At 41.5% G+C, this 125,078-nt stretch overlaps 5 protein-coding genes across 6 annotated transcripts; 3 read left to right on the forward strand and 2 right to left on the reverse strand.

Annotated features, from left to right (window-relative positions):
• The first annotated feature begins 11,575 nt into the window (after nucleotides 1-11,575).
• Nucleotides 11,576-16,762, forward strand: LOC128454973 (actin-related protein 2/3 complex subunit 5). The gene is made up of 4 exons (XM_053438591.1): nucleotides 11,576-11,847; nucleotides 13,356-13,429; nucleotides 14,616-14,792; nucleotides 16,080-16,762. Exons 1-4 carry the CDS (start codon nucleotides 11,709-11,711, stop codon nucleotides 16,140-16,142), a joined length of 453 nt encoding a protein of 150 aa, XP_053294566.1. The 5' UTR covers nucleotides 11,576-11,708; the 3' UTR covers nucleotides 16,143-16,762.
• A 3,219-nt stretch (nucleotides 16,763-19,981) lies between these two features.
• Nucleotides 19,982-28,936, reverse strand: rnf2 (ring finger protein 2). The gene is made up of 9 exons (XM_053437702.1): nucleotides 28,793-28,936; nucleotides 26,437-26,533; nucleotides 25,775-25,935; nucleotides 24,720-24,802; nucleotides 24,450-24,582; nucleotides 24,262-24,361; nucleotides 23,799-23,971; nucleotides 23,290-23,479; nucleotides 19,982-21,818 (listed from the first exon to the last, which is right to left on the reverse strand). The coding sequence occupies exons 2-9, from the start codon at nucleotides 26,521-26,523 to the stop codon at nucleotides 21,717-21,719; spliced, it is 1,029 nt and encodes a 342-aa protein (XP_053293677.1). The 5' UTR covers nucleotides 26,524-26,533; nucleotides 28,793-28,936; the 3' UTR covers nucleotides 19,982-21,716.
• A 1,362-nt stretch (nucleotides 28,937-30,298) lies between these two features.
• si:ch211-267e7.3 (ADAMTS-like protein 2) lies at nucleotides 30,299-50,871 on the forward strand. The gene is made up of 21 exons (XM_053438042.1): nucleotides 30,299-30,434; nucleotides 35,000-35,089; nucleotides 35,334-35,437; nucleotides 40,152-40,224; nucleotides 40,396-40,498; nucleotides 40,859-41,004; nucleotides 41,206-41,329; nucleotides 42,096-42,176; nucleotides 42,372-42,547; nucleotides 42,645-42,779; nucleotides 42,861-43,056; nucleotides 43,552-43,620; nucleotides 43,794-44,133; nucleotides 44,932-45,032; nucleotides 45,257-45,383; nucleotides 46,394-46,607; nucleotides 47,516-47,671; nucleotides 47,857-48,027; nucleotides 48,169-48,345; nucleotides 48,557-48,710; nucleotides 48,894-50,871. The coding sequence occupies exons 1-21, from the start codon at nucleotides 30,342-30,344 to the stop codon at nucleotides 49,040-49,042; spliced, it is 2,979 nt and encodes a 992-aa protein (XP_053294017.1). The 5' UTR covers nucleotides 30,299-30,341; the 3' UTR covers nucleotides 49,043-50,871.
• A 9,290-nt stretch (nucleotides 50,872-60,161) lies between these two features.
• agla (amylo-alpha-1, 6-glucosidase, 4-alpha-glucanotransferase a) lies at nucleotides 60,162-85,582 on the reverse strand. 2 transcript variants are annotated; one of them, XM_053437428.1, is made up of 35 exons: nucleotides 85,431-85,582; nucleotides 83,359-83,486; nucleotides 82,063-82,273; nucleotides 80,966-81,135; nucleotides 80,137-80,340; nucleotides 78,738-78,919; nucleotides 77,874-77,985; nucleotides 77,100-77,226; nucleotides 75,086-75,188; nucleotides 74,614-74,711; nucleotides 73,933-74,072; nucleotides 73,526-73,713; nucleotides 71,639-71,762; nucleotides 71,022-71,185; nucleotides 70,681-70,782; nucleotides 70,256-70,411; nucleotides 69,878-70,028; nucleotides 69,611-69,735; nucleotides 69,402-69,514; nucleotides 69,131-69,265; nucleotides 67,872-68,002; nucleotides 67,433-67,569; nucleotides 67,110-67,243; nucleotides 66,827-67,002; nucleotides 65,480-65,582; nucleotides 65,141-65,264; nucleotides 64,312-64,413; nucleotides 64,086-64,197; nucleotides 63,814-63,949; nucleotides 63,284-63,396; nucleotides 62,990-63,201; nucleotides 62,743-62,840; nucleotides 62,498-62,585; nucleotides 61,855-61,988; nucleotides 60,162-61,770 (listed from the first exon to the last, which is right to left on the reverse strand). In XM_053437428.1, the coding sequence occupies exons 2-35, from the start codon at nucleotides 83,444-83,446 to the stop codon at nucleotides 61,653-61,655; spliced, it is 4,611 nt and encodes a 1,536-aa protein (XP_053293403.1). In that variant the 5' UTR covers nucleotides 83,447-83,486; nucleotides 85,431-85,582; the 3' UTR covers nucleotides 60,162-61,652. The 2 variants fall into 2 exon arrangements, with proteins under 2 accessions (XP_053293403.1, XP_053293402.1); XM_053437427.1 differs by lacking the exon at nucleotides 85,431-85,582 and adding an exon at nucleotides 84,560-84,995.
• A 9,294-nt stretch (nucleotides 85,583-94,876) lies between these two features.
• On the forward strand, nucleotides 94,877-105,449 carry frrs1a (ferric-chelate reductase 1a). The gene is made up of 16 exons (XM_053438937.1): nucleotides 94,877-95,072; nucleotides 95,264-95,406; nucleotides 95,630-95,724; nucleotides 96,475-96,622; nucleotides 96,752-96,868; nucleotides 97,331-97,402; nucleotides 97,589-97,687; nucleotides 98,435-98,585; nucleotides 98,870-98,983; nucleotides 99,248-99,363; nucleotides 100,962-101,048; nucleotides 101,316-101,413; nucleotides 102,340-102,398; nucleotides 102,512-102,655; nucleotides 102,799-102,857; nucleotides 105,357-105,449. Exons 1-16 carry the CDS (start codon nucleotides 94,877-94,879, stop codon nucleotides 105,447-105,449), a joined length of 1,791 nt encoding a protein of 596 aa, XP_053294912.1.
• Nucleotides 105,450-125,078: the final 19,629 nt, after the last annotated feature.

A 125,078-nucleotide genomic window follows, 5' to 3' on the forward strand; every position in this document is an offset into this window, starting at 1 on the left:
TTCCTCTCACACAAAAAGGGGGGGCTCGGTGTCCCTAATGTGGAGTGGACCTACACCACTACAAGGCTGACACACCTCATCAGGATGCTAAATAACGACGATGCTGCCGTTCGAGAGCTAGCCAGAGCCTCCCTCCTACTGGACCTCAGGAGGAGAAAGGTCCCTTTGGCAAATACTGGCCAGGAGAACTTCTTGGGCTTCAGGAGGAAAGGTAATGGCAAGCTGGATACCCAAGCTTCAGGTTACGGTTGTCGGTCAGACTGGCCGGACCTCAATGACCTGTGCAACAGAGCGGCAGTTCGACTGAAATGGGTGAAAGGAAATTCACCCACTGCACCAGACGCATCTGATGCAGTTGTCACAGACCCAGCGGTCAATGTGGAGGCTACTGTCTACCACAATGGGACACAAGAAACACTCCACAACACAACAGCATGAAAGTCCCTCCTGAACATTAAACAGGCAGAGACAAAACAACACTGGACTGGACTGAGACTGCAGGGAAAGGTGGCATGCCTTGACTTTGCTGACCACTGTCTCTCATACAATGTACAGGAACGCCTCAGTAGGAGAAGACATCCTCTGCTTTACTGTTAAAGCCAGACTACAGGTGTTGCCAACTAAATACAATCTTGCATTGTGGTACCCTAATAATCATCACCCACACTGTATAATGCATTATAATCCCAACCAACATTTAGAATCCATTGCTCATATTGTTAATGGCTGTAATAAGTACAAAGGACTCTATATTGCACGCCATGACCGCATTGTCAACCTCATTTAAAGCACTGTTAAGGGAGTATTCCCCCCAAATGTGTCAATGTACAAACACTCCTGTATAATGCCAGATTGGTTTAACAGTTCTGATGATGTGTTCTGTAACATCCCTAACACCCCATATGTTGTTTTCTTGGACAAGGTTAAAAGGGAGGTAGTAGTCCTTGAGGTAGACTGTGTCTATGACCTCTATATGGACATAGCCTTCCTTGACAAATTGACCAAATACCAGCCCATTGTTGCTAAAATAAGAGACCTAGGCTATACATGTAAGCTGGTAGTATTGATATTTGGAAGTCTGGGGCATGTCCATAACCTTTCGGTCAGTGGACTACGACTGGCAGGACTTAGTAAAACACAATCTAAACAACTAGCAAAGTTCTGCTCTGTATCAGCTGCTATAGGTAGTCTTGCTGTTTGGCGTAGGAGATGTTTCTTGTACCCATGAGTCACTTAGCTGTATTCAAGCTCTGAGAAATGTTTGAATCCTTTTTGTATGAATATGATTGGTGGATTCAAATAAATTATTTAAATGTGTGTGTGTGTGTGTGTGTGTGTGTGTGTGTGTGTGTGTGCGTGTGTGTGTGTGTGTGTGTGTGTGTGCGTGTGTATTCAGTTCTGGAATTAATATGGCAGGAGTGTATAGATTTGTATTTAGGACCACCAGATTCACAACGAATGAACGATTCATTCGCGATGAGCCTGAACTGCCACAGGTTGTTTACAACATGAAGTGAGGAGTAGGTAACTAACACGTTAACAACAATATATAGTTTAATAAAGCATGCAACAGTTTTATCTGTGTGACTTTTGACTCATCTATCATCACCTCATTAGCACCGTCATGGCAACCACTTTTTCTCATAGCGCACACACACACATACTGTGGCCACTAACATATAACATCGTAACATATAACATAGTCAAATGAAGCAGCAGTTTACAGGGTGAAGGAATGGGGAATATTAAATTAAATAATATGAATATATATATAACATAGTCAAATGAAGCAGCAGTTTACAGGGTGAAGAAGTGGGGAATATTAAATAAAATAAATATATGTGAGGTAAGTGTATTTGTATGAGTGGGGGAGCAGAATGTACATGGTGACTGTTCAGAGGGTCAGTGTTGATTGTTCAGAAGCCTAATGGCCTGGGGGAAGAAGCTGTTTGTGAGTCTGGTAGTCCGTGCTCGGATGCTCCGGTAACGTCTGCCAGACGGCAACAGTGTGAGAAGTCCAAAGCCTGGGTGGCTGTGGTCCTTGATGATCTTCAGTGCTCTTCTAAGGCATCTTGTGCTGTAGATGCCTTGCACGGAAGGGAGATGGCAGCCGATGATGCGCTCCGCTGTCTTCACCACCCTCTGCAGGGCCTTGCGATCAGCAGCGGAGCAGCTACCATACCAGGCAGTGATGCAGCCTGAGAGGATGCTCTCAATGGTGCACCTGTAAAAGTTTGTTAAGGTTTTTGCAGCCATGCCAAACTTCTTGAGTCTCCTCAGGAAGTATAGGCGCTTTTGTGCAGGTTTGACCACAGAGTTCGCTTGTTTGGACCAGGTAAGGTCATCTGTGATGAACACACCGAGGAACTTGAACTCGGAGACTCTCCACTACAGCTCCATCGATTTGTATCGGACCGTGACCCCCCCCCCTGCAGCTTCCTGAAGTCCACGATCATCTCCTTGGTCTTGCAGACGTTAAGAGACAAGTTGTTCTCTTGGCACCATGTTTCCAAGCCTCTAACCTCATCTCTATAGGTGGTCTCATCGTTGTTAGAGATGAGACCCAGGATGGTGGTGTCATCTGCAAATTTCAGGATGATGTTAGAACTGTGTGTTGCCACACAGTCCTGAGTGTACAGGGAGTACAGGAGGGGGCTGAGTACGCAGCCCTAAGGGGCCCCGGTACTCAGGGTCAGTGAGGAGGAGGTGTGGTTGCCCATTCTCACCACCTGGGGTCTGCTCGTCAGGAAGTCCAAGATCCAGTTACACACGGGGGTTTTAAGACCCAGGCTCCTGAGCTTGGGGACGAGTTTGGCAGGCACAATTGTGTTGAACGCGGAGCTGTAGTCCACGAACAGCATCCTCACATATGTTGGCCTTTTACAGGTGGGAGAGGGTGGTGTGTGTTGTCGGGGCGATGGCATCGTCCGTGGATCGGTTAGGGCGGTATGCAAATTGGAAGGGGTCAAGGGTGTTCGGAAGGGTCGAGCAGACGTGGGTTTTGACCAGCCGCTCGAAGAACTTCATGATGGTGGAGGTCAGTGCTACAGGGCGGTAATCGTTTAAGTAGGTGATGGATGATTTCTTAGGTATGGGGATGATGGTGGCCTGCTTGAAGCAGGAGTGGACTGTCGAGAGATTTAGGGAGAGGTTGAATATGGAGGTGAAGACCTCCGTTAGCTGGTAATAGAGCAGTAATGCTGCTTATGATTTATGACTTTTAATCATAATACTTAATTAAGTGGATGTTATGCTCGCCACAATAGAGCCACCTCCTCGTGTCATAACTAAACTGCAAATTATATTATTTCTATGGTCAGAATCTTGGTCATGTCATTTATTTGTATCAATATATACATTTATTTAGTCAATAAAGTAACACGTTTTTACAGCTCAAGATGATGTCTCTAAATTTATTTTGAGACTGACCAGTGATCCAAAACTCAAAGACGAATCATTTAGAAAATAAAAAGACATTAAGAAGAGATCAGGAATTCTTCACTTTTCAAAATTCTAACGAAATGCTTGATTGATAATTTTATCAACAAGCTTTTGCTTCTGAATTATTATTTTGTCTCCCAAGCCAGCAGTTCAGAGCCAGCTGGAAAGAAAACAAAAGATCACAGACAATTCATCTACACATGTAAAAGACAAGACAAGAAAAATATTAATATCTGACATGGGAAAATTTTTATTTTTCTGTTTAACAAATTAGTGAGTCATGAAATTGGATTTTATTCTGAAAGCATGATCAGTCAGAAACTTCAACAGTGGTCAAAATCAGTTTTGGATGTTCCTTCTTTTGGCCTTCTATTCCTCTTTTATTTTTCTGTTCAGTGCTTTTTGAACATGAGAAAACTTTCACAGGTGGGTGTTGGATTACAGAAACTATATTTTAGAAATGTTTAATACTTTACTCTGTCCTTTTGGTCATTTGACCTATCTATCAGATTCTAAATCGTAGAATAAGATATAGTAAAAAATAAAGTTTCCTTCACAGTGTTTTTCTTCTATACAATTTAATTATTCTGTCTAACTTGAGAACATTTGACCTCCAGTCGCTGCAGCAGTCACATGTATTGATCTGGACCTCAGATATACAGTGGAGGAAATAATTATTTGATCCCTCGCTGATTTTGTAAGTTTGCCCATTCACAAAGACACAAACAGTCTATAATTTTAATGGTAGGTTTATTACAATAGTGAGAGATGGAATATCAAAAGGAAAATCCAGGAAATCACTTTAAATAAAATATATAAACAGACTTGCATTTTATCGAGTGAAATAAGTATTTGATCCCCTGCCAACCATCAACAATTCTGGCTCCCACAGACTGGTTAAATACTCCTACTCCTTAGATACACTGAAAAAAACATGTTACCTGCAGCAAAGACACCTGTGTGTCAATCAGTCACCAATCACCTGTATAAAAGACACCTGTACATGCATTCATCAGTCAGACTCCAAACTCTCCACCATGGGCAAGACCAAAGAGTTGTCTAAGGACATCAGGGACAAGATTGTAGACCTGCACAAGGCTGGATTGGGCTACAAGACCATAGGCAAGAAGCTGGGTGAGAAGGAGACAACTGTTGGTGCGATCGTTCGAAAATGGAAGACGCACAAAACAACCATCAATCGTCCTTGTTCTGGGGCTCCTTGCAAAATCTCACCTCGTGGGGTATCACTGATGATGAGGAAGGTGAGAAATGATCCAAGAACTACACGCGAGGAGTTTGCTAATGATCTCAAGGCAGCTGGGACCACAGTCACCAAGAAAACCATTGGGAACACACTACGCCGCAATGGATTAAGATCCTGCAGTGCCCGCAAGGTCCCCCTGCTCAAGAATGCACATGTACAGGCCCGTCTGAAGTTCGTCAATGATCACCTGAATGATTCAGAGAAGTCTTGGGAGCAAGTGCTGTGGTCAGATGAAACCAAAATTGAGCTCTTTGGCATCAACTCGACTCGCCGTGTTTGGAGGAGGAAAAATACTGACTATGACCCCAAGAACACCATCCCCACCGTCAAGTATGGAGGTGGAAGCATTATGCTTTGGGGGTGTTTCTCTGCTAAGGGGACAGGACGACTTCACCGCATTGATGGAAAGATGGACGGGGCCATGTACCGTAAAATCCTGAGTGACAACCTTCTTCCCTCCGCCAGAGCACTGAAAATGGGTCGTGGATGGGTCTTCCAGCAGGACAATGACCCAAAACATACGGCCAAGGCAACAAAGGAGTGGCTCAAAAGGAAACACATTAAGGTCATGGAGTGGCCAAGTCAGTCTCCGGACCTTAATCCCATCGAAAATCTGTGGAGGGAGCTGAAGCTTCGAGTTGCGAAGCGACAGCCTCGAAACCTTAAGGATTTGGAGATGATTTGCAAAGAGGAGTGGACCAAGATTCCTCTTGATACGTGCACAAACCTGGTAATTAACTACAAGAAACGTCTGACCTCTGTGCTTGCCAACAAGGGTTTTGCCACCAAGTACTAAGCCATTTATTGGCAGGGGATCAAATACTTATTTCACTCGATAAAATGCAAGTCTGTTTATATATTTTATTTAAAGTGATTTCCTGGATTTTCCTTTTGATATTCCATCTCTCACTATTGTAATAAACCTACCATTAAAATTATAGACTGTTTGTGTCTTTGTGAATGGGCAAACTTACAAAATCAGCGAGGGATCAAATATTATTTCCTCCACTGTATCTTATCTCCACAGAGCTGCAGCTGTGATCAGTCCCTTCAAACAAACACACTTTAAACAGCCTGATTGGCCTCTGCTCACTAAAACCCTGTGTGTGAAACCTGTGGAGCAAGTGGACTTTCCCTTTCAAACACGAGTCTGAATTTGTAATGGGTTGACAGGGACAATTTATATAATTTACGAGACTTAGCCTGGAATAACTGAAATATCACCTGTTTAAATAAAGCAGAGACAAAATGCAGACATTAATGCAAATCATCTCTGAAATGCCAAAAGAGACAAGTGGTGATCCAACAGAGGGATAGAGAATTGAAAAATAAGATGACTACTGAAACAAGCATGTAAACTAGATTCAAACTGGCAAAATAAGATGAAAGCACAGCTTCTATGAGAGAGCCACTGCTTTCCCCCTCACTGTAGAGACTGAATCAAAGCAGCCTTAGACAAATCCTCCTTCTGTCTGTAGGCCCAAGTGCTTGGTGTTCTATTAAAGCCCATGGAAATCTACACTCTACGTAGTTTGATGCTGCTAACTTGTCATCTCTGTATATCCGCAGACTTCACACATGGACTGTTTTCTATATATAAATCTCTGTTCGAGTTGTTTCCTCTTTACCTGTGTACATACATGTATATGTAAGGGGGGGGGGGGGGGGGTGTACCACCACTCGAGGTCTGGTGATAAGATAACTGGAAAGTTTTCACATTACAACGTGATCATATTTCACGTTTTGATGATCCGTAACACGTTAATTATGCTCGGAAGATTGCATGTGTGTTGTGTATGTTTTGTATGACAGCTGTATGTGTGTGCTTGTATTGTGTCTGTTGTAACAATGTGTTACTGCCTTCTTGGCCACATCTGTCTTGTGAGAGATTTAAACTCAATGAGATCTTTACCTGGTTACAGAATGTCCATGGGGTTAACTATTCTAATGTTCAAAGTTTTTTTCATAAACCAAACTAATGATCCTCTGCCATGGCAGCACGTTCAAATGACTTTAGTTCATCGTATCACTTACAAGCCTTCTTTTGTAAAAGCTTCTCATTAATTAAGTCTAATTGGCTCCTGTATATCAAATATGTTCTCATTTAGATTTGATGTTCAGTTCAGGATAAGTACTTTTGTCAAAAGTTGTCCCAGAAATTCTCCAGTTATCTGTGCTTATCATTGATTATTGGGAAAAGGGGAAATGAATCAGTTGTATTTCCCACATGTGTTTTAATTGAAATGTGAGGGCAGCTGCATGCAAGACATAAAAACAGCCAAATTAAATTTAAAACATTTTATTCATTAGTCCACAACATAGTACAAACCCCAAACAGAGTAGAGACATTTCTCAGGGCATGATGTCACCCAGTGTACATTATACAGAGTAGGAGCAGGGGTTGCAGTGGGGGGTTTCTGTCCATTTACAAATATCTCTGTATAAGTTGTATAAGTGTATAAGTTGTATTTCCCACATGAGTTTTCATTAAAAACTTAGTGGGGGGTGGAGCCTGCCCTCTTCCGTGCATCCACTGTGTCCTTCAACAAAAGGGAGAGCCTTGGTGCCCTCTTCCCTTCCTCTAAGATGAACCTCAGCTGGTTATAGTAGGAGTCCAGAGACGTGACCACCTCCAGGTCCTGCTGGATGAGCTGGAGGAGCTCACAGAGGCTCTCCAGAGATGGCCCGTCTCCGTTCTGCAGCAGCCTCCTGATGCAGCAGTGCATGGCTTTCTCCTCCAGAACCTTTGAGAGGAACAGCTCCCCAATAAACTTGATGCTATTGAGGAAGCGTCCAGAAGGTTTGGCATTGAGTTGCTCTTCCCTCAGCCGATCAAGCACCCTCACGTCCCTGACTGGCTCCAGGCAGGACCCACTCTTCTGATAAATGCCCTCCCTTTCAAAGTTCTTCCTGAACTCTGCCTGGCAGTGTTTGACCAGCAGAGACCTGAAGGAGACGCTGGCTGACCAGTCAGACAAGGATTGGAACTCCACCTGAAGAGGAGAAAACCATAAAGAAATATTAACACTAATGTTACTCACATACATACATAGTGATCAGTGTGTTCTGATTTGATCCTCAAATCTAAATGAACTCATTATTTGATTAAGACAACATGGGTCAAAAGTGACCCCACTCAGTTTTTATTATTTATAGCTTTGCAGTAAATTATTTTCGTCATTCAGTATTTCAGGTATTTTTCAATTTACAGTTTTTTTTCACTTCCCTTCTAATTCACAACATCAATCAATCAATCAATCAAATTTTATTTGTATAGCCCATATGGGTCACAAATATTGTATTGTAAAATATATTCTTATTAAGCCTTATTTGACAATCTATTACTAGTGAGAAAGATAATTTATAATTTACCCAAGGGGTTTGCATAGCTTGTTTATCAAAGGGTTAAATTAAGGTTACAACCTGCATACAAAAGACAAGCTGTCCAACTAAGTAAGAAACAGGATAAAGTAGCTTCCAGTCATAGATGCATCACTTACTGTTGAGAGGTGCTGGCACAGCTCGGCGAAGACTGCAGCAGAGTCTGGCTTCTGCAGGGCCCTCTTGAAAACCAGCTCAACCATTTCCTGCAACTGCTCCTCAACGTCCAACTCCTCGAAACTCAGATCCGTCATGAAAGCTTGAAAGTTTTCGGTGACGCAGCTGACGGACTTCTTCCTCATCTCTCCCAGCTTGGCCTGCAGTATGACCTGCAGGCCAAGCCAGTGTGTATGACCAGTGTGACCTGCAGTGACATACATCAAAGGAACAAATCCTGATAACGTAAAAATTACATTACATTAAATTCAAACTTAATAACGGTTTGAGTGAAAAATCCCAGAAGACGTTTCTGAAACTATATATAATATATTCAGAAGTGTTACAAAATAAAGTACATCTATTTATCTACATCTATTTAGATCTATAAAAGTGGGGGGGGGCTCTTGGGGTAGGGGGCTATCATACGCTAATAAGGAATGATAATGCCCAGGGGCGTTTCTACATTAGGGGCAAGTGGGGCATTGCCCCACCAGATCCAGATGGCGCTGTGGTGCAGAAAGCTCAATACATCTGTACTTTGTGGCAAAATATATTATATTTAATTTTATATGCAAAGTAGCGTGAATGTGTGTGTGAATAAACTTGACTCACAAGCATTATAGTCTTGTTTTTGAGTCATTTGAATCGTGTGTGTTTCTGTCTGTGTGCTTGCTCTGTGAACTGAGCTTCTCTCTTGCCGTCCGTCTCTGCTCCGGGGCCAACGGCCCAAGCTTAAGACTGTTGCCATGGAAACACCAATGAGCGTGAACCACACAGGCCAAAGTTAACATCGGGTGGGGGGGCACTTTCAGATGTGCATCACGAAATCTGCCTAGCAACTCGACTCCAGCCCCCACCCTGTTGCCTGCTCGGCTTCACCTGAGCTAACAGGCTAATAGGCTATCTCCCGCCAGTGAACACTGACCGGGGATGTGGAGAGGTTTCACTCACAGATCGGATGAATAATACGGTTTGAATTTCGGTTTGTTCTCCTGACAGATAAGCTGCGCTCCCGTTTCTGTGGTAAGTCAAGTTTAGTATTGTGTTAGTAGTGATGAGCAGGTACCTGTACATGGCTTGTTGGTTTAGCTCCGCTAGCCTGCAGACGATGCTAACGGGACCTTACGGAGTTATTGACCCGACATGAACCGATATGAACCGACATGACCACATAAGATATCTGATGGTATGTAAAGTTGTTTCACTCGCCAACCCATTTGATTTGACATCTGCATTTTAAGAGCAGCTGTTTAAAGTAGCATTACGTCTCCTAAAGCTCTTTATTCAGAGTATTGATGTTGACGTTGATGTGATGTATCTGTCTAATCTTTTTATTTTGTTGCAATCATTTTACTTTAATGCTGTATTATAGGCAACATCTTTGTGTCACACTGATCGCGAAAGCATGTGAATTGTTTATGAAATAGGATTTCTGCTCCCTGCTGGCACTCAAAATGCAGTCCATAGTATGTCTTGCTGGTCTATATAGGCCTACTGCTTATAATAATCAGCAACCTCTATTTTTGTGCAGTGAAATGACGTCATTCAAAATTGCCCCACCAGAAATTTCAGGCTAAAATTGCCACTGGCCACAATGAACAATTATGAGTTAATACTGTAGTACCAATAGAGTCAGTGAACTGACTCAGTGATGTCAGTTACACAGCAGTCTGTGATCATACTGCAGCCAAACACCGTATGGAACTGACCACATGTCCGTTTCATTGCTAATGAATCCAACTGTTTATAAGAATCAACTATAACCAGAACTGATATATTATTATATCTTTCCTGTTTTACATGTTGGATTCCCTAAATGTACACACATTAGCATGTTTTCTACACAATGTGTCCTCTCTGTTAATTCTGCTCAGCTACTGTTGAGCTGCTTTGGGCAAATACGTTCACAGGAATTAGGAAATAGCTGTTACTCATTTGCGTGAACATTAATTAAGATCAGATTACTGACCAAAGCATTTTTGGTTTTATATCATTTGATTTGGGCCCAGGGCGCCTGATAATACTTGGTCTAGTGGCCATCTGCAGGCAAATGTACAATAAGGAAACAGCAAAGAAAAGGTCTGTGAACAGGGAGGTGTCATGCAGATGTAGTTCAACAGAAGTGAAAGATTTGGCAGGAAAATGTCAACTACTCGTGTTCCTTCTGACTTGCTGCCCCGTTTCTAACTACATTCTTTGGGCTGAGCTTATCTGGTCAGATTAAATTAATATTTACGTTTTCTAAATGTGAGCTTCATTAATGTGTTTTGCATTTGTTCTGTGCTGAAATTGAGCTTAGCGTAAAATGTACTTTGAAGAGGCCTTTAAGTCAAGAAGTGTGTGTTATTGTGTCAAGCACATGTGGCTTACAACACAGTGACACCACAAACAGCTCCATGCCGTCACAAATGGAGTTTGATTACTTTTGGATTTGTGTCCTCGTCAGTGTACTGACACGAACATTCAGGTTGTCTCTTTAATGTGGAGCCCTTCACTTGCTGATGTGATTTAACATCTTTGTTGCTGCTAGTTATTTTGTTTGCTTTGCTTTCCTGCCCTCCAGTGGTCATAACTAATTAATGCAGGTGTCATACCATTTATGTTGTCTATATAAGTCTTGTTTTGATGAGCATATGGATTTGGCTTTATGGAAATGTTGTATTATGTTTGCAGTGGATGTACAGTACATATCTTAAAACATCTTAATAGATCAAAACACGATTTCCCTTCTCCCCAGCAAGACTGCTGCCTGGGACGAATACATTTAGGCTGAATCCATGCCAATATGTTTTCATTTTAAAACGTTGCTTTATAATTAAAACATATTAGTATGTTGTGTGGATTTTGCCTCAAATTTATCAATTTCTGATAGTTGCAGTATCTTCAGAGAAGCTGTGATGTATGAAATGTTCTGGATATTCTGAAAATGATCGATATGAGGCATAAATGGCCCAACATTTAAATTCTTCATACGCATTTCTTCGGTTATCTAAAGGTGTATTAATATATTGAATGATGATACACAACAATCTGATTACATAGAAAACAACATATGCAGAAGAAGCCATTTGTCCCTAATCACTGGATGCATCTTGATAATTTTAAATTGGATATTTTTCCATACTCGTGATTGCTCTGTATGTGTACTTATTTTAAATCATACATATTCTTAAATACCAACAGTGAAAATGCACAGTTACCTTGAAGGAAAACTAGTATTAGTACTAACTTAATACCGTATAACCACATGTAGACTTTAATATACTGCACCACTGCTCACTCCACACCAGTAGGTGGCGGTCAGACACGAGTACCCTGGTATAGAAACGGATACGAAGCCGAAGAAGAACTCTCGTAGCAGGAAGTGAAGTAGCGGTTGGTGGACACTGGACAGCTCAGCTGCTAATATCTGCTGTCCTGAAAGCCTGTTTCTCTCCGAATAGAACATCTTACTGCGTCCATCATGTCCAAAAGTTCACTGTCAGACCGCTTCAGGAAAGTGGACGTGGATGAATACGACGAGAACAAGTTTGTGGACGAGGAGGAGGGAGGAGAGAACCAGGGCGGCCCGGACGAAAGCGAAGTGGACGGTCTGCTCAGACAATATCCTTCTAGTTAGTAGATGTGTTAATGTGCATGAAGCCAGTTTTCCACCCAGGCTCATGAACGGTCTCCTCACAGTGACTGGGACAGCGCTGCTGGCGTGGTGCAGCGAGCTGGCGGCCCTGAGGAGGCCCAGCGGGCACTGGGCCACTCCGGTGTATTAATACTTATTCTGATACATCGGAGTGACATCCACCATGTGCAGGGAGGTAAGTGAGACGGGACTGGCGTGTGTTAGATTCACTCTGACCAGGTAGCTGCACATTTCCGTGTTGAACCTGGTTTCCGGGTGTGAGTTGACAGGAGGAGGGTGTGGTCGCTCTGTCGTCAGTGTAGTGAGAGAGTTGTACTCTGAGTACTTGTACTACATAGTGTGTACTGACCTGTGTACTACTATCAAATGTTACCATGGTGATCACACATCAGCCGAGTCAGTCAAATCCCTAAATTCTAATGTGTTCAAATAGGGTCGATGCACTTTACCTATTCCTATTAACTATAATGTACTAATATATTACTATACCAATACTTTACTATACTGGTAATGTATATAACACTTCAATGGACTGGTACTTTACAACATATTTAACGTACTTTACGATACTATCAATATATAAGACTAGACTACTGTACTATAACTATACTATAGTATGAATATATTGTATCAGTTTAATATACTAGAGTAATAAACTATAAGTATACTTTTCTATAACTGTACTGTACTATAACTTTACTATACTAATCTACACTGCTATTACTGTATTATAATGTAACTGTACTATAATTATATTACACTGCCACTATACAGTATTATAACTACTCTACTACTACAGTGTACTATCCTATTCTACACTATTGTTCTATAACTATATTATATTGTACTGTCATATATTCATCTGCAATATACTAAACTAAAACAGTGTGATTACTATACTATAGTGTACTATACCTTACTAATATACTATATTGTATAATAATATAATTATATTAAACTAAGATTAGATAAAATAATCTTTTATTTGTTCCACTATGGGGGGTTTGCTGTGTTACAAAAATAAAGTAAACATAAACTTGAAGAAAGAAGAAGAAATAGGAAAGGTAGAATAGTATATACGTTGTAAATAAATGTTGAATTAAGTTGAACCTAAGTGTGATATATTAGGTGCTTGTGGTGTATTGGGAACAGAGCAGATTGTACAGCTGCAGGAAGGAACCATCTGTGAGATCTCTCCTTCAACACTGTGGGTTGATCCACCTGTGACTGAGGCAGTTCTCAGAGCTGCTCTCCTCTGTTCCACCACCTCCACTGAGTCGATCACGAGCTACTCTCCACTCCACTCTCTCCCTATTTGCTGTTGAGATGCTGCTACTCCAGCAGACCACTCACAATGTCCCAATGTTCCTTCATTCTGCTGTGGCAGTGTAAAGAGAAACTCTGTGTTTATTTAGCAGAAAAGAGAAATGCACATGTCTGTAGAAAGTCTGTAGTCCTTAACAGCTGTTTGCAAGGGGAACATGACTGCAGCTCTCCAGGCTGTGCTAAAGAACCCTCCAATCAACTCCAAGAACCAGAACGCCAAGGTATCAGTCTAAGCTTTTGCACAGTATCTTTGTGTGTCTACAGCAATACTCTCACTGGGTGATATTAGATGAGGTATTACTTTCTCTGTGATCTGATATGCCTCTCCTCCTCTTCTCCTCCTCCTTGCTGTTCATCAATGAAGCAAATTGAAGTTTTATGAACGTTTATATCTATGCATGAATCAAAGGTTTTTACTGTATAACAAGATTAAGTTACCATAATATTTTATAACTTGTATCTAAAAACAAGACTGACAAGTTTCAGAACACACACACACACAGAATATTTGGGCGATACTGCATAAGACAACACTTTTTAAATACATGAACATGTAGAAGATGAGAATATTTAGTCACAGAAATATTCACCCATCTTTAGGGGTTACATATTTAATGGGTTACATGCTCCTTAGTTCTAAAGCTATAACTTTTAGTTTAAATGTCCCGTCCACGTGTAGCCTGTAATAACTTCTCTTTTCACTTCCCCCTCTCTTCTCTGTGTTTGACTATATTTATTCTCACTTCAGATCAGAATTTTTTTCTTCAATTATTCAACTTTCTCCCAATACACTTCCATGGATCCGATGCTGCGCCGTCTTCGGATTTTCTCTCAATCATTCCTGATTTCATGTTCTTTGCAGTATCTGTGATTGTGTGCACACACACACACGGCAATTCCATCTCATGCCCCTTTATGGGCATTGGTGGGGCATTACCCTATGCTAATTAGAAAGGACTGACACACACTTTCACTTAGGAACACATGGTTCCATCAATATAAGAACACTGATACGAACAATTGTACAGTTTAAGAACAAAGCAGAAAGAAAGAAAAATTCATTCGAAAATATTGCTGAATGAGGCCCAATGAACATATTGAAGGTTTAGATGATATTATGGCCACAGGATTTTTTCCCATTTCTTACTATTTAAACTAAAGTTGTAAATTTGTTTTGCATAGGTAGGACAATCTCTTTTTTTCTATCCAACCTTTTGCGTCTTGTTGTCAATCCATGCATCTCATTCCACAGAGCTCATACCTTCATAAAGTGTAATCTATGAAACACATCACGTACACAAGCCTGTCTGTCAGCTCTGCTGTCAGCAGAGTTCTTATGGGACTGAAGAGCGAGACGGACGAGTCATTAACCTGTGAGTTGTGTGACTATTTCCTCCCTCTGTGTAGGATCGAGCTGAGCTGCTGGTGGTCAGAGTGCTGAGCAGTTTTAAGAGCAGTGACATAGAGAAAGCTGTTGGATCACTGGACAAAGCAGGAGTGGACCTGTTGATGAAATACATCTACAGAGGCTTCGAGAAACCCTCTGACAACAGCAGCGCTGTGCTGCTGCAGTGGCACGAACGGGTATGCAGTTGATATATAATACGTATAAAATGAAATCATTTTAGTGAAGCTAAACTAATTTAATATTTTGTTAAATTTTTGAAGGCAAATATAATAAATCCACCCATGCAGAAAACACATTTTCAAAATTTCCTTTGTACAAATTCACTCATACTGAGTATGAAGTCAACTAAAAACCTGGGTGTCATGGTCACAGCTTTTGGCTCAGTAGATGAATGTGTGAAATCCAGCATCACTGTGAAATACTTGAGTCTAGCCACAAACAGAAGAAATCCACTTTGACAGAGCTCCACTGTGGCCAACATATCTAAAGCAAACTGTTGGTTTGCTCCTGAAAGTTACAATGGTCAGTTCATGACACTGTGCCTACAGTTACTTTGAGAACAGCTGGTGAAGGATATGAGAGGAACTAGTATTCCTAATAAACATTTCTGAGGGACAAATTAGGTAAAAAAAGAGGTGGCTTGGATCAGAGTTTCAACTTCCTGTCACGCTCTCCTCTGGAAGTCTGTTTTGTTTTAACCAATAACAGTGAAGACATTATCTAGAAAATGATGTGCAGAGTTCAGGGGAGATGAGGTGAGAGTAAGAAAGATGTTCTTTACTTCATATGCTCTCCGCACAGGTGCCACCCATCAGAAATACTAATTCGAACAATACAATTCAGTTTTATTTGTAAAGTGTAAAATCTTAACATGAATTACCTCAAAGCCCTCCCACTTCTAGCAGAGCCAGACTCAGTGTGAGGAAACATTGGCCTCGACCGGTAAATGGTATCAAATCTGTGGGACGACCCCATAGCTCTGCAGTCTGACCTCTAAGTATATATAAATGAGACAGAGGCTCTGTGTGGACAGTCCATCAGAATGATGTGATGTACAGCGGCTTTGGCTGAGGGGTAGAGCGGTTGTCCTTCAACCAGAAGGTCGGCCGTTCAATCCCAGTCCTCCTCATCTTCAATGCTCCTCACAAAAGTGCTGCTAATAGATGCACTGTATGAATTTGTGTATGAATGGTAAACTGTTATGTAAATGTAAATATAAAGCACTTTGAGTGGTCATCAAGAATAGAAAAGCGCTATGTAATGTATCAAAATACAATCCATTTCCCATTTGCATATACAAGACATTGATTAAATGTAAATCCACAAAGAAAAAGTAAACATGCTTTTCTCTTAGAGAGAAGAAGAACCGTGGTTACCTCGGTGCTTCATCTGTTTACAAAAATACATTTCCCCATTGTTTTTGTTACACTGCATCTAATGTGTACGTGTGTTTGTGTCCTCAGGCTCTGGCAGTGGGAGGAGTGGGCTCCATAGTCAGAGTGCTAACTGCCAGGAAGACTGTCTGATAGTCAAACATGGTCCATGAGTAAACGGATGTCGAACCGTTGACTGAGACACGTCTCCTCTTTCTCTGCTTTGGGACATGATTAGCCTTTTGTTTTCATACTGGAACGGAGTGTCTTCCTGATCCAGTTCTCTCCTCTTTTTTTCTGCACTCACTATTTTCAGTCACACCTCTGGGGTTTGGATGTGCTGGCAATCAGACAGGGAGGTGCTGGCACCTCACACTGTCTGTGTCTGCCAGCCGTGCAGAGAGAAGACACAAGTCTGTCCAAAGCAGCGCCTCGCTCCTTTCAAACTGCTTCACAGCTGCTCTGCTGCCTCCGCTGGCTGCTCACTGCAACATCTCCTCCTCTTCTCTCCTCCCCTCCTCCCTCTCAGGCCTCATCCAGGTTGAGGAAATGGAAAAGACTCTTCTTGGCTGGACTGTCACGGACTGGTGACCTGTCCAGGGCGTTTCCCTGCCTTTTTTGCCCAGTGCATGCTGGGTTGTTTTCCCCATAACATTCTAACTTCTGAACGTCTTTGTTCATTGACTTTTTTTCTACTTAGACCAACTCCACATTGCTTATATTGTTTCTTTTTATACCTGAAATAAAAGACAAAATAATGTACTACATCGGAATTTTGGCTGATTGTATTCTTGTCTCATAATGAGAACCTTCCTCTGCTCGCTGTCTCACTTTGTGTCATCATTTGCTACTGACAAGACCAGGTTGGCAGCATGAAATAAGTTCACTGTGACGGCAGCTGAAGTATCTGCTGAGTCAGTTTTGATGCTGGCAGGGTAGAGGAGCATTAGAGCAATTACAGTAGCTGTGTGGTTTGAGATGCTTCAGGTGTACATTTCACATCAGGTCCTGTTGAATCAGTCAGGTTCTTTTTAACCTTGTGGTTGTGAAAAGTGATCGCTTAGTGAACATATTAGCAGGGGACGGCTAAAAGCAGTTCTAAAAGACATAACTGTACAATACAGTGTTGTAGCAACAGTCAGGAAAGGATGAAGATGAAAAAGATCCTACAGGAGTCCTTTGGGCCGACAACGTGTGTTACACATAATTTACAAACGTAAAGTAACATTTACAAATGAGCACAATGATTTGTGTTATTTGGGGGACTGACGCACGTGTTCCAAGCCACAAATACCAAGCAATAAACACATAAAACAAAAAATGGCACTCAGTGGAACACATACCAACGAGACTCTAGTCTCCTCAAGCTGCACCAAATTTCACACACTCATAGATATCAGTCCCCTCCATGTACCTGATGTTTTTCATCATGGTCCATGGGGAAAATGGGGACTAGCGCACCATCTTGCAATGTTAAAGTAACAACAAAATCCTTCCGCCAAGTGTTGTGGACATCTGTTCAGTTGTTTTAGTCTTGTCTTGCTTAAAAAACTCATCACACATCACAACCTGAGTCAATAGTATTATACGTACAGGTTTTGGAAAAAGGATCCTTAATAAACAAATATCTAAAGTATTAAAGATGGTTCATGACCGCTCGAAGCGCTTTAGGGTACACTCATCCAGTATAACACAGAAGTCACTGCACAGGTGTCAGGAGAAATTTGGGGTTGAATATCTTGACAAACAGCACTCCCTACCCCACTGTCTAGTGCCCCTGAGCAAGGCACCTTACTCTTCGAACAACTGCTCCCCGGGCGCCGTACATGGCTGACCACTGCTCTGTGTGTCCTGCTTTGTTCACCAGATGGGTTAAAAGCAGAGGACAAATTTCCCTCAATTGCATGAGTGTGTTTGTGCATGTGTTTGGGATTAATAAATGTATCTTGTATCTTAGCACAGCACTGGGTTCGAACTACTGAATATCCGGTTTAGGGACAACCCGCTCCACTTCCTGAGCGACAGCCGGCCCTAAAACATTCTATTATTTACACACTGTTGAATGTATGTGCACAGATTAGGTCACACAGATGGTAAAGAGGCCATCTGAATTCTCAATGGATGTTTTGTGAATACACAAAGTAGCACTAATATCTTAAATTATAATATCTATAATAAGTTAAACTACACATTTATTTCATCACCACACCCATAAAGTCTCATACATATTGTGACCTTTTCCCTCAAGGCTGTGTGTTCATTAGTATGTCTCTTGTGCACGCAGCATCTGTGACTGATATTTTCCATGTTTCATTTTGTCGGCAATTCAGTGCAGTGAGCTGAGCCATGTCAGAACTCTCCAGAAGCAATGATGTAAAGTTCCTTAAGAACTAAAAGCCTTTAAATGGACTATTTCATAAACCACCACAAGCTTCATATTCCAATGTTCGTATGATGAATGTTTCCTTCATTTAATTCACTTTATTATGTCTATCTTTATTCATGCCATATTACAAATTAAGTTCAACATAGAAAACACAAGAAAAATACAATGGCAAGTTCACTTTTTTTTACTTAGGGTGATATATGGTGACAGGAATACACAACTCAACACAAAACACAGTAACGCAACAGTTTTTAATCAGTGAAAACACAAGCAACAGCACTGTGTTCAATGATGAACACACAATTTCAGGTTTAATGTCCAAACAGAAAGATGCAGTGTACAGGTTCCACACATACACCCAGCCAATCACACTCTCACACACACACAGGTACCAACTAAGAAGAGAGTGAAGGTGCTTCCCACACACCTCTGACTCAAACGGCTCACCTTCTCCTCCCTGAATCCAGAATCTGGGCCAAACCTTGTGATTAAATGAGCCACTAACACTGACAGTAACTGAATCAACTAGATCAACTGAACAGAAATCAAATGTCAATGTACATTTGGGACCAAATAGTTATTCAAAGTTATTTATTTATACTATTTGTTTATTACTGAGCTCAGAAATCGAATCTCTCCATTTTCACTCCACCCATCAGCTGCTCCTCATGTGTGATGTTACTTACACAATATCTGATATGGAAGTGTCTCCTACAGCAAAGGAAAAGGCGTCCATCTCTCCACAAACAAAAAATGCTGCTGTTCACACGGAAACTAAACTGGGCCTTGCTCCACAGCTGATCTTTACATGGTGCTGCACCAATACACCTGTAAAGGGTTAAGTGGGATGGTTGTGGTTTGTCCTATCAGGTACCAAATCAGTTGCAGAATAAAAGGTGTTCTATCATGGACACATTTATGGCACAAACTGGGCTTCTCATCCCTTTGGGACATTCAGACCCCTTCCTTAGCGACAGACACCCATAACAACTTCAATCAAAGCATCTCACCGAAACACCACCATATGTATGAAACAATAAGGAACTGTACTCTTACGCGTTCTGTGAAGTCATGTTTTGCCTTCAAGGAGTGCTAATGAGAAAATAACCCTCCTAACGCTGGCAGTCATGTTACACTGCTGAGTCAGCAAGTGAAGTGGGATTGATCAGAAGGTAGGTGGGATTGATCAGAAGGTAGGTGGGATGGGGAATACTGTAATGGTCTGACTGTCCACGGTGCTGCCAAAATACCCTCCCACCCCACTCTGCTCCACACACACACACACACACAAAACACCATTCTTTCCATGTTACAAAAGACATTTATAAAAAGGACGAGCCATAGAGAGCAGCCACAGATATTAGAAGACAGTATTTTTCCTACAGGCAACAGATCAAGACAACAGCTGCCAGATTGTACCTCACAGTCACAGTTCAGAGTTTCACTTTACTCCTGAACCAGTCTTCACGCACCATGCTGGTGGTGCACCTGGTTTGTTATCATGCGTTAGTACTGGTAGCTGCATTCATTAGATACTCGCTCTGTCCTGTGTCCTGCTATAGTGATTCAGTTTCCAGACAGCAGGAAAACAGACTGGAGCCATTCAAACTGTCACCATTCTCTGGTTTTATTGAAAGACGACAGACATGTTCAAAAAAAGATCTCCAGAGAACACCTGCAACAGTATCAGAAACAAAATCAAACAAAAAAACCTATCTGCCTTCTTCAAGCTGTGTAGCTTCACATCATTGAATGCTGTAGATTGACCTGGATTCCTCAGTGTAAACTCACATTTTACCATCTAGCATTCAAACAGATAAACAGGTGCCTTCTCGTCCCTTTACACTGTGTGATAACAGTACGTCACTGGGCCAGATGGCTCTGAGAAAATCTGGCATTTATTCAGAGGCATAACTATGCAAACTAAGAAATGTCAAAAATAATTATATGACTTTTATGAGCAACTGAGAACTTGAGGCCTGGTTACACTAGAAAAGTGGTTTATACACATCACAAATCAAATAATTGAAAGCCGCACTCAGGAAGTAGACAGAAGACCAGGGAGACGCAACGTAGCCTACATATGGAGATTGACATTTTGAGACAGTCGGTCATCGACACTTCACTGGACAAATGGTCCGTTTGCTGCGGTAACTGGCACATTACCACCACCTGATTGAGAGGCTGGACTGTGCATTGCACCACCTGTGTGCGAGTATGTGCTCAAGATCAACAGAACAGGAATCCAGTTATAGAAATACAGCTCCACAGTGCAGGTCTAAACACCAACAGGCACCTTTAACCACCACTGATTACTTAATGTTGAAGATTGAAATATGTCTGAATTTATGGAAATGAAATTTCCTCCTAGAAAATGTCAAGCAGTAATTTCAGCTGTGTAATTTCAAATCTATTTGTCATTTTAGATTAAAAAAAATCCCATCTGCAAAGACACTAATCTGAAATGTCACCACATAAATTCAGACTGGTGGTTTTCAAAGTGAAATATCTCAATGTTTCACATTCAGTGGTTTCCTAACTTTCAACATTGAGTATTCAGTAGGTTCAATTCACTATGAAATTCTGATTATTATGGCCTGATTTTGCTTCCGTGCATGTCAGATTCTTCTATCATGGACACGTACAGTTGAAAAGCGCACATGTACATACAGTATGTAGGGGTAATTACAATGTTGTACCAGCCTGTGAGTCATACGACTTTATCTTCTGATTGGTTATTTTGCTGTAGCACAAGTCAGACTTTAACAATGTGCAATGTGATCTTAAATCTAAGAGCAGCATTTCCGAACTCAGCCTCTAAAGCTCTGACTGACCTGTTGGTGGCTATAATTCAAAATGAGATCTAAGACTACGTTTCATCACAATCCTTTTAGCCTCTGGCTGACAAACCAACATCAAACAGTATAAAAGGGGCCCTGCTGAAAACAAATATGGAATATTACAATTTCTTTAGTTGGAAAACAGCAAATTGGTAGCTGAGACTTTGAATGGAGCCTGGTATTCTGAGCTGGAGAGAATCTATAGTCACTGTTAGCAGCAGAGCTTTATCTGTGATTTATCTGCAAGCTGCTGCACTGATCTGTTACCTTCTACTGAGAAGGATAGAAAGAGACACACAAAGATACAGAGAATATAAAACGAGGTTTTTTTTCTTTTTACAAGAGTCCGTTCAGGGGTTTCACCAACCCCCCTAATCTCCTTCAGACACACACACCTCTCTTATTTCTGTGTGCGCACTTGTAGCCAAGTCCGTCTGTTTACTTCCAACTGGTGAGTGTGTATGTGGTTGTGTGTGTATGCAGGTGTGTGTTATTATGTGTCTACTTGTGTTCTTTAGTAGGGGCAAAGTAGAGCTCCATGGGTTTGTTCACCTTCCAGTACTTTTCGCTGACCAGCTCCAGAGAGAAGGAACCGTTCAGGACCTGCGAACAGAGAGAAAGAGTTCAAGCATCTGGCAGGTTTCCTTCTCTGAGCCTCATGTCTCGCTTCACCTCCAGTCCGCATCTTTATTAACACAGCTGCTTTTCCTGCACAACTAACCAGGCTGCTCTCCACTACATTACAAATTCATCGAATGCAATTAGTCTGCAAAGTTACCTCCGACTGCCACCAACATTTCTCTGCTGAAATAGTGGCTTGAAATAAATTACTATGTCTGCTCTTCAAGATTTTGAAACTTAACGCCCAGACTGTGGGCCAAGCCGAGGTTCATGTCTTTGTTACACATTTGATTCTGATTGTTTTGTTGCATATTGCAATTAAGGGAGCAGACTAAAGAGATTTATATGACATAGACTGCTTCATAGACAGACATGCGTCTAACAACGTTGTGTTGTCAATTCGGCCAATGTCCTCAATAACTTGTTTGAGTAAAGTGCATAGCTATCAGTCTGTTGGAGAAAATGAAAGAAAGACAGATTGTGGATTTTCTTTCCTCTCTAATGTCAGTATGGCATTACTATCTGCAATATGAAAATGATTGCTGTTCAAACATTATATCGTTGGAGGCAAAGACTGTAAGTTATCCTGAGAGCAGCCTCTGCCTCTTTTTCATCTCCTCGTAATTCCACAAGAACTTGAACATATGTAAGAAACACACTCAAGCAGTTGCCATTAGCACTACTAAGACGGTGTGTAGGCAGAGGAGTTAAAAACATAGCTTTTCCATGGCTGGTGTAACTTTTACTTTAACCAATTAAAGTTAAAGAATGCAATGTTAACTGACCTCTGCTAAAATTTGAATTTGGGCCAGCTTGAATAAGAGGTCTGCCGGTTTCTCTGTCTACCCTGCAGCCCTGCTGCTCCACCCACAGTCACACTGTGACACACACAGCGGATAGGCTGCTCCCTCACTGGCATCTTCAGGTAGCCATTAATTGCCCAGGTGCTTTCAAATTAAGAACCAGTTTAGAGCCGACCTCTCAAGGAACTCAGTCGCAATGGTGCAAACAATTTCTCATATTTGCACGTTCATATTTTCACTCGTGTAGAGTAGTGAAATACTTGCATAGGGGTGTTCTCTGTATGATACAGTCTCTGTACTTCTGTGTATGAAAAATGTATTCGCTACAAGGAACACATTTTAACAAAATTGTAATTATTATTATTATTATTATTTTTCTCCGCATTCAACCACGTAAGTGTGACAGGGATCCACCATGGACACAACCAAGACACTGGAAAGGAAGCAGCTAAATGAAATCAGTTTTCTCTCATTCTATTTTAACATGTCAACACTTACAAATGTCAAATATCTTCTGTTAAGAATTCCTATTGGAAGATATATAGGAATAGGGCATTCATGTACAGTCAAACAAACTGACAAAATTCGAAAATTGTTAGATCGGTAGTGCATGGGTGTGTTAATGCGTGTCTTTGTGGGTGTGTACTCACAGTGAACTGGTTTCCAGCAGTGGGGATGTAGATGGTGTACTGTTTCTCTGAAGCCGCCTCCACATTGACCGGACTGGCCTCAGCGTTTCTTCTCAGTTCCTCCAGAGCCAATCGGACAGCCAGGTATTTAGAAAGGTGATCCACTGTTGCATTACCGGACGTCTTAATGTAGCGAGGGACAAACTCCACACTGCAGACACACACACACGTTCAAATATGCATTTGTAATCAAACAGGTACAACCAGGAACACAACAGACTGTTCGAGACTGATTTAATTTGTCTTATATGGACAATGCTCCCAAAAACCCAGAGGTAATGTTGTTGAAAGCTACAGGTAACATTGTTAGTAACACTGTAAGGTTTGGCTGTATTTGACCATTACTAAAGCGTATAATCCTAATAAAAACAGGTGGGTGTATGGTCAGTGTTTCCCCTAGGATGGAGTTGTAGCAGCGGAGGTAAAACGCGTGTGCAGGGGAACAAATATTTGTGTTACACTATGAATACCTGTTGTGACTGTCATCCTTGTCCATCAAGGTGGGATGTGGCCTAAACACCAGTTCTATTTCACTTGCACCGCCATCGATCACAGAGTCCCCGCCCCCATTCTCAGCAGCATTGTCCATGTCCAAACCGCTGTCATCGCTCGTCTTGGTGCGTTTGATGCTCGGACCTGCCTCCTGGGAAAACAGATTGTAAAGTCACTGTTTGTATGAAGACCACAAACACCAGGAAGACATGTGTTGTGTTGGAAGTCAAAGTTGTCCCTGTGTGTCTGCAATCCAAGCAATAACTACAATTCTTTCAAATGGTCACATCATTACTGATGATTCTTAGCTGTGTTTTTTAGGTCTGGCACTTTCTTTGAATCAAATTGAGCAGACGTGTTGTTTAACATTATTGTCAGTTACTGCTAAGTCACCTGTACAGGTTTTAAGTATAATAATATGTTATGCATATAAGTACATACCTGGTTGCTGTGGACAGAGGCGTTGCTACAGTGGGAGGAGTCTCCATTGTCTTCTGCTCCGCTTCCATTCTCCACTGTGTGTCTCTTACCACGCTGCAGTCTGGGAAAAACAAAAACTCAACTTATTAGACTAATTGTTTGTGAATCTGCATCACTGTGTGCTTTTGTGTTGAAACTGATGTGTTTACCTGGTCATAGCCTGTATCTTCAGCCCCTCCTCTATGCTGTGGGACAAGGCTTGCTGGTTATTGTGTTTGCTAATGCGGGCCAATACTCTCTCCTGGTGGGCCTCGTACTCGTCACGGCTGGGATAAATCTTACCTAAAATGGGAAGTATGAGTGTAAAACGTAAGTCTACAATATCTTTACACCATATTTTGACTTACTGAACTGTGTCAATATTCAGTTGGAATAGATTTTTTTTTTGTATTGATTATCCCTCCTTTGTCGTTACTTACTAATCAGAGCATCAAAATTCGGGTCTGGTCGCAGCGACCTCTTAGACACCAGCTTCTTACGACAGGTAGGACACTCTTTATTACTGCAAAGATAAGGAGGAAAGGAGGGGCTATCAAAGGCTTGTGAGAACCAGACTCAGTGAACAGCTTGACAATGGTGCAGGGAGGGAGTCTACCCCTTCTAACCAAACAGAGAAGGCCAGGACGAGGGCATTGCTTTGGCTAGCTCACAGATAAACAAGCCCCTGTCAGCAGTGGTTTGGATTGGAGTGGTTTGCTTTAAACTTCGGAAAAATAGGGGAACAGATGAACACTTTTGTGTACAGTTATTAAAAACACTTGATGAATCTCTTTTTTAAACATTAAACATACCGTGAGAATTGGACACAGGGAAAAAATGACTTATACCGATATGACCTGCCATTCGATCGAGAGAGATGATCAGCACCAGCCTAAAATGAGACTTTGCTGCCTGAATTGTTCTCTCTGCCTTCAATTTCTCATTTACAAGAGTGACAGATTAGGGATGAATGGGGCTACATTTTATTAATGCTACAACTTATACCAGTAATTCATCTATCAGATAATTTACTGATATTTATATATATATATATAAATATATTTTATGTTTAAATATAATTAAACAATTTCTAGAGCGACAAAGTAACAATATAAACTCAATAATATCTCCAAGTTCACTAGTTGCGTGCACTTGTATCACAGTCCTACATATGTAAATTAAGAGCCACTAGTGACTGACCACAACCGGTCATTTATGAAGGGACCTTTTAGGGCAGAATAGATCATAAAGGAACTATAAAAGCGATCAACAGCACGTGTGCTGGTCAGTACCGTTTTATAATATACAAGAAACTATATAAATCTACCTTGAGAATAGGTTATAATTGAACATGATGTATCAACATAGGCATCATATTATCACTATCGACCACCACATGTGATGAGATGGTGATAGGATTGATTTTGATTGATTGAGTAATTAAACAAAGGGAAGAAGGTTCTCTACTGGTTTCTACTGTGAGGTACAAACTCACCCAGATCTCAAAGCTGTGATGATACAATCAGCGCAGAAGCGGTGCAGACATTCTTTAGTTGTCATTGTGTTCTTCAGCATGTCCAGACAGATAGGACACATTAGTTCACTGTGCAAGGACCTGGGCGACACGGCTATCTCCAGTCCATCTGTTATAGCTTCCTGTGTCCGTGAGAAACAGATCATCATGTAGGTTAGTACACTCAGATACATTATTTTGGAAATATTACACACACAACTAATGCAGGTCACAGGTTTGATTGATATTTTTGTCACCCAAAGAGCCACAACAGCTGAAAAGTTGTCATTTTAAATAATTCACTGTTTTACTTTCAGAAGCACGTAACTGTGTACAGGGACAATTATACCATAAACTAATTTGAACTGATCAAGTGTTCCTGATAATGTCCCTTGTATAGTGGGTGTTTGTAATAAATCTCTCTGAGCGACACACATTAAACATTCCATCTCACATATTTACATGTCTGCCAAACTTGATGATGGCATAAAAACGTGGTCTCAATGTGACAATAGAGGTCAAGTTTAGAAATGATGCAAGAGCACTACAACAGAAACACAAACCTGTGTGGCTGATTAAATCTGTTAAGCCACAGACAAACACGTCAACAATGTGTATAGATTGAAAGGGAATGAAGAGTTAACCTGTGGAGTTCTCTGTAGCTCATACAGACTCAGTTCCCAGGTCTTACTGAGGGGTTGAACCCCGTTGGTCTGAACCGTCTGAGTCATCACTGCACAACTGAAACATACAAAAACACATTTTCTTTTCTTTTTAGGTTTTCTGGATAAAATTAAAGATTGCACATTTGGCTGCAGATAAATGATAAATGACCTGCACATAGAAATCTTTTTCTAGCTTAGCAGAAGAAACCCTCTCATTCACACACTGTGGGGTATAATATACATCATAGTCACGGCAGCGTATGGACTGGAGGGATTGAACCCTGCACTTACTGGATGACTGACTCCAAATAAAATGCTTTGTACAAAACTATACAGTATGAAACACAGATGATGACTATCCCCTTGGAAAGACCCATGTGAATTGTTGTCCTGTTTGTGATTTATCTCTTGTACGTTTCATAAACCAAGAAGCTTAGGAAAATAAATTTGCAGCTTGCATAACAACGGACCAAACATATCTTTAATGAAAAACAAAATGAACCATTCAGTCCATTTCTACAGCTGATGATGGAGAACCAAAAGGATTTATTTACTTATAAAATAACTTAGGGCTTAATTTCTGTGTCAGTGGGTTTGCAACAATTGTTGTCATTCAACATATTTGGGTATTAAAAAATAACAGGTAACAGCTGTAGACTCAAAACACCACTTCTTACTGTTTCATGCTGGTTACAGCCATTTTGATAACCTCATCCAGATTTCAATATTAATTGTATACACACTTTTTAATATTTGACTCAGTCCACTGTTCTTTTACACAGCTGTTTATTAGCATCTATTGATTCTAATACACAGTTTTAGAGGAGAGCCACTATTCAGATACATTTAAATATACCTAGTTTTGAGCCGTATATATTCTTTTTTTCATTTGAATAAAGTAAACATACAAGTAAATGTTAATCTCCCAAACATTTAAGCTGTTTTCCTATTTGGACCGTGACTAAAAAGGTTGTGAGGTTCCTATTAAATGTATGTTAATTGCTCTATATTGTAGTATGCATTCATCTATGCCCTTTGGTGTACCCCTGGAGCATAGCTGATTAAGATGATTTCCAAAAGTAATTAAATGTTTAGAAATGACCAAATTTGACAGGCATTAAAAAGAAGATTTCCTTATTCTTTGTTCGTGACATAATGGGTCACGGGTGTGAAAGTGATTGGCAAGTGTCAAATTAGAAACGGATATCTTAAAAAAGGTTCCTTAGTGCATAATCTATGCGACAGTGAAATGATATCTATATTATTCCCCAGGATTAAGTCTGGGTTTTAGCGAGTACCTGTCACCTTGGAAGAGCAATAAAAGAGCGTATAGGCCATAAGGAATAACATAACTTGCCATTATGCAAAGAGAATTCAGTTCATTTCAACTGACATTTCAGAGCTCTTCAATACACCTGAGTACAGCTTTGATTCAAATAGCTTCCAGTCAAGCAGAAGTAAGCCATACACTGGGCCTGAATGGGCCACAATGCTTCTTAATAATATATAATGAGCAGAAGAAAACTGAGTGACACTGTCTCATGTCTACTCTCGGATTGCTGCGTTTCCATTGGCATATTGACACACACGTGACAGAAAAGAGGGGACAGTCGTCCAGATGAAACACACTAGGTTGCTCAATGCAAACCCTGTATGCTTTGACATAAGCTTTAAATGTAAAGAAATCCCATGATAACAAACAGCATTTTAACCACACGATGTTTTTACTTGAAGGAAAGCATCCATTTCTTAAACCACTGCCTGGGATTAGTACACGTTATCTCTCGTTGTTCTCTTATTTTAATCTTTGCTTTCCACCACAGGACAGGAGGATAAACTGATGCTTGATTCACTCCAACGTATCGTTACTAGCTACTGCAGATAATAGTCGGACCCCACGCACAGATTCCAGGTAGAAACTATGGGGCTCGGCTAGTGCTAGCTAGCTAGAACACAGGGTAGCTGTTCTTCGAACGCCAAACATAGAGGCGAAATACGCGTAAACGTAGCCTGTATGAAACAATACAGACGGCCAATAACGTGTAGAAATGTGAAACAGAACCATTGTATCTATTTAAAATGTTACCACAATGGTACAAAGGGCTAATCCCACAAATATTGCGAGGGGGTCGTGAATGTAATTTGTCGCTGTGACAGAGGGAAAAACAACAACAGAGAAAAGAGCCGTCGCACCAGTGTGCTGAGGTGAGCTGAGGGCTTCTCCTACATTGTTACCGACATCTAAACAGTCGAGCCCCTGGCAGTGGGACACAAATATACACTCGGCGGCCCAATACCCCCCAATGTTTCCAGATATTACTGTTTGAGTACTTACATTTTCAGTTATGGATAGAAGCCGATCCAGCCAGCGCGTTTAGGCGATGGCAATATGGCGGAATGTACGAGAAGCGATGCCGTCTGGGAAATCGAGGCGCTTTGCCAGAGGGGGGCGGGGGTCCCAGAAAAGGATGCGCGGGGTAGATTGAGAACGTGAATTGTCACAGAACAGTCTTCCATCCCCCAAAATGACCCGTAAGAAACATTCACGTTGACCCACAGATACATCACTTCCTCACAGCAGGTCCGGAGCATTGTGGAAACAAATGGATGTGTTGTCTGACGTCAGCAGAGGAAGAAAACTGTAAAACAACATAAGTTCAAATGTAGAGGCTACAAGGGCAACATAGGACGTTGTTGTTGAAAAGAATCAAAGACAATGGATGACAGAAGAGGGAAACACTTTTTTTATTTATTTTTCCCTCTCATTGTGCATTTAATACCACCCCTCCAAAAAAGCATATCCATCCATCTTTCCATCCATCTATCCATCCATCCATCCACCCAGCTATCTATCCAGCCACCTATTTAATTCGTCAACCTCGACTGCGATGTAGTTGAACACTGACACCACTAGAAGACATCCGAGGTCAGTGTTGCTTGTCTGACATTGATCGTATAGGTCCCCCGATATTGATTGATTTGGATTTACAGATCCCCACATTTGTTGTGTGAAAGTTGTTCTAAACTAATAAATCAACCAATTTAGTGGATCCTCAGAGGGAAGCAGGTCGTCTTATTGTACACATTGTGGACTCAACATGTTGACAGGATGGAATGGTTCTCTCACAGTGACAGTCATTTTTCAAATGCCTATATTTGTCCCAAACACATACACAGACATGCCACACTCATGCTCTGCTTTTGACCTGGTGCAGGACTAACACAGAGCAGTTATCGACCATGTACGGCGCCCGGGGAGCAGATGTTGGGGGAGTAGGGTTCCTTGCTCAGGGGCACTAGACAGGGTAGGGAGAATCCTCCTGGATCTTTGACAGATCAATCCAGCTTCGTCTTTTTGTTGTTTCTCCGTGGAGTCGAACCAGAGACGAACCAGAGACCTTTTCTGCCCATAGTCCAAGTTTCTGCCTCTCTTGAGAAAGTGGAGGCATTAACAGATAAAGGATCGAATGTTTGGATCGAATGCATCTTGGCAGACCAGGAGCCCACAGTGCAAACATGAGAAGAATCTGATGACAGCTAATACATTTGGACTTTTATTATTATTTATAATAAATAATTGAGAAAAAACGTTGACTTTTAAACACCAACATTCATAGAATCACTGGATTTGAATACACAACACGAGAGAAATCCAACACTGATTGGACAAGTGTGCAAGAAGTGAAAATTCCAGTGAGGAGCACCTGGCAAATCCAGAGTGGGGGTGTTTTGAGCGCGTGCGTTTGCGCGCGAGCGACGGCAGAAGAAGGCGTGGCTACACCAGAAGGGGGTCGGAGTGGGAGGGGCCAAGCGGGCAGAGGGGAGCGGAGGGGATCGGGGCCGAGGGGAGGGGGAGAGCGGTCGGTCCATGACATGAATGAACCATGTTCGGTAACGGAGGGTTAGCTCTCCCGGTCTGCTCCTTTCTGCTGCTGCAGCTCCCGCTTCTCCTGCTGGCGAACAACTGGCCCGTTAAGGTAAATAGCTCGCGGAGATGATCCGTTTGCACAACGCGTTGAAGGCATGAGGGGACTCGGTAGTTTGCCCCAATGGAGAACACTTACTTCTCAAGTCTGTCACTCGGATGCTGCCTTGCTTGTCGTACAAGACACTGTCTGGTTTGACCTCTAAGAGCCATTTTATTCCAATTCGGCAGAGAGAGAATGAACACAGCAGCCCTGATGTGTGATATAAACTTAGAGCCTAGAGGTGTTCGTGCTTCGAAACAAAACATTAAACCAAAGAGTAAGTGTGTGTGTGAAGGTTGACTGACTGTTACCAATTGCAGGAATATCATTGTTGCCTTCAGCAAACCTCTCTCTCTCTCTCTCTCTCCCTCTCTCTCTCTCTCTCTCTCTCTCTCTCTCTCTCTCTCTCTCTCTCTCTGTGTGTGTGTGTGTGTGTGTGTGTGTGTGTGTGTGTGTGTGTGTGTGTGTGTTGAACTGTAATGACCTGTGGAAGGGGCGGTCTAACATGTGTTTACATCCGACGATAAACAAGGCAGCAGTGAAATGACATAAGTGATGGAAGCTGTAAATGGAGTTTGTTGTACCCTCCTCTCCAAACCAGTTATAACAGAGGAATGAGGTCTGCCCTCTCAGAGTGAGTAATTCAAATCAAACCACATCAAATGAACGTGACCTGCTGTGTGATCTTAAGCATTAAAAATACTTTCAGAGTGGGGTAAGATGTTTGGACTGTCATACCTACCCCCCCCCCCCCCCCAGCCAGCCCATTCAACTAAAGCTTAGTAACAGCTGCTTTGTCGAACTTGGACCATTGTCTGCATTGGATGTAAAGAAGCAGGGTTTGCAACTGTAAACCATGTGAATAATATGCTAATTTGAGACCATTAAGTTCTCATAGTATGTTCGGCCCCGTGTTTGTCTCGACCAAATGACTCCTTTTCAAGCTATTTTTCTAACGTAGGAGGAATAAATGATTTAGTCCACAGTGTTAAGTCTTAACTTTACTTACGAGGTTCTCTCTTAACCTGGACATTCAGCCAATACAGTGATTAAATTACATCTGAGAATAATAACAGCAACTTATAGAGATACTTGTTGACTAATAACACTCTGAGAGTTTATTTTTCATTGATGGTTTTGGTCCACATTCTTTCCTTTGCAGTTATGTTGATGTTATCCTTGCTTATCCCTGAAGGCAGTTATTAAAACTATGGAATGTAAAATAGTCATTCTTCATTTGGCAAAGTAATGTGCTTAGTTAGTTAGTCTTTCAAATAGATAACAATGGTTCAAAGTGTTGACCCCAGCATCCTAGATTTGCTGAATAGGAAACAGGCCTTACAATTGGAAAGTAACTTCATTTCTGCTTGGCTACTCTGTTCATTGTGGACATGATGAAGAGTTAGCTGAGTGACAAACAGAACGAGCGTCGGCCTGCCTGACCAGAGGGCTGAAACTCTGACTGTGTAAAGGAGACAGCATGGTGAGAGCCAGCAGCCAACCCATCAGGGTGACTTGGGCTTTCAGGGTTGAAACTCTAAACAGATGCATTGCCAAAGACTGTGCAAACAATTGTTTGCAGACACCAGTTCTCACAGTTCTTCCTTTAAATGATAAAAAATGGCTTTGTTTCTTTGCTCATGACTTATCTGAACAGTCTTGCAGCAGAGATGGTTGATAAAATGCTCCATGTTTGTCTGGTTAGCATAGATTTTTTAATTGAGTCCATTCCTTCTTGCCAACGAAACAGAAAAAGAAGGTTAACAGCATAGTGAACTGAAAAGAGGCCTGGGTATTTGATTGTGAAGCAAACCTTTTTTGGAGGAAATTGACAACACATAAAAGTATTGCCAGCAGTAAAATGGGTAAAAGTTGTGTAGTGCACACAGCAACTGGCATGACATCTAATACACTTTTTTGGCAAGACATCATCTCCCAACAATGCTACAGCAGTCTTTGCTCATTATAACACACCCACACATAATGTACCATAGCGATAGTGAAGTAATGCTTCTATTAAGGGATTGCATTCATTGTGGTATGTCACTTTGTTTTAACTAGCAGTGGTTATTGGAGAGACTACTAGATGTGGAGAGAGAGATAGCTTCATTCAACAGGAATTTTTTTTTTTTTACTTAAACTTGCCACATAAATATTTTGATTAGACACCATAAATGGTCTTTTGTTTATTCACCAATTTATCAGAAATGGTACAAGTTTATTTATTTGTCTTTCTTAAAGTTCACATGGTAACCACCTTTTCCAGTCTTTTCACTTTTCGACTGATCTGTACTCCACACCACCCGTGTAAAAACCTTCTGCTGGACTGAAACTGAAATTTTGTGTTGAACTTTGCAACAGTGATACTAGTTGATCCATAGACAATGTTATAAATGGTCATTTTTACTTAGATTTCAGGATCAGCTGCTCAGCAGTATACATTTCTATCACTAATGTATGTTTCTATAATATGACATGACCATAGTGGACTGTGGACAAATACTAACTCTACAAACCCTAACCCAACCCTTATACACTATGAAGTGTGTACCAACATTTTACTCATCCTATACCTAATACCCCATTAACTCCTGACATGCAATAGATCAGATTGTAACCCCCCTGCAACCACAGATGTAAATGCATCCAGGACCCATTGAGGACGGATTGTAATCAAAGCGGACACCTCTGGTGGTGGTCAGGGAAGCAATATGACAGTGATATTACAAATGAATTGTCAATCCTTATACAACAAGTAGGTGGAAACATGAAATGCTGTTCCAAACCAGCCAGAAACCATTAGCCAGTAAATAATGCGGGAAGCCGCCTTCTCCTCAGTCCTTAGGTTGTTCAAGACACCTGAGGATGGAGTGAAGATGAGACCAATCAAAAAGCAAGAAATCCCAATAACCCATGATGGGCTTCCACCTTCTAGTCTCTTTCTTTCATCTTATTTGGTTTTTGTTGTTTTAGTACAAAAACAAGGAGAGGATGTGATGTAAGATGGACAGAGCAATCAGTTTTCAATCAGAGACACTGAAGACACATTAATACTATGGCGTAAATGTAAGCAGGTTAAAATTGTATCTCGATAGAATCTTGATACAACATTTTTTTTGCTAATTTGACTTTAAACCCCAATCCTCTAGAAGGAGTGTAAGAAGGCTTTTGTCCACAGTATTCTATCTATTCTTCAGTGAATAATGTGATATCTGACCCACTGTCACCCTCGGGAAAACCTTTTAGCTTTGATCGTAAGGAACTATTTGTGTGTTTCTGTGCTGAATCAGCCAGAGGGTGATCTGCCAGGGTAAAGAGCATGTGTAGGCTTGTTTAGGACGCTGTTGGGACAACACAGTAGTTGCATTTTGAGTCTTGATGTGTATGTGTGTTTGTCAGTTGTGGAATTGAAAAAACACCTACCTGACATGGAAGTTTAAGCTAATTATATCTGTGTGACCCATGATAAATCAATCTACTTCCAGAACAGCAGAGGGCTTTGCTATGTCCATTTCAAATTTGATTTAATTTCATTTACACAAATTCCATGTACAAATGGTGTTGAAACACTACAGTCTGTTGCTTGTAATTTACCTCTGGATGCACAAATATGTTTCAATGACCCTCCCTTAGTATTCTTACCTGGAACACTTTTGCTGATCTGCAATTTCATTAATGTTTCCAGTGATGATGTTGTAGCTATCCCAAAAAAGAGAAACGTTGTCATGTTGAGTGTTGAGGTGCTTAATGAATAATGAAACAGAAAACATCATACTTGCTCCTCGGAACATATTATTTAATTCAGTCTGTTATCAGTTTTTGGCCCTTTAAATTAGTAATTGCACCAAATATTCAATAGGAAATTAGTAGTAGAAATGACATCAGTAAACAGGAATTCTGAAACAAACAGAAAAACTGGAAGTCAGCTGTCTCTCTGCATGTAATCAAACCCTGTTATCAGAGCGGATGATGGGCAGTGAGGAGGGGAGGTTATTTTAAAGTTATTATTCTAACTTAAGAGTCAGAAAGATCTTTACAAACAAAAATGCATTTTTACAACTGACAGCCAACATCTTATTAAAAACAGTTACAGCTGTGGCGAAATGTGTTCTGACCAAGGGTTTTACTAATTTGGTACCTCCTTGGTAGGTAACATACTGGCAAACAGTGCACCTGTGATATTTTGTTATTAGTTAATTGTTTAAGTTATAGTGTCTTCTGTCTAGAATGTTGAAAATGAATAGAATTTTTTTTGGTCAAACCCAAAACTCAAACTCCACTTTAAACAGTGAGACAAAAACAGTTCTAGTGTACAGGTTAAGGAGAACTTGTAATCACTTAGATCACATCACTGAGATCAAATTGATTAGCCAATCCCAACTCGAGGTTATTGCAGAGACATTCCAGTGTAGTGGTGGGCAGTTAGAACTTGTAGATTTTCAAGAGATGTTACTTTCACCTGTGAATTCAACAATATAGTTGAGATTCAATACACTCCGATACTCCTATACACTGGTGCACATGTTCCAAGTTCATGTATATGTGTGTGTGTGTATGTGGTGTGTGTCTGCCAGGACAGAAGTGAAGGGAGGGTGGAGCAGCATCACATCCATCTACAATCACACAGCCATGGAGGTTTGATCAGCAAACAATCAAGCAACAAGGTACAGAGTTACTACACACACACTCCATCTCATCTGTTTCATCATCTCACTTCTAGGATGTAAATGTTATTCGTGTCTCACTGTAAATGTATTTATGACTCCGGTAGTTAAGGCCATTGTAACTGGGACCAACGGCTTCATACGCTGTTTGTTCCTATTGTTTTCAGTAAGCCCACTGATCATCACAGGTTTTTATCAGTGCTCTCTTGTCCCATGTTTTTTTTGTGTTTATTTTTTCTCCTAGGAGGAGGTGTTTCAATGGTGGGGGGAATGGTCCAGTTGGTCTTCTTGTTCCAGGAGCTGTGGAGGAGGAGTGAGGAGTCAGGAGAGACACTGTCTCATACAGAGGTAGCGTTTATATCCGCACACATTAGTAATTTGTGCAACTGCTGGGTTTGCACGGGCAGGAAATAAGGCTTTAGAGTCTTTAGAAGGAACGAAAGATATAACTAGTTTGAAAATTTGATAAGACATAAGGACATATATATGTTTATAAATACTGTATATATATATATATACTGTATATATACTGTATATATATATACATATATATATATAGAAGATACAATGTACACTACAAACTGTAGAAGAGTGAGCAGAGACGTGGCCATATACAGAGGGAAGATAGGTAGAGTGTTGACAGAATGTGTGTGTTTGTAGCCATCTCATGACCTTTGACCTTCCCTGTCAGACTTGCGGAAGTTCCTGTCAACCAAGATTAACACCACTCTGCCCTCACTGTTGGCCCTCACTGTTGGCCCTCAGTCTCCCCCTTCTTCCCCTTTCTTTCCCCTGGCTTTGTTCCTTTCCTTCGCATACTCTCCTCTCACGTCAACCCCTTTTACACCTCTTTCTATTTATTGTTGCCCTTTTTTGCCTTTTTTCCAGATTTTTTCACACACTCTTCCCTTCATTTTCATTCCTTCTCAGTTAATTCACCTCCACGTTTCACGTCTCTTTCTGCTTTTCTTCTCGACCCTCTTCGTCTCCTGTCTTCCCCTCATCACCCTCTACCAATTAGATGTGACACTTTCACATAGTGACCTCCCACTCACCTCGTCCTGCTGTCTCTCCCACTTTACCTTCTAAACAGTGTAGGAGGATGGGCTGAAGAAAGATGCAGCGACAGATACAGAGGAGGTGTGTGTGTGTGTTGGGGTGGGGGGTTAACACGGTAATGAAAGACAGATGCATTTACTCCAAGTTGGAGTTCTTTAGGTCCACAATACACTCATGCAGAATTAAAATCATATTGAACATAAACTACAGCACTCTTCTTGGTACAACTGGTGGAGACACATGTTACTTGTTGCGAAATATTGTAAACTTCTGACGTACTGAGACCCTTGAGATGCATTTCCAACAGCTGGTTTCAAGCCAATAAAGAGATCTCTACTCTTTTACTGTTTTAAAAATCCAAGTTGTTCCTGTTCCTCAGAATCAGCTCATGTTGATAACGTTTCAGGTTCCCTCTTAAGACATAGATGTATGGACCTGTAAGTATAAGATCATTTTTAAGACATGTCCTGCGGAAAACCAGAAAGAATTGGGTCCAGACTTTTTCCACAGTCTGCCGCTCACACATGCACAGCGCAGCAGGGGGTGCTCTGCTCAGACGCGTTCACAACAGCAACAAATTCTCCGCAGGACTCACACATGGGGTGGAGCAGCAGATGCAGGATGTTACGTATACATTTCGCCGTGGCCCTTATCACCACAGACTCTTGACATCTTCATCAGTTTCTTCTACGTTTATTGCACTGCTTTTTTTCTTTCTTTGCATCTGTCGTGTGTTAGAATTGTCACTGCCCCCCCCAACCCCCCCCCCCGTCCCTTGTGGTAAATTGAGCAGAGATCCCCTGCTGTGTTCTCACATCGGATTCTGTGGACTTTCTGCAGACTTTATACTAGGAGGCCAGCCTGATAAACTACAGAGGCTCCCACTCTGACATTTGTGTTCACACATACACCTTCTCTGGAGAAAATGCGGACGATCCCACGGTGTTCAGTTGATGTCTGAAAGCAGCTTTAGTCACACATTCACAGAGGAAACTAAACCCAGAAGCAATAGTAGACATTTTCTACTGTGGCCCAGCGTTTTTGTGTGAGTGAACTGGAGCATATGGTGCATGTCGGTGATTTTTTATAAAGGCTAGATGAGGAAAAGATAATCTTGTAATTAAAAACAATAGGTGCTGGAAGTTGTTAAACTCTTTATAGACGAGCGGTGGACTATATGGGCAAAGTTAAATCGTTGAAGGAAACACGAAAAACTAATCTGGCATCAATATTCAAAGGTTTTTAGGTTTTAACTGTAATATTTATGATGCAATTGTGCAACAATCGATTTAGGTCACCTCAGCCGTGTACCATAACAGCTGCCTTTATGATAAGAGGAAGTGGAATTCCTTCCTTCACTGGGGAAATATTGCTGCTAAATGAAGTTGTAAATGTTTACCACAATAAAAATAAATTGTGTAGGACTGGAACAACTGACGGTGCTTAATCTGGCAGTTGGTGTGTATATGATGGAGGTTTGTAATGGGCATAATTCACCATCGGACAGTAAGCATTTAAAATGTGCTTTGTAAATTTGTGCCAAGTGTCTGAGAAGTGTTCTTAGTATAAGTAAGGTTTTCTTACAGTGGCAGCTACTCATTACAGAAACAAGCTAACTTTTGATTATGAGCACTAGTGAATCACTGTTTATTCTGCAGGGGACAATTTTTGTTATAGTTGGCGAGTTGTCACATGAGCTTTGTGTGGCCACAATAGACTTTAAGCTAGATGAAAGGTTTCACGAAATTATGGTTGAGCTTCCTGTGCTTTTCTTCTTTCAGTTTTCATACATTTTCAAACTCCCACTGAGCCACGGCAATTTAGCCGAGAGGCTCAGCCCTCGGGTTTGTAATTTACAGCCACTTTGATTCATTCCAGTAACTAACAAATCCGTCATTCATATATCCAGTCCATAGAGATAGACTGGCGATGAAGGAAAACCCAACAGAGTTGTTTTTAGTTTAGCTCCATGACAAAGATTGACGGAGAGGGACGAGAGAGATTGTTCGGGAAACTGTTTAGAATATTCAGTTATTGCTCACATTTCTAAATAATACAGGCAAAGAGGCTGAATGAATCCTGACCTCGTCTCAAATTGTATCAATTGCATACTTTTATAATCTCCAATGTGCTATCTGAATGATTACTGCCACGTAACACTCACACCTATCATCATAAAGTGCTTCTAGAGGCTGTTCCTGCAGTCCAGTATTTCCGTCGGACTTAATCCTTCCAGTTTGCTCCAACCGCTCCAGTGAAAAATGTTGGAACATCTGTCATCCAATGTCCCAACTGGGAAAAAAAAAATGTATGTCTGACAATTAAGCAGAGACAGCCACGCTCAAACACCTTCCCCTGCAAGTGGGTCTTAGACGTTATAAGATGCAGTCAGGAACACAGTGAGTACGGGCACTGTCCAGGACTGTGTAGTGAAACCACATCAACAACAAAAGCTGATGAAAGTGGACCTGCCCGCAGAGTGGCTTAACAACATCTTCCAAAACAAAGACTGAGATCATCCAGACCATCAGATTCACTGTGTAGACAGGATACTACAAAATCTGTGATCATAAACCTTACAGTAAAGAGTTAATACATCAGAAATGATCCTCAGTGCTGCTGTTGCCCCCAAAAACAAATCCATGCGGTACCCACTAGACCTTCAGCAGTTAGAACACGCCACCGACCCCAGCCATCGGCCTCTTATCCCCTAACCATCCAGGCAACGGTGCCAGAGTATCAAGACCTCCTCTACCTGGATAAACTAATGCTTTTTACCTCGAGCTGTGAGGACACTCAACAGCTTGAGGGCCAACTAGTCTGTGAGACATGATATTTTGTTTATACAAATGAATCAATAAAAGCTGGAACTTTAACATTGTGTTGCTGTCGGACACTCTCCAAATTCTCCTATAGGTTTTCAATTACTTTGAGGTCTTGTGACTTTGAAGGCCAAAGCATGTGATTCACATTATTATCACACTCATGGAACCGATCAGTGAGCCTTCATCTCACACATTGAACTGTGTGGTCAATGCTTTGCAACTAGTCCATTCTGTCACTGCTGTGTCCATTAGCTTGCTGCCCTGCTGTTAGATATTTCAGTGAATCCATCAACGATCTCAGACCAACCGTGACCTGACGTGGCACTAAAACAGTTCTTTTGGCGTCTTCATTAACAGCTTGATAAAGCTTTGCATGCACCTCACTTTACTTGACTTACTTGTTCACAAACACACAAGAAAAGGAGCTATTTAAATGTTGTAGGTTTTAAGCAGAGAGGAGGGATAAAACAATAACTGCCAGCTCCTGCCTAACGTGAAAAACTTTATGGCCAACAGGCTTGTGTCAAAAAAAAAAAAATATATATATATATATTACCCCTAAACCCAAAAATATTCCTTCCTATTCCACACACTTATCATTCATTTCATAAAATGAAAAACTTTGAACCTCAATTGGAAAAATGTCAGGTATTCTTGTTCTCACTGACAATGTGTCATAATTTCCAAAACATATAAGTCAGTTCTTCTGAGAATGTTCTACATGTCTTCCCTGCCAAAACACATTGTCATATATATATATATATATATATATATATATATATAAACAGATTGCTATGTTACTTGGAGATCATTTCAGCAGATTTTCCCAATTTGGCCCTGTTTTTAGGATAGTTATTTGGGGTTAATGTATGAGGTCAGTAGAATGCTTCCAAGCAGCCAGCAGCACAGTTTCTGCTTTTCCAGATCCCATCTATCCCATAACAACTTCTTCAGAAATAGCTTATTCAAGTTAAACATCTAGTACTTAAAAGTGCCTTTGATTACCAAAGATTTAGGTTGGTGTGTTCTGTTGGTATGTTGTAACTGGTTGCCAGATTATGTACTTCATGGGTTTTGTGCTGTAAATATTCTCTATTTATATTTTGTTTACCGCTTAAATTGTCTATTTTCCATTTAATACAGTTGATTAATAATATTGTATCTCATCTCTACCTCAGGCTGTCAACCACACAGAACAACAGCTCATACTGTGTTGGCTCTCCTAAACAGTACCAGCTCTGTCCAAACCAGGTATGATGCAACATTCATTTATAATCAAAGGTTAACTCAATGAAATAGAATTTTCCTGTAAAAAAAATGTTGTGTGTGTTTTTGTGTGTATGTGTTTGTGCGTGTGTGTGTGTGTGTGTGTGTGTGTGTGTGTTGTTGTTGTGTTGCTGTGTTGCTGTGTTGTTCTTTCAGCCCTGTCCCAGCCCCAGTGTTAGCTTCAAACAGCACCAGTGTTCCCAATTTAACTCCAAAGCCTTTGGAAGAAGATACTACCACTGGGTACCTCTTTACCCAGGTATAGTGTGTTCCTTTACTCTGTCTGTCTGTACTCACTGGCCTTTGTATGGCCTCTCTTCATACTTTCTTACCTCAATAAACTTAAAATAAACAGTAAAATGTGCATGCATGCTTGTGCTTCATTAATGAAAGTAAATTATTCCAAAATGTTTGATTGTGAATGTAATGTAAATAATTGGCTTTCACTGCTGACATGGTTTATTTAAGTCTTACCAACTTTAGCAGTTGTGCGTTTTTCAGTTGGCTCTCTTTAATCATACTTTAACTAACTGAATGTTATAGATTTTGTTACTCAGTACTTGTATATTGTAACAGCAATAAAGTAAACATATTTTACAATATGTAATTTCCTGTGTAGCTGATTACATCAGCATCTCCAATAAGCCATGTGACCTGCAGTGTACAACCATCAGTGGTGAGCGACAGCTCCTAGTTCCTGCCCACGATGGTACATTCTGCCGGGATACTAAATACCATGGCGTCTGTATAGAGGGAATATGTCAGGTAATCCAACCAAGGATCTTTTTTTCTTTTTTTTTTAACCTTAACCCTACTGTATTAAGTGTATTCAGTAACATGCTAAATAAACTAAGTTTATACTCTCATTTAAAACAAATGTTTCTTCTATTAGATTGACTTTCTCAACCAGTGAAGCCTCTGAATAACCTAACTCTCTTGCATGTTTTAACTTCTCTTCTCCTGCAGCCTGTAGGATGTGATGGGGAGCTGTACAGCAGTAAGGCAGTGGATAGATGTGGAGTGTGTGGAGGCAACGGGGAGTCATGCCAGCGAATCTCTGGATCATACAGGACGGCACTCACACAGTTAGGTAACACACACACACAAACACACATGCAGACAGAAGTAGCCACAAGTACAGAGATATGTTCCATTTTCATCATAGTCAATTGATGAAAGAGAGAAATTGGTTAAACTGGTAACATTCATAACTATTCACAGTTTTTCACTCGATTTCCTGTCTTGAGGTATCTATATATGTTTATTTTTTAATTAATTCATTGGTTAAATTAATAAAAATGTCCTTGATAGATTTGGAAAAAAAATTTCAGACATTTATCTAGCACCATCATCAGGTTTATGACCAGATACCTCCAAAACTAATGGCATTCCGGTCTGCCTTGTTAGCATGCTAAACTTAGATGGTAAACATAGTCCTGCAAGGTAAGCATTTTAGCGTGCTGACATTAGCAATTTAGCTCATTACGGCCTCTCAGCCACGAGCAGGTCTGCAGACTCTGAAGTCTTGTTAATGCTCGTACCATCTAAAAACCCAACTTTACATTTTTCATCACAGTACTAGGCCCCAAAATAAGTCTCATAACTCAGCAAACAGTATTAAATCGTATGGCTACATTTAATTAAATCTAAGTTGGAAAGTATGTGTTTTTATGTTTGTAGTGAGGTAAGATTTTGGAAAAGCTCCAGAAGATGCTGGAGAAGCTGATATTTACATTTTAGCTACGTTAGTGTGTTTCCTTCGATTTACTTTACACAGTTTGGTATCACTTTTTACTGATAACAGTTAACATCAGACAGTATTTCCTGTGGTTTAAAGTAGGCATCTCTTCCATCAGGCTATGTGTTCATCACCAACATCCCCGCTGGAGCCACTGACATTCAGATCATAGAGAGACACAAGACTGAGAACATCCTGGGTGAGAACCTACAACTTCTTTAAGGTCAATATACTGACTATGAAACCACCAGATTTAGATAATTTCAAACAAAAAAGTACCTCTGTGGCAGGTACCACTATCTTGAAAATTACTTATCTCTATTTTATATGAGGAAAAAATATACAAAAATTTGATAGAATTTGATTGATTGATTATGTCTCCCGTCATATCCAGCCCTGTCGGACGAACATGGACATTTCTTCTTTAATGGAAACACAGTGTTTGACAACCCACAAAACTTCCGTGTGGCAGGAACAGTGTTCAAATACAGACGTCCAAGCAATGTGTTCTCTGATGGCCTGGAGTACATCATTGCACAGGGACCAACACTGCAGGGCCTCAATGTTATGGTAGTGCATGCATGCACGCACACACCCACGCACACATTTAGCAGTGAATGTGTCACATTTGTGCTTATAAAACAAGATTGAATTCTTGTGTGTGCAGTACTACAACTTGAATGGGAAGCTCCCCCACATCACCTACGAGTACACCATCCCCCTCGAGTCTTATGACATCACTGCTGCAGAGGGTGTCACTACAAGCCCTGGCCACTCCCACCTTAACTTCACCTATAATGAGGTAAGTGGGGATGTAGGTGGGCATCATATTACGAACCACAGCGGGGCGTTTGTGACATCTCGCCATCCCTACAACGCCCAGCTGGGAGCTGATGACCAGTCAGATATGCAGCTGTCAGAAGAAGAAGAGGAGGAGGAGGAAGTTGTGTGGGAAATCAGGACGCCCAGCCCTCCACCGCCAGCGGCCATGTTGGTCTACAGACCAGCCGATGTCACCAGTCATGTGTTCACCCACAATGATGTGGAAGAGCAGGGACCTCCTGCGCCATCAGGTTACCGTGAGTCAGACACTAATCTGGCCTATCATAAATAATATGATTTTACATTTAAATGAATGACAAATACTTGAATAGAAGCTCCCCTTAGACAGTGCTTCAGACAACATTAATTAGTTTCATAATGAAATAAATGTTTTTCAATGAAGTAAAAAAAGCTTTTTTGCGGCCCACTGTTTGGTTTCTGTAATTTTACAACCATGCACTCTGTCTCTATCCTCTATCCATCTTCTCTGTCCATTTAATAGATGTGGGAAGTCAGAAATTGCCCTAACCCTTCTCGAAGGTTTTAAGACTCTAATTAATTTGTGGACTATCAAAACCGTTCATTTTATATATAAGTATAACCTATAGATTCCTTCATATCAGTAAAATGATTGGTCATTCCTTCTGTTCATTCTCTTAGTGTTGCAGGCTTACCTGTCAATCTATCTGTCATTAATAAACTGTATCGATCTATTTGACTTGTTGTCTGTATTAATCTGTCTGCTCATTTAGGGAGTTCCTCCAATTCAATTGATGAGCCGTCCACTGTGGACGAAAACACACTGGTGCTCTCTTTTCCAGGTAGGAAACGTTTTTTTCTAGACTACAGATTTTCTATCTATAGTATTACAGTTTGTTACTTTATAAATACTACAGTTTACAAATGTCACCAATATAGTAATAGAATAGTCTTTATTTCCGAATAATCTGTCACTGGTATTAATTATTTAATCTGTTTTTATGTTCATCCACAGGTAGTGTTCATTCAGCAGCTCTGCCTGAAGAAGCCCCGTATCTGCTGCTGGAGGAGCTACAATACAACCAGACCCACTCAAACACACACACCCTCACACAGTCAAACAAATACTCTGTCACACACACTCTCCCTGAGCCTCATTCACCAGCAGAAACACAAGCGGATACATTGTCTCCCGCAGACTCAGAAACACACACAGACACACAGCTGGAAAAACACTCAGACACACATTCGGTCACGCACACAGAAACAGAACTCGTCCCACACTCGGACTCACCCACTGCCATCTTGGTGCAGCTGCAGCAGGTGTCTGCAGTCCAGGCAGCCAACACAGAGAGGTATGAGAGAACATCTGTTCATGTCTCATTAATGCCACATAATATTCAGCAGCTTGAATCTATAGTGCTTATTTTATTCTACACTCACTATTCCGATCAGAGTTCATTTACTCTGTGCTTGTGCTTATTATTTGTAAACTGATTTAACATGCACTCAAGGGACCAGGTTACAGTAGTTTTTTCCCAGTAAGCTGAAGACTTCAGTGTCATAGACTTGCTTTGTGTAACCACAGCCATTTAAACAATTAGTGAGGATTCTAATCTGCATTAAGAAATGCACGTGTACTTGACAAAACACTGTGGACAAGTAGAGGACCAGTGAATTCGCTGAATATTGCTCAATGTGTCCTTGCTTAAAAAACATCTTGCTTAAAAAACCTCTCTCTTCAGTCTAACTGCAACTTAAAGTGCGCCAATGTAGCCTCTCAAAGTCGTTATAATGCTGAACATTGACAGTCACTCAGAGCAAAACCAAAGTCAGAACTAAGAAAGCAGCTTCTATTATTACTTAAATAAGTTATAGGACAGTGGAGAAGCCTGATTACTGACCTGCTGCATGAACACACAGATTCAAAGTAATCTGGTTGTTTGCTGTGCATGTAAACACAATCTCCAACTACCCATATCTGACCTCTGATCAGAAATGAGGGACGTTATAAATGACTTATTTAACATACCTTACCTTCTCCTCTGTAAGCAAAACAGCTGTTAGATGAGTTTTTTTTTTAATACAAACATAATGAAATGGTAAAAAACAGGTTTCAAACTGTACCTGTGTGTCTCTATCTTTCTCTCTAGCAATGACTTTGATGTGGGTCTCGACCCAGATATTAGTCTGGCAGACATGTATCGCTGGAAGGTTTCTGCTTATGCTCCGTGCAGCTCAACCTGTACAACAGGTAAACTCAAACTAAAAAAATGCCACATGACAATATGCACATTTATCTAATGAGTAACCATATTGACAATTTTAACAGAGCCTGTCTGTTTATTCTTTTATTACTAATAGCATTATGATAATGGACTGGTGTTCTGCATTATACTGCACATAGACAGTATGTTGTTGATCTCTATCTGCACAATGTTTACACTGTTATCACTGTGCTTCTGTGTGTATTACCAGGTATCACAACTAGTTATGCCCTGTGTGTCCGTTATGATGGAACTGAAGTGGACGACAGTTACTGTGACTCTCTGACTAGGCCAGAGCCCACCCATGAGTTCTGCACCGGGAAGGAATGTCCTCCAAGGTGCTGCCTTTACTGTTTGACTCTGATAACCGAGAGTAGCGGCGCCTCTTTTACCAATGCTAAATAAGTGTTGACTGTCTGTCAAAAGAAAAGAAAATACATTTCAGACAGCCTGAATACAGTCACAGTTAAAAATGCATGAGCTAGGCTATGGCTATGATGATATAGAATTTTCAGCAGCTTGAATCTATAGTGCTTATTGTATTCTACACTCACTATTCCGATCAGAGTTCATTTACTCTGTGCTTATTATTTGAAATTGAAATTGAAATTGACATTTTTATTAAAATGAAAAAAATTTAATTAATAATTTTCATAATGATAATGTTATTAGTGAATTCAAAACAGATTTGTTGATATCGGGATATCCTGACAGCCCTAAATTGGGCATGTTTGAATCAAACATAACACTGATGTACCCTACTCAAGAGAGTATTAAGATAAAACTAATTAAACCAATCAAATACAAATTAATGATTAGGGCTGAGATTTGTATCCTCTCCATTTGTTTATATTTTAAAATGATCCATAGCCGGCAAGTGAGTTGATTAAGATTATGTATTACAGATCGATTTAGATTTTGTCTCCTTTATTTGTACCTTCTATTGGCAGGTCATATAGCCGTTTAGTATGAACTATTTTCACTTAAATATATTTTTTAATTTTCCTGTTAAATTACTAAGGATTTGTATGCTTTAAAAAGTGGAGTGAAAAGTAGGAGTATAAAAGAGACACTGGAACAACAGGAATGCTTGACAGTTCTCAACACACTGCAACAGAAGTAACACAAAGCTGAATGGGCTGAACATTCTGAAGACTAAATTTCACTGGCGTTGTCTTGTTTTTCTTCAAATGCCATAACAAAAAATAAATACTACACATAACGGCTTTAAAATGCCCCCATGGATTCAAACAAGAAGGAGAGTCATTCCATAATGTGACTATGAATAAATATCTTTGAAACTTTATGAGACCTTTCAAGCAACACCTTCTCATGTCTTTCTCTTCAGGTGGGAGACCAGTGGTTGGAGCGAGTGCTCTCGAACCTGTGGCGAGGGAGTTCAGTACCGCACTGTGCGCTGCTGGAAGATGCTGTCGCCAGGTCTTGACTCCTCCGTCTATGATTCACTGTGTCTGGCACATGACCTGCACAAACCTGCTAACAGAAAGGTCTGCCTCGGCCAGAGTTGTGGACCACAGTGGGAGGTGTCTGACTGGTCACAGGTAATACAGAAAGCAAGAGCAATTATCCTGCTGTTGTGACATCATTGAACAAGGTTATTTGTTGCCAATATTCTGTTTTGGATCCATCTTGACGAAACAAGAACTACCTGCATGCATTCTATCATTGCTGAGGTGGATTCTCGACCTTGAGTCCAAGTCTGAGTTCTCAAAGAAGAAACTAAGTCAAGTCAGAGTCCAGAGAGTGAATGTATCTGGACGGTATTTTTTTCTCTTTTTTTTTGAGGCGGGCCAATTTAAAATGGATGGCGGGCCGCAGATGGCCCGCGGGCTGTAGTTTGGACACCCCTGGTCTAAATGCTTCGGTGCTCAAGTACAAGCTGAGTCATATAATAATTAAATGATTATTAATAATAATTGATAACCCTGCAGAACTGAAGAGAAAAGAAGAACTGCCCTAATGTCTTTGGAGACTTTCCTGTTCCTGCATCACAACAGGGATGTGCAATCCCTCAACATATGCTGTGTCTACGGAAGCAGATTTGTCAGATACTTCTCCTGGGACAAGTTTCTCCTCCCTAGAGCCTAGTTTCCTTACAGCACTGCCTCATGTGCCACTGAGAAAAACAAACCCATCCTCCATGTCACCAATATGTGAAAAATAAAAATGTGTCCCCCAAGGATTTGCAGTTTCCACTCATGATATACGTCAAAAAGCTCAAATAAACCAAGCCTTTCTCCCTCAATTTTAAGTGTGTGAAACCGACTCCAAAACACACTGAACTAAATTTTCAGTGTGTTTTGGAGTCGGTTTCACACAATTCAAATTGAGGTAGAAAGGTTTGATTTATTTGAATGTTCATTTTCATTCTATGATTGGCTCAATAAATGCGTAGTTATATCTCAAGAATTATTATTGGAGTTTAATACTTGTATGTGCTTGTGTTTAGTGCTCGGCACGTTGTGGCTCGCGTGGTGTTCGGACCCGGGAGGTTCGATGCTCCATGGAGATGAGACTATGTAACAAGTCCTCTCAGCCAATAGAAAATCAGGAGTGTGAGGGCCCGCCCTGTGACAGAAGATGGACAGTTTCCGACTGGGGACCTGTGAGTTTAACGTCGTACACACACAAACACGTGGTCACATGCACACGCACACAGCATCAGCATGGTGTACAAACACAATGAACACACACCAGACCAGGCAATAACACTTTTCATTTCATATTTACCTACTGTAAATGATAACATCAGGTTTACATTTGATTTAAATGTGTGTGTATATGTTTCAGTGCTCAGGTGTGTGTGGAGAGGGACGGATGGTGCGTGCTGTGACGTGTCGTTCGTCAGGTGGGTTAGTGATGTCAGAGGAGCAGTGTGACCAATCACTACGTCCACTGGCCATCTATCCCTGTGGGGACAGAAACTGCGCCCCACACTGGGTGGAACAAGAATGGCAGCAGGTAAACGTTGAAGTGTTCTTCACCTTTGAGACATCTTTGACCGAGCATGTTTTGTGTGTCTGTTTAAAATCAGTGAAAATCAGAATAAGTCCTAACGATATGTTTATATGTGTGTTTGTTTCATGTTCATGGCTGTGTCAGTGTAACGCCACCTGTGGCCGGGGGGTGCGACAGCGTCAGGTGGTGTGTGCTGGGCTGGAAGGTGGTGTGTTCAAAGAGTTTCCAGACAGTAGCTGTGACCAAAATAACAAACCAGATACCAGCTCCTCCTGCTTCCAGAGACCCTGCTCCAAATGGTTCACCACATCCTGGTCCCAGGTAACTCCCAGTCTGAGTTTATGCAAACCTACTGATCCAGTACACTACCACAGTTATGTTAACCCGGGGCTGTTAGTTTGTATATAATTACAGTATCTCCATAAATGACAGTCTGTCTCATTTTGTATGTCATGCTGTACAAGAACTGTGTCTGTAGGTCATTAGGTCATATTATCATTAACAAATGTCCTGCTCCCTCACGGCCCCTCAGTGCAGTAAGACCTGTGGGAGTGGTGTTCAGGTTCGAGAAGTCAAGTGTTACCAGGGGGAGGAGCTAGTAACCAGGGGCCACAGCTGTGACTCAGCCCTCAAGCCAGAAGCCAGACAGAGCTGTGAGATCCAGAGCTGTCCGACAGACGCCCCAGGTACAAAACAAACACAGTGTGTGCTTTCACTGGAGCTGATGCAACATGTCAGCTCACTTTCAGCTCGCACATAAATCAACTCCCAGATGCATCACTGTGACTGTTTTGCAGTGTCCTAACGAATTAAGTGGAACATGTAGTCTTTGTCATGCCTTCATTTTTACGTCTTTCCTGTTTACCCAGCATCGGCTCCAGTAGCATCAGTAGCGGTAGACGACTCCTGCCAAGATAAGCCAACAGCCAACTGTGCCCTCGTCCTCAAAGTGAAACTGTGCTCCCATTGGTACTACAGAAAGGCCTGCTGCCAGTCCTGTAAGGCACCAAGACCCTGAGGTGTCAACTGTAACCTCCCTCCTTGACCCCTCAACACCAACCACTGGTCACACCACATCATTTTTGGTGCTACACAAAAGCCTGCTGCTAGCAATGTACGGCCTTAGGACATCAACATTTACCATATTAATGTTAGCCTACCACTGATGTCAAAGGTCAATCTGTGGTCACTGCCTTTTACTTGTCAATGTTATTCCTTTACTCTTCTTCTCTCAGTCTCCTAGAAGTGAATCCTTTGTTTGAGGAAGCATCATCACTACTAAGAATAATGCAATCATAATGCAAACACTTCTACAGTAAAGTACTTTTGAAGACAGAGCACTGTAGCAATATTTTACAACTGAAAATTGACAGACAACAGACAAGCTCCTCAGACAGAGGCCCTGACCACCTCCTACCCAGACAATGTGAAGATAGACTAGCTTTAGACACACTGGGATGTCTGCTCATCTGTTTACTCACCTCTACAACAGCACATGCAAATCAGCCTTTTAAAAATAACCTTCCTCCAGTGTTTCCAGTACTTTATTTTGTATCTCACCATTTTAAGGGATAAGATCCCTTACGAACTCTTGTTCTGTCTGTCACTCCAAGTATGCCCCCTCAAGTTCTGTTTAGTAAATGTCTATAATCTATCATTACCTCACTCCTTTCTTTAAGGTGCTATGTTCCATGAAGAAATGGTGGATCCAAAGTTCATGAAAGACCTAATGCAGCTTTGTTGTTAGTGTGGCATCTGGCCAGGACAGACAAGACCAGGGAAACATTGTGACTGGGGTTCTCAGTGTTTAGTCCTGTCCTGCTTTACATAAACAGCCTCATACAGACTGTTGGGTTTGGCTTTACTGCTGGTGCATTGATGATTTGTAAATATGCTCTTTTTCTGCCACTGTCCATTTTGACTAGAAAACAACAAGCTGGAGCTTTGTCCTCATCCAGCAGGCGGTCCAAACGAACTTTGAGATAACTGCAACATGAAGACAGTTATCATTAATTCAACTCACTGCAACATTAGCTGACAGAAGAAATCCCATTCATTCATTCAATGCATAATCTCAAAAAATCTACGATAAACACATTCCTTTAGATGCTGACACTACACTATATCAACAAAACTCACTGACTCTGGTGTCATTCAGAGACAATCATGAGGATGTGTCCTTTATACCAGCAAACACCAGTCTAGCTTTAGTCTAAACCAACTGCTTAGTGTTTACATAAAAAGTTGGACTTTTGGGGCAATTTGTTTATACGAAATTGTTTATGGTCCAATCCAGACTGCGATGAGAATCATCATCATCAGTTTCATCCCTGTCGGTCCTAAGTTGATATATGTTCAGTATGTTTTGAGACTTGATTAGCACAAAGCCTGGGGGTAGTTAGAAACCACTGGCATACTGTATATAACATACCTATCTGTCGGGAATGATACAAATCTTCAAACAACTCTTCAGCTGTTATTTAAGCATTTCTTCAAGCCTTTGTAGTGTGTCATTCTAAAGGTGCATAGTTTGGACAGTTTCAGTATTACTATCCAATCCTTGAAGCAATTGAGTAAATGAAAGTGCTATGAAAAGCATCATCTGCAGGTACATGAATTCTTAAGAACCTGGGTACTTTCATGTCAACGTTTCACATGTGACGGCTCGAGTAGAGACTAAATGGAACTGCATTACTGTTGAGTTACTGTACAAGCAGAGCAGAAACAGCGGAGGAACAGGAACGTGGTGCTACAGAATGCTGGGGCCAAACTCATCTATCCAAAACACTGTGTGAACATGGCTGTTGGTGTCGCTCAGTCCCAGAGTGTTGTTTACCTATTGTTACACTGCCCACAAAGCTGCTGTTGTTTTGTTTACTGTATTACGCATAAATAATAAAAGAGCAGCTGTTTTTGGACAAGCATCTGTGTCTGGCCTGTGACTGCTGCTCCTCCTGGTGGAATAACACTGGACTGAACACAGACTTTGGCCACTCGCCCATTTCTGTGATTCCCACTTCTCTTAGATGGTATTATATCCTAACCATCAAGATTCTGAGTAGCTGGTGACGGTATTTTGGTTTTACCTCACGTAGATCATACAGCCTCCAATGATTAAAATGTAAACATTATAGAGCTTTTTGTCATTTACACTGCTCACTGTTCACTGGTATTTGTTTATAGGACAGTCTTGCCAGGTCTAATATAGTGACGACTAAGACCTATTATCCAACTGCTAATGCGGCGTCTACGTATACATGTTTATGTGCATGTATAGAACCCACTACCTCCTGAAGTAAGAAAGCTTCAGGTTGTGGTGTAAAGAATCTGGAGGCAGACTATTGAATAACAAAGGAAAGAGATGTCAAAATCTTACAGCTCAATGGTTACCAGCTTAAACCTGGTAATTCAAGGTGAGAACCGAACAGAAGAGGTGTGTGGGTAGGTGCTGTTTGAATGAATAAGCACTAAAGAAGCTATTATCAGAAACATGACCTTCTCCCTGTGCTGTGTATGGGAAAGCGTCATAATTGACCAATGTGTTGTTTAGAGCACTCACCACCCCTGTCCCTGTCCCCCTTATCTTGCACAACTATCATTGTCATGGTTACAAGAGATGGGATCCCAGTGGATCACTCCCGGGTGAAACTAAATCACACCCATGAGCCCACACCAATTAATCGTGTGTACTGGTCTCGACAAATGCCACTTTGATTACAGACAGCCAGGAAGAGGAGCTACAGCTGATTTCATTTCATTTTCACATTCAGAAACAGTTCAAGTGTTTTCATCGCGGCTGTGAAGGATTCCTAACAAATCTTAGTGTCTGTGTGCAGGAGAAGAGCAGCAGCTCCAGAAAGAAGGTGAGCACGTCAACATCACATCACAGCTGATGTTCAGTGAGGGCAGATGAGAGACACTCTATGTAGGAGACAGGGTTTAATTTCCACGCTTCAGTTATGTTGGTTAAATCAAAACTGGAGTAAAGTTAATATTCAGGATCATCAGTCAAAATACAACAACACATCTACAACTCCTGTCATTGTTTCTCATGTTGCATTTATTTTCACCTGATTGGAAATGGCAGCCTGCTTATCCCACGAGTGTTGTTTGAGTCGTATTAGCAAACTGTATCAAAATTACAAAAAAATTATCAAAAGCAATATTTTTTGATGTATGTGAATTTGAATTGTGGGTTATTAAAATGTAATTATTGAAAAGTGTATGGACTCTCTCTGTATGCCTTATGTGTGTGAGTCAGTTACACTGGTTTGATCGAGCATTTAGATGAGATTTTTTTACGTTAAAGAATTAGAATTTAAAATGGTTTACTAGGTGACAGAAAAATGCAGTTAGATGTGTAGACAACTTTTTCACATTTCAGAGGTAGTCAATCAATCAATCAAACTTTGTTTGTATCGCCCACTTTCACAGATCACAACACAGGGCTTAACAATCTCTACAAGGCAACAACATCTGTCCTTAATCCTCAGTCAGAGGGAAAAACGGCAACGTTATTGAATCATAATTATATGTCACATTGTCCAATGTTCTTGCAGTCATAATTTTTAACCTACCGAGATGAAGTGTTTGTTAGATTTTTTTAAAGTAGCTGAATGTGGTCAGAAGTAGCTTTAGCATATCGTAAGTTAACTTAGTTTTTTCTTATGAGTTAAAACTCTCTTTTAATCCTCCTAAAACGACTAAAACCCATCAGTTTCTCAGCCCCATTGTTATGTGACAACTATTAAAACCTCATCAGTGAGTAACTTATTTCATGCAAAAGTAAAATCACATTTACATTATTAAATGTACTACAGGTCACTGGTTTGAGGTGTAACATTTTTCAGTCTATAGTACTTTTCAGGTCAGGGGTCTGACTCCTGGTGATGATCAACACAATGGAACTGGACTAATGCAAATATAGAATAAAAACAGAGTGACCCTCTAATCACTTCTAGTGCAGACTGACGCAGAGTTTAATGAGCTTTCAGAACCAGAGCAAGAGCTGTGCAGCATTTGATCTTATCGACTCTCTGGGAACAAAACCATCGCCTGCTCAATAAAACCCAGATGGGGCTGAATGACTATGAACCTCTGAATGTGCATTTCCAAGAGTCATTAAATTCTTGAGAAGTGATTACGCTATTTGTTCTCAACAAAGCCCATTGCAGCGCTTCGAGTTTTTTGTTTCAGTTGTGTCCCTGTCCACTCTTTCCTTCATGTTACTGCTGTTACCTTGATCATTTACTGTTGTCCAAGGGACAAAAATGAACATCAGTATCTCAAAGCGGAAGTGGTGTTAAATGTATGTTAGGAGATACGCTCACTCGCTCAGAGACCCAGTCGTGTGCAAGTCGCCCCCAGCCACACATACAAACACACTCACAAGACCACGACGTTGCAATTACAACTTTATTAACATCACACACACTGTATCAGCAAACAAACACAACCATGGACAAGTTTCTGATTCGTAAAAGTCATGCAACCTATGCGCCAGTTGCGAAGAAGCCAAAGCTTTGCAAATATGAGGAGAGCTATTTGCAGTTTGGTTTCACCGTCACTGGCGCGACTGAGCAACGTCCTCAGTGTGTTTTGTGTGCTGAGGTGCTGGCAAATGACAGCACCTCATGAGTCATTGAGTTCAGTCTCTTCATCGATGCAGAGTCCACATCGTGATGCATCTAAGAATCGAGAAATTTCCAGACCTCTAGTGTGGAACGTGGTGAAACTGAACCCTTTCAGGACCCTGAAAAATAAAATAAAAAACTTGCTCTGCCAGAGTGTCTCTTTTGGCTCATTTTGCTGGTCCCAAGCCCGGATAAAGGAGGAGGGTTGGACGTAAAGCTAGGAATGCCGCCCCACTTAACAGTACGGCGCACATGATCCTGCGGCGCACATGATCCTGCGGCTCACATGATCCTGCGGCGCACATCATCCTGCGGCGCACATCATCCTGGGGCGCACATCATCTTGTCGCACATCATCGTGCGCACATCATCGTGTCGAGCACATCATCCGGCCACTCACTTCATCCTGCGGCGCACCTCATCGTGCGGCACACCTCATCGTGCAGCACACATCATCCTTTGCCGCACATCATCCTGCACCGCACATCGTCCTGTGGCACACTTCATCCTGCCACACATCATCGTGCGGCGCACATCGTCCTGCGGCGCACATCATTCATCACCGCACATCATCCAGCGCACATCATCGTGCGGCGCACATCATCACCGCACATCTTCCTACCACACATCATCCTGCAGCACCATCATCCTGCAGCACACATCATCGTGCGGCGCACATCATCCTGCAGCGCACATCATAGAGGGTTGGACCTAGAGCTAGGAATGCCGCCCCACTTAACAGTACTGCGCACATGATCCTGCAGCTCACATGATCCTGCGGTGCACATCATCCTGCGGAGCACATCATCCTGGGGCGCACATCATCTTGTCGCACATCATCGTGCGGCGCACATCATCGTGTCGAGCACATCATCCAGCCGCGCACATCATCCTGCCACTCACTTCATCCTGCAGCGCACCTCATCGTGCGGCACACCTCATCATGTGGCACACATCATCCTTTGCCGCACATCATCCTGAACCGCACATCATCCTGGGGCGCACATCGGCGCACATCGTCCTGTGGCACACTTCATCCTGCGGCGCACATCATCCTGCTGCGCACATCGTCCTGCGGCGCACCTCATCATGCGCGGCACATCATCCTGCGGCGCAAATCATCGGTGCACATCATTCATCACCGCACATCATCCACCGCACATCATCCAGCGCACGTCATCGTGCGGCACACATCATCTTGCGGCGCACATCATCACCGCACATCATCGCAGGGCACATCATCACCACACATCATCGTTCGGAGCACATAATCCTGCGGCGCATATCATCATCACCGCACATCATCGTGCACATCATCCTACGGTGCACAATTGATATTCTAACATTTAACAATACAGGACAAAATCGATTTATGTATGTGGGTCTAGATACAGCATTAAAGTCATGAAGTTATTTCGAGAATTGATGGCCTATTTCAATGGCAAGATAAAAAATAAAGAATCAACAGAAGAATAAGGAAGCGTATTGCATTCACTTAAATAACTTTATTAGCTTTGTTATCAAATATGTTTTGCGGCTCCAGACACATTTTATTTGGGGGAAGAGGGGGCAAAATGGCGCTTTTGATAGTAAAGGTTACCGACCCCTGCTATAGACCTAAGCTAGTTGGGATATCTAATGGACAACCTAAGTACTGCAAGCTAGACTAAAACTAAGAAGGATGAAAATGACAAAATGTGACTAAAACTAATATGCATTTTCGTCTAAAGACTAAGACTATGACTAGATCAAAAATAGCTGCCAAAATGAACACTGCTTTATATGAACATTTACGGTAAACTTGTTCCCAGGCAATGTCCTGCTCTGGGATAAATGAGCTGACAGCATATTCACACACGAGTACGATGTTACAGAATACGCTCATCCCATTGGTCGAGGAGGTACTGTTGCTCGCGGAGAAGACAGTGGAAGAGAAGTAAGTATAAGGAAAAGATAGTAGAAGATAACAAAGCAGCATGGGTGACAGTGAAACAGACGCCGACACTGCTTTAGAAAGAAATACAAGTGGAAAAAGTAGGCTATCTCCACATAATGTGGTATTGAGCTGTTGAGTTCATGATGTTTTTTCTTCCTGTATTACTACACCTGTAGCCTACAGTCATGGCCTTTGAGGCAAAAATATGTTTACAATTTTTCTACAGACATTCTGTTTGCACTTTTGTTATTGCACAAAAAATATGCACTATTTCAGGATGGATGTTCTGCTTTCTATCTATTGTTTTATATTAATGTATACATTTTTAAGTTAAGCAAGACAGGTTTCTGTTTAAAAAAGATTCTTATTTTATTCAGTTAATTTTGTTTATTATTAAAGTGTATTGCTAGATAATAATTTGTTTTCCACATTTTCATGTCACTCAAAAATATGCATCTAATTCAATTCAGGGTCAAATAGTTAAAAAATCGTTCACTCACAAAAAAAGGGGCTAAAAGAATTCACCACGCCAGGAAGGGTGAAGGCAATGGGGTCGACCGGCCCTGCCAATGAGGTGTACCTTATTTATTTTTCAGGGAGGCAACCCTATGTGAAACTAACACCTGACTCCATCGTCTCCTGTCTGTTGCAGATGCCTCCTACAGCCTCTGTGTGTCTATTCATATTCATGTGTTCGTTCTGCGTGGAAAGATGTGTGTGTTTCCCCAATGGCTCGGTGGCATTTTCCTGTGGCAACATGATGCCAGTACACCCTCCATTCAGCCCTTCCACCAGGGACCCTCCATTCACTCTGTCCACATCTAGCGCCACCTACACGCCTGGTGGAGTCATTACAGGTTTGAATGCTGAATTATCAGTTCCTTATATGTCAGGTGCTCCACTGTATATCTATCACGAAGGATATCAGAATTAGGGAATATATGGTTCAGATATATTATATATAATAAGTCAGCATGCTGAACAGCTCTGGTCACTCACTGGTCTGTGAGCAACCAGTCGGCTGCTCAGAGGCCATATTAGTGCTTTGGTCAGTGATCATCAGCAGCACTAACTCCCAGCAGGAAACCACGCTCGGTGGCAGAGTAATCAAACCAATCACCTTATAATAGTTCAGCTCAATTAGTTATTTCTAACAAATAAGGGGAAAAAGGTTCAATTCAAAACTACTTAACGTAGCTAAGATGAGGTGGATTTTCACACTTAATAGTTTTCTAGTTTCTCAGATGTGTGACTTCAATGTTAGTGTGTATGATTCATTTCATGTGAGGAATCTGAAAGTCATGTAACTCATTATTAACAGATAATTTGGGGTTTGTCCGATTTGGTTAATCGACCAGGGGCAGAGAGAGAGAGCAGGGATTTGAATTTAAATAAATTTGAACGACACCTAAACATTATAATTATGGTCCATGCAATGTATTTGCTGTGTTGTGTCCATCTCCACTCTTTCCTCATCTTTTCCTCCATAAACGGTCTCCTCTCTTCACTCCTCTTCACTCTTCTTTACTCCTCTTTACCCTCCTGCTTCTCCAATCTTGGCTTTCTCCTCCAGTATCAGACGTCATTAACACATTTCTCTGAGTTTATCTTGTTTTTTCGAGTACTTATAGTATTAAATGGTCTCAGATGCAAATCAAATTCTCCCTTCAGCGTCTGCAGTTGGCCTGGCTTATGTTTCAAAGAACCCCTCCCCACTCTCACCTCCATACTTCTGTCCTTGCAGTGACGGTGGAGGTGGTGAAGAGTAGCTCCACTGAGTTCCAGGGTTTCCTGTTACAGGCCAGGAGCAGACAGGGAAATGGTACAGAAATGACAATTAACAAAACATGTTTCTTTGCCCTGTCAGTTAGACAACATTTTGAACCATATGTGTGGAAATGTATATGTGTTTCTTTGCCTTAAAATTAAGAATAGGATTCATGTATTATTTTTTGCCTTATGTATTTTGGAAAGTTTCTAAGGATTCAGGTTTGTATCCCTGCACAAGTGCAGAGTGAGCTTTTGATTCTTCTACTTCAAGCTCTGCTGTGGCCTGTAGGAAAGTTCACCAACATTGACACCAGCCTGTTTACGGCACTCACCTGTCAAAACATGAAGGTATGTGTGAGAGTGACATCATGCTGGTTCTTGACTGATTGAACATGACAACATCTTGAGGCGGTCCACAGGCATGGATATTTTGCATGATTGCTACATGCATTGATATTTTTACTAGGTTAGGTTATTGGAGTCTTAAAATTGTCCGTAGGTGTGTTTTTTTGTCATTTGTTTGTGATTAGAATGATTCTGTTATTTCTGCAGAATTGTTACTGTTTGCTTTTGTTGATAAAATCACCAATTAGCAGATCCTCTAATCCACTAAATTAATATGCATTTAAAAATAAATACAACATTTTCTTTTAAATATATCAACATGAACAACGTGTGTGTGTGTGTGTTTGTGTGTGTGTGTGTGTGTGCAGAACTCAACTGTTAGTCAGGCGTCAGCAGCCAAGAAGAAGAAGGTCCAGCTAACCTGGGAGGCTCCTCGCAACAGTGGCTCTGGCGATATCTACTTCAGGTAGACCATTTTACACCCCCCCCCCCCCCCCCCAACACACACACACACAGTAGATTGATGATACAGTTTCCTCCTCCAAACAATAATCTGATTCTCACTCAGTTTCATGTTGTTGTTGTCAACATGGCTGCAGTGCCACTCTGGTTCAGGACTACACAACATTCTGGGTTCAACTCAACAGCAGCTCTCTGAGACTGGACAGCAGTGGAAACTCTGCAGCTGGAGTAAGTTCTGATTGACTGACTGACTCACTGACTGACTGACCCACTGACTCAGTGACTGACTGACTCACTGACTGACTGACTGACTGACTCAGTGAATGACTCACTCACTCACTGACTCACAGACTGACTGGTGTCTGGTCTGTCAAAGCTCTGCTGTGATGCTGGTTTGTTTCTCTCTCCTCAGGTCATCTCCTCCTCAGCTCTGCTCTTCATCAACCTGTTGAGTCTATCTGCCTACTGCTGACACACACACACACACACACACACACACACACACACACACACACACACACACACACACACACACACACACACACACACACACACACACACACACACACACACACACACACACACACACACACACACACACACACACACACACACACACACACACACACACCTTATCACCAGTAGTTTTCTTGTGAAAACAAGTCATGGCTGCCCATCATGACCAATAAAAGGTTTCTTTGTCAAGCTGAAAAGTTTCAGTTTATTTTCTATTGTCCAAAAGTTTTGAAGGTGCAGATCAGCTGTGTCTCAGTTCAGTGGCTTCATTCCAGGAGGCTTCATCCTGGAGGCTTCATCCTGGAGGCTGCATTTACTGTGTTTGAGGACAGATGCGTCAGAGCACTCAAAATCCTTTCTTGAGATTTCCAGCCACCACAAATTATGTTTTTAATGAGCAGAACATTTTGAAATAGCTTTTGTCTTTTTCTTATTTGATTTGAGTTATTAAACCATGTGTTACTATATGATAAAATAATGTATAATTGTGTCAGTCAATAATACAAATATTTTATTAAAATGCAAAGCAAGATGTAATTATCAGTCGTACTTGTATGTTTCCAGTCATGTGACTGATGTCCCCCTTCCTTTTTCAGTATATAGATATTGACTGAAAGAAACTATCTGGGAGAAGCAGTATCATATAATATTGCATAATATAATATAAGTCTTCGATATCGATGGGAGGAAGTGTGCAGATCTTTTCGGTTTTTATACAGAAGTTGATGATGCATAGATGTCTGCGGTGCCTAGGGTCTGTCTCCATCTAGTGGCCTATAGTCATACTGCATCTTGAGACTTCTGAAGAGTCGTGTTTTGAATGAGCTAGTTAAAATAAAAAAATGTAAAATAGCCCTTTATAGCTTCGCAGCAAGTTGAGAATGCTCCCAAGAATGTAGGCGTACCTGTTCCAAGAGGAGACTTCATGACCAGAACCTTGGAGGATTCCCCACCACACTCAGGCCTCTGCTAAACACCAGTAACTGCCAGCTCAGGCACAGACACAGTGATAAACTGGGGGAGTTGCTGTACAAAGGTCTGTGGACTTATGAAACAGAAATCCTCCTCTATTAAAATGAAGAGGAGAGTGTGGAGAGAGAACAGGAGCAGCCTAATGACCGGAGCCAGTCATTGCATGAAAACACAGGTCTACAGGAGCAGTGTGTGTTTCCAACACTGACCAGTGGCAGTCAGTCACCTGATGTCAATGTGACAAACAGGAAATATGCCCCCTCATTTGTTTACTTGATATGGTTGGAGCGGAAGAGGAAGAAGAGGGAGGTAAACTAAAGGTGAAGGTAAAGGCCCCACAGAGAAACAGCTGTTCTTTCATATCCATCCAAACCTCACTCTTACAGTGCTTACAGTAGTTTCACATGTGATGTCATGTGCATCTATCGAAAATAAAATAATACAAACAGTAGAAAATCAAGAGTCCATTAAAGCTTTCAAAGAATTCAAGGAGACCAGATGTGTTGGGATCGAGTCAAGATTTTAAAACACACAGGTTAGAGCAGTTACACACAGTCACGTTTCTCAGCAGGTCTTTAAACCACTTACACAACAGCTGTAATGGTTTGTGTTGCATATATTCTCTGGTATCTCAACACAAACCCACTCTTTAGAGAGAAATGCTGTTGATTTATGTCACTAACAATTCAACATGTATTACATTTGCGGCTATAAGATAACATCGTCGGTATTAGCATAGTTACACACAACATTCATGCACAGGGGCAGTTTTTTCACGTGAATACACAGTCGATTGATGAAGACACAGCACAGGTGAAATGGGAAACAGCTGGAAGACCGTGTGTGTGTGATATTGATTACATGAGCGTAAAGGCATCAGGTGGAGGAGGAGATTTGAAGTAGAGATTGAATCAACCTAGTGAAGTAGCTTGTGATCAGTAACTTTATGGATTTAAGGTTCAGGCCACTTGTTCACACAGAAGGAACATGACGACAGGTGACAGCTTATCTCCCTATAAATAGAACAGAGAACCTGCCCAGATACATTAAACAGGAGGCTCTATTTGTTAGACTTCTGGCTGTAGAGTCAAAGTGCTTTGATGCATAAAATATAATACTATCATATCACTGCTGAGCTGAGATCAGTTCAGTTCATCAAGGCAGATAATGCGCTCAACAATCCCACTCCCGAATGTTTTTAAACCGAATAAACATCCTGAAGTGGGTCAAGTGAGAGACATATGAGCCGAGTTTTGGTTCAGATGTGATGCTACAGTGTGACGCATGTCAGAGTGATAGAAACCATCAGTCTTACAGTCTAAGAGTTTAGTTTGTTGTTCATTACCAGCCAGTGATTGGATTTCTCCCTTTTTGAGGAGATGAACCGTAGAACTTCAGATCAGTAAATGCAGAGTTTTCAACCAGTTTTGGGCAGAAGGAATAGATTCTGTTTCTGTTACCAGGTCAAGACTGTGACAAGAAACTCACCCAGTTTTAAGCCTTGATATTAGTAAGGAGCAGCAATGGGAGTATTAACACTTGAGAACCCTGGCACCATATATGCTCTGGAGTTGCTACTTGTTTTAAAAACCTGGCACAACCAGTGTTTATGCTTCATGTTTGTGAAAGCTGGTAAATAAAAGTTTTCTACATGAACAAACAGTTTACTTCAGGTTTTAAAATATAACTGAAAATACAATGAATCTAAGCTCTGGGTGCAACATTGGAGCCGCCAACCTAACAACTATTTACTATTGAGAACTACTCACTTAACAATCAGACTGGTGTTAAGTTGCAAAGCAGGAACTCAGACAAGGATCAAAGATGTTGAAGTTAACCAGATTCAAACCAAGTATTCTGTCGTATTAACACAGGATCTTTCCCAATGTACATGAATGCATGGAAAGCACTCTGATCACAGGAAGTGATGTCAGAGGTTATAGAGTTGTGTTGCAGTGACCTTTGCTGTGAAATGATGGCCATGCAGAGGTCGTTTAGAGGTCATAGAGGACCTCCAGCACAGTGGCCAGAGACCAGGCCTGGGTCTCGCAGCTGAACTGGCAGTACTGTCCGTTCTCATTGGTTAGTTCTGGCAGACCCTTCCATGGAGACCTGCGAAAACAGAGTACAGGGCGATGATTATGACACAAAGTGGAGAATCAAAAAGAGGAAGAGGTGAACTGATGATGGTCGTACTTCTCCAGGTGGGTGTAATGTCGAGACAGCACATTCTTCACCAGTTTCAATGTTTTAGAGTAAGTTTCCTCTCCCAGTTTCTTGGCAAAGTAGAGTTTAGCACGAAGGAAGTAACCTACTGGCCACAGCCATTCCTGCACACACACACACACACACACACACACACACAAAGAGAGGTAGACAGTTAGCTTGTTAGTTTCAGTATGTGAATGTACAGTAGGACGTATGTGTGTTTAAATGATCGAGTGCAAACTATTACGTCTCCATTTCATAAGAATTTGGGGGAAATTTAAAGAATTCTCTGCTTTCTAACACTAAAGAAGTAAAATACATTTTTTGAAATAAACTGTTTCCCACACAGACGCAGTTAGAGAGCAGGCCTCTCTCTTGTCTCTGTTCCCCTATCTCTCTCTCTTCTCTCTCCCGCCCACTTCTCCTCTTTTCTCCATTTTTCTCTAAAATATTGTACAGTCCCGACCGTACTATGTAAAGTGCCATGAGATAATGTATGCTCTGATTTGTTGCTATACAATCAAAATTGAACTGAATTGAATAGAATCAACAAGTGGAACTTTGAAGGCTCAGTTCAGAGACACGTCCTCCACAGTCATTCTCTGCAGCAGCAAAGGCTGGTCTCACTCACCGGGCCTTGGTGGTAGTTGAAACCTTTTGCAAGGTTGTAGTTGTCATTGTCCAGTGCATTGTCATAGATGCCACAGTACACCATGTCACTGAGATAACACAAGCAGCGTGAGTATGACACTGAATATACAACAGGTTATCAAATGAGATCAGATACAAAACAATACCATTAATAGATTTTTCTCACTACACATTCTACTATGGTAAAGCTGGGATAAGCTGTGGTTGTGTTGCGTGTGAGTTTACTCAGGGTCAAGTGTTTTCATTCCAAGTGGTCCCAGTAGTTTGTTCTCAGCCACCTTCAGAGCCTTCCAGGCTTTCTCCACTGGGAACAGCTCCGGAGCCTTTACAAACAGAGAAAATTTCAAGCAGCCAATCACAGCTCAGCAACCCACTCATTGATAAGACTAAATATATAGTTAATTAACCAGTACAAGGAAATATGTGTTTTAACCAAATTTTTTCATTCAGACAGTATTTCAGAAAAACCTACCACCACCATGGCGATAGTGAAGTTGGGTCTCAGCTGATAGTCACACCAGGCGCTGGAGGCCCCGTAGCTGTCTTTGTAGATGCCTTTTTTATGTACCAGGTCAGGGTGTTTCTCATTGGGGTCCTCTGGTTCCCCAGACACCCAGAAACCTGCTTCAAAGGACTGCAGGAGTTGCTGGTTCCACTGGGAGTAGGAGATGAACGACTCCGTACCTGGAACAGAGTGGACACTGAATGTTCAGTCTCGGAAGTCTCTGTGTTTTTGTGTGTGTGTGTGGGGGGGGGCATCTCGTACCATTCCTGTGCACTTTTGCTCCATCATAAGGGAACAGTCCTTTAGCATGGAGCTCCACGACCCAGCGAACAGCTGACTTACTGAGACCGACTATCTCCACTGCTGCTCCATCTCTGGACGGAGAAATACAAATCCTCACATTAGGGAGGTTGGTTCTATGAACTTTTGAAACAATCTAAAAAATGTATCAATCATTTCAGTATTAACTCCAAAACAAAATTCTGGGTTAATGATAAGTATCGTATAAAAAGAGTGGTATGTTTGTATTTAAAGCTTTATCAATATTTCAGTCTGGAAAATTCACAGATATATTGGTGTCTGTATATATGTTGATGTCATATCAACACTCACATCAAAACTGGTTTTCACTGAACAAAGAGCATAAAATATTGCTTGGGGTGATTTAGAAATGGTGTAATGTTTATTAGTCCAGCCATCAGCTGATGCATTTATAGACTTGTTCACCCCCTAAATCTGTGTCAGCTTGAGCTTCAAATATCCAGTGTCAGTCGGGCTCTGGTGTGTATTACCTCGGAGAAGCAGGCATGCCTTTGTTCCTCGCTCTCTCACTCTCTCCCATTTTATCCATCCATGTGCCGCAGTTGAAGCGGTTTCCTCCAGTGACAAAGCCTGTGGCTGGATCCACTTTGGTAACCACGCTGAAGCCTGGAAAAGACGATAAGAGCTCAGAGCTAATGGAGCTGCCCTGAAGAAAAGTGTAGAAAGCTGCTCGTGGGGAGTCATATATTCAAAGCAACATGCGTCTGCCACACAAATGTGCACAGACACACACACTGACTACCTTCATCTTTCATGTGCATGTCAATCTTAGGTCCAGCGTTTCTCTCTCTGAAAGATATTCCCTCTAGGTGGCGCTGCAGAGCCTCCTGGATGACGTCATACAGAGGCTGCTCCTACACACAACACCAATACACTAACATGTAAATACACTACTTGTGTCTGTGTGTGTGTGAAGGTATTGTATGGTGAAATCAAAAAGCCAAACAAGCGCGTGTGTATGTACATACCACCTCTCCAGGTTTGCGGGGTTCACAGTCATCAGTAGGGTACATGCGTGTCACTGGGCAACTGAGAATTTCATGTCCCTTGGGAACGTGGGTAGCGTAGTCCTAAACAAAGTGCAGCATCATTAACATGCAGTTCTATAACATGATATTATACCAAGTACAAAGACATACTTCCCGATGATGTCATAGTGATCAAATTAATTAAGATACTGAACTTAACGTTTTCCTTTATTTACGGTGACTTAATTTTGTAATAAGGGCTCTTGAACAAAGGACTTCCACCACTTTACCATGAGTAAAACCACAACAAAATCAAATGATATAAATGTAAGTGATGACCATATTTCATGAACATAGGACATATGTTTGTTGGATCTGCCACAGGGATTTCTAGACAGTTGAAAGTTCTATGAATTGATATACTTCCCTGTAGTCAAGGGTTCAGCCTTGACAGACACTGACATGAACATTTGTCCTGTATCTGAAGAGTTGTGGAGGAAAATGGCTTTGACTTATACCCTGTTGTCTTGTGCTTTGTAGCTCATGCTTGTTTTACATTTATGCTTATACAAACAGGTTTGAGTGGCCGAACTAGGTCTTAAGATGCTTCCTCAGATACTGAAGGCTGCTGACAAGTGAGGAGGGAGGACTGGATCCAGGAAGTTGTGTGGTTTTTGAGGAAGGGTTTGACTGAAGTGTACTTTGCTTTTGGTACATCATGTAATTATTTCCCACTAACAACAAACTATTTTGACATTGACATGCCTTTTTTTTTTTTTACATTGTGTGTTGTGTGAGTGTGCCAGTGTGTATGCATTAGTGTGCCTACCTGGATACACTGCAGCCACCACCACACAGCATCACGACAATTGTATCTGGCACAGCGGCCCTCACCCAGCAGGTTGGGAATCAAACCGTGACGCAACGTCCCCGCAAAGGCCAGGATGATGTCACTATTGAGACGATGACACCAAATGGTTCATTTGAGTTTTCTTGCACAGTTTTTGATCATCTCACTGATCATCAAACATTTTTAGCGCTGATATTCAGATCACAAGCCTTTAAGATAAGAGCAGAATAAAACAATTTCCATGTGACAAAATCCCACAATCACTGATCAGTCACTCAGTGTGTTATCAATAAGAGTTAAGTTCATGCAGACACACACCGAGCCTCAGTGTGTCTCCCAGTGAGCAGCATCAGGCCTCTGAGAGCGATGAAAGTGTCTCTGCCCCAGCAACGAAAGATCCCAGAGGAGAAATGAGGAAGACCTGAGGGAAATTAAAACAATCAATAAAACAATTTGTTAAAGTATGTCACACTACGATCTGAATGCTGAAGTTTCCAATGTTTTAACTAGTTGTTGTTGTTTTTCTGCTCTAATCACATCTCTTCTCCCAGAACAGTCGTATTTTAGTCATTTAATGTCCTGCAGTATACTAATAACTACCAGTGCAAATATACGATATTAAATAATTTTTTGAGCGTTGGCATTTGTATTTTTTTGTGTTATCCTCACAGTGTTAATTCTATTTTAGTCAGCAAACATAAATCAATTAACAGGTTCATACACAGAGAAGAAAACATTTACAAGACTGTGTTCGTGAAGATGATGATCCACCATGATGTGTCACGAAGACGTGCTTTAATATTCTAGATCAAAATCTAGCTCGAACAAGTACAGCTGAGAAGTTTCAATTTCCAATCGATTACGTTGTGTTACATAGTTTGAGTTAACAGTTACTTCGTTTTACAGTTTGCTTTAACAACCTCCACATCTGTAAGACTTAGGCAACATCCATACATTACTCTTGTTTTTTGGAGAACACAATTTTCAAACTAAATTTATCTCTACCCACACAAGCCTTTTTATAGCTCTGAACCAGTAATAATCCCTGTCCTTATCTACACGCAATAAACACTTAGCATGTAACTACGCACGTACACTGAACATGCAAGTGTTGTTTCCACAGGAAGCATTTGGTTGTTAGTTGCAGAATTGTTGCAGATTGCTCAAATAAAAACTTGTCTCATTCAAATGTAGGCAGTTGTATCATTGTAAAATACAGAGTTGAACTGCTCAACCACTGTTAGCAAAGACAGCTGAGTCAGCCATGATTTTAATTGATTATTCATTTAGTTTTCTACACTGGTAGCTGAGGCTATTGCTGATTGTTTTGTTCCTGAGGAGGGTCATGTGATAGGACCCTGACAAATCAGCAACGGTTACATTGTGACGGACAAGACCTCATCAGCAAGCGGTTGTGAGTGTCAACATCATTGTTTCTTCCCATCTCAGACACAGCCCCAGATATTTCCAACTAAAACTGGGCCAGCAGTTTTTCCAGACTTCTCTGTTTTAGCGGCTGTAAAACTCTGGAGTAGTTTGGATGCTTGGCTTATCTGTGGCAGAGTTGATGCGTTTTTCAAACAAAAACATAATAGAATGTAAGTCAGAGGCTCAACTGAGAAATAAGCTGGAAATGAGATTAATAAGTGTTTGGTGCTTGGCTACCTGCGGCCAGTGAGACACAGCACTGTTCCTTCTGGCCTGTGATTGGACTGATGCGATAGGGAACATCCTCTATTTTCACAGAAAGAGGAGGGAGGGCGGGTAGGTGTCCAACTCCACACATCTGAACCGATCCCAGCGCCAGGTGTCGAACAAAGCTGGAGCCATTCTGGACAAAACTATTTGGACACGAAGGGAAACATTTTCCAGCAGGAATATGCACTTATTCAAAATGTCACAGGATATGACACATCAGTCCTTTAAAATCAGTTATCATCTATCCAACCTCGACATCTGTTTGTAAGTTGCATCCAGGGCTGTGGTATAGGTTGATACCAGGATGGCGTCAAAGTAGCAGGGAATGAGGTAGCGTGGGATGTGCTTCAGGAAATGAAACATGGCTCCTAACCACTGACCCACCTGCAGAATAACCACAGCATTGTTTCAAGACAAGCATGTTACTACTGAGCACAAAGACAATCTCATTGACCTCCATTGTATTGGGCTGGAGACAGAAATCTCAGAGATGATTACATCAAAGGTGAAAAACTAAAATGATCTGTAAATTGTCGTTTGAGTGAAATGGCCCTTTAAGCCTAAAACGCTCACTTGTGCCAGTGGTCCCTCTCTCTTCATCACTCTATTACAGACAAACTCTATCAGCCAGTCTCCTTGTCTGAGGTTAGCACACACAGGATGGCCCAGGTCGTTTTTGGGACGGATATCAGCGAACACTGATATCAGACCTGCAAAGAGACAACATCTGCATTTATACTCCTATCACACACAGGAAGAAATACCAGTGTCTGACATAAAGCTAGATTCGACAAGGCTAAATAAGGTGCCTCTTGTGTAATGTGTAGTGTGAGTTTGTAGCAAGTGTGTGCATAGTGTGCGTTGGTGTGTGATGTATAGTGTACAAGGGCTTCAATCATCAGAGGCTCATTTGTAGTGATAGTTTTTGCAGATGGCTGAATACTGAGCTGCTGTGGATGCTGTTTGTAAGTGGTTTGTGTCAGTGCAGCTTCATATATTATCCAATATCTACCTTGTAGTCCACCATATTTGAGGGTCTCCCATCCTGGGATGTTGTAACAGCCTCCACCATCTTCTTTTTCTTCGGCGTCACAGCGAAACAGCAGGAAATTCAGGTCTGCTAACGTAACCTTGGACATCAGCCTGTGAAATACAAAAGACTTTTAAGATAAAAAGTACTGTAAGGGAAATATAACAGTTGACAATAATATAATCATGTTTATTTCCCCTTTGATTGATCATGATTGAATCTCTAACAATGTAACCTTGATCATGCTGTTTCCTGTTCTACTGAATGAATTTTGGCCTGATTACTCTAGACACAGTAATCTGATTACTCTAGACACAGTAAACTGATTACTCTAGACACAGTAACCTTGATCATGCTGTTTCCTGTACTACTGAATGAATTTTGGCCTGATTACTCTAGACACAGTAATCTGATTACTCTAGACACAGTAAACTGATTACTCTAGACACAGTAACCTTGATCATGCCGTTTCCTGTACTACTGAATGAAATTGGCCTGATTGCCTTAACTAGGCATTGTTTGTTTTCATGTGCTCAGAAGATCTCAACCTTTGACTGTTTAACAAACCCCAACCAGAATGGGAGGGGTTAGCCAAATGTATAAAAACAAAGAACTGTTTTCTATCTGGGTGCATATTACAAACTAAACTTTGTTGTATGCACCATGCTTGAGGTGGTGACAATACTGTAAGAGAAATTTGTGTCTCGTTTCCTCGTTGGTAGGTGGGATTGAAGAAATTGCAACGACAGTACACACCTACAGCTTAACCACTTTGGGTGCTGCTTTCTACTTATATCACACTTTATTTTCTGTGCCTTCAGAGATTTTCCAGTATCCACAAGACAAATGCTTTAATTTTTTGATTTCCTAACCTGTCTTGAGCTGCTTTCAGATATGCACTGAGCTCTGCAACTCATCGTATTTTCTCCTGAGGAGGTGCATGTCTGAATACAAATGTCAGAGTGAGGGTCTCCACCTTATCTGGGGAATTTCTCAGCCTGGCATCCTAATATAAAGTCTGCCTCTGCTTGCTGCACCCGTCTCTCCTCCTCTCACCTGAATAATGTGGAGGATTTGTTGCTTTTGTGAACGCATCTGCATGTGTGAAAGGCAAACTCTGGGTACTCTCCGGACCCAATTCTTTGTTCCATGACCCACTAGCCTCCAGTAGAGATTGGCTCAATTCCTTCTCACAAATTATACATTTTACGCTTAACACTTGAATCTACATGTGTACTCACTGTGCCAAAGGTTTCTGCAATGCCTCTGGGGGGTTTTCATCTGCTACGCTGCCTCTCCTATACTTTGGGCTGAACTGGGACAGATAAAATCTCAGCAACCCCACCATCTTCTGGGCGGTGGGATCCAAACTGATCCTGTTAAGATGAGAGGGAGGGAATGTTCAATGAGACATTTACTAAACATAATAAACCAGGGATGAAAGATGCGCTAATTTATAGTGTGTGTGTGTGTGTGTGTGTGTGTGTTTGTGTGTGTGTGTGTGTGTCTTACCTGAAGGCAATGACACTACCAGGTGTCAACTTCTGAAAGGTGATTTCCTGCACAAACTCTGATCGACCTTTCGATGTCACCTCAGCTTGCTTCACCACTTCACTCTCCTCTAACTAAACACATATAAGGACAAGTTAATAAACATGACTTCATTCATTCATTCATTTGAATAATGCTTCGATCCCAAAAATAACCATGGAGATATTTACCGGTATATGTTCTTTTATTTCAACAGTATACTCTGGCATGCCATTGATGTAGGAGTCATCCCTCTTATAGCTCCCAGCATGCCTTTCCACTGTCCTTGCCTCCAGCACCACTTCCTCTATCTTCCCTACAGAGAGGAGAAGAGAAACATGGTCAGCGTTGGGAGCCTGGATAACACTTGACCTGGTTATATCTTACAAGTTGAGTGGTTGATATATAAGAAGAAAGAAGCAAAAGAAGAAAAAAATGTGCTGATGTTGTGGTCATACCAGGTATGAACATGGGCGGGACGTTGGCCTCATACTGGTGGGTTTTGGGGTTCCAGAAGGCTGTCCTGCACACTGACACCACAGACTGGTGCGTGCTGGGACAGTGACGAGTGACTGCAACAATGTCTGCATCAACCTGGTCTACATACACCTGATGGGGAAGATGTGTAGACAATAGAGATTATACAACATGATTTCTGATTAATGTAGCAAAGAAACCCAATTAGAATTTTGCATCAGAGATGGAGATATCAACTTAATGGCCATGCTGCTTTCTGTTTTAGAGTCAAAACCTTGAAGAGAAGGTGAAATGACATTTAAAGTGTGAGCTGATGTTTGCTTTGCTCTGTGTTCATACAGCACACTGGAGCTCTTCACCTGTATGAATCCCTGTGCAGCCAGCTCCTGGTGCAGCTTGTTGAGAGCCACTTTCCCAGCTATGATACCGCTCTGAAATCCAACCTCACCAGTGGAGGTGGGGGAGGCCGAGGGGTTCCACTTGGGGTAAAAACGCTCCTCCTTCACCACAGATATCTACAAACACACACACAAACCCGGGTTATCTGTTAATTTTGATATTTTTCTTCATTAGTTCCTATAGAACAGTAAACAGAAGGGCAGATGTGCGTTACATCAATTTCAATAATTCACTGTCAAATATTTTTGGTTGATGATTTGTTGTAAAAAACATTATTAGGTTTAGACTAAACATGTCAAGTTTAGTGTGAAAACAGATAGTAACATAAAATTAAGTAAATATCTTAATGGCTTTTTGCGTGTGTGTGTTTGTGTGTTAGAGTAACCTGATGTGGTACTAATTCATCATATCCTCTGGTGGAGCCAGTAGCACAGCAGGCCATTGAGACCATAGCAGAACTGGGCAGAGAGTCCAACGCTGAGCGCAGCTGTCAAACAAAGTCAAACACAGCAGTTATATACCTGCAGTTTCATCTGTTACATCTGAACACAGTGACCTCAGAGCTGGTTCTTTATCCAAGATTTTAGCCAAAGACAAAACAGAAAGAAGACCACTATGACATTTCAAAGTGGTCTTGTTCTATCCCTGGAATTTTGTGGATTCTAACAATTTATAAAAAAAATAATATGTGTCACAACAATAATAATAATCCTGACAGACACCCACCTGTATGGGACACTCGTTGTCATGGGTAACATCGAGGAACATGGCATGGGCGATGGAGGGCATCAGTGGGCGGAGACTGGGCTGAACAAAGGCTCCTACTGGCTCACCTCCATAGCGATGGACGAGTCGTCCCTCCTCGTGGCTATCGCCAGCAGACATGGCCTCTGTGGACAGGATGGATGTGTAAGAACAGAGATGATGAGACAGGAAGGACTGCAGTTAACACACTGCTGCAGCACAGACTGAGTTAGTGTAATTCTGGCCACATTCAAAGCAGCTGATGAAGGTGTTTTGCATGTGAGAGCCAACGCAGAATGCATTTCTATGTGTATTTATTTATTTATATTTCCACATTCATTCATTCATTTATTTATATATTCTACATTAATGGATGTTGTGTCTGCATATCAAGGCAGAAGGCAGGCTCAACACAGCACTGTTTTGGGGGAGAATGCAGTTAATGGCTCCAGTAGAGTTTCAAACAGTAATTTGGACTGTTCCTGTGTGTATGTACTGCTCAAGCAACATAAACACCTACCATGGCATCGTCTTCTAAATACACTGTATACGTTTGTACAGTGGATATAATGTGTGTGAGCTTTGAACACATACAGTACCTCGTATCAGTGATGTGATCCCTAGCCTGGTAACGAAGACATTATCCAGCTCCTCACTGCCGGTGAACAGCTCAGCCACCACATACAGGTTAGGACACACGGTTCTGGCCACGTCCAGCATGTACTGGTCAACCACAGCAAGGCAACACACCCAAACAAAGGGTTGAGTGTTGGGAGGGTGGGAAGGGTGGGAAGGGGAAGGGAGGAAGAGAAGGCAAGTAACAAATAGATTGGAAAGAGGGAGAAAGAGGAGGAGAGTAAATGTGAGGGGTATACAGCCAGTTATTGGTGACAGGGCTCAAAGCAAAAAAAACGTGCAGTCATACAGACCAAGAACAGAGTGAGTGTGAAGAGATAGAGGAATAGAGAGGGGATGAATGCAGTGAAAAGAGAAGAAAGAGAAAAACCTTCAAGTTAGTTCATGCAAGAGTATTTTGTACCTCGTACAAGGCTGCTAATTCCCAGCCGGTTTACAAACACATTGTCAATGAGCTCGTTTCCTGTAAACAGTTCAGCTATCACATACAGATTCGGTCTGACCACTCTGGCTGCATCTAGCATGGCCTGGACAAGACAATACAAGGGCAGTACAGACAGGGAGAGAAGAAGAGTCTGCTGTCAAAAGGGTGATGCTGACATACAATATGCATCAAGTTACAAAAAACAATTTCAACTCCCTGAATTTTACTATTTCTTCTCAGACTGTTTCTATCCTAACTCAAGCTACAAAATGCCACTATTGTAAAAGTACAATAAATACACAGGATATGGACACCCCAGCAGCTGTGTGCTCTCTACATTTAAATTGACCTTTGGCACGAACATGTCAGTTAGTGGCATTGGGTAAGTCTGCGGCTTATGCTTACTGTTTCCTGTAGGTATGTCATAAGATTGTCACCATGTAATAATCAGTTTTGTTTAGTATCTAGACATTGTAAATATCACTAAGCTCAAACTCAGACTGGACTCTAATTTAAACAAATGTGGCATTGTGGTAATTTTAATGGGTTACAGTAGCCAATACAATTCCTGTGCACTAGGCAGGTGTCCCTAAATAGTGCACCTGACCGAAGAGAAATATCTGCATAATATACAACAGGCCAACAATAATGCAACCCATTGATTCTTCAGCCACTTATTTCTGTAGACTCGGTTCACAACTCTTCAGTACTTTTGATTCAGCATCTGCATCTGATCACCAATTATTTACTCACCCATTTGTGATCTCAAAATTGTATTTGTTAATAAGCCCCTTCAGCAGCCGCATCTTATTTTTAAGGAGGTCCTCGTGGTTTATGGAAATTAACATCTAGAATAGCCCTCAGCAAAGCACATACCTCCTCTAAGTCCCTTTATAGATCCAGAATTTGATTTGAATCTGCACAAATTGTACACACTCATATATATCGGTCCCATAAAATGGCATTTTTCATCAAAATGCATGAATTATTTTTATATTACAGAGTGAGATGTTTTCCTGGATCTGCCCCCTGATCTGGAAACAAGCCAAAATCAAATGGGTTCTTCCTTGTGTGATGCTTCATTCCTCAACAACATTTTTTTGTGTATTCTTGCTAATCGCTGCCTTATTTATCCCATGCGCTTCAGTGACTGTTTTTCAAAGAGTTAATGGCCTCAACAAGCGGGGGGAAAACATCAGAAGATCTTAAATATAAGTACTCAAAAGAACAGCTAAAGGTAAACATGTTAAAAAATAAAAATCGTTTCAAATTTTTTGCAAGAGCGGTACAAGATGGTGACGCAATAGACACACCAGGCCGACTCTTCAGCCAAAGCTGTCTACACAGCTGACGAAGGATGCAGCCCCTGAATTGAGACCCAGCCCACATCTACTTAAATATGTGATAATATAATATTTGACCATACCTCAGCTACATGTAATGGTGTTGAGTGGCAGTTGTCCAGTCTGACTCCATGGAAGTATTTGGCTGTGATTTCAGTGTATTTCTGCATGTGGGCCCACAGGTATGGACAGTCCGCAGGGCCACTGCCATATCGCAGCTTAACACTGTCCCCCCAGCAGACGAGCTCTCGACGCAGATACACATTAGAGCCTGCACAGAGCAAAGATGCATGTCAGTACTGGGACAACAAAATGGTACCTTCAAGTGCAGATAGTTCAACATATAACCTGAATTTAGCTCTTAGTACCTGAGAGTCACAGGTCCTTAATGGCAGGTTAGAAACAAAAACATCAGCTGTACATGAATTTATGTATCAATTGGTTCATGTTACAGGTTTAAGAATTATAATTATCAGGCTCCCATTCTCACCTGGCTCAGCAAAGTTGCGCAGTGGATCATCTGACATCACCCAACCATTGTGAGCTAGAAAGTGACAGGTCTTGTCTGGCTGGTCCAGCAGCTGCAGCTCCTCCTGCAATGTCATGTCCTGATATGGGAAGGTGAAATACCTGCGACAGACAGATGAAACCACTGAGATTCAGCAAATTCTTACTATCATCTCGAGCGTTGCCAATCCATAAATGCAACAGTGTCTAATTCCCTGCAAAAAACACCACAAAAAATGTAAAAACATGCTGGCTGCATAAATGCTCATTTTCAGTGATCAGAGAATAACGTACTGCAGGTACTGCTCGGTAAGAGGCTGCATTAACACTAATACAATTCTGGAGAAAAGTTATACAAAAATATGTAAAATGATGATCCAAAAAATATTCTGCCCTTTTTTTCCATTAACACAAGGTGGTGTTTATTAAAAACTCAGAATACATTTTCATGAATTACTCTCAATAGTTGAAGCTTTCATTTTTTTATAGACTTTTTTAGCTCTTCACTCGAGGTGAAATTTCTAGAAATTTCTCCATTTCTATTTCATCAGCTTAAATAAAGAGGAACCTTTATTCTCAATGTCTTGAGGACTTTCTTTCTTCCTTCCAGCCCTCCAGCTTAGTCTTTTCCATTCCTCTCCAAAATCACATTTTAATGCATTACCTGGTAACCAGAGGGTTCTTCCTGCTAACAGGACCCAGCTTGGGGCCGTGGTCGGCCAGACGCTCGTACACTACATTTCCCACAACGCAGTTGGCAGCCTGGAGGGAGCGAGAAGAACAACATGATGAAAAACGATGGCCCTAAGTATACAGGTTCCCTTCATTTGTTAAAACTATGCTGCATACAGTGTGTTCTACTGTTTAAAATGCACCATATTCTGGTGGATTGTCTAGAGAAAATCAATACTGACCCTTTGGCACACACATTTCAACATCTCAGATCCTCCTCCCTGACTGCACTAAGAGCCAGCAGGTGTCATGTTTGACTCCAGCTGGCTGCCTGGTGCACTACAGCTGCCGTCTGACCCTCCTATAGTGCTCAGTAGTATTTTGATGTTGTTCTATCTGTTAATTATTTACAAAGGTGCCATTAGCAACAGTCCTGTCTGGTGCTAAGTTACACATCAGCTCACCTGCTCCTGATGTTGCTTCATGATGTGGTGCTGCTCTTCATTCAGCTGATTCAGCTTCTGTTTCAGCCAGTCACAGCACTCCTCAATGTGCTGTGGGGAGGAGCTATGAAGGAGAGAGAACATGAAGCATTCAACAGAGTTCTTCATACATGTATGTTTACATACTGCACATAAATGTACATAGACAATATTTCAGTTCAGTTTTACTGAAAGTGGCTGTGCTGCTGAACCGGTTCACTCTGTGTCAGAAGAAATTACACTGGTGCACTGTGACTGTGAGCAAGTCTTGCCAGTGAAGGTTGGGTGCAGCATGGGTATAGCAGCCCCATCTCGACTCAGAGCCTTTAGATTGCTGGGTATTGAGGGAGAGAGGAGTTCCACCAAAGTATGGATCTGATCAGCCCGAGCTGGGTGGAGCTTTTACAGACAGACTGTAAGACTGGGCCTGAGCTGGGTCACCCAGAACAGGGTTCACAATGTTGAAAGATCCTAAACATCCGAACACTCTCTGAAGATGAGTATGTGTTTTCTATGTTATAATCAGTGGTGTAAAGTAACAGAGTAAAAGTACTTCGTTACAGTACTTAAGTAGTTTTTTTGAGGATCTATACTTTCCTTGAGTATTTATATTCATCAGGACTTCTACTTTTACTCCACTACATTTAAAAGAAAAAAGATTTACTTTTACTCCGTTACATTGACATTGAACACCTCGTTACTCGTTACAAATTAAAATCTGAATATAATTGTCAATCTCTCATCATGATATTGGATTATCTGGACTGTGCATGTTTGCGCGAGAACGGACGGTTCCTCGCGAGGATTACCTGAGGGCGGGACGGGAGATAAGCCGTCAACCTGACTACCGGGGGGGGGTGTAGTCCAGCGCAAGACCCTAATCGTCCGGAGGAAACCTTGTTACGAGTTGTACTTCCTCTAGTGTCCAGTTTGATCGTCTTCTTGGCATTCCGCCATGGCCATGACCGACTCTGGAGGGGCCATTCTGAGGACCTCACTAAACCATCCAATGGGGAGTAGCGATGTGTGTACAAAGGGCAGGGATGTGATCAATGCGAGCACATTCCCCATCCATTTATTCCCTTTAGAATTATCCAGGTGCTCATGCAGGAGCTCGTTTCAGTTCAGTCTTTATTATTCGGTCTGAAATTTGGCCTGTTCTTCTCTGTACTAGCACTCTGCAGTTTGTTAACAAAAGAGAAACTATCTTATTTTGTTTGCCTAGAACTTGTTTCCTTTTGCTGAGCTATCATAAGGGTCACTGTGTATCATTCATGCTGCTGATTAGAAAGTGAAAGGTCCAAGTTTAGTGATAATTACAGTTAAAAAATGTTTAGTGGTTATACTGTGGTCTATTATTGGTCTTAGGAAGACTTAAGAGGCCCTTGTTTATTCTGTTGTGTTGGTTCTTTATTGTCCCTAGAAGATCAGATGCACTAGTCCAATACTATTTGAACCTCAGCATCTGGGGTTTGAATGTTTACAAATATACCTTATATGTATATTTTTGTTATAATTTTTCAGTTAGTTGAAATAAATCCTGATGAGAATAATTTTGGGTTGCTTGTGTCTGTATAGGGCTACCATAAAAAACACTTAGCATGTTTAAGTTTGGTACTTGTACTTTTACTTTTGATACTTAAGTACATTTCAACACCAGATACTTTTGATACTTAAGTACATTTAATATGAGCTACTTTAAGACTTTTACTCAAGTCATTTTCTTACGGGTGACTTTTACTATTACCGAAGTCACTTTCAGGTAAGATATCTGTACTTTTACTCAAGTATGGTTTTCAAATACTTTATACACCACTGGTTATAATTTATGACTAGTTGACATTTAGTGGTCATATTTGACAAAAGCATTGTGTATAACATTCTTGTCTTATCAATATTCATCCGTAGTTAAGAAAGGGTGACTCCACAGCACACATGAATTCATGAAAGCACTCAAACAACAATAACAACAAAAGCTTGTGGTTGAGGGTCTGACCTGTGGGGTACAAATGTCTCCAGGGCAGAGTCCATGTCCACTGTGTTACCATAACGACAGTACTTTGGGTCCTGGATGATCTTTAGGCCCTTCTTCCCACCAGTCTTACCTTGGTCTGGCTTGGTGCCTGATCACAAACACACAAAGAGAACATTTAAACAAAGTGTGGTTTAAGTAAATTAATCAGCACACGAGCAGCTTGGCCATGATAATAAGTTACTGGACACACTGAACTTAAACAGCAAGTACTGATGTTGACTTAATCTATATGCGTAATTCCTTTAGTAAAATGGCAACAACAGACAACTGTCTGTCAGGCCAGAGCAACACCCTGAATATTCCTCATCAACAGATAAATATAGCAGAATCTGAATTATTTTGTAGAGTTATTTTGAGACTGAGTAGTGATATTGCCAGCGGAGTGGTATTTCATTCAAACCAAAGTTCCTAACTGTAAGGGTCCGTCTATGTAAGGAGTCACAATTTTCATTCGTCTGTCATGTGTGTCTGAGAGAATCAGTTCAGGGATTTAAAACGGGGCTTATTTCTACTCTTCAAGTATACTTTTTTCATTTTCATATAAGTAATTTTAACATCATAACATTTTAGCAGTAGGTGCACAGGATGTGCTCGGGCTAAGAGAGCTCTGATGCAGACACTGAAGCTGCTATTGCTCTGCTGACATGCCTACGCCTTTCTGCAAACATTAGAAAGTATGCACTGTTTTGCAGTAATACTAAACAGTACCATACTGATCCTTACTGATCTACATACCATTCTGAAGATGGATTCTGAACTGCTCCACAGCACTGCTCACTTTGACCTGGAAGAACTCCCACAGTTTGATTTGAGGATACACGTCCTCCCACAGCACGCCGCGGATGGCCTGATACACACAACACAAATATTGTCACTTTTACTTAATAAATATTTATTACTATCACTGTTAAGGCCTGCAAAATGCTGCTGAATAAAATGACATTTGAACTGAACTGATATGGTTTCTCATAGTGATTTGTCTTCTCTCTGAGGATGTGGTATGGGCATCACACCTCTCAGGCTTTACTTATGTCATTCATTCATGTCACTATCTGAATTTACCAATAAAGGAATACACATTTCAAGTAACAGGCTGGAATTTTTTTTTATCTAACCTGTAAAACAGCATTAAAAACTAAATCTACTTTATATTTTGACAAAGGTTATCATGTATTATTAGGTGTTTTGTTACATCCCAGTGGCACAGCATGATGTTAAGATTAATTATGTTTTCAACTCACACAAATCCCACTGGTTGTCACATGTCTATCCTCACAGCTCAGTAAATGAATGGCAAAAATACTTTATTTACACAGTGCGTTTGTAGTGTTATTGACCACTCAAACTGCTTAACAGTCCACGTCCCATTCACCCACTCATTCATACAGTGTAACCATATGCTGCACTTTCTCTATTCGCACACATGGACTTCAGAAGGCAGACTGGAGGACCCAGGATCAAACCAGCGCCCTTCTGGTTCGTGGACAACCAGCTCCACCTCCTGAGCTACACCTTAGACCAGTCATGAAGTGTGTCCCCTCCTGTGTTTGCATAGACTGTACAACATGTGCAGTGTGTGGCTGAGCTGTGTGTGCTCACATTCACGTGGCTCTCATTGGTAATATCAGCAGGGAGGCCTTTAGCCTTGTAGCGTCCCTCTGCTACTCGGGTGGTTAAATGCCAGAGAGCCCTGTCTAATACCCAGGCTGGGCGCAGGTGAGGAGAGTTCACCAGGTTGTACCCACACTCAGGATGGTCTGTTATCCACACACTGTTAGCAGCTGCAAAGAAGGAGAAACAAATAATTAAAATCACCAAAAATGTCATAATTTTTGGTTCAACATGTTATTAAACAGGTTTATGTGTGATAGATGCTGGGACAGATTGTTTTAAATTGTTGGCAGTTATGGTGACAATGTGCCAGAGATTAAATATTGTATCTAGTGAACTTTATTTATTATTGAGAGAAGTCATCATATCCTGCACTGGACTTCATTTCATTAATTCACGCATCAAATTATTAACAAGTCTTGTTCAAATAGTTATGTAAGAGCTATCATATTAAATATAAGTTATTTACTTTGACTCTGTGAGAATGACATTTTTCTGGTACTACAGGATCAACATATACTTTGATATGTTGTCAAGTGTAAAAAAAGCGCTCAGTCTCTCTTTAACCTTTAAACCAGGCTCATTTTACTGGTTGACCTTTCAGGGAGGAGGAGGTGGTGAGCGCAGATGGGTGCACACCAAGCACACAGTCCTAATATAGGCAAGCACGAATAGTACAGCGCTGCACTGTCCTTTTACTTCACCTTCATGTTACTGTCACCTTCATGTTACTGTCACTCAATTGCTACAACTATAGTCTCATATACATACTGAACCCAACCTGACACTTATTTCTGAATGAGACATGAGATCCCAATGATGTGAATCTGTAACCTCACAAATATTTAACTTTTAACTTTCTTAAGTAAATCACTACATCTGTCATCTCTCAGATGCATGTGAATCAGCAGGAGAGCGTCCGCAGGATTCACTGTGAGCAAGTGTTGATAATGTGTCTAACATGCCATGGGACACAAAACCAAAAGAAACCAAAAGAATATTAATACAATATAATATATATAAGTATCTCAAGATATAAAAAGTTATGCAATACACAAAGGGGACACCGGAAAATATGTCAGCGGAGCTTTTGGTGATGATAAGGGCTGACGCCGGCATCTAAGTGCTACACTACTTCCTACCTCTACCTTCATCTGAACGCTCCAGAGTCTCCTGTGTTATTGTGAACGGGTCAGAGCAGAGAATCTCCTGCTTTGTTGTGTGTGTGTGTGTAAAAGGAAAAAAAGCCTCAGAAAGTCTGGACACAAATTTGCATCCTCTGAAGTTCATGTCTGAAATGTCTGGTTGTTTATGTATAGTCGGACGTGCATCTGTACATGTTGAAAGAGAAGAGAAGATACACATAACTACACATTAACATACTGACCAGTATGATTATACACTACATCGGTAATACAGAGCATGTTCCATTCTGTCCTGATCTTCTCCACCAGCGCCCCCACCTCTGCCCAGGTGTAGCTCTGACCTTCCGGGCTGAACTCAGGGCTAAACGACAGCTGGTCGGCTAAAGAGTAACAGGACCTGGACTCTCCAAGAGTCTGCAGAGGAGTGAGGTGGATCATGGTGTATCCTGGGAAAAAAACACACTATAATGTTCATGGTGGGAAACAAACACCCCATACCCCCTGTGATTCTGATAAGGGGTAATTTATGTAAAACAGTACATTGACTTTTAGTATATAATATTGGAATACAAGTACAGTAAATATTGTCTTCCGGCTCAGGACTTTTATGAAATATGTGAAACTTAAAAATTTAAGGCCAAACAAAACGCACACTTTTTTATCATCAATCTGTTTGATTAACTTTGATAATGTACAATGGCAGTAAAATGTGAAAAATAACCACTACATTATAAATGCCTGACTTCCTGCTTACAGATGTTGGTGCATCTAGATATTGTAGATGCTTATATTTAAAAAATAAACTGTAAATTGACACCATGACAGATATATGTGCAAAGTTTTTTCGTATTCGAACATGTTTAGCCCCTGAAGAATACAATTAGTGTGGGAGAAACAGAAGTAACAATTTTCCATCGCATTATTGAAGCAACTATGGTACTCAGGCCCTAATAACGATATAGTGGACACATAAATTCCCCCAAAATTAAAGCTCTTGTTCAGTTAAAAGCACTTTTTTTTAATTGAGCCAAACTGTTTCTGAAAAAATTCAATTTAATAAAATACACACACCTGACTCCTTGGCAACTCTGAGTCTATCTGCCCAGTCATCTAAGTGTCCCAGACATTTGGACAAGTAGGTCTGGATGGTGATGCAGTCCAATGGCAGGATTATATTATCTGCTCCAACACGAAGAACGGGATCAACCACAACGTATCCTCCACCTGACTGCTCTGTGTCTCTGCAAGAGACAAAGTCACGTCGGTAACTGTACAAGTTAGTGAGTACAATAGCTTTTATGTGCCTCCTAGGAACTAGTATTAGCATTAAAGACAGTGTCACAGAGTAAACAAAATCATCAACAAATTCAAATAGAAAGACTGTAGCAGAGTAAATCATGGGCGTCCTGAAAAGAAACAGCGGGACCTGGATCAGGGCCAATCAAATAAATTGTTTTTACCATGTTCAGACATTAGTATACCACAGGGTTGTGCAGAAATGAACTGCCTGACCCCACAGTGCAAATCAATACAAAGCAACTGTAATCAGTTCTTGTGTACACTAACCTTTAGTTTAAGTAAACTAAACCTTCAACATTACAGTAAACGCTTTAAGAAAGGCCTCCACACTGAGTATGGCTCCACAGTGAATCCATAAATGTGCCTATTATAAATTCACTCCAGCGAGATCCTTTGGCCTCTGTGTGTTAATTTCTAACCAACACAATGACCAAACAAACTGGGTTCAGAGTCATCAGTGAAGCCAACTGTCAAAAATATTCCCCTTGCTTTCCCTAAGTTAATAGTCTCCCCTCTTATAAATATCAAATAGGATCCTGGGTTAAAAATTTAAATGGTGCAGGTCGACTTTATACAGCTGAAAGGACAGACTGTTCTATTGCAGTAACAATGACCAGAAACGACAGCACAGTATGAACGTAAAGATGGAATTAAATCTGAATCGGAAAAAAACAGGATTTGTATATATAATCAAAGCCAGACTTTCCACAAATCTCAGTTTGGTCACCTTAAAACTAAACAATGTTTCTAACCCTTAGTTATTAGTGTCCAACATGCACTTTCCTCAGAATGGAAGGAGAACTACATGATGACACTCTTCCATTTTTGCTGACATCCTAATAAATCAATGTTCATCAGGGCGGTCTTACCCATGTCCGAAGTAGTACTGATAGGACCCTGCAGTCTTGAGGTCTAGAGAGCAGAATTTATCAGAGTCATCCTCTCTCCCTGTTGGGTAGTTCCATGCCAAAACACGGAATTTGTTTCGTTCAAACCGAGCTCCTTCGATTGGATAGTTGCTGTACACCTGAACCCTCCTACCCTGAAGACTGGGACCAAGGCGGAACTGCAGCTCAAATCCTGAGGAGACAAAAATGTTTTGACTGTGGCAAACGCATACACACATGCTGTTGATGTTGGCTTTGATGCAGTATAACAACATTTAAAAAAAGACGTAAAAAAGTTAAACACTGGTGGAAGTGTGTACACATACAGACAGAAATGTATATAGTTACAGTGAAGGAGTAAGAGACTGCATTCACTCAGTGCACAAGTTAAATCGAGGTAGTGCAGAAAGACTTATTGATCAGTTCCTGCCCTGAGGTAGAAGTCGTCAGTTTTGGAAAACCTTGAACATTTATTTATAGTCCTCTCCCCAATATTTAGTGCAGTGGTCACGGGTCTTTGTCGGTGTTTTGGACCTTCAGACAGTGACCGGCCTTCCAGGACAGGGGTCATCTACCAGGCTCTCTCTGCTAAGTTTGAAATGAGTAGCCAACTTCTTCACCACTCTGTAAAATGAGGTCTACTGCCCTAGTGTTACCACCAAGTCCTTATGGACCTTCTTGGGTAAAGGTCCTGCAGACTGAAGAAGCTGATGACTGCACAAAGGCAGATGTTGATATGTTGAGTGCTGACTTGCAATGTTTTTATTAATTTCAAACTTCCAGCAAAATCACTCAAAGAACTGAACTGCACATGCACGTAGAAAAAAGAGCTGCATAATTTATCTCGTTCTATCTTTTAGGCCCCACACTTATCCATCAGCCCGCTTATGAGAGGTGTTGTATGTGGTCTGTTTAATACAACCCTGAATCAGAAAAAGTTGGGACAGTATGTTACATTTAAAATGTTGGTGATTTCGTGCTGTATAGATAAAATTGAACTGAATTAAATTAGAATTTCCTTTTCTTATTATTATTTTAAATACTCATACCAAGACACAGTTCTGCTGCTTTAAAAAAAACAAACAAGGAAAACTTCCCACCCCATCAGACACAGAGTCAGAGTGTGTGCCTCATCCTCATCAAGCTGGTGTCAAATTTAGTCAAAAGTAAAACATCTAATAGTTGGTAGTAAATCATTTTGCCATTTCACCAGAATTCTCTTGCTTATGAATAATACCGATGATTAAGTCATTGAGCTATGTTTAAAAGGAGCCTCACCTTGTTCAAGTCTGAACAGAGACCTCTCCGAGTTTTCCTTTTCGTTGAGCATTAGTACTCTGATCTGCTTCAGGTGCTGAGATAACATCTTGTGGAGATCTCCACGAAGTTCACTGATCCCTGGCCTCCTGTACAGAGAAAAGAATGCTTTAAAAGAGATTTATCTACTACAGGTATTTTAAAATCATCACTATTTTGCATCTTCTAGACTTTTATATCTCTCCATGATGAGGGTCTGTATTCTGTGACTTCACTGCCACACTGTGATGCATTGGCAGTATGTTGACATTATTCGGTCTGTACGTAACAAATAAATAAGTCAAGGCTGAAATCTTCCAGGCAGTTTTTGCACATCACCACATGGCTACATAGATTATCATAAAGACTGTGGACATCACTGGGTCAGATGCAGGAGTCGAACTTCAAACAAACGTTTCAGTGGAGCTGGGGGATTCATTTAATTATTTAGTCAGAGAGAGGGTTGTTTTTTTTATAAAAGCCTAACAGGTGGATTCCTTTAATGTCAAGTTCCTCAAATGCTTCAAGATTCATGATTTTGTTATTGTTACGCGTGATAATTTGCTAAATGTTTGCTATTTGTTGATGATTGTGTCTTGTGTGTATGATTTATTTGTTCTTCTGTATATTTAATTGTAGGTTTCTTTGTGGTTGTTTAATTTATAAAAGGGTTTAAATATTGACCAGAGTTGTTTTAGCAGTTTAAACAGATGTGCGTTGTGCAAACTGTTGTGACACAGCATGAGGAAGTTGGTCCAAATACCTTTTGGTATTGACTAACTACAAAATGAAACATATGATACAACACTGACAGCAACTATTTAGCATAATGAGACTGTGTATTTGCTATTTGAAAATGCTGTTTATACTTCTAAAACTTCTGAATGCTGCACTTTTAAAGCATAGTGGCAGTATTTTAACTTTAAAGTAACATACATGTGTGTACTAGTTCTTACCTTGCATTGCGCAATATATACCACAGGCCAAGCAAACAGACCGTTTACATTCAGGCAGGTTTAGAAAGGGCCCTGCACCAGTGGCCTTTATTTCCAGCTAAACTCACATGAAAGTACAATTAAACTGTATGGGCAATATATGTATAGCTCAGTGGACCCATAGAGGCTGGAGGGAACTTGAGGTTTGTTTAGAGCACAGCAGGATCAGCACAGTTACCTGCACTCACATCTCAGAGGGAGCTTTGGGTTCAGTCCTACAGCAACAGTAGTGGGATCATCCAGAGAAGGGAGCCCCTGAGCCCCCGTGAGTCTGCGCAGTGCTTCGGTCCGACCAGGACAAGGTCAGGCATCCGGCCCTTAATGTCACACTATTTATAAAACCCCTCCCTCCGCTGCTCACCCTGCCTGGCACTGAGTGTCCAAACCGACTGACACACAGTGTACAGCGGGGTTTAATGGAGGTGACGGTGGAGGACTGCAGTGGCGATGCAGTGAACCGGAAAAGCAGTTCCCATTCAATAGAGTGACGTTTTAAAGTCTTCTTGCTCACTAGCAGAACCGGGTTCTCTACAAAACACTGACTAACGGCACATCTAACTGTTGGGGACTACTTTATCATTCGGCACACTTACAATTTAACATTAGCATCTCATTTCCGTAGAACTGCACGCTAACACTCGGTTGTCACACAAGAGGTGGGCGGTGCCGTGAAGTTGGAAATGCACAGAGGAAAGTCACGCACCGTGCCTCCTTCTGATCTCCATGCTTTTACTGGGTCTAACGTTATTATCAATGGTTTCCTGTGGTACATTAGGTACGTTCACCTCTGAGCCATGCCGCGTTAAAGAGACATGAGCGACCCGTTTTGAAATGGTTCTCAACACGCGACAGTCTTTATCACATCAGGACGTGAACGTGGATTATTGAACGTGGATTATTGAACACATCGTGAAAAACATGAAGGCTGCAACACTCGGCTAAACTTCAGTCCCGGAGCTAACGCAGCTCGTCACTTCGCCTCACACCTCACGGGCTGCAGCCACAGCTCGATCGTAACACACCACAGTGCAAACACAGTGTAATGTCAGTGTGGTTCACCTGTCAGTTGTGCGTCAGGCCCGTCACGGCAGTAGCAGAACAGATCACTGACGAACCTGCACAGTCTGTGCTATCAGCAGTGGCGGAGCAGGGGGGCGGATACGTGCAGCAGACTGGGGCCTGTTACCGTAATAGCCCGAGTAAAGGGGGACCAGAAGCAGCGGAAGAGAGAAGCGCCTTTAGTTTCAACCCCGTGTTGAGTGTTAGTTTGTGCCCATCAGCCCATGTAGATACACACTGTCCTGAACCTGCAACCTGCTGCACTGCTCAAAGACAAATCTCTGGTGGTCACAGAGAAACGTTTCCCGTTTGGACTCAAACCATCAACCCCAGTCACATCTGATTTGTGTTGAATAAATAATTCTCATAAGCATATATTCAAAACAGATGAGTTGTTAGCGGACTCAATCATAAATTCATAAACTGTTTTCCCTACAGTCTTGACAGTGCACTCTGCTGGACGGCAGAGGTACGGGCCTTGGTGTAATCTGGCATATTTACAAAAATCAATGATATAATCTGATTGGAAAATGCTGCCATGATGCTCACAAAGAACATCAAATTACATAATTTGTGTTGCGGTGCATCTAAGCTCGACACATGTACACACAGGCAGTTACGTAACCTGGCACTGCAGTGCAGTTGTCAGGCAGACAGAGAGCAGCACAGCAGGCCTGGAGCACCGGCCAGGGACAGGATGCTGATATTATATCATCCCCTGAGATGATCTATTCAATATTGAAATTCAGTTGGTACATTTGATCACAATTGCTGACTTCATTAGACATTAGTTACAAACCTTTCATTTCTTTGACTATTACACACATATATATATATATAGAACAGCTATTCAATGTGTTAGTTCTGTCATCCTTTCCTAACCCTGAGTCTGATCAGCTTGCCCTGATATTCATGTTATTAATAACGACACTTCACATACTCCCACAAAATAAATATATATTTGCGTTTTAAAATCAAATTTTACTGTTGCATTGTAGATTTATTATGTTTTTTAGTGTTGTTTCTGGCCTGCATCCCTCTTATAATTGTCAGGTAATAGTAATTTTAAACGATATAGCACTCAGATACCTCCACCAACACCCAACCGTCTGCTTGAATTCCCTCATTGATATCACTCCCATAAATATGCCTCATTTTTTCCTGGATCCTCCCCTTCGTCCGAATCGTGTCAAAATGTAATTGATCCTTTGTTGGCCCATACCCCCACCCTTCCACAAAGTTTCAATAAAACCAGTTCAGCTTTGCTGAGTCCTGCAGACAGGCAAATGAACGGCAAGAAAAACATAACTTCCTGTGAGGAGGTAATAAAGCTGACATATACAATCTGCAATTGATATGATGCCTCATTACCGGTGAAATCTTGGCATAAAGTCACATGACCAAAGGTGGCACTGGTTCTGAGGTGATACACTGGCATTGAACTGGAAGCAGTGAACGTATGTGTTAGCAAAAAACTCTAAATTCTGTAAAAAACATTCTGATTTAAATCGCAGATTGTGGTGCCCGAGAAACAGCAGAGAAACAGGTGAAGTCAACATATTTCATAAGGATATTTGGTGGAGTTATTCTTTGTCAATTTGGTCTGCTACACGCAACATAAATTCAAATCTTGGAGAGGGGTCCCTTAATGAGGTTTTTTCCCCCCTGCTAAAATGTGTAGTTTTTCCTCCCTTTTGTTGAGGGTTAAGGACAGAGGATGTCGCACCTTGTTCAGCCCTATGAGACAAGTTATGATTTGTGAATATGGGCTATACAGATCAAATTTGCCATCACCTCTCCTTTGCTCATTGAATTCATGCAGTTTATCAAGATGACGTTCTTAAAATCACCATAGTCAGAGTCATCTCAGCTGACCAAGCAGGGGAGCACTCCAGACCATTAATGACACAATGGCGGCGTCTTCCTTCCTTCGTCTTGCTGTTGCTGTAATTATGCAAATTGCCTGCCATGCTATTGATAAGGTTAATGAGGCTTTTAATAATGTTTCAGTTAACCTTATCTTATCTCACTTATCTTGTATTCAGTATAACATCAGGGTCAAATGAGTTCTGTTTTGAATGGCCGAACAAGCAGTTCTGGCCAGTGTGTCTGACTGTTCAGTAGTGACAGAACCAAAGTTCGAGATTTCTCCTATGATACACACAGCACGACAGAATCTGCTAATCAAACGACATCTGCTAAGAATCTCTCAAACTAACATGACTGTATTTGTCCTGTTTCCAAAAGCCAAGAACCCAAGACCTCAGGAACAGCGTTGTACTGTGTGATGATGCACAGCACACGATCAGACAAAACAAACAGCTGTAAAACAGCCCTAGGCAGCTGTTGCTCAGGAGGATACAGGGGGTCGTCCACTACCCAGAGGGCCGGTGGTTCAATGCCTGGTTCCTCCATTCTTTGTGTCGAAGTGTCCTTGTCACACACTGAACCCCAGGCCAGCAGTATGTGAGTAATGTTTGATAGAGAAAGTGCTGCACATAGATGCACTGTGTAAATGGGGTAATTGGAAAAACTGTTCTGTATAGCATTTTGATTTATTACTATTTGATAGAATAGTTCTAATATAAACTAATAAAGCCAGTAGTGCCAGCCAGCAGTGTGATAATGTTTGGTTACAGGGTATCACTCTGTGGGACCATAAACATAGATCTTTTTCATCAGCAACTTTCTGTACTATGTGGGGCTATTTAATGGAAAATCTACAAAGCCCTACTTAAAGCATTGATAAAGCTGACTTGGTTTATTTCTTAGAAAAATAACTTCTAGACTGTATATACATATTTATATGAACTGTATTATGCACAGTAGGCTTTATAGATATGAATAGAATGTGTGTGTGATAAGGTAATGGAAATGACATGCCCCAGAGTAACAGTTCCAATAGTCCATCACTCAGGCTATAAAAATCGCTGCACTATTGCCTCGTGTTCCTTTTGAGGCAGTTGTTAGTTGAACTGCAGTGGTGAGTACTCATTCCACTTTCAGTGATTGCTTTTTCTTGTGAAGGAAACATGTTGCATTAGGGTTTTATTTTAAGAGGTCTTCTAATGGCCAAGACACAAGATGAAGTGTTTTGTTATTAGATGAAACCATGTTATTAATTGTCTAAATCAGCCTTTTGTGGTTGTGTTCTCATTGGAAGGTTGATGTGTTTAATGAGTATGTCGTTGCATAAGGGAACATACATTTGATAAAATGTATTGACAAAGGTGAAAATCGTCACACCACTTTTTCTTAGTAACCTCCTGGAGCAGCTTTTTTGTACTTATTGTCTTAGTCGGTGAGGTGTCTTGCAATCACCAAACCACCAACTGTTATCAGCTGCTTTAACAATAAACTCCAAGACCAGAAAAAACTAAACCAATACAGAATACCACCACTACAAGTATAAGACAGGATCCGATCACTTATGTTATTATTATTAGTCAATAGTCAGTTACGTAATTTAACAATATGGTAATTTTAGTAATTAGTAACATGGTCCACTGGATTTTAAAATAGTGTACTATAAATTGGATTGTATTGCACCTCATACTCAAAAATGGTCTGTTCCATAAATATTTTTTTTTCTGTCTTGAAATGCAACGATTATGTTACGGGTGGTTCTTTGGTTGGACCCCAAAGCAGACACTGAGAATAGTCTAGTGTTGGGTAAAGTTTATTTTAACACCAGAAAACAGAGCAGGCAGGCTGTGGAGGCAGGGTGCTGGCTGGCCGAATAATCCAGGGGGGAAACGCAGGAGGGAAAACGAAAAAACCGAGGAGCAGCAACAAGGCACACCGAGGAGTCTGTGTAACAAAAGAAAACACTAATGGTTAATTACGAAACAAAATACGAAGGGCGAGAATCAGAGGTCGTCATAGGTACGCTACCGAACAAGACGGAATTATCTGGCAGAGTAGTGGAGTCGAGACCAGGCTTTTATGGAGTGGATGATGGTTGAGTGATTGCAGGTGTGCCTTGTTTGCTGAAGTGAGGAAGCCAGCCACACCCCCTGCCACAGACACCACCTGCAGGACAGGAACAGAACAGGAGAGGGAGACAAAGACAACACAACCAACAACAGAATCACCACAGTACCCCCCCCCTCAAGGGACGCCTCCTGGTGGCCTACCCGGCTTGTCCGGGAACTCAGAATAAAAATCATGGAGGAGTGTGTGGTCGAGAATGAGGGAGCGGGAAATCCACTGCCGCTCCTCCGGCCCATAACCCTCCCAATCCACCAGATACTGAAACCCCCTGCCTCGCCGACGTACGTCCAATATCTTAGTAACCGTATAGACAGGGTGGTCATCAATGCTCCGGGTGGGTGGCGGGGGCTCGGCCGGAGGGCTTAGCGGGCTGGTAGACACTGGCTTGAGGAGAGAGACATGGAAAGCTGGGTGGATATTAAGAGAGGGGGGAAGCTTAAGCTTCATAACACAGGGGTTAATAACCCGGTCAATTTCATACGGGCCAATAAATTTGGGTGTGAGTTTCCGGGATTCCGTTTGGAGTGGTAAATCCCGGGAAGATAACCATACTCTCTGACCGGGTTGGTAATCCGGGGCCGGGGTACGATGACGGTCCGCTACTCTCTGATTGCGAGCAGCGGTACGGATGAGGGCTGCCCGGGCCTCACGCCAGACTCGACGAGCACGCCGGAGATGCCCCTGCACCGAGGGTACTGCCACGTCCGTCTCCTGAGCTGGGAAGAGTGGAGGTTGGTATCCGTTGGCAGCCATGAACGGGGACATACCTGTGGCGGAGCAGACCAGGGAGTTGTGGGCGTATTCTACCCAGGGGAGGTGGGTGGACCAGGAAGCCGGATGGCGGGATGAGACGCAACGCAGAGCCGCCCCAAGGTCCTGATTTGCCCGTTCTGTCTGGCCGTTCGTCTGTGGGTGGTAACCAGACGACAGGCTGACCGACGCCCCCAGCGCCTGGCAAAAGGCTCTCCACACACGGGCGGAGAACTGCGGACCCCTGTCTGATACAATGTCTACCGGGATGCCATGGAGACGGAAAACATGCTGCACCAGAAGAGTGGCCGTCTCGAGGGCGGATGGCAGCTTCGGCAGGGGGATGAAGTGTACCTCCTTGGAGAAGTGGTCAACGATGGTAAGTATAACCGTGTTTCCCTCCGAAGGCGGCAGGCCCGTGATGAAGTCGACGGCGATGTGGGACCACGGCCGGTGGGGAATGGGCAGGGGACGGAGCAGGCCGGCAGGAGCCTGATGGGAAGCCTTACTCCGGGCGCAGACAGAACAGGCGGAAATGAACAGCTTAGTGTCTGCAGCCATCGAGGGCCACCAAAAACGTTGTTGTATGAGAGTCAAAGTCCGGTGGGAACCAGGGTGGCATGAAATCCTGGAGGAATGCCCCCACTGGAGAACTGCGGATCTGGCAGCTGGAGGAACAAACAGACGGTTAGGTGGACACCCATGAGGAATTGGTTGGTCCTTCTGGGCTCCCTGGACCACTCCCTCGATCTCCCACCCAGCTGCTCCAACCACACAGGAGGAAGGTAAGATGGTACTCCCCGCAGCATCCTCCACCGGAGGGGCGAACTGACGGGACAAAGCATCTGGTTTGATGTTCCTGGTACCGGGTCTGAAGGTTAGACTGAAGTTAAAGCGTCCCAGGAACAAGGCCCACCGAGCCTGGCGTGAGTTCAGCCTACGGGCAGAGCGAAGGTAGGAGAGATTCTTATGGTCAGACCAGACTATGAATGGGTGAATAGAGCCCTCAAGCCAGTGCCTCCACTCCTGGAGGGCCAGGACGACCGCTAATAACTCCCTGTTTCCTACATCGTAGTTCTTCTCCGCCGAGGAGAGCTGGCGGGAGAAAAAGGCGCAGGGGTGGAGCTTCTGGTCAGAGGCGGTTCGCTGAGAAAGAACCGCCCCCACACCGGAGTCCGAAGCATCCACCTCCACCACGAACTGAACAGCAGAGTCAGGATGGACAAGCACTGGTGCAGAGAAAAACAAAAACTTTAGTTTAGCAAACGCCGCCTCTGCTGCCGGCGACCAATCAAAGGGGATCTTAACTGAAGTTAACTTGGTCAGAGGTGTGGCAACTTTGCTATAGTCACGGATAAACCTACGGTAGAAATTGGCGAATCCTAGAAACCCCTGTAGTTGCTTCCTTGATGTAGGAGTGGGCCATTCGGCCACTGCCTGAACCTTGGCAGGGTCGGTCTTAATTTGCCCTTTCTCCACAATAAACCCCAGAAAACTTACAGACGAAACATGAAACGTACATTTCTCAGCCTTAGCATACAGTTTGTTCTCGAGAAGTCTTTTAAGCACCAGTGAAACGTGTTGAACATGTTCTTTGAAATTACGTGAAAAAATCTAAATGTCATCTAGATAAACAAAAACAAACCTATTCAACATATCCCGAAGCACATCATTAATAAGTGTTTGAAAAACAGCAGGTGCATTGGTGAGACCGAAAGGCATTACAAGATATTCAAAATGTCCTAACGGAGTGTTGAAACCGGTTTTCCACTCGTCCCCTTCCTTGACTCTGACCAGATGATAGGCATTACGAAGATCCAATTTGGTAAAGATGGTTGCTTCGTGTAGGGGCCCAAAGGCTGAGTCAGTCAGGGGAAGGGGATATTTATTCTTAATAGTGATGTCATTTAATCCTCTATAGTCGATACAGGGGCGGAGCGACTTATCCTTCTTGGCTACAAAGAAAAAGCCAGCTCCCATAGGTGAAGAGGAGGGTCGAATGAGGCCAGTTTTGAGCGAGTCTGTGGTATAAGCCTCCATGGCGTCTCTCTCGGGTTTGGACAGATTGTACAGTTTACTGGACGGATAGGGGGCGCCCGAAAGCAAATTGATGCAGCAATCATAGGGTCTATGAGGGGGAAGGGACAAGGCACGATCTTTGCTAAACACATCTTGGAGATGGTGATAAACAGAGGGAACAGAGGTGAGATCGACCGGTTTGGGTGGAGATGGTGTGGTGGCTGGCCTGGAGGGAATGGCAGAATGCAGACAGTGGGAGTGACAGAAAAGACTCCAATTGGTTATGGAGGAGGTGGACCAGTCTATGTGTGGGTTATGGAGCTTTAGCCAAGGGAGACCTAACACTAGTGGAGACGTGGGAGATGGGATAATGTACAGGGATATGGATTCATGATGGTTACCGGAGAGTAGTAGCGAAATGGAAACAGTGCGGTGAGTGACACGAGCCAGGAGCCTACCATCAAGGGCAAACACATCCTTGGGCTGAGGAAGAGGCTCAGAGGGAATGTGGGATTGCATAATCAAGTCAGAGTCAATAAAATTGTCATCTGCACCGGAGTCAATAAGGATGGACAGGGGTAGGGAACCCTGCGACCATGACACGGTGCCCTTAATTAGCAGGCGAGGAGGAGACAACGAAATAGATGAGTGGCTCACCAGCACCCCTCCGGTGACTGATGAGCCCCCCCTTTTGGCAGTGCAGGGCAATGAGCCATCTGATGATCCTCCTGCCCACAGTACATGCAGAGCCTCTGGAGGCGACGACGCTGACGTTCCGTGGGAGTGAGCCTCATCCGTCCTAGTTGCATGGGCTCCTCGGGGCAGAGAGGAGAAGAGGCTGTCCGCGGAGGAGTCCCGTGGGGAGGGGATGGCGGACGAGAAGATTCCGGAGAACCCCGATGGTGAGAGCTCATTGTCTGTCTCACGGGAGGGGCGTGTCTCTCTCTCTCTGATCTCTCACGGAGCCGGCTATCTAAACGAATAGCTAAAGAAATTAACTCATCCAGAGAGGTGGTCTCGTCCCGTGCCGCTAACTCGTCTCTCAACTCCTCCCGCAAACCCCGGAGGAAAACTGCCTGTAGGGCCCGCTCATCCCACCCGCTCTCGATTGCGAGAATGCGGAAATCTATGGAGTGAGTTGCTACTGAATTTTGCCCTTGGCGTAGCGAGAGGAGCCGACTGCTGGCCTCCTTGCTACGTATGGGATGGTCGAAAACCCTGAGAAATTCGGCGGAGAATGACTGAAAGGAATCGCAGATGGGGGAGTTAGCATGTGATATGGCAACAGACCAAGCCGCGGCGCGCTCCGACAGGAGACTCATAACAAAGGCGGTCCGCGACTGGTCTGAGGAATACGTGAGTGGCTGCTGATCAAAAACGAGACTGCACTGGTGAAGAAATTGTCTACATGACCCTAATTCTCCTGAATACCTGACGGGCGTGGGGATGAAGGGTTCCCGGGGTTGCGCAGAATGAGCGATGGGAAGAGCTGGTGGTACAGGAGCAGGAGCTGGAACCGGAGCTGGAAGGTGGACGGGAACCGTCGTGGTGAGGTGAGTAGACAGCTGGTCCAAGCGGCCACCGACTTGTGCCACATTAGAGGAGAGATTCTGGAGCGCCTCCATAATCTCTTGTAGAGCCGTCTCGTGCTGACCCATGCGAACTCCGTGGTTCGAAAGAGCCTGTCTAAATTTATCTGCGTCTGCGGGGTCCATGTTGGCCAGATAATTCTGTCACGGGTGGTTCTTTGGTTGGACCCCAAAGCAGACACTGAGAGCAGTCTAGTGTTGAGTAAAGTTTATTTTAACACCAGAAAACAGAGCAGGCAGGCTGTGGAGGCAGGGTGCTGGCTGGCCGAATAATCCAGGGGGGAAACGCAGGAGGGAAAACGAAAAAACCGAGGAGCAGTAACAAGGCACACCGAGGAGTCTGTGTAACAAAAGAAAACACTAATGGTTAATTACGAAACAAAATACGAAGGGCGAGAATCAGAGGTCGTCATAGGTACGCTACCGAACAAGACGGAATTATCTGGCAGAGTAGTGGAGTCGAGACCAGGCTTTTATGGAGTGGATGATGGTTGAGTGATTGCAGGTGTGCCTTGTTTGCTGAAGTGAGGAAGCCAGCCACACCCCCTGCCACAGACACCACCTGCAGGACAGGAACAGAACAGGAGAGGGAGACAAAGACAACACAACCAACAACAGAATCACCACAGATTATCTCGTATATGAGTCTTGGGGTACAAGGTTGAGACTACCTAAGGTAAAACATACTTGTTTACCAAACACCAGATTTCAGACACACATTACATTATTTTATATCCTTAGTTATTGTGAGTTTGAGTACTTATATTTGCTCCTTTTAAGTTACAATCATGGAATCTTTCTCAATATAACCATAATCTAATAACACATATTTTAATGAATCTGGGATGATTCAATTTGCTTATATAGATACTTTTGTTACCTAATAAATGAATTTCGATTACATGTAATTAATTTTTAGCATACCCTGATGACTAGGTAATAATGCTAATATAAGTATACACACTGTAGTGGAAAACTCACGGTTTATTTTACTGTGACAAAACACATGCTGTCATGTAATGAATTAATTCTGTTTCATTGTAGACACCCTCGGCTTCCTGTCACACCCTCTACCTCATGTCATAAATGTCTTCGATGGGCTGGTACTGTCTTCTCTTCTCCTCTGTCTTTGTGGCTTACTGGGTGCCAGCAGGCTGCTATGCTAATGGTAAAGTCACCAAAGCCTGTGGGAGCATGGAACCAAAGCACGGTTCCCCGGCTCAGACCACTCAAAGCCCTTATCTACTAACAGCCAACACCAGCACCTTCAGCCCCGGAGATCATATCCAAGGTAACCAACAACTGGCATTCAAATGTTCAACAGCCCAAATATCAAGGAAACCCATCGTGATCATTCCTCTAAGAAATATAGATAGAGAATCATTCAGACTTCTTCTGATTGTCAAAACAACTGAACAAAAAGATTTATAAATGCACAACTCTCAAAACTACTAATAACATATTGCTTTAATACATTACCAGTCACTCTATCTGGAACATCATATTTTGAGGGCTTCCTGCTTCAGGCCAGAGATGCAGCCAGTCAGGGCTCAGCATCCACCACCGGCAGCTTCACCCTGACCAATCCGCACAGGACACAGCTGCTGACCTGTAATAAGCAGCAGGTACATATGCACACATGTACATAAAGGCACATCACATAGTAGTAGTGATGACATAAGGATACACACTTAATACAATAATATGATTCCTTATCTTGATATTCAATATTAACATTGTGCCATCTACTCAATAATATAGCAAAAACCTAATATTATATACAATCGTCTGTATGTGTGTGTGTGTGTGTGTGTGTGTGTGTGTGTGTGTGTGTCTGTGCGAGTCTAGGGTTCAGCAGTGAGCCATACGAGTAAAGACAGACAGACAGAGGTTGTTGTCATCTGGAATGCTCCCAAAGATGCTCCCAGTGAGGTTGAGTTTTTGTGAGTTTCATCTTAAATGGAAAGTTATGCCTTTTTGGAATGGGCTGTTTGCTTGGCTTGTGTTAATGTGTTGGAGCTGCTTCAAAATTATTCCTTGTCATTAGCGAGTCCTCTTTTTAACAGTGCAACAATATCATCAATATCATTTGTGTGCTGGATGTTGTGTGCAGAGCTTTTTTATGAACAAGTATTTTATAAAATAAAACCAAATATGCTTTAGTAACATTTACGTATGAGGTTTATATATACATTTGAATTATTTGCTGAACTGACCCACTGACTGGATCTTCAGACCCAAGTTCACAACTGCACAACTACAAAAGCACAATTACAAAACTAAACAATTTTTGTGCTTTACTTTGAAGATAAATTGTGCAAGAGGCGGTGAATGAAAGTCTGTGTCACACCGACACATTGAATATTTCCTTTTAATTTGGCTTCTGTGAAAAAAATCTCTAAATAAATTGTACAAATTGCTCCTTTAATTTTTGATGATGGCCTGACCTCAAAACACAATCTGTAATCATGTAGGTTGCACATTTACCTTAACTCTTAGTGACTGGGACTCAGCCTCTACTAGTGTTCTAAGTTTCCAGTTTTGTCCTTTTTCACTAACTCTCACTAAAACCTTAACAGTGTGTCTTTGTTAACAGCTCTTGGAAAAACAATAATTTATGTGTTGTAGAAAAAGCTGTGTGTTTGTGTACATCCTTGAATTTATTAATGGGTCTCTATGGGTATATTTTCCAGTGTGACTGTAGTCCAACGCTACAATGTATTTTGGGTGAAGTTGCCTGGACCAATCATCTATCAACCTGGTGTGACACCTCGCCCACCTCTGTCCACCACTACACTTGCTCCAGTACAGACGACCACATCCTCTCTCCTGCCAGGACCTGTGAGTTTTTAACTAATCATTGCGACACTGATTCACTGTATGAACATGCAGTTGCTATCATTAAACGTGAATGTAAAATGATAAAATACTGATTATAAAAACACTTCTCCTCTCCTCCTACTCGTTTAGTTCACGTCTGACAGCTGCGGCCAATCTAAATCCTGCCTGCTGGACCCTGTAGGCTGTGATCCAGAAGATCCACACTGCTTCTTCTTGTCCATGACGACAGAGGGACCAGACAAAACGGTTTGGGGATTAACAATTACATGAATACATTTAAAGATACATGGTATTTTTACCTAAATAAAGCAGAAACATTGTCTTAACAAGGTATATTTGATAGTTAATCTGCTGCTTTTTTTAATTAAATAAGAAATATACGAATAATTTGTATAAATACGAAGATTAATGATAACCTTTGTCTCTGTGTCTCTGGTTTAGCTGAGAATCTTTTTGTTACTCCATTTGTTGTGTTCCAGCACTAACACACCCACTGTCAGTTCCTGAACGTATGACTGAATACTATAATAGATATTAATGGAACACAGTGAATAGAATACAATGTTAAACAGTTGATGAAGCAGTTAATTATATTCCTGAACTTCATAACAGCATTTAGACCGGGGTGTTTGAAATCACAAGAATATTATATGCATGTATTAAGATTTGCAAAGTCACATTATGTATCTTCATCAATGTTGTCTGCAGTCTGTGATGTTTGAGCTGAGTGGCCCAGCGGAGGGATATGTGGCCTTTGCTCTGTCTTGGGACACATGGATGGTAAGTTAGTACCTCTACCTACTTGCCCTAAATACTGCGTAATGTGTGATATGAAAAAAACATTTTCAGCTTCGATCTTAATAGAATAAGGAAAACGTCCTGGTATGATCTGTTTGCAAGCACATTGAACTTCTATTAACCTATGTCATGTCTACGTTGTGTTCTTGCATGTGTTTGTGTGTCTAGGGCAATGATGATGTGTACATGTGTGTAAAAGATGGGGACAAAGTCTCAGTGAGTGCAGCCTTCGTCAGCGGACGAACACATCCTGAGGACCAGACACAGGTGACACAAGACCAACACTCTGGATAAATACAAGGAAAATCTCTCTAAATTAGGGAGAAGAAAAATAAATATCATTGAAAACTGGAGTCAGGATGTGGTTAGTTAAGAACAGACAGGAATCAGTGGGGGGTCATCTTGCCTGCGCCCAAAGTTAAATCTCTCTCTTCAACTGCATTTTGACATTTTAGTCTCACAAACGTTTTTCAAAATTCACTCATTATATACTCACCCCTATGCCGATGGAGGGGGGGGGGGGAGTGTTTGAGTCCACAAAACACCTCTGGAGTAAACTTTGTTAGAGCAGAATCAAATACAATTGAAGTCAATGGTAAGTCCTTCTTCAGACGTAATAAAACAACAGAAAAACCATAACATGCCTCCATGCTGTTCGTGTGGTGTCATCCAAGTGTCCTCAAGCCCCAACCTTTATATTTGACTGGAATTGGCGTCATTTACACCGTGTTTTAAACCAAGATCTCCACTGATATCCTCAGACAGGGTACATTCAGGGACCATCGAAGATGCTAATTCTTCTAGCTTAGCCACTTCTGTTGGACTTTTAGGCTTAATACATAGCGGAAATGACTTTGTTTCAGGTCGAATTTGAATGTCTCAGCAAAACACATGAGATAGATATGAAGTATGTTTACTGTAAAGTACAGTAGAAAGCAAACAAATCAATTTTCCTCCAGAGGCCAAACCAGCTAAATGTCATCGTTCTTCTTCTCTGTGTGAGTGTTTTTGCAGGCTGGACTTTCCTCAGTATCATGGCGGCTGGCAGATGGAACCATCCAGTGCAAGTTCAGTAGACCGGTGAAAATGGCTAATCAGGAACCGGGCCGCTATGACCTGGACCAAGAGTACTTTCTGTTTCTAGCCAGCGGACATGCTCAGTATGGTAAGCATAATACACATGAGTTGGCTGAGTTCTGAACCCATTGACCCTGGCTGTCATCTTGGATCATGGAGGCTGATTGGAGTTCTTATCAATCTGTTTTATTATGTTACTGGACTGTTAAACAGTAACCCAGGAAACCTTTATGGAGCATATCTTTTGAATGTATTATGATACACTAATGCATTTATGACAGTATTTACTATATTCACTGACCTACAGTTTAGTTGGAAAACTATGTTTCTCAGAGGGATTTAACAAGCACCTTCTTGGTCTCTTTCCTCCAGGTAAAATATGGAAACATAATCAACAACCATTAGTGTCCGTCCACAGGAAATGTGTCACAGGCCCCTCTGAGGTACTAACAGGCTCCAGAGGACCCACCATAATGAAAGCACATGGTACATTACATTAATATAACTTATGAATGTCTAGATTTGTCATGTTAACCCAAGGACATGTTAACTAGGCTTAGCCAGGTTTGATTCTAAACATACAGAATGTAAAATATATAATGTCATATAATCCCATCTCATTGTATAAAATATTTAACTGTAGGAGTAGTTATGCACTTGCTTTGCCATTGGGATGTTTTGTAGCCTGCAGTGTAACACTTAGTGTAATCATTAGGAATACATGCTGCTGAATTTGCTCTACTACTCTAGGTGTTCTTATGCTGTTAGCATGGATGCTAACTGGGAGTGTTGGTACCTTCATCGCCAGTTTCTATAAAGAGGTTTGGCCAAATCAAACTCTGTATGGACAGAAAGTCTGGTTCCAGGTAGATTTATAATGCACACACACACAGACACACACAACGTTGCAATGTGACATTGTAACATTATGAAAGAGGAACAAATATATATATATATATTATAATTATATACACAAGCAGGGTAAACATTAGCCTGGATGCCAGACAAACTTAGCCCCGCCCACAACATTTTCGGTCGGGAAGTTCGCTCTGGAGTCGCTCCATAGGGGAGAAATTATGCTCCGAACAGAAGCTGTTCGGACCAATCACATTGTCAGGGCGGGCTTTATACGATGATGGACAGATGATCAACCATAGATATGTGATCAGCAGTTACGTAATCAACTAAGTCATCAAAGAGCGCTTGGGTTGACTTTGTTTTCCACAAACATACCTGCCGCTGGAGAGCTGAGATGTGTAGATGCTGCCATTGAGTCTGTTTTAAGAAGACATCGACAGCGCATTCATTTTGAAAGAGGAACAGAGAACGCGGAGGCGACGCCAAAGCGCCGCGCTAATCCCTATCGCGCCGGCGCTTGGCTGTTCACACCGGACGCTGAAACAACGCTGAACCGCCGGGCAGCGCTAATAATATCACCCGTTGATCCAGTAGTATTCAAGCATATACTTACTTGTTGCTCCAACATTAAGCAACAGCGTCCCAACATTTGTCTTTTTTGGTGTTGTCTTTGTACAACATGTTCCGAGGGTCATACAACTCACTGTACTTCTCCACTTCAATTATTAATTTAATGTCATCCATGTTGAAGAACTTCTCCGTTGTTTGCTCCGTTAAATGTCGGGTGTCGAGGGTAAATTACGTATTCTCCACTCAAGCCTATATGGAGACTACGAAGCCCCCCCTCGCTCTCTTTTTATCTTCATCATTGCATGTGTGGTTGTAGTGGATGGGCAGAGGGGGACATTTAATAATGTCATTGGTAAAATTAAAATTCCAGGACAACAGAAGGGGAATTCAAAGTATGGGATGCATATTTGATCATTTATATCATATGAAAATAATTTTTCCTTTAAATTTCTTTAAATACATTTTTTTTCCTGGCGCGACACGCTCGTGTCAAGCGCAAAAAATAGACTCAACGCCGAAAACGATCGCTGCACGGCGCCAGGCAGCCTTGGTGCAGCGCGGCGCTTCAGCCTCCGGTGTGACCCGCACAAAGGTTTAACATGGGAGTGGATGGGAGCCAGCTGTTATTTAAGGGTTAGGGTTAGGGTTTAATCGTTCCTTTGGCTTCGCTTCAGCGTCCGGTGTGAACCCGGTGTTAGTAAATATAACTCACAATGAGTCGCTTAACATACGTCACATACTACGTTGCTCTGATTGGTTGTAGGTTTATCCAATAGAGCGAAGAGGCATTTTATTTCCTGGTTCGGTTGAAACACGCCCCATAATCACAGCCCAATGGAACGGTCTCAGACTCACATTCTGACTAGAATTGTGATTATGACAACGTCAGGCTAGGTAAACACAGCCCCTCTGATGATTTTCATTATATTGAATGTTTTAATATAATGTGTTTGTTTGTGTGTGTGTGTGTGTGTGTGTGTGTGTGGGTGTGTGTTTGTGTGTGTGTGTGTTTTGGTGTGTGTATTTGTGTATGTAGGTTCATCGAGGCCTAATGATGCTAACTATGACGCTGACCATTGTTGCCTTTACCCTACCATTTATCTATAGGAAAGGTTGGAGCAAGGTACAGTGTACACACACACACACACACACTCATCAGGACAATCATAGAATTTGAATTTAATTGTCAGCATAAATTTATTGAGTTCTTCCTTGGGTCACCCCTCCACAAAATTGATGGACGTATTTTTTTCATCAGACAGATGGTAATGAAAACATAACCTCATAAGAGGACGTAACGAGCGATAAGTTTAGAACATACATTGGTTAATAGAGTATTTTTTAATATTGTGTATGTGTGTGTGTGTGTGTGTGTGTGGCTGGCTGGCAGCATGCAGGTGTCCATCCCTACCTGGGCTGTTGTGTTGTGATTTTAACTCTGATTCAACCAATAACAGCTGTGTTCAGACCAACACCTGACTCTCACAGGTAAACACTACACATTTATTGTACAGGCACGTGTCTGAAATAACAATGGAGTGTTGTGATTGTATGGTGCTCAAATGACAGTGGGGTCAAAAATGACACAGAGGTTTTGTATCGTGGAGAAGGGGGAACCATAGAGTAGTGCAATGTTATTTCTTCTATTTGAGTCTTTTTGTATCTATTTTTACTTATTTTGAGTTTGGTGAGCACTGTAAATAACACTATGCACATCTGAACCAACAATAATTCTGCTGAGCCTGCTTCCCTTTTGTTTGACCCTCTCAAAAATATGAAGGGCTATAGGGAGCCATGCTTAGAACCTTGGGGGAAGCCTTTTTTTTAGAGTATCTGAGAATTTGCAGCTGTAGAAGTATATGTCTTGTTGCCAGTATGAGGGATAAGATTTGAACCAGAATAGTTTGTGATGCTGACTGATGTTTCAACGTTAGATAGGAGCATGGAATGACTGACAGCTAATTGTATTTGTAAATGTCCCACATCCCACGTGGCCACTAATACCTGCTCACATCTACTGGTATTTGGTAACCTACATTGTGCAGAAGACCCTCAAACGTACAAGGGATATTCAACATCTTGTCCTATATTCTAAATAAACGTTGCACTGAGGTCTAAAAGGATTATGATGTGTTGGACAGAGTCAGCACTGTGTGCAAGAGGTGGTTTAAAACTTTGAAGAACTGTTCAGTTTTGTGCTTGGTGTGAAAAGCGAATTGAAAATATTCTTGTCATGAGAGCTGAGTATGAACTTGCTGTTAAACTTTTTATTTGGCTCAGAGGCCAAACTGTCTGTCAGCGTGAATAACTGGCTGAAAAATTAGACGATTGATTGAGGGAGAATGTGACTTAAAGATTTATCTATATCTACATTTAAGAACATTGGTTATTACTATTATTGTTTCTCTCTCCAGGAGATATCTCTTTAACTGGTTCCACTGGGGACTTGGATCTCTGACTGAGATCATGGCAGGTGAGTCAGTTTGAAGACTAAATTCCAAAGATGTCTCTCTACAAACATTTTAAACACTTCACAGGACATACCTGGTTGTTTAAAGTTAGATTGTCTTCTCTATGTGTCTACAGTGGCGACCATGTTCCTGGGTACACATCAATCATCACTGCTCCTCCCCCAGCCATGGGCGACGTATGTTTTGATTGGCTATGTGACATGGCTGGCCTCATTCAGATTCATGCTCCTGATTCACAAACACTTTCATATCAAAAAAGGTATGGGAACCTAAACAAAATTGATTATGAATGAATTTTTCTACTGGTGTACAGGTGTATTGATGAATTGTCATGATAAGGAATGAGGTGATGTAAGTTAGCAGAGCACATCAGATTCCAACTGTTGTTTGTTTTACCTACAGCAGTAGTGTCAGATGAGCTACAGGAACTCTATTCTGGTCAATCAGAGCCCTCTACCTGGGTATGTACCCACTTCACACTGCCATGACTTTTCTCCGCACCAATATCAAACCCTTTATTCTTTTATATTTGTGATTTGAAATAGCAGATAGATATGAATCATATGAATCAAATTCATTAATAACATTTTAGTAATTTGCCTCTCTCATTACAGAGTATTATTATGTGAATGTTCCAGCTCATGTCCTTGAACGTTTGAACTCAGTAACTTGAACCGGGGAGTACGTTTGCAGTTCCTGTAACAGTGTTCTGTATTTCCACAACTGCTCAGCTGCCCAACATAACTGTAACAGAGACCCTGGTCACACCCTCTTCTAACATTCGTTGTTATAGATCCAATCAGTGGACAGCATGTGTTCACACCTGGTAATGATATGCGTCATAAATATGTCCCCTGTATCTTGCTCTGTATGCAAATAATATTTAACGTCATGATAATCAGTGCTGATATTGTGGTGGGGGCTAATAACAAATCAATGTATGTATGTATGTGGACACTGAGAAAAGTTAAAATACGCATAAACTGCAGCACGTCGGAGACATAATCTGAGTAGGTGGTAGGCGGTAGGTCATATGTGGCCCAGGACGTACACATGGTCAAAATATTATGGACACATCCATCCCAGACAAACTCTGAATGTGGTCTTCAAGATGCATTTGGGTAAGTGCAAACCTGTAATCAATGCCAAATCATGGATACCGATCTGTGGATCGTGTATCAGAGATCGTAATGATCAGAATCAGAATCAGGTTTTATTGGCCAAGTAAGTTGCACAAACAAGGAATTTGACATGGTGAAGTGGCTCTCAGTGTGCTTACATAGAATACACATAACAACACAAAACAAAACAAACAGTGCGATGGTCTAAGAAAAAGAGAGAAGAGAAGTGAAGGGATAAATATTGAACGGTATGAGTATTACAGTTGTACAGTGAGGGTGAAATAAATAATATAATTAAATATAATTACAAAATAATTACAATATAATTACAATATAATATAACTTGGGGAGTATTTGTACAGTTGTTATTATAAAGATCCAGCACGAGAGAGCGCAGTATGGAGGATTCTGTATCGTGCTGTCAATCTGCTGATGGTGGTGGACCACGACCGAGGTGGCAGCTGATGATGGATCCTAATGGCGGCAGTGGACAAGGCTTTTGGACTATAGTGGCATCCGATCTTGATGGTGGATCATGATCTTGCTGGCTGCTGACCATTGACCATGATTGCAGTAGGACTGCTTGATATAAAGTATTTCTCCTCAGAAACTTGACCATTACTGACAATTATCCATCAATTCATTGACCTTAAGTTGTGCTTCACTTGTTTACCCTTATCAATGCTGCTAAAACCTTTATCTTGGTGATGTTCGACTTTACACATGACATCTTTTGCACTTCTGTCTTTCTATGTTCTTTTACCCTGCTAAAAGTTTTTTTTAGTAGTTTTTCCTTACTCTTGTTAAGGGTTAAGGGCAGAGGATGTCACACCTTGTTAAAGCCCTATGAGACAAATTGTGATTTGTGAATATGGGCGTTAAAAATAAAATTTGATTGATTGATTGAGCACTTGTGATCAGATCACACAGGACAGATGTTAATACCAGGTCTAAACAGGGCCAGTGTCAACTCAAAGTTTCACTTACATAGGTTTTTCACAGCAAAACCTCCAACTATCAAGCCAACCTATCCTCACTTTCATATGTATTTATGATAAAAAAAAACGATTTATTGTTGTATGTTGCATTGGTCTTCATCTACATATGTTTATTCATTTTTATGTGTCGTAGACTACATTCGGTATAGGACCCAACATTTTGTTAAACATTAAATATTACATTTCAACAAAAGTCTTCCAAAAAAATATATATCGTCTTTCTTAAATGCTTAAGAGTGATGACTAGCCAGTCTGGCTTAGCAAGCCAACAAGCACATGAATATTGTTATTTTTTTGATATGCTCTGTAAAACCTGACATCTAGTGCGCTACTGTCTGTCCTGCATGGGAGAGGTATCCCTCAATTAAAGCTGTCTAGGTTTCAATGTTTATTTTTCACCTGATATTTGTTGTCATTTTTCCTCACTATTGTTGACTTTTAAGAACAGAGAACGTCACACCATGTTAAGCCATATGGAGGAAATTGTGATTTATAAATAAGGGCTCTGCAAATGCAATTGTAATGATTGACTGATTTAACTATATTAACTGTCAAAGCAGACATCACAGTTATATTTTGTCGCTGATATCTTCTCCTCTAACATTGCTGTGACACTTTCTACCCCAAGTTTACAAGGGTCAGGTCCCGAAGTATTTACAATAAAAATGGGTAGAGAAAGAAAGCCTTCAGGTATTTCAGTCATGTTTGACATTGATGAGGATGTTACTCCAGCTGATTACACAAATCCACACACAGACAATGGTTGAGAAAGGTTTTTTAACTGTATGAAAGATCCATTCTGTGTCTATACTCTGTAACTTTACTGTACTTTGTGTTTCAGGGGTCCTTCACAAAGTCCTTCATCTTGGCTGCCCTGGCTTTGGGAAACTCTGGTCTACTGGTGGCCTTGTTGTCTTCTATTGCTGACATTTGAAATAACTTTCAGGACCTTTTAACCAAGGCTTGCTCTACAATTAAGCCAAGCCCCATGACAGAAAGAAATAATGTCAAGACTATAAAACATTCTATTTTAAATCAAATTTATTTTGATATATGTTTCCTTTTTGTAATATTCAAACGTTTTATTTCTGTAGTTTATTTTAGTTTTTAATTACTCTTCTGTTCCTATATTTGGAGGCATTGTTAAGGTTTAACAGAGGCACTTCCAGGCCCTCGAGAAAGAACTTGAATCAGCAAAATAGCTTTTCCTTTATTTTTTGTGCATGTTTAGTGCTTTTTGTACCAGAATGCAACTTAATAAACACAAGTGTCTGTGCATACTGAAGTTCTGATTCTTTTTGAAGGTTATGGCAGGTTATAGTTGCAGATTTTACGTACATTAGTCAAATGTAACACGATCAAATGTTTGTCTGACTTGATCAATAGTTTCTTCATCAGAATATTGCAAAGTCAATGAAACATCCAGTTTTGTTTTAGAATTTAGAATTTGAATCAAAAGGTGACTCTTGACTCACAGTCATTGGTTGTTATTAATGTTGTAGTAAACACCTGAGGTTAATAAACACAAGTAGTTTGTGTTTTGAAAGATGTAATTTACTAGTAGACCTTACTGCTCCATGTTTTTAAAAGTCAGATTAAATAGAAACAAAAGCTTTCAAACATTTCTGAAAGGAAAAAAAACACAATGTTACCTGCGCACACACATTTATCAGCTAAACCACTAGATACCACAAGCATGCTGATGGTGCTGAAATATAATCAAGTTATTATCTGAAAAGAGTATATATTAAATTTGTTATAGTTGTAAGTGATCCCAGTTTAGATCAGTCCTGTTTGGATGTGTGTAACCTGATGTTGTTCTTCTTCAGCTCCATCAGGGTGGTCGTCTTTTCACCCAGCTGTCCATTCGTGCGTTGATTGAATTTTTATGTTCTAACTGAACAGAATTCTACAAATGCCTCACTCTCACACAATATTTCCAGAAATAATCTTGAAGGACCTAAATAATATCTAGATGAGTGAAATGTAGTGCAGCAGAATTTAATTTAAGGTAACTGTAGGGCCTTGGAGGAGATACATGCATTTATTGGATGTATTTTCTGCATTGAACATATGAGGAGGCTGTACTCTGTAAAACGTACGAAACAGGAACATATAAACAATAACTAGATTAGATTAACCCAAACTAATGGCCAATGCTGTTTCGGAGAGTCTCTATTCATTTGTGGTTAGGTGTATTACTCAATTTCCCAGAAAGTAAATCAATAGAGGCAATGCAAATGTCCTCAATCTCATATTTTGTTTTGATGAACTTGTTCTCCTCTTTTCTGCCCTCTAGTGGTGATAACAAAAGAGACTTGAGCAGATAAAGGTTCAGGGACAATGAGCTCTCACAACCACTGAATCTCTTTTTTTTTAACATGCAACTACACCTGCACCAACTTTTTAGTTTGTTTGTGTATTACATATTTGAATGGGGTTTCCTTAGGCTAATGTCTAGTTCAGTTCCATCATCTGTAGCTGTTCTAAAAAGAAAATCTACATTGCTGCTACATCACATTTTTGTATCAGTATATTACATAACATCCTCACCCCCACACAGCATTGCATGTTAATCAGTGTGACATACAAAACAGCAGCTCATGTCATATTTGAAAGACGAGGACTGTTATGCTGCAACGACATTACACACAAAATCACAATGATGCTATGAGCATTCTGTACAGACCCACAAAACAGACACACAGTGAGTCTGTGCAGGAGATTATCAAGTTGAGTTTCAACGTCCAAATCCCCACTAATCCTCTGAAAGGTTGGATAAGACAGTCGCAGATGACAGATGTGTGTATGTGTGTGGGTGTGGGTGTGTGAGTGTGAGAGAGAGAGAGACAGAGAGAGAGAGAGAGAGACAGAGAGAGAGAGAGAGAATTGTGTATGCTTGTATCAATCCTATATTAAAGTGTGCCAGTGTGAGAGTGTGAGGCTGAACATGTGTCTGTGTCGCAAATGTCCCCAAAGCCGTGGTTTTCTGATTGGCTGCCGCCCACCCACACTCAAAATGTACCCCAGTGGCACTGAGATGTGTGCATGAGAGAGAGAGAGAGAAAGAGAGGAGGGAGGGGAGGGACAGAAAGGTTATAAAGGGGAAAGAGAGGAATAATATAAGGGAGAGGAGACACAAATTGATATAGAAACACAGTTCATCACACTTAAATACCCCTGTAACCAGTGGCAACCAGACGCAGCAGCAGCAGGTAAGGCACATCTGTCCTTTATGTTTTCTGTGCTTGTTTTAAAAGTGTGAGACCTATGAATCATATTGATAAGACAGTGTTGTTGCTAAAGAATAAATGTTAACTTATTTTTATATGGGCAGGAAATTGTTCTTTTTTTTTTTGTGGGTTGTGTGTAAGGTCAGCATTACGGTTATGATACTTATGATGATGCCACCATGTTACAGCCTTGTGTGTATTCTATGTAACACTCAGTAATCCAGTTCAGGTATGTGATCTATTCATTGTGGAGTAGTCTGAGCTGGCATTTTATGTTTATATTACTCTGAGGAGAACCCTCAGATAAAACTTGATAAAGTTTAGACAGATGTTCAGCTAAAGTTTGTCAGCTAAAGTGTTAGTGCACACAATGCATGGCATTACTTTGTCTTTACAACTGACACATTTATTTTAATTCTAGCAAAATGGTCACATCCATAGCCATAACATTATATAAGTAACATCAATTGTCAGTATTACTTGTGTTTGTCTGTGCAGAATCCAGAACAAGGTCCTGTCTAGAGCAACAATCCTAACCCTAACCATAAAAGATGGAGCTGTCTCTAGTAACAATAAAATAAGTAGACCTGCCAGCTTTCACTTTTATGGACCATATCCCTGAGCATCTCACGCATGCACTAATTTTGTTTGTATGTGTGTGTGTGTGTTTGTGTATGTGTGTGTGTGTGTGTGTGTGTGTGTGTGTGTGTGTGTGTGTGTGTGTGTGTGTATGATCAGTGAGAGGAGGAGTAATTATTTTAATGGGAACTAGGTTGGATTTTAAAGTGTCTTGTAATATTTCTCAAGAGACTTGATTAAACTCGCCCAGTGTCGCACTGTAATGACATACCACAATTTTTACATGGATTAATACAAGGCTCAAAAAGCTGTGGTAGTCTCTGATGGAATTTGCAGAACTAATTTGTATTTGTGTCACTGCACAGTAATACCTGCAACACATGGAGGCGGGGGTGCGGTGGGGTGGGAGGATGTGCATTTCTGTCCCATGGCTTGATTGATCTGTGTGTGTGCAATACAGGAAACACTGGTGATGTTCACACAGAGTGACCAGAGGAGGAACATGTGTGTGCGTGCAGCTCAGTGGGTATGACCTTGTCTGTAGGCCAAAGGAGAAACACATGTAATGATTTGCATTATTGGAAAAATCTACCACAATAAATACAGTCTCAACAGAGCCATTTGAAAGAGTAGGATTACACCAATACATAATCTAGTCCAGTCACACCCACTGGAGGGATGGACATCTCTCATTAGAAATGTTCTCACTTGGTGTTTTGATGGTGGTGGTGAAGAGCGCTATGTAACATGTCGTTGGTGACTTTAAAAGTCACAGCCTACTGTAGGATTCACACCTCTCACAACATGTAGTTACTATCTTTGCCATAAATAATTGGATCTTTGATATGCCAGAAAAACTATTTGCACCACAGGATCCTTGAGCCCAATGTGATGCTTTCATATTGCTCATCTCATACAACCAATTATCTGGAGCAGGAGACTGCATAATATTCAACTCCTTGGCTGATTAAATGAATAAACCTCTACCACATCTCACGATCATTACAGCTCTGTTCATACTGAATTCAAAATCTTCTGTTTGTGCAGCTTGTTTGGTTAAGGAGAGTTTGACTGAGGTTGGAAGCAAGTTGAGCCAGATCACAGGCTGAAGTATTATGTCTTACACTCCACTGGAAAGAAGCCACACATCAATGTCATGAGCCTTTCTTGTTTCCACAGAGTTACCAATTCATTACCTACAGCTCTCATAAAACACGTTATAGATCTCTAACTTAATGTTTTGTGTCGTTGCTTGATTTGAGAGCTGTGTACAGTCTGTGTACAACAGGGAGAAAGGAAGAGCTCAGAACAATACCTGTCCCTCAGGTCACAATAATGAATCCCCATCGCCACCACCCTGGCAGCTGCTGCTACAGACTGAATCAAATGTTGTGGAAAACACTGGTCTGACCCGTAGTCAAATGTTTTTCCCACACACTCCAAGGACAACGGTTACAATTTCCCACTTTCAGTGACAATGTGTAATCCTTAGCAATACTTTGAAATAAGAAACTAATCCATTCTTATCTAGGGGTTAAAAGCAGATTGTCGCCAGATTAAAGGCCAAGTCATTACATAAAGAGTCTAACATGGTGGCTGTTAAATCATTATTTCGTATCAGAAGGTCAAATGTGGGTATTGCATCCCATAATGACTCTCTGTCTCTCTATTCCTTCTTATATGTCTGTATCCCTTTCTCCGAGCTTTAATCTTCACTCATCCAGTCTTTCCTTTGTTATATGAGTGACACTGACAAACTTACAGTACATACACACACACACACACAATTTGAGAAACTACTTTTTACAAATTTGTTATCAAATATTTTTTTAAGTTCACAAAAGTAGACTCATCCATATCTTGTCATGAGATCTTTTTTGTCAAAGTCTTATTCTTATTCTTGACAAAAACATTAAAACACTAAGTCCATATGATCTTCTTGACAGTCATGCTTGATTTTCAGTGCCAATTTCTTCATCAAACAATATCCTTTGACTAGAAGCAACATGGTCAGGTGGTTTAACTGGTTTGTGTCAGTTGGAATAAAGGGTAAATGGTAAATGGTTTTGTATTTATATAGTGCTTTTCTAGTCTTGATGACCACTCAAAGCACTTTACAGTACAGTTTAACATTCACCCATTCACACGCACATTCATACAGTGTATCTATTCGCAGCACTTTGTTATTCTATGGGGAGCCATTCGGGGGTTCAGCAAAAAAATGTAGTATACTCATACACACTTAAGTTAATTAAGCACTATAATGTATGTTTGCAATTTACATTTCTCTCGAGAGCATGGTCCCCTACATCACTCAAGTCCACTTCAGGACACTTTGGATGGAAGAAGACATCCACCTCAAACTTTACTTTTGTTGAAGTCGTAAAGTTGCCCTCTAAACTGTCATCTAACATTTGTCGCTCCATTAGGTTGTGTTTGTAAGACTAAGCAGTGACTTTGTAACAGGCAACCATACTGAAAACTGCACACCCTGTTTTATGAGTGTACAATTTAAGTGTGTTGTGAAAGTAAATAACACTTCTGTATTGTGTGGTGCTGGATTCAGCCCACATTGGGAGTTGTCCATGCAGGGCGATTAACATCGAGAGCGGGTCCTCTCTCCGGAGGCCGCCATGGTTTTTATAATATATAGTAGCCCAGACTGGACAAACTAAACACCTTTTGGGTTTTTATGAGAACTGAAGGTTTCCACAAGCTCTCTGTCATGTTGGGAAGGGATGGGTGAGATGAGGGCTATTCAGCTGCAACGTGAAGCTTCACCTGCAGATGTCACTAGATTCTACACACTGAACCTTTAACATAGGAACATTAGGTTGTATTGCATTGTCATACAGTGCAATACAACAACAACTTCAAAGTGGATGGAATTGTTACAACACTACAAGACATGTGTGAATGTCACATCCCAGATACTTGTTAAGATACCTCTGTTTTACAGTGTAATAGCCCGGAGGGCGGGAACGGCCGGATGCTGCATGCGCCTGATGATAAATAGATAGATGGATTGAGAGAGAGAGAGAGAGAGAGAGAGAGAGAGAGAGAGAGAGAGAGAGAGAGAGAGAGAGAGGTGTACAATAGTCTGCCAATATGGATTTTTCTCTTCTGCTCTAATTCACCGGAAAGATACATCACCCCCCTCGCTCTCTCTCGCTCTCTCTTTCTCTCTCTCCCTATCTCTCTCCCTCTCTCGCTCCGGTCCTGTCACTCTCTACCTCTCTCCACCACGCACACACGCACACACGCGCCGCAGCTGCCAGCCTGTATGCGACCCTCCTCGCGCCAGCGGGTGGCCGCCTGGCTGCTCAGGCTGCCGGTGGGGACAGGTGGAGAGGAATGCCCGAGCCGCGGCCGCTTGGAGATGATCTCGTTCTGGCTGCTGTGCTGGAAGCTGTTGGTAGGTAGACAAACCAGCGACACACGTCAACAGCGTCTTTATAATAAACCACAGTAATACCCCTCCTCTTCCTCGTGCGGCGGAGATTTGCGGCCGTTATTGGCGGACGCCGTGTCCCGAAGCTTTGGCTCAGCTCGTGATACCATGAAGCCCCGGTGTCTTGGCTTCTGTGTGCGCGCTTATCTGTCACGATTTTGGTTCGATGCCCGATTTCATGTTACACACTTTGGTCTCAACTGTCCTCTGAAAGAACCGAATACTGTAGCGTTACAGATTATTATTAATATCAGGATGTCAGCAGAATAGAATAGACATAATTTAACAGTGAATTGTTGAATGCTAACCGATGAAGCAGCTTGCTGTCACTCATTCCCCACCCTCCATAAAACACATGATGCCCGAACAGTGGCAGTTCTAAATGGTATTGCTAGAAAAACAATTCTTAATTTTTTATTATTTTAAGAATATAAGTGAAAGAGAAACTTAAATTTCTCAATTGCACAAATCCTTCAATAGAACATTTGAATAACACACTTAAGAGAATCAATGCACACAATTCTGCTTAACACAGTATAAGTTACAACAAAATATACACATGTAAAAACACACTAAAGAAAATCTAATTATTACACTATTGCACTAAGAACAGCCATCACAAACTAAAACTAAAACTTTACCTTTCTGGCCTTCCTTGATGCAAAATCATCAATTATGTCATCATATGAAATCTGCTCCCCTATTGAGTGATTAATACTGATGACGGCAAGGCCAGTCAGCCGTTCCTGAGACATGGTTGACCTAAGGAACGTCTTGATCAACTTCAGTTTTGAAAAGCTCCTCTCTGCTTGAGCCACAGTGACTGGTACAGTAAGTGCAATCCTGAGAGCAGTCCAAAAGTTGGGGTCGATCTCCGATAGATCCTTATCATGCCTAAAAGTGATAAGCTCAAAAAGGATCATGGTTTTTGACGGCAGTTCAGCGAAGTTCTTAATTTTGTTTTGTTTCTAAGAGTATTCTTAATTTGTTGGGTCTCATAGATTTTTCAAACATTAAATTACACACTGGTCTCTCCTCATGTCCTACCACATTGACTGTGAACCCAAGAGGCGGCTGCCCGCTTCGACCGTGCCCAAAACCACCACTTTGCCCGAAGTTGCTCTATAATCCTCTCTGACAGACAGACAGACAGAGAGAGAGAGAGAGAGCTGATGGAATGATACTGATTATGCTGTCTCCAGATGTGCCATGTGTTTTCAATGGGAATATGAGGAAGTTGACAGGGTTAGAAAGGTCCACCACATAAGGAGCAACAACACTCCAATTCATCTCCACATGCTATGACGTCCCTGAAGAATTGGAGATCAGATGTATTGAGAATTACATAATTGAATGACCACAGATATGCACTGTCAACCTCACATGCATCTTGATGTTTCATGTTTTACCATCAACTGTTTGTTTGAATGATTTTTTGACTAAATACCATTCAGAATTGAGTGTTACTGTCAAGCACACAACTGCTGTGTAGTTTGTTGTATGAGAGGACGAAAATCATAACCTTGCCTTGAATTTCAGGTTAGATGATAGGCAGACAGATGTTGATTGTTAGGTGGGCTTGGTCTTCATTTGTTCCTAACTATTATGGAATAATGACCAGATAAGCCCCTCATGTACTGGAATCAGAATTGTTTTGACTGCCACATGCTCCCAAAATCTCTAACCTGGCAGAATGACAAGAGAGAGATTATCAGGCAGTGTTAGATTAGGGCAGCAAAATGTCTAATGTATCTAAATGTATGATGGACTTTTTCAGTGTAACCTGTAATTAAAAACATTAATAATAGCTCCATTCCATTCTGCTGTGCTTGTTCCTGCTCTGTGCAGGTTGGCTCACTGCTATGGCTAATAAACATCAATGAATGAAACTAAGTTGTACGGATATTACATACCTGTAGGCTATTCCTGCTGTCATAAGAGAAGGCTAGTTACATTTTGCGGTTTCCTTGTACCTTGGCAAAGTTTGGAAATCTAAATTACAGGCTTTTAGAGCCAGATTTTGCCAGACTATTGGCGCAGCTTTAAAATCTGGAGAACACCCATGGGAATTGATTGTGCCTGGCAGATATGTGTTGTAACAGGCAGTGAGTCCAAACTGGGTCACAACCAAAAACCAGATGTGCGCTAGACACATTCGATTCCTGTCATGAATTGATCACCTCACACAGAGTTCAGTCTGATTAAACTTTGATTTATGAAATCCCCGGTGTAAAGTGTATGTGTGTGAGAGGGATACAACCGGAACTGACTCTCAATATCCATATTTACATAACTGCCCGATGACATAAGAAGCAGAGGAAGGGCACAAGAGGTCGATAGCAAATTGAATAATACTCATCTTGTGGCATGCTGTTGGCTCACATAGCCAGGCTAGATCCTTTAGCTTATGCCTCCAAACCTGCACACGCTATTTGTGTGTCCCTCCTGCTTGTTTGCAAATACAGAATAAACCTGATAACCCATGGTTTAGCTGTGTTGGTGCTTTCATGCTGACTCACTGCCTCTTAAAAAACTGCTACACTGTGCACAACTGTTTCAACAAGCCATTACGTGACATTACGTGATTCAAGCTAGAGCAATGAAACAAGCTATGTTGATGTTGTCTTGACCAGGGTCATGTAGTGACACATAACTTAGTACATCATCACAGTAATGTATTTTCTCATTAACGGGTAGTCTTATTAGAATAAAAAATTCAGGGTATTACAGTCAATAGTCCCTGTAAAGGTCTTACTCTAACATTATGATTGAATTCAGTATTTTCAGGCTGGAGCCTCTCAAAATGGCAAAGGAAAATGTGAATCCTGGGAATTCAGAAGTTGTCTTACTCACCTGTTGTTTGTTTTTAGCCTACTAACGTTGTTAGTTGTAGTAGTATATCTACATTCACACGTCACAGTTTTGTTGAGAGATAGAGGGGGTATTAACTACCATTTACCACAAGGTAAAGAACAGTCTGATGTACGAATAACCTGTACATCTGGAATAAGAACAGGTCAATCAACCCAGTTCTCAAGTAACTTGCCAAACATTGTTCCTAACATATATAACCACTTTGTGTCATTGTTGTAGTATCTCGGAAATTATAGGAGGAAGTCTACACGGCTGTTTCCCCCCCTCCTCTGGTTGTCTTGAACTAATTCCCTTCATTGAATGGAGGGAAGGTTTCAGCATGAAGAGTGAACGTTGGTTAGAAGGGGAAGGTCTTTTCCCATATTGAAAATTCTAATAATTTATGAGTGGATGGCTAGCATAGGAAACCGCATATGACACAGAATGGAGTAATTACAAACAGACTCCAATCAGACGAAAGAGTTCGTTCACATGGAGGTGCTTTAGGTAGGACAACAAACCATAAGATACAAATGTAGCAACACCAGACCCTAAACACCACTTACCTTTACCAGAATCACCTCAAACAGTGAGGAGAGAGTCTATGCACCACAAAACTGCAGCCGAGTGCTTAAAACAAACCCCAGGCTCAGCAAGAGGCCAACAGTACAACATATGGCAAAGAATCACAAAGATGGAGGGAGACAACAGCTCCTGTAACAAGATTCATCTGGGAAGATAGAGTAAAGCAAAGATCTATTGTGTCCCCCGCTTATTTCAATATAATCGTTGCATTGTTCACTACTTGTTTAGCTTGTCAACTTCATCAATGGCATGCAATGCATCCTGGGATCGGTTAGCCATAGAATGATCCAAGCTGGATCAATTGTTGCTTGGGAATTTATGGACACTTTTTTCAAGGGGAGATGAGAGAGTATATTTGCACCACTGTGATGCAATTGCTGTTCAAATGTAGTCTAAATTGGGACACAGCTGCTAAATTGGGACACAGTTTATGTTGTTGCTACAGAAGACATGGTAAGGTGTGGCTCTTTTTTTGTCAGATTGTAGAACGGATTTGGTGAATAATTCACAACCAGCCTGACAATGTTGAAGAAGAATGCCCTTTGAGTGTTACCATTACACTGTTGTTTGGGCATGGATAATAATACGGTGAACCTTTTCTAAATAGTTTATCCATCAACCAACACAAAATGTGTGTTAATGGGAACATTTTGATGTTTTTCTGTTGTGACCACCATAAAGAATAAATGTTGTGGTGTCTAAATAATCAGTTGAAAGAGTTCAATTCTACTTCTTCAAACACTGGCCTCAAGAAACAATGCGGTGACACTTGATTCTAATTAGTTTGTAGTTTAAGAAACCAGTCAGGCTCTGCATAAAAGAATGTTGCACTCAGTTTCCACAGAGAAGCCCTAATCCATGTGCATGAAGAAAGCTGCTAGCATGTTATAGGTGCTTTAAAGCTCAACCTTTTCATGAATGATCTAATTGTGTCCACAGAGGCTGAGGTATGTTCAGCAGTCATTTTACTGTAGGTCTTGTGTTGGTCAGTGATCTACACTGAGACAGGTCAGTAAATTCCGGTTAAATAAGGCAAGTAAATGATGTGAATGATATGTGATTAATCTGATCCTCTTCCAAACAGCGTGACTTAACTGAAAGAAAACTGATTTAGCAGCTTGCCTGCCTCTGCATCTATACTTAGCATTACCATAGCAACACCTCCCATCTGTCACCAGCACATGCCTGGAACGACAGACCATAATAATCTGCTGGCCCACTCACAACCAACGCACTGCCACCATGGTAACAATATGAAGGTTTGATTCTAGCCCATCAAACATTTACAAGCCATATACTGTGCTTTAATCTGCTCTGCTGTGTGTATGGGGGTATGTACTGTAGAGTTATTGATGTGCGTGTCTGCCTTAACAGTTGAAGGTGTATTTATGTCCAGGTGTCTGTGTAGCTTTAGAATACACAACTAATCTAGTTCTATTCTGTAAGTTTTGTCATTCTCTTGGATTCCCTAAGATCTTCTCATTGTCATTGCTCGTTTAGTTTTTGCAATTTCTTGTATATCATTTAAATTTTCTGTTATAAATTCTGTCTCTCACTATCCTTTAACGTCTGTTTTTGTCTCAACCGACTGATAACTAAAACCTCTGTCTCTTTGTTTGCTATTTGGTGCTTGGTAAGTGAACAAAAACAGAAACGCCGCAGCGGTAGAAGTAAAGACCTGAAAGATAGTAAATTGTCCACAAAGCTGAAGTTCAGAGTTGTGTGAAACCTTAAATAATAGTTTTATGTACATTTTGGAACTTATACAATGGATCATCATCAGCTGATTGAGTCTGCATTTCTGTCTTGGAGCTTCAAGTGTTCGAACTGTCTTCTTGTTGATAATTATATTTTAGTAAAAACCATATACAGATAATCCATTACATATTATACCCTAACAGTCATTTCCTATTTATTTGAGTGATAAGCTATATTATATTGTCCATATTAATTAAATATATTTCCATAGAGAGCCACAGCTGGTTTAAGGAGGACAACAGCTGAGCTAACTGATGGTAACCCTGACGACGGTAGCTCTATCAACAGTCACCCTGCGGTCAATTCTTCCACTCCCACACAGCCAACCGATCCAGTTACCATGGAGATCAGCTCATCACCACCACTGCAAAGAGACAACCCATTAAGCTGCTGCAGCCATGAAGTGGATGAACTCCATTACCCAGAGTTACATGGTTTGGAAGAAGCGGCAGAGGGAGAAAACGGAAAAAGAGATGGAGATGAGTGTGACTATCTTGTTTTTGAGATAGGAAAACACAGAGTAGTGGAAAGTGAAGAAGGACAAGACGCTGAGAGACGGGCAGAGGAGGAAGAAGATGGAGGAAGAGGAGAAACCGAAGGAGAGGATGAAGGGAGAGGAGAGATAGAGGGAGAAGAAGGGAGAGGAGAAACGGAAGGGGAAGTTGAAGAGAGAAGAGAAATAAAGATAGAAGACGACGATAGAGGACAAATAGAGGGAGAAGATAGAAGCGAAGAAGAAACAGAGAACAAAGATTGGGGGAGGAGAGAAATAGAGGGAGAAGATGAAGGGCGGGAAAAAATCAAGGGTGAAGATGGAGAAAGTGGGGAAACAGAGGAAGGGATGAAAGAAGATGCTCTGTCAGAGCTTCTCTTCATCTCTAGCAGTCCACTGTGTCCCTTATCATCTGAGCCCCTGACTGTCACCTTAGAGCAGCCAGCAGCGGCCATGTCGCAGGATACCTGGGGTCACGACCTAGGTAACACAGATGACCTCAGCGAAGGTCACCTTAGCGACTGCCTCCAGGCCGAGTTGGCTGTGGTGTACTCCGACAGCGATGCCGGAGACGACCAGTGGGCAGCTTTCACAGCCACTGAGGACTCCAACCAGGAGCAAGCATGTGTCGGAGAGAGCAAGGAAGACACGAAAGAAGATGAGCAGAGTCAAGAGGAAGAAAGGGAGGCAGAGGCAGAGAGTGTAAGTGAGGGGCGGAAGGAGGAGGGAACAGAGGAGGAGAGGAGGGGAGGCCAGAATGATGATGAGGATGAAGAACTGATGAGGAGGAGAGATCTGTTCCTGCGGTCCCCTTCGGCCAGCTCCACAGCCAGCTCCACAGACCCTGACAGGAGGGTGAGCCATTTACATTTTTTTTAATCTTTGAGTTATATCTGAGTAAAGCTTCCTTTTTTATAAATAACTACATTTGATTATTAGCCCAAAACTTTTACAGATACAGGAGACTTTGTACCAAAGTAACCACAGAAATTCAATCTGTATTATTCTTTAGCACACAATTAATGGAGTATGTAGTTGACTTATTTCACCTTGTATATCAGGTCAGTATCAGTATTCTTGTCTGGGATTCATATCAAAACATATAAAACATTACAGAGAGTTTACACTCAAAAGATCTCTCCATGTTCTGTAAGTTTATTCATCCTAACCTTGCTCCTCATCTCCTGTCAGGTTCCTGCAGATTTCTGTGTGCACCAGAAGATGCGCAGTGACAATGTGTCCACTGAGCATGTAGACTTTCTCATGGCCCGTCAGCAGTGGAAAAGGATGGAGGAAGAGGTCAAAGGTCGGCCCATCCCCAAACCAGGGCTCAGAGCTCAGGGGAGCTTCCAGGGCACTCACACTTCCCTGTACCCCCCAACTCGCAGCCCTCGACTCAAACACAGGTAGAAACTCCTTGAGGTAGTGACTGTTTTAATGTTTTACTGCTTTTTAGGATTTATGATGCAGTGTCCCCTCTAAACTTTCCTGTTTGGAATGGACTGTTTGCTTGGCCAGTGTTGAATCATCTTTATAAACATTCAATGGTTGATGCTGGTTGCAGGCTTCATTTTGGAATTAAGCCACCAGAGGACTCGTTCCACTGAACCCTGAAGCCGTTCAACTACTACTACACAAAAATTGTTCACCTATTAATTAAAAGTTCAGTGAAGCCCGAATCGGTACACAGAACCCGCAACTGGGAAATCTGTTGTTGATGCCGTTGTCGCGAAGGCGCCAGTTGTCTACCTATCTTATGAACACTGCCTACACTTGCTACAGAGCATATCCCATGTCCAAATGACACCAAATTGGACACTGCACTTCCTTGGGCCCTTAAAAATTCACATTCCATCTCTGAAGCAGATAAGATAAACACATTTTGAGATATGCGAGCCCCATATAGTCCCACAGACAGCGATTCGTGTATTTATTTTACCTATTCATGTAAACAAAGACAAAAACATAACCAAAGTAGAAATGCAAAATTTTGTCCAAACATAGACAGCAATTTTAATTATAATTTCAAACACTGTATATGCAACTTATAGATGAAAAAACTCAGATAGTGTGATATTAATTTAATATATCCCCGTAAACAGTATAAAATTCATGCTCTGTTTCAAATTTAATAAAATGTCCGATACAGTTTTACTGTTGTAAATAACATGTTGGTTAGGAGCTCACCTTGCAGCAAGTTGATGAGTATTGGCTGATGTTATTAAAAATCAACCTTGACAGTGAAATATATCCCAGTTTTCCCCAGAATGAGCTAATAAAAGTGTCCCTGTTGGTTATGAACACTTTTTCAAGAAGTCATCTATGCAGCTATTGAAATAGGCTGCAAGGCTTCAGATTGCTGTGCCCATATGCCACACAGTTGGGCCCATGACGGACATATACAGTGTACACCATCTCAAACAGTGCCCATAGATCTACCCCATTCCCATCCACCAATCACAACATTCCATGCTCAGTTTCTCTGTCCGTAATTGTCTTGGCCATTCAACGCTCTCGTTAACATTCGGTATTTAACTTTGGTAATGAACCCAAGTCTTCATGTCTTGTGTTTCACTGTTTTGTGAGGGTTTTATTTGACCAAAACAATAATTGATCAATTGTTAAAACAATCAGAGAGTAGTGAATAAGGCACATCATTGATAGTTGCAGTTGTAAATTGGTACATTTCCATCATCTTGTATTTTTCCAAGAATATTGAATATCAATATAGATTTGAATATAATGTTTTGAATCCAAAACTTGCTTTTTATGCTTAGATAAGGTTAGTATATCAAAAAAGAAGATTGATGCATCCACACTTGATCGTGCTTCTTCTATAACATCATAATTTGCATGCATATGATTTAACGTTACTAATCAGCAGAAAGACACTCAAAAAAAGCATTAATGTCAAAATCTTTTCAAAAAGCCTCAACAACTCTGGTGTCTTGGTGTTTGTTAGTGTTAGCATATCTTAACTCAAGCTTGGAATCCTCCTCTCCTATAAGGGAGATCAATCCACCAGTTCCCAGGGAGCCCCCACTCTCCTCCACCCTGTCCCCCAGTTCAGAGGACTCAGGCCTGGATGACTTGTCATACCGCAGCCCCCTGGAGGAGCAGGAGAGCGCTGTGGAGAGAGAGATCCGACTGACTCTGGAGAGAGAAGAAAGGCACCGTAGAGAGAGGGGGATGATTGCACAGGGTCTAATTATACCCAGGTAAAATAAATCAATCCACCATTACAGTTTATTTTTTGCTTTGTCTTTAGTAATGTGTAGGGCTCTTCTGGCTTCAGGTTAATCCTGTCCAGCAGTATATTCATTAAACACCCAAATCCACATTATTAGAGTCATTATGGATATGATATCATCACCAGTTGAGCATCAGCTGAAGCTGCAGGTGGTCCCATGCTGTTCAATGATCTAAGCTCAATTGGAAGGTCAATCATCATATATGCACAACATGCTTGGAAACAGGACCCAGGTTCAATGGGATAAACTGGTACTTGCATGTTTGCATAGACAGTATGACTATGATGTGTTTACTAAAACAGATGTATTGGTTTTAGTGGAGCTGCGCCTTAATGTAACTAAATCACACTGGCTCTAAATCTGAGCCTTTATGAACTAGTTATGTTAATGAGAGAATGAGCGAAAATTCCAAAAGCCTTTTTACAATGTGTCAGTGAGAATATAACCAGGTTTGTAATTTAAAACATATCTCATCCACCCAGTGTTTTCAATAGCAATACTATAAACAAATTAAATAGTTTGACCAAACTAATAAAAATCAAATGATGAAATGTACTTTTGCACAGTGACACATTATCTAGTGATAGAGTTGTAGGTTTACAAAGGGTTTCATTAAGTGCAAATCCAGCACACACTGAACAATATTAGCATTAATTTAAAGTCATGCTGGTCACCAAACAACTGCAATTCAAATCTCCACCATCTTTTAGCGCTGAAGACAAGATCTGGACTTTGAGCTCCACTATGATCACCAAGGAGTAGTGGATAGTGGATTTGTCAGGGCTTTTTCTGAAAACCTCTGTTGCATGTCTAAGATAATTTGAGAGAGGCATGTATAGAAACAATAAGCTAAAAAAGGCATAAGCACAGAGGAGCAAAGGTGTACAATGGAGTTGGTGATTTCATCCTTTTTTAAAGTTGTATTACTACCGAACCCTCTATATAAGAGATATCTAAAGTTCTAAATGTAAATAAAACAAAACTAAGGATGTTAAGTAACATGATTCAAAAATGTTACTTCCTTTAACGGTTGAAAAGGATAAATTGAGCCCAAACTAAACCCTTGTGATGTTTCGGTTCTATGCTCAGACCATCCAGCCTGCAGACAGGACGATCTCCACCACGACCTCCCGCCTGCCGCACCCCTACTCTGTCCGTCTCCCCTTCCCCTCCCTGCTCCTCCTCCCTTCCTCGATCTGTCTACCATGAAATGACAGCTAATAACGTCATCATCCTTGAGCCCGACTCCTCCAGCTCTGCCTCCAGAAACCGCCTCATCTCCTCCACAATCGGGGGTCTGTCCGATTGGCCGACAAGCCTGGATGTGGTGCCCTCCACCAACGTCATCGTCGTGGAAACCTCCAACTTAATCATTCGCAGCGCTTCTGAGTTTTGCCTGAGCTCCGCTGCCCCTGTGACGATGGAAACTCAGGAGAGCACTTTCTCATCCAATCCGTTTTTTAAGCTGCGCTCCATCAGCAGCCAGTCACTGGTGGAACGGGAGATCAAGATAGTGAGGCAGAGGGAGGAGGAGTGGAGGAGGCAGAGGGAGGAGATGTGGAAGAGGAGAAGAGAGGAGGAGTGGAGGAGAGGGAGAGAGAGGTACGATACCGTGCTGGTGTCTCCAGGCCTGAATGATAACATCAGTTTCAATGGTACGTATTGTCCGAAGGTGTAAATATTGGAAATGAAGTATGACAGAACATTCCAGAAATGTTTTTGTTATCCGTAGTTGTATGCAAAAGATTCACTTTCAGGCCTGTTCATCTTTTCAATTCCAGAGTCTTTTTCAAATTCTATACATCTACTGTTACAAATAGCACGAGCAAATGTACTCCACAAGTTTGTAAATGATGGTGTGATTTACCCGTTGTCTGTCAGAGGAACAGAGCTGTGGAGGATGAGTGGGATGTTTTGTTTTCTCTCTCAGGATACTCTTGTAAAATAATAATTATATTTCCTGGTGTAATGACAAAAAGGTCTTTTGGATTATTTTATTTTTAATCCAGTGCCAGAGGTTCCAGACAGATGTGTTTCCTCCCCCTCATCCCCCTCCAGAACCCGCAAAATGGAGCGATCCAGTTTGTCTTGTGACCACAAGGTTGGCTTACAAACACATACACACACATACACACACAAACACACACATGCACACAAAAACACACAAACACGCACAAACATGCACACACACACACACACACACACACACACACATTGAATTCTTCCTAATCCATATGCCAGTATATCCATCAGTATACATATTTTCAGTCATTGCAGCCTCAGTATCAGAGCAAATAGGGAGTCTGTATCTCAAGTACTGATATCCATATCTAGTTACACTGAGTTTTAAAAGTACTTCTAAGTTAAAGCGCAGCATTCCTGATACAGCTGATTTCATGACTTTTGCACTGTACACTAAATTGTTGCTGATTTGATTTCACTGTGTTGGATTGTCATGTCATATATATATACACTCCTGATCAAAATCTTAAGACCAGTTAAAAAATTGCATGAATTTGCATTTTGCACTGTTGAATCTTAGGAAGGTTCTAAGTAGAGTTTCAAAATGCAAAAAGAGGAAATGGGAACAAGAGCCCAAAAGTTGTGAGCAGGCAATTTATTGAAAACAACAATTTAACTGAAGTAGGCTGTTCATCAGCTGATCAAAAGTTTAAGACCACAACTAAAAAAAAAAAAAAAAACTCCTAAAACTGAAATTAAAGTGTCAAAAACTGACTCAGTAATGAGTAGCTCCACAATTATTGTTGATCACTTCAAAAATTTGTTTTGGCATGCTTGATGCAAGTGTTTCCAAAAGGCTAGTGCGAATGTTGCGCCAAGTGGTGAAGATGGCTTCACGAAGGGCATCCACTGTCTGGAACTGAAGTCCATTTTTGTAAACTTCCCTTGCCGTCCATCCCCAAATGTTCTCAATTGGATTAAGATCAGGGGAACACGCAGGATGGTCCAAAAGAGTAATGTTATTCTCCTGGAAAAAAGTCTTGGTCAGACGGGCATTGTGAATTGGAGCGTTGTCCTGCTGAAAAACCCAGTCGTTACCACACAGACGAGGGCCCTCAGTCATGAGGGATGCCCGCTGCAACATCTCCACATAGCCAGCTGCTGTTTGACGCCCCTGCACAACCTGGAGCTCCAATGTTCCATTGAAGGAAAAAGCACCCCAGATCATGATGGCGCCCCCTCCACTGTGCCGCGTAGAAAACATCTCAGGTGGCATCTCCTTGTCATGCCAGTAACGTTGGAAGCCATCAGGACCATCAAGGTTAAATTTTTTCTCGTCAGAGAATAAAACTTTCTTCCACCTTTGAATGTCCCATGTTTGGTGCTCCCTTGCAAAGTCTAAACGGGCAATTTTGTGGCGTTGAAGGAGACGTGGCCTTTGAAGACGTTTCTTGTTTTTGAAGCCCTTCCTTCGCAGATGCCGTCTGATGGTTATTGGGCTGCAGTCAGCACCAGTAATGTCCTTAATTTGGGATGAGGATCGTCCCGTGTCTTGACGGACAGCCATTCAGATCCTCCGGCTCAGCGCCGGTAAGATTTCTTTGGGTCTACCACTTGATTTTTTTGTTCCATAACCCTGAGGATCTTTTAAGAAATGCAAAATGACTGTCTTACTGCGTCCAACCTCAGCAGCGATGGCACGTTGTGAGAGGCCTTGTTTATGCAGTTCAACAATCCTACCACGTTCAAAGACGGTGAGCTTTTTTGCCTTTGCCATCAAGAGATCTTCACAGTGTGATTACTTGACAGGAAATGACATGGAATCCAAATTTTTGCACAGATTTTGGCTTTTAAAGGCTGTGGTCTTAAACTTTTGATCAGCTGATGAACAGCCTATTTGAATTGTTGTTTTCAATAAATTGCCTACTCACAACTTTTGGTCTCTTGTTCCCATTTCTTCTTTTTGCATTTTGAAGCTCTACTTAGAACCTTCCTAAGATCCAACAGTGCAAAATGCAAATTCATGCAATTTTTTAACTGGTCTTAAGATTTTGATCAGGAGTGTATATGCTTAAGTACATGGCATGAAATTGTTTTTGCAACTTCCTTGTTCGGTAATTGATTTCTTCATTTATTCATTCATTCATTTGTTACCTTAATTAATTGTGAACTTTCTGATTTGTTAATCAGTTGGACTGATTAATACTTTAATCCATTAGTTCACAATTTAGCAAATATATACATTTTTCAGCTCATTTTTTCATCTAACCATCACTCCTGCATCCACCCCAACCCCCCACACAATTTCTCCAACTATCCCATCGTCTGTTCATTTGACTTTTTCAAAATCCATCCGTCCATCATCCATCATCCATCATCCATTATCCATCATCCATCA

This window comes from Pleuronectes platessa, chromosome 13 (genome assembly GCF_947347685.1).
Source record: "Pleuronectes platessa chromosome 13, fPlePla1.1, whole genome shotgun sequence".
Classification (NCBI taxonomy): domain Eukaryota; kingdom Metazoa; phylum Chordata; class Actinopteri; order Pleuronectiformes; family Pleuronectidae; genus Pleuronectes; species Pleuronectes platessa.

Coding starts and splice junctions, on each gene's coding strand:
- LOC128454973 (XM_053438591.1), top strand. CDS start 11,709: ATGTCCAAAAGTTCACTGTCAGACCGCTTCAGGAAAGTGGACGTGGAT. Junction 11,848..13,355: donor AGTGGACGGTCTGCTCAGAC/AATATCCTTCTA, acceptor CAGCTGTTTGCA/AGGGGAACATGACTGCAGCT. Junction 13,430..14,615: donor CCAAGAACCAGAACGCCAAG/GTATCAGTCTAA, acceptor CCCTCTGTGTAG/GATCGAGCTGAGCTGCTGGT.
- rnf2 (XM_053437702.1), bottom strand. CDS start 26,523: ATGACTCAGACGGTTCAGACCAACGGGGTTCAACCCCTCAGTAAGACC. Junction 24,803..25,774: donor ATCACAGCTTTGAGATCTGG/GTGAGTTTGTAC, acceptor TTATCTTTGCAG/TAATAAAGAGTGTCCTACCT. Junction 24,583..24,719: donor GAATTTTGATGCTCTGATTA/GTAAGTAACGAC, acceptor TTCCCATTTTAG/GTAAGATTTATCCCAGCCGT.
- si:ch211-267e7.3 (XM_053438042.1), top strand. CDS start 30,342: ATGTTCGGTAACGGAGGGTTAGCTCTCCCGGTCTGCTCCTTTCTGCTG. Junction 30,435..34,999: donor CGAACAACTGGCCCGTTAAG/GTAAATAGCTCG, acceptor TGTGTCTGCCAG/GACAGAAGTGAAGGGAGGGT. Junction 48,028..48,168: donor TGGAACAAGAATGGCAGCAG/GTAAACGTTGAA, acceptor TGGCTGTGTCAG/TGTAACGCCACCTGTGGCCG.
- agla (XM_053437427.1), bottom strand. Junction 71,763..73,525: donor CACCATTACATGTAGCTGAG/GTATGGTCAAAT, acceptor GTGGTTGACCAG/TACATGCTGGACGTGGCCAG. Junction 67,003..67,109: donor ACTTACAAACAGATGTCGAG/GTTGGATAGATG, acceptor GTGTCCAAATAG/TTTTGTCCAGAATGGCTCCA.
- frrs1a (XM_053438937.1), top strand. CDS start 94,877: ATGGGCTGGTACTGTCTTCTCTTCTCCTCTGTCTTTGTGGCTTACTGG. Junction 99,364..100,961: donor GACAGAAAGTCTGGTTCCAG/GTAGATTTATAA, acceptor TTGTGTATGTAG/GTTCATCGAGGCCTAATGAT. Junction 101,049..101,315: donor ATAGGAAAGGTTGGAGCAAG/GTACAGTGTACA, acceptor GCTGGCTGGCAG/CATGCAGGTGTCCATCCCTA.